Source organism: Apteryx rowi, unplaced genomic scaffold (genome assembly GCF_003343035.1).
Source record: "Apteryx rowi isolate R43461 unplaced genomic scaffold, aptRow1 scaffold_33, whole genome shotgun sequence".
Taxonomy (NCBI): domain Eukaryota; kingdom Metazoa; phylum Chordata; class Aves; order Apterygiformes; family Apterygidae; genus Apteryx; species Apteryx rowi.
The window spans coordinates 535,543-678,318 of record NW_020449752.1 but is presented as its reverse complement, the minus strand read 5'-3'; the positions used below and the strand labels follow the sequence as shown (position 1 = coordinate 678,318).

The 142,776-nt window shown below is 43.5% G+C and overlaps 5 protein-coding genes and 3 non-coding genes across 8 annotated transcripts in view; 6 read left to right on the top strand and 2 right to left on the bottom strand.

Moving 5' to 3' along the window:
* The first annotated feature begins 23,860 nt into the window (after positions 1-23,860).
* CLMP (CXADR like membrane protein) lies at positions 23,861-66,808 on the top strand. Its single transcript, XM_026071755.1, has 7 exons — positions 23,861-24,247; positions 60,638-60,795; positions 61,524-61,725; positions 62,562-62,729; positions 63,119-63,241; positions 64,876-65,017; positions 66,470-66,808. Exons 1-7 carry the CDS (start codon positions 24,100-24,102, stop codon positions 66,762-66,764), a joined length of 1,236 nt encoding a protein of 411 aa, XP_025927540.1. The 5' UTR covers positions 23,861-24,099; the 3' UTR covers positions 66,765-66,808.
* A 7,240-nt stretch (positions 66,809-74,048) lies between these two features.
* Positions 74,049-79,534, top strand: HSPA8 (heat shock protein family A (Hsp70) member 8). The gene is made up of 9 exons (XM_026071677.1): positions 74,049-74,155; positions 75,082-75,291; positions 75,835-76,040; positions 76,134-76,286; positions 76,398-76,953; positions 77,293-77,495; positions 77,808-78,006; positions 78,343-78,575; positions 79,078-79,534. Exons 2-9 carry the CDS (start codon positions 75,087-75,089, stop codon positions 79,261-79,263), a joined length of 1,941 nt encoding a protein of 646 aa, XP_025927462.1. The 5' UTR covers positions 74,049-74,155; positions 75,082-75,086; the 3' UTR covers positions 79,264-79,534.
* Positions 77,130-77,220, top strand: LOC112968974. The gene has a single exon (XR_003254515.1). It is a non-coding gene; the product is annotated as a small nucleolar RNA SNORD14 (small nucleolar RNA).
* On the top strand, positions 77,625-77,721 carry LOC112968973. The gene has a single exon (XR_003254514.1). It is a non-coding gene; the product is annotated as a small nucleolar RNA SNORD14 (small nucleolar RNA).
* Positions 78,654-78,750, top strand: LOC112968972. The gene has a single exon (XR_003254513.1). It is a non-coding gene; the product is annotated as a small nucleolar RNA SNORD14 (small nucleolar RNA).
* A 21,182-nt stretch (positions 79,535-100,716) lies between the features above and the next one.
* BSX (brain specific homeobox) lies at positions 100,717-106,482 on the top strand. Its single transcript, XM_026071749.1, has 6 exons — positions 100,717-100,950; positions 102,671-102,863; positions 102,941-103,036; positions 104,119-104,478; positions 105,815-106,011; positions 106,199-106,482. Exons 3-6 carry the CDS (start codon positions 102,979-102,981, stop codon positions 106,442-106,444), a joined length of 861 nt encoding a protein of 286 aa, XP_025927534.1. The 5' UTR covers positions 100,717-100,950; positions 102,671-102,863; positions 102,941-102,978; the 3' UTR covers positions 106,445-106,482.
* Positions 106,483-115,644: 9,162 nt separating this feature from the next.
* JHY (junctional cadherin complex regulator) lies at positions 115,645-135,792 on the bottom strand. The gene is given in 9 exon segments (XM_026071642.1): positions 115,645-115,848; positions 118,051-118,176; positions 119,146-119,226; positions 121,075-121,360; positions 122,281-122,906; positions 125,586-125,696; positions 129,809-130,307; positions 133,246-133,672; positions 135,615-135,792. Coding segments are annotated over 9 exon segments (2,538 nt in total).
* A 2,281-nt stretch (positions 135,793-138,073) lies between these two features.
* CRTAM (cytotoxic and regulatory T cell molecule) overlaps positions 138,074-142,776 on the bottom strand; it is a 15,860-nt gene continuing 11,157 nt past the window's right edge. The window contains exons 5-12 of the mRNA XM_026071757.1: positions 142,356-142,526; positions 141,694-141,765; positions 141,450-141,515; positions 140,695-140,766; positions 140,077-140,178; positions 139,522-139,668; positions 139,027-139,110; positions 138,074-138,235 (exon numbers count right to left, since the gene is read on the bottom strand). Of these exons, the coding sequence (XP_025927542.1) occupies positions 138,105-138,235; positions 139,027-139,110; positions 139,522-139,668; positions 140,077-140,178; positions 140,695-140,766; positions 141,450-141,515; positions 141,694-141,765; positions 142,356-142,526 (845 nt within the window). The 3' untranslated portion in view covers positions 138,074-138,104. The remainder of the gene's footprint in view (positions 138,236-139,026; positions 139,111-139,521; positions 139,669-140,076; positions 140,179-140,694; positions 140,767-141,449; positions 141,516-141,693; positions 141,766-142,355; positions 142,527-142,776) is intronic.

Here is a 142,776-nt window from a genome sequence, read left to right as displayed (position 1 = left end):
GCACAGAAGTCAGAGGAAAAGCAGGAGGGCTGGTAGATATCTTTCCCATTAGAGACATTAATCCAAATGGAGCATAGTCTGCAAATTATTCATTAAGAAAATATTTCTCTCCTTCTAGCAGTTGTACTTCAGGAAAAAACAATATGCTGGGAGCATCTGTCTCATTATCTGTAACAACTTGCACTTCTGCCTGAAATACATTTTTCCTTTAATAAACTTCTACATATGTTCAATAGAGTGTGTGGGTCTTCATACTCGGATGTACAGTGACAGGTCTGTGTGTACGCAGCCATGTCAGAAGCATGCCAGCCCAAAAGACTCAACAAGCATCGTGGAACGCAATTCTTGAAGTGCAAATCCAACCCTCAGTGTACATCACAATAAAATTCACATCAGTTTCGGTCAGCATTCTCCTTCAAGTTAGTTTTGTCTTCCTCCTTTACTACTTAATGGGGTGAATCCCCTTTCCTCCCTTCAGATAACATCCAATCATACCAGTGTGGTGAGATAGTGCCAAATCTGCTGCCACCAAATTGCGCTGTGGAATACTTAGATGGAAAGCTCAGAGCTGGCAATCCTGTACATTGAGCTTACATCCACTCTCAAGAAAAACAGAGCATGAGTCAATAAAGCAAGTAACAAATCACTGGACAGCCTTGCCTCAATAAGGCAAAGAGCTCTGCATTTTGCAGCCAGTCTCTGATTCTCAGAAAACAGGACTATTTGCAGCTCACTCCCCACCAACCTATCCACCTACCCCCACCTTGCGGTCCAGGGGGAAAACAGTTTTTCACATCACACATTACTTTCCAGACTTTGCTTAGTAAGAGCTCTTTGCAAAAAAGATGAAAGGAAGAATAAGAACAAGAATGTTGTCCTTGACACTGAACTGAGTTTATGTACAGTGTGAGAAATAGCACAGATTTCAAACACTGATGCAGCTGTTGCTCCCCAACCTCGATTACTCTGCATTACTTCTTGGGGTCACTGAAGCTGCAGTGAAAGTGAGGCAAGGTAAGAGCAAACTCACAGCAAACACTTCTGTATCAGTGGAGCCTCCACCTAGAGATGACAAAACAAGATACAGCTTTCACACGGCAGGGAAAGGAAGTGCAACCTGCACTACCGGCTACTAGTGCATTTATACTAGTTTCTACAGGGGAAAGTTCTTTCAGAAGGACATAGCTAAGCCCCCAACATACAGACTATCCTGCCCAGTGGATGCTAGCAAGCATCCTGCACAGCTTTTTTGCAGATTTTCTCTGCCTGTCCAGTTCAGCGGAGTGACTGTAGAACCCACCAAAATAACCCACTTGCTCTGACCTATCTTCCCTTCTGCATCTCAGGTGAAAAACAAGCAAATGTTACTGCATAGTTTCCCTGTGATCAGAATCATCCTGCCCAAAAAAGGGGGTAGTACAAGGAAAAAAAAAAAAAAAAAAAAAAGAGTCAAAACAGCCAGCTATGCACATTAGAAACCTAAGTGCCAAAACCCAATGGGAACCTAGTTTTGTCCAGAAGACCAAGCTCACTGCTGTTTAAACTCTGTGCTTCTACCCAGCCAGGTCAGAACATAGCCTGCTCCATCTGTTAACAAAATGAGAAATACCCATCTTCAGGCAACTATAGCATTATCAGTGATTAAGAGTCCCATTTTCCCAAAATGGGAACTTCCCAGTAAGTTCTTCCTTCTCAGTATGAAGAATGGGATACAATGTAATAAAAAAAAAGCAGACTGTCTGCTTTGCATGTGCCAGAACTTAATTCCCCAAGTGACAGCCAGACCACCCAGCATCCCTCTGCTTGGAGACAGCAGGGCACGACTTAGTACAATTTTTTCCTAAAGAGCTTTTTTTTTTAAACCATCTCCCAGAAATATTATTTTGTCTTCAATTCCAAACAGACACACAATGTACTGATGAAGCATTTTTATATTTTGAAAACTTTTTTAGTAACTGGCTTTTCACTTTCTCCTTTGTTTTTGAAGGTCAGTCATAAATATTTCAGAGCTATGTACCAAGGGAAACATATGAAGCTCAGCCTTTTTACATACACCACAGGCAGAGGACCAACTGTTCATTAACAGAGAACCACAGAGGTGGTAATGTGTGCATTATCCAAATATGCTTAAGCGTAGGTATAACAAAACTAAGTACAAAAACACATGAAGTACTTAGAGTAAATCAGTTACAGTAGTGCACAAGCATATTTTATCCTGTAACAAAAGCAGATGTTCTTAGGCTATTGTACTTAAAGGAACACTTATACAAACATAAGTATGGATACAGTGATTCACATTAAAGCCTAAGACTGTTTACATTGAAGTGCTCGATAAAACATTAAGTCATATACTTGTATGGAACAGTTTTGAGTCATGAATGGACTGGTTGAAAACAGAACATTTCATCTTCCTCCAGTTTCCCTGGCTCCATTGAATTGGATTAGTTTATGTTTTCAGCTATCAAACACTGGGAGGCAGTTACAGCCTCTGGCTCAAGCCATCTAAACCACTCCTTGCAAGAAGTCGGGACCATGCAAGGCAGAAGGTCACACTGTGCTTGCCTTGTTCTTACTCATCCACTAAGCTTTTGCAACCAGCCAGCATCAGAAAAAGAATACTGCAATACCTGGACTTCTGCTCTGACCGAATTTACTTGTTCCATCTTTAGATTTCATCTTCTACCAGAGAATATTCTTTTAAATTTGTACATGACCACCCAACAACTAAGGCAGGTCTCCAAGGCAGCCTTGCAATAATCAAACAGGGTATGGTACAAATAACAAAAAGGCTGATGCTTAAGCAGTGTCATCAACATCAGGACATATGCACACACCCTTCATCTGAAACTTGCAGGTTACCCTGTGAGCTCTCCACTAGCAGCTGCCTTCTTCAGCTGAGGCTGGGCAGGTATAGAATTTTGTTTATGCCTTTTATGTTTGAGCCCTTGTCAAGTAACAGCAGGGCTCGCATAACTATCACTTCACAACCTATTTATGGAGGCTCTTGTTAATTCTCAGAGTACCACACTGTGACAGCTTGTTTAAAGGTTCACTAAAACAGTTATAACAAAAAAGGCCACCAAAACCATCTCTCCAACAGGGAAGAACTATTTTTTCCTCCACAGACACTAACTTCTTATCCTCAGGTTACCAAACTTAGATAAAACTACTAAAAGAGCTAAGCAAATAGAAGTAGTGACAGGAGAAGAACAACTAGATCAAAAGGCAAGCCAAACATTACCTCTCCAACAGTGTCTTTCCAACAGCATTATTACTTGGGACTTCTGCTAGCTGGAGACCATCTGCATACAATTTCCAACTGGAAAGGGGGGGAGGAATTAGAGCTGCTATAGCTACCTGTCATATTTGATGAAACAGTTTTCCTTCAAAAGGCAGCAGTTCCACCAAAATCTACATATTTCATATGAACATGAAAAAATGTCAATCTCTTATTTCATTCCCCTCCACTAACGGGGAGTGTGAAGGAAGGCGGGAAAAAAGGGATAGAAAAAAAGTATCAAAACATTTCATTCCATAAGTCAAGGCATTTCCTTCTTTCTTATTATGATTATTTTTACTACAACTGTTACAGTGACTTCAAATATTAGAAGCAGTAAAATGTCAAGATGACTAAATACTACAGTGTGAAAGCAATTTTGAATTCAACTTCCAGCTTGAACAGGCTTTTAACAGTTAGTTTCTATTTAGAATTACTTTCTTCTTTTCATATGGCCAGCAATCATGGAATGGGTATTCCAGTCCTAGGCTAAGAACAACTCATTAAGAAAACCCACCTGCATACACAGTTCAATTTAGAAGTTTAAACAGTGAAAAAACAAGAAATTCACTTCATGAAGTATTTGGAAGTTTAGGTTAGATTCTGAACTAATATAAATTGAAAGCACAAGAATACCAGGTGATCTGAGAGCTCRCTTACAACACAAAAGCAAGGTTCATATCTATGTGACAGTTCAGCAGCAAAACTTTCCTTCCTACATTTTCCTTCCTTTCTTTCCCCTCTCACACTCTTATGACTCAAAGCCYGTCACATCTGAAAAATTTTACAAAGCAAATGTGGACAGTCTGACATTCTGTGGATGCAGTAAGTCATTTGATGAGGATGAAAACTTTAGTATTATGTCCCTCAGGTAAGATTAAACTGACTTTCAATTAAAAAGAAATGGAGAGGGACACTTTTCCTCTCATGGCATTACCTACAGGGCAGATTTTGTGCTTCTGAAATGGTTTTTACTCTTCCAGTAACCTCGGAACCACCCTGTGCTTCATAAGGCCACATTGACATCTTTGAAGTACCATTTTTAATCAGAGCAATGCACTTAACACCTTTGAGGATCCAAAACTAAGTGCTGTTAAGACAGGGAAGGTACTCAATTTCTTTCAAGTTTCCTTCCTGGAAGACACAGGAAGATACTGTCTTCATTAGTAGCTGTGATCAGTATTCTCATTAAGAGCTGATAGGCTCTGCTCAGTGCCAGATGACCTACACCCTCCTCCCCAAATAACTGCCAGAAGAGACCCTTGTATTGAACAGCATATCCAGCTGAAGAAAATAGAATTGAGAGAGTAAAGAGAGCAGCGAGACTAGGAGATGTAAATAGAAAAGATAATTCTATCAAAGGAAAAAAGCACACACAAAAACCACTAGAATATATAAAGCAGCTTTCAGTCATGATTACTGTAGTTAGTAAGAGTATCTGACTCTTGAAAATCTTCCCAGTAAGCTCATTTTTAGAGAAATGGAAAAGTACAGTTGTGAGACAGAACTTAACATCCTTGGGAGAGGAAGTTTCCAATATTTATTAACAGGATTTCTCCATTCAGAGGTCTAGTTGAGCCAGACTATTCCCTTTAAACATTCTTCTGTTGTTTCAGTAATCCAAAGCTCAATGTTTCTGAAAATAAGTTAACTCCATCTAGTTCCTGTCCAGGTGCATGCAAGCAAATACTAGCTATTTTACACAGATTCATTCTGAGTTGTAAACTGAATTGATTATTATGCAAAGCCGTTTCCTCCAAGTAGTGAATACAAAATACTCCCCCTCTCTATGGAGCCCAGAGAGATTCCAGATCACGTCTCAGCCAGTTATGTATCTTTTGAGTCAAAGGTTCAACAATTTATATCACTGTATTGTTTGACAGAAAGTACTAGCCCCCCCCCCGGGGGGGGGGGGGGGGCAGCTACCCCCTGGGTGCCAGCTCGCATACCACTTTGAAGTAGCTGTCTGAAAGCTAGCATTGTACAGGAGCTGATTTGAACACTAGCTCAAGACAGAGGTTCCCCAGGCACCGCATAGCCCAAGTGTCTCTCGTCAGTCTCACATGAGCTGCATCATTTTGCAGTTACAGCAGCCTAAAACTATGAATAACTAGCATGGAGCACCTGACATGCGGTAACTTGTTAAGCCATGATATCTTCATCATGTGCCTCAGTCCTAAGGCTGCATCTCATTCAAGACAGTCTGCAGGGTTAAGTTAATTCATGAAATTTATTGCCATGACAAAATACACAAGTGTTGCCCAAGACAGATCTGTCATGTATCTGTTGGGAGCAGGAAATGAGTCACCTAAAGTTGGGATCTGCTTTCCTGTAGCATCTGTTCCTCATCTAATGGTAGGCTAAATAACAWGATACTTAGTATTTACTTATATACAGGATGTGTCTATACCGCCTTCGAATCTAACACACAAAGAAGGTGCAGCTGGTAACCCAGGAGAGGTTAGCCCAAGGACCTGACTGATTTGTGTTTTTCTCCGCATGCACTTGAAAGACAAGAGAAGAAAAACACTATTCCTCATGTCTGGCATTTCTGGCAAAGGGACAATATTCTAAATGACTACACCAGCATGCAAGTGAACATCTTCAGCTGACTAACAGTATACAAGTGAGATCTCTCCCCCACACCGCTGCTCTGAGCTGACTAATTTCCATTTCTACCTTTAACCTCATTGCACTTTCTCCCTCCCCCTCCTTTTAAAAATATATTTTATGTTAAGTTTGCTGCAGAAATTTAGGTTGGATCTTTTCCAGGTTGGAGCCTTAAAGTCCCTGTCAGCAAAAGCCTTTGAGTTAGAGTTAGAAATTTGCAAAAATCTGACACCTGCCACTTTCCATTGAGCTTTGGGTGGAAAACATCCCTGGCCTCTTCCATTTTTAATGTCACAGTCAGCCTGGTGGAAGAGATTACCTCCAGGTAAAGTCATTCAGAACAGGAGCTCGTGTCTGCCGAGCCCCTCCTCTTTTGTCACTCAACTGATGCACCACAACAGCAACATGTACTCTGGCTGGGCATCGCTATTCARTGGCAGCCTTCTGTAGGGGAGGTCCTTGCAGTTTGCACTGAGGCAGGATTGCTGCCTCTGAGATCATACTTCTGAGGCTGGGGCTCTAATAATATCCTGACAAGTTTCTTCCTCTTCAGGAATGGAACAAACTGCCCCCTTTGAGATTCTTTCATGCCAAAAATCAGCTTGTTTCAGGGTCTGGAAGAGATGCCAGAAGTTAGCAATGGCGGAACCTCCAGCATCACAAGTATTTAGCAGCCCTCAAATGTCCTTATTAGTCTGCCAGAGGGGAGAATCTCAGCTGCAGAAATTAAGTTTTTTCCCACCAAAGCCTATGGGATTATGCATTTCAGAAACAGTTGAAGAGCCCATTAGCTTTTTGCAGCCAGGGCTACACCTATGCTAAACGAACAGCTTTCTCCCATGATATACATTAGCACTTCTGGAGTATGATATGCTGCTAAAAGGAAAGGAACAATGATGTAAAAAGGCAGCCAGAAACTTATCAGGTGCTTTCAGCATTTGTATGGAAGTCTGACACCTTTACTTTTGAATACATTTGCATTAGAAACCAGCCTGAATGAGAATCATGCTACAAGCACTTGGATTTCCCCCCCACACACACAACTCCCTCTCAAAAAATCAAGATCACTGGCCCAGTAAAGGAGGTACCGGATGGAAAAAAGTGACTAACCCTGCACTCCTCTTTAGACAGAGACTATACAATACAGAACCAAAGAGGTCATGACCCATGGTGGGACAAGATCTTTATATATGAAGGGCAGACAATTCCAAACATAAGTGATACTGCCATTCAGATGATGCATTTGAAACTCAAGCAATCGCCTGTAGGCTACCTAAACCTTAGGTAGAAGGCCAACAAGCAGATCACTTGGGCGAAAAAGTCTGGAAGGGGCAAGGGAATTTGGAAGGAAATGCCAAGACACAGAAAAGAGTCTAAAGATGGTTCTTGCCACCATCTACCTAAGAGACAGTTGTGACATGGTCCAAGTGAGATTTTAGCAGACACCAAAGCAGTGGGATAGGGCTTATCTCAATTAGTACCGAAGCCTTCCGAAGCACCCCGATGAAAAAACAAACTGTAAAAACCCACACCCAAGAAGTAAACAAACAATCATGCAAGCACTGCAGTTCTGCTACAGGTACTATCCCCTGCTGATGTACTGATTTCACCAGCTTATTCTGCTTACTTCCCTACATATGCTTACTGGGTACCCTGCATTCCTGACATTCCTCCAATATCTCTGCAGCCTTAAATCAGGGTATTCAAACCTGCCAGTCAACTATCTTGGGCACTGAGATACCCTATGGGGAGGCTTAGGGAAGGCTTGCACAGCTGCAGATTTCCCCTGCTGTGCTTAATGGATTCCTTCAGTGCAGCACAAAGTAGATTTTTTTAATAAAACCTTCAGAAACTTGCTTTAAGTGTCATTTTGAGCTGACTGTTTTAACTCAAATGTTCTAAAACAGAAGGAAATAGAAGCAAAAGACATGTCCTCCTTTCCTCACTCGTGTCATGAGATACTGATGCTCTTTATTTATTGATGGAGAACTCTCACTCCAGCCTAGCAATCTGAACATCTTCATAAATATCTGTGTGCACAGGAAGGACATCCTTCTGCTTCTTTCCTTACTACTGGGACCCTGAAAACTGATTTCCTTAGAGAGACTAGGTTATTTAATTCAGCTGCCAAAATAACTGAGCTAACCTGGCTTGTCTGTGTGCCCTTCTTAAGCTAGGACTCTTCAGAAGCCACAGAAACTCAGTTTCAAATAGCAAGGAATACCTTGGAGGAAGTTTGCTCATTTAATAACAAGATTAATAATAACCCGGTACCCTAACCCTACCAGCTGCAACACAGCAGAAATCGGTTCCACTGTGATGCTCAGTCTGCCCTCAGAGCAGAGAATAAAAACTGTGAGTGAAGACACTCATCACTGCTTATTTCTCATGACTGCATCTAGATGATCAGATGAATATCAGGGCACTGTTTTGAAGAGCTACATCAGCACACAGCAAGAAATTATCCGTCCCACAGAACTTTCAACCCAAAGAAAACAAGAGGCAATAAAAAATAGCACTGTCATTATTAACAGAAACACCAAAGTTGAGGACAAAGCCACTGACAGAATTGGCCTCAGCTTGTACCATAGCACAGGGTTATTCCAAAGGTGACAGACTCTGTGCCCATTTTAGTGACAGGCTGGAGGAACAGGTTGAGGGGAGCCTTGAAGTTCGAGGTTCCTTTGAACTGCCCTACACTTCCATGTATCAACTAGTTCCTTCCTGTTTGGGATTACCCATGAGCTTGCTGGTGGTGTGCTCTGCCCCATCAAGATCACTGATGGGAATTTTAAAGAGTCTCAGCCCCAGTAATGAACCTGAGGGTCACCACTCAGTCATCAGTTAAACAACTACCCTCTGAGCCCAACCATTCAGCCAGTTGTCCACCCATGCAGTTCTCATGCCCCCTGGCACACCCGTGATTTAGTAAGTACATCAGGGTGAAACTGCTTACCTGCACACCTGAGTGTGTGCTTTTCTAGCCTGAAAAAGGTGCTCTCCCACACCCCACAGCATACTGTGGCACTGGTCTTACTCTAACACAGTGAAACAAATAGTCTTAAGTGTCCCAACCCACTTCCTGTGATTCTCTGCACATTTCTTGGAGGTCTCCTGTTCAAGTATTGCCCACACCCCGTCTTAGCTGATGCAGTATGACATGACCAGGGACCATAATGTTTTTGCTATAGAAATACTTGGATCCAGGTCTGACCATTTAAAGCAGCAATTGACATTTCAGTGCAATAGATCTTCACTTCCTACCCTGGACATGAATACAGCTGCACATGAAGGCTGCAGTTTCTGAAGGGAATCCACACCCAGCAGAATTCTGTAGATGAGCTCCTAGGTTACCTGGGTTTCTTGGATATTTCCAGCTACATATGTTGAGGGGTTGAAGTCAATGTAGGTAAGAGAATAGGAGCCCTGAGAGAGGGGCTGTTATATACACTGCTGTCCAGTCTCTGTTTTTTCTTTTATTCAGATCATGAAGGTCTCATTTACTTGTTGATCCTTTCTCACTGTTTCTATTGAATCTAATGCTTTAAGAAGAAAGAAAAGGACTGGAATTCTTTGTGTGACTAAGAGCACAAACCAGTATAACCCACAGCAGAAAAATGGAAGTCATACCTAAGTGTTACAAAAAAGCACATACTGTCAAGGCCTAATAATTAATAACAGAAGGAGAGTCATGCCTTAGAATCCAAATAAATGCAAAAACGCTTCCAAATCTGCCCACATAAATCCCAGTGATCTCATATTTTATTAGATGTATAGATAGGAGAAAAAGTAATGTAGAAGGAATTCAGTGAACCAAAACTGGGAGAGGGAAAAGATTTTTTTCTTCTAGGGATATTTTTAAGCTTGGAGGCAATATAGCTTGATGAATTCAATGTGCATCTGAGCTAAAAGGAAGACATAGGATTTGCTGTAAAGATGATGGAAGACTTTTTCCAGAAGGCTCGACATCTGGCTTTCAGAAAGGTTTTGAATCCTTCACAAGCAACCTCAGACCCATAACAACATGACTATTTTTCAACAGTTGTGTTATCCACAAGTCAAACTCATAAGGAAGAAAAAAATTCTTCACAATTCTTATGCAAGTGTGAATTCCTGAGGGATAATTTAAAAAGAAGCAAGGCTCTCAAAAATAGCAAATTCACTAGATAGGACTACTTTCCCAGCTGCAATAGTCACTGCAATAGGATTTTCTAATTTCTACCACCAGTGTACTTAAGAGAAACAGAAGGGCAAAGTCAGCTTCTCCATGTTAGTGTAATAGATGCTCACACCCTGCAGTGGGGGCAGAAGCATGCTTACTGACACAGATACAGGCAAATAATACACTTAGGACAGACATTTTGCCCATAGAAGCCTAGTGAAAACCAGACAATAGCAGCAAACTACAAGCCCAATGAATACCTAATGCAGCTGGACCCGAGGCTGTGCAAGTTCCAGTGTGAGCTCTTCAGGGAGGCTGCTCTGACCAGGGCTAGGCCAAAGGGAAGATGTTTACCATATGGTTGGGAGCACAGGAAAGTGGGAGCAGCAGCCCTGAAGAGCATCTTTCAGGAGCAAACAAGACCACATTGCAAGTTCCATGACTGCCAGTCACACTTATACAAGAACTGGGCCTTCTTTGCTTAAGAGCTCAGGACTTGTTCTTTGCTACTTTGTGGAAAGCTGTTGGTATTCCCACCTTGTCTTAATCTAGACAAGAATTAGCTTCCTTAGCTGAAGGCTTCTAAACAACAGGAGTCCTAGTCTTGAAACTATCTCATTTTGATGCTGTGCACAGATGAGTATCACGAGCACACCAAAAAATCAGTTTCATATCCAAGCAAGGTGGTATTTCTCTCAACTTTCCCAGTACAAGCCACAACTGTCTCTTATTAATCTAATTAGCAATTATGAAACTTCCTTGTATATTTTTAGCTTCCAAATGTCAAGCTGTTGTGCAGCAACAGCAGTGAATAACTCTTGTGAAACAGTAAATGCTGCACTGGCCACCATTTTCAGCGAACTGGGGGGGAACAAACACCAAACAAAAGGCTGTGCRTAGCTGCAGTGCAGAAGCAGGGAGAAGAGGAGACACCCAAGGCTATTTGCATGCCTCATCACAAGCATGCAATGAACAAATGAGCCCTCCTACATATTTTCCCATCTATAATGATTTGCTTACAAGTGATAGGAAGAAAATGGATAGGTCACCCCTGTGGCAAGCAAAAATTCATTCATCTTTTAAAAGAACACATTCTTTCAGTTTAAACCATACTGCTTGGTGCAGGGACCACAGGATAACAGCATATGGCCTGTTGCTTAGCATGTCTGTCTAGATAACCATAACAAGTCAGACCCCTCCTTCCTTGAATCATACAAATGGTCTTCTCAATATTATTTTGCATCTGTCTTTTTGGAATATCAGTTTTGGGGGACAGCTCTCCACTATTCTGTCTGTACAGGTTGGTTGTAAATCCCAAAAGCCTACTGAATTTTACTTGTACAGATAAGACAAGCAGCCTATTTCATGTGCGTAGATTTTCACACTCAGTCACCCACATCAAAATTCAAACACATACTAGCATACATGCCCTAGCAAAGGTTTTCTTCTGGGCTGATGCAGTGAAAGAAGCTAAATATTCCTTCCCAGCTTCTCATTCATTTCTTATGATGCCAAGGCGGGGGGGGAAGGATGGCAGGGAGACACAGCAAGAAGCTATAGCAAGAGAAAAATCCTTTTATCGCAAGCTCTGTAATATGAGTGACATACTTCCTCTGGGGGCAAGGGGGAAAGACCTCCGCTGTCTTCTGCAAGACCTGCTCAGAATATCCTGCTCATAATCCAGAACCAATTTGCTACAGATCTCCACTATGAGCGCCACATGCTCACTCTGCCTCAAACAAGTGCACACCTTGGTTCCAACTTTCTCAAGGAAACAAAATTATTTGCCTGTGACTGGAAAAATAAACAGCAAAAGACCATCTAGCAACAACAAAACATAAGGTTTGAGAGTCCTAGCTGCTCTGCTCTCTGTAACAAGCTTGGCAGGTAACTGGGCCACATCTGTCTCTTTCAACAGGAATTCAGTATTCAGAGACCCTATGCTCTACAGATCCAAGCCCATCCTTTGCTACCCATGTCACTTGTAGGCAAGTTGGAACAGGCTCAGGCTAAGGCACAGAGTATCCTTTAGAGGAAGGGCCATCTCCAGCAGGGTCAGAACTTGAGGGCAGACTATATCTCCCCTTCACCTGGCCTGGAGAAATGGGCATAGCAGAGGGTGAGGGTGCTGCAGTTCAGTCTGACCCATTTACCACTCACAGCTCTTCCTGCACACAACAGCCATTTGAGCCTGAAATTTCACACCATTTTAGCTGACAAAAGAGGCCAAGGGAAAAAGCACAGTATGCTTGAAATTGCTCTTAAATTCCCTCTTGATTTCACCCTCAATGTACAACTCCCCTCTGTCCCCCTCCCCACCCAATATGTAGAATAGGTGGCAGAAGTCCCCTATCCAAGAAGGTGGGCAATAGTGGAAGTATAGGCATTGTGTACTCAAACAGGATTTAATGACAACACAAGCAAAACTACATGGAAGAGCTCACTGCAGAAAATTATCTTCCTTTCAGTGGTACAGAAGTCCTTTCAATACATGCATGAGAACAAAATGATAGAAGCTTTCAAGAAAGACCAACAAGAGCAGTTCTGAAGATGCAAAACCATGTTGAACTGCTGTTTCCAACCACCTGCACTACAGATCTTCCCTCTCCAGCTCTCAGACATCCCTCATCATCTACAAAGACCTTTTCCAATTCACCTGTCCTATGTTGCACAGCGACTACACCTGTTCTCTTCTGCCCCCAGAGTGTTTAACAGGCATAACTAATTCAAGGGTTTTTCCCCATGCCTTCTCTCTCTCCCCAAGCCCTCAGTGCTTTCATAGCAGCAGTTAGCTGAAGGCCAGACGCAACCTTTAAAAGCGCCAGAGCTCCTTCTTTTCTGTTCTGAGGAAGAACATGGATTTCCACAAGGTCACAACTTGATAACAAAGGCAGAACTGTAAAAGGAAATTGAACGAGGTTGCCCATGTTGGTATCATTGGTTCCCATGGCCTTTGTCCCTTGTCTCCATTTGGGATTTCCCATCACTTCTGTAAAGAGTCCTTTGGGCCTTTGTGTTTAAATGGCTTTGATCTGTGCAAGTGAGACTGTCAGAAAAGGTTTAGCTGCTGAGCAGTAAACCTTTCCGAGTTTTTTTAGCCACACAGAGACAGTGTCATAGCAGCAGTGACCGTGCTGGCATTTTAACCAAAGCTGAAAGAACAGGTCTTGGAACCTTCACTCCTTACAGTTCACGTTAAATTAGTAATATACATTAAATGATTATCTTAGATGGCATTATTTAAACATAACCTCACAGGACATTTGCCTCAAGCAAACTGCAACAGAAGAGCTAAGGGATTATGCAACTCACATATGCATGAGTGTACATTAGCATGTTCGCACATATAAGCATGCCCAAGCAAGTTCACAAGCCTCCACATTTTCCAAATACGCAGGACACAAACACATTAATAATCCATACTGATAAGCCAGCACTTCAAAAATGAAGTAGTCATTTTTGGACAGGATAAAACCCCCTAATTTTCAGGGAAATGGCACGTAACACTTGTATTAAAAATTAGACCCCTCAGATTTCCTGGACCAGGCACCCACAAGTCTCAGTGAATTCATGAAAGCTTAAGAAACATGTCTCAGGTTACCTATGCTGGGGTTTTGCCTTGCTTTAAGTTATCTGTTAGTGCAATACAGTAAAACAGTTAGCAGTAGTGAAATTTAACAGCTATAGCGTTAAACAGCACGATGCAAACATAGTTGAGAACAGATTCACCAGTCTACAGTAGCAAGCTGCAKAAGTTCAGCTGCATTGGCAACTGGATGTTCACAGCTTAAGCTCCTGCTGTGCTGCAGTCTTCATCAAATTAAGTAATCCCTGCGCCTCAGGCTGTATATAGAATGGAGCAACATGGAGAAAAAGTACCTGCAAGCATAGGCTCAGATGCAACAAGCCCAAGTCCTCTAAAACAAGTCCAGAGAGACTGTCCTATGTAGAAAGGCAGCAGAGTACAACTGTGTTCAAATTCTTCAGACACTCTTTCAGAGCCATGTCAGCATAGTCTGTCTGTGAAACTGGCTTAAYTTAAGCCTTTCAATTGAACACCAGTAGGTAGGAATTGAGGGTCAAATTCAAAATGCTAGGATAAAAGTAGACTGGGACTTGCATAGAGCTTAGAAGAGCAGCACCTTTTCTGTTTCTAAACCACCAGCAAGTTGGCTCAACTATGGCACTGTGGCACACAAACATTGCAACAGTCCGCTAACACTTGCATTAGAATATTTAAACTCCAGGAGAACAGGTTCAGAGATACAACCTCATACACATTAAACACTAAAAGTGACCTCACTAAGTCCATGACAAACTCCCACTTCAAAGGGACATCTGTTTCTTGCTTGGCATCTTGTCAGCGTCTGGGTCTCAGTCCATTCTCAGGGGACTGTCACATACATTCCAGTTAAATAACCCACAGGTATCAACAAAACATTGTAGCACAAAAGCTGCATTCCACAAGAGCTTCTTTAGGTTGTGATTTAGACAAACAGTTACAGAAGTATTAGCACTCATATTCCACCATGATCATGGAATTGTAGGATTTTGCTGTGTTCTGTCATTTCCAGATTACTTAGCTTCCTGGAGACCTTAGTGAATTATATGCCTACTTCCCCCAAACCTCCCTATAAAGAGAGGACCGATATCTCCTTGCCCTCCTCCCTCCAGGGGTAAAGGAGGAAGAAGAAATTTCCTCTCTCTGGGAAAGCTGGTTTATTTATTTTGCTTTTGAAAGAAAGCAAACTGTCTGCACAAACAGCTACAAAGAAGTAGGCCAACAGTTCCCACCAGCATTTGTTTCCTACTGAAATTATGGATAAACAATTAAGCAGCTTGGATTTATCACAATGTGCTCTGAGGATGAGTTGGGATACGCATGTGGAACTTTTCACCTCACCATTAATGGGATTGGAGGCAGGCAACTAGTTTTTGAATATCAATGTAATTCAATGAATATCCTGCTAGACCAATCATTCACTAACATATTAAGACACAGCACATTTACAAGTACATTCCTGAAAGGTTTCCCCCACCCCATTTTTGGGCAGCTCTAACTGGATTAACTACAGTAAACGCAACAATAAACTAATAGCAGAAGCTACTTAAAGTGCTTAATTATCCATGATTAACATGCATATGTCTAAGCAGAACAAAAAATACCTGGTACTTCACATACTGTAGGAAAGGGTAGCATTCTAATGCCAACTATCATGACCCTAGAGCAAGCAAAGAGACTTGAAATATCTCAAGTTTTACCTCTCCTTAAAATTATGCACTATGTGTGTTTGAGCCTGTCAGAACAGTTGTACAGTGCACAATATTGGTACAAGAGCCAAGTAACAGTGAACAGAATATTTCCATGTGTTCAGGCAACTCCAACCAAGAGCAGAAAATATGCCAGTCTTACCCAGTAAGATGTCAAGACAGCCACAAACAGTCATTAAAACTAGATTTTGAGCAATTTCAATAGAAGCTTGCATATTTTCTGACTTTTCCCCTTCTTTTTGTGCAACATGAACATGAGGGTTACTGCTGAGAGTTCCTTAACTTGACTCTGAGGAATTATATGCTCAGTGTGGCATTGGCAAACAAGGAATATGTCCAAATGGCTTTGTACACGTTTCTTGCAACACTGGATACCTAATGAAATTATCCTGTCGTTCTAACCACTAAGGTTATCAAATTTGACTACTGAGAGGGAAATAACAGCTCAAGTGCAACTATTTTAAGAAAAGGGAGGAAACAGATCAAATATAACCAAATTCTACATACAAATGGCAGACTTGATTTTATGATGCCCAAGCACTTAAAAGTATGTTCAAAGCAACACAAAAGCAAAACATGGTTTTCCAATTTATTTACAGAGCTGTAAACTGAAGCATAAGTTAATGGCTTGTTGCATCTCAGCAGCRAGTTGATAGGACAGAATCAAAGACTCTAGATGCTCAGATCCCATGCAGACACCTCCAAAGCAGTCCATCATGTAGCTTCAGGTTATTGCTTTGTACTGGGTACCTTTAAAAGGATAGGCTCTTCCAAGCTGTGCCATTTACTTTAATGGAACTCAGTATTAGTGAGGACTAAAGCAAACACTCCAGGGACAGAAGACTTATGCTGAGCTCCCCACATGCAACAGTTGAGCTGCTGTTCAAAACCCCATTACCYCCATGCAATCCTCAGCCTCACAGTGTCTTTCAACCTTGACTTGGAAAAAAATAGTTTAAAGACTGAGCCCACAAGTCTCCACTAATCATTAATTTTGGCCTTTTTCCCCTCCCAAGACAGCTCACTGTAACAATGGATTTAGCAGCGCGTGGGCTTAGCATGCCCACTAAGCAATTGGATGAAGTTAACAGATTTGTTTCATACAGTCCTGCAGACGGCCACTGCACATCAACAACTTTTGCCCACTTCCAAATCGAGCTACATATTACCAGCAGCCAACAAATCCCTTTAAGAGTCTTTTTCACATCATTGTCCCCAATGACAAAATTAACAGATAAGAGACACCAATTGCCAAGACTACTCTGGTTTAGTACAAATCTCTTTTTCCTTAGGGTCATACAAGATCTTATCCAACCCTTAAGCACTTCTTTAGGACTGTCTGCTGCTAACAAACTGGTGGCTACTGTAAAAGAGCAGAAGCAAAGATACCAAGGAGATGGAAAAAATAGTGACCATTTCTACAGAGAAGTGACCTGCTGTCCCTTCCCCGACTAAGACTGAGTCAAGGAGAAGTACAAGAGAACCAAACTACAGCTTGGGACTTGCAGTTTCTCTCTCAGGTTGGGTTTTCCTAGATTGCCCTGCCTGCTACATACAGCCACCTCAAGCTCACTGTTGTGCAGTGTGTTGATAGGCAAAAGTCAAAGCATTTCCTTTTCCCCCTTAATTTTTTTTAAAGTTAGTTCTCTTCTRACTCAGCACTTTTAAATCATCTCTTCTAATACTGAGAGGAAAGTCTTGTTTCCTAACCAAAGTTTTTACTTTCTTTAATCCTAGTCAAACTAAGGACCTGCTTTTCTACAGGCAGCTGGCAAAACTGTACGATACAAATTGCTTGCTGTGATGGACACTGTCAAATACGGATGCTTCAGTGTAGTTGTTTATTAGCAGAAGATAGCACAAAAGGGCTGAAATACATGAACAAAAGTTACTTGAAAGCAATTCAGAAGCACTGTAGCTACCAATGGCTTGCCATTCTGGAGCATATTATTGTGCATTCACCCACAAACAGGGCTGATATTTATATTCAAAGTATTAAAAGATTTGCTTAAAAATGAGTAAGAGTACAAAAAGCACAAATGTCAAGTTCACCTTTTACCTTCAACAGAGTTTCACTGAAGGACAGGCTTAAGCATTTATTCTTGGATGAAGGAGAGGAAAGAAAAAAAGAAAAAAGCCATATCCCTTATAATTTTTCATTTATGTTAAACTTCAGCTTTACTAACCTTAATAGTGTTCTTTGGAGAAGGAAATTTCTATAGAGTCAAGATGGGCTTGTAACAAGCCTTTTTATTTTCATTTCATTTGAACCCTCTTCCCCTCCCCACCAAAAAAAAACCAGAGACAGCTGAGTATAGGAAACAGCAGGAAGAAACTTTGAAAGTATATTCATCAGTATTACAGGATGACATTTTAAATGCAACAAAAAACAAACAAAAAAAAGAAAAATCTGTCTTCCAGTGCTGACATTTTCTCTGTTCAATTACAGCAAGTTTAATGATTGCTTTTTTGAACTTCTAAGCATTTAAGCCAGTTTCTGGTTTATGATCAGTTTTATCTGTCCCTGCAAGAACTCACACCCAGAATTAATGCAATACCTTGTACTGCAAAAGCACTTTACAGACAAGCTTCCTATTTTTTTGTTTTACAGCAATGCTTGAAATCTCCAGCTGAAACTGAGGTTCCATATTGCTAGTTGCTATATTAGTAGCTACCATACCACACAAAAGAGGTACAATATTGAGAAAACACTCACACAAARGGGCCATGTACTCACCAGCACACAGGAGATCAGTGACAGGCTAGAACTCAAGGCTGCCAAATTACTAAACACTTTCTCCTTCAAAGTAGCAACTACTTGCTGGGAGGCAGAATGCTATTCTGAGTTTAATCTGGTAACAATTGCATATGGGTTTTCCCACACCAGGAACTTGAACCGTGCAAGAGCTTCTCCTATATAGGCCCACACCAACACAAAAAGCACTAACGCAACTGAAATATTAATATCCAGAAATTACAGACACTTATCAGAAATGCAACACAGCTACCCAAGCCTCCGTGAGCAAAGGTTTAGACAGAGTAACACTTAAGCAGTCTCAGTCAAGCCTTCCCCAGCATCTTTCTTCCTACATTGTGCCTGCTTTAAAATTAACTCTACACCCTTCAAGCAGTTCCCTCTACACCAAATTCTTTAGTTTTTGAACAGCTCCCCTACACCAAAATTTATACTTACTTTAGAAAAATAAAACAGAAAGAGGGTTAATTCATAAATAAGATTTCTTTAGAACTTAACATCATGCTATTAAGTAACTGAGCCTCAGGAACAAGCAAAACCCTTCTGCTCACTCTTGGTTAGGTAAGAGCTTTCCTGGTTCTCTAGACATAGTTGTTCTTCACTCACTGTTGCTCACTTACTTCTTTTGTTTTTGACAAGACCTGTACATGTATTATCCTTAACATTATAACAAAATACAACCAGTACAACTTTGGTTTTTACTGGTTCAAAAAAGTCAGTAGTAAAAAGCTGGGTTTTTTTCCCTCCCTTTAAACAAAAGGCTGCATACAACCTTTCCCTTAAAAACATTTCCCAGACAAAGTTTAAGTCTATATCAAAACACAGGAAAAAAAAGTCTTACTTACCTCAGAGCAAAAAGAATAAACTGCCATTGCAATTTTTTTTCTTCTTCTTAGTCTCTCAGTCTTTTTCCTATGCTTCACTACCCATCAGACACACACATATTTACTTTGTAAATAACTTACTTTTCTATGAAAACATATACATACATGTAAAAAACTCCAACCTTACTTAGGAGCAAACAAAAAATATTTTAACTCAAAACGCTCAGAAAAATAACACTACTTCTCTTCAGCTTTTCTAACTTTTTGTGGTCTACCCCTCCCTTTTTAATTTCATATGCTTCACACCTGTGATTAGTGAATTCCATTAATGTGCCAATTATCCAATGCCGTGGAGGGCAGTGAAAGGAGGCATTTTCATAGGCAGGTTTTTCAGAGGAAGCAGGATAAAACCCAGCATTACTGAATTAACCTCTTTTCTTAGAGGATAGGTAAAGACTGAAGGTGAAGAAAATTTGTTGTTTGTTAGGGTGCTTGTATGTTAGGTTAGGTGTTAATTCTTGGGTTTAGGATATATTTTTTGCTTTAAGTGAGTTGAATTAGTTTTTGCTTGAAAACAAAGTTTTTGTGTTATAAGAATATCTATATTTTTGTTGTTAGTAAAAATGAAAGGTTTCTTAATATAGCTTTTCTTACTTTAAAGTCAAGAAACCAATGTCTTTATTTCAGGCTCAGCTGTTGAACATCTTGAGGCTGGCATACAGCTAACAGTTTTTAAAAGTGGTTTTTGTTATGGGAAGCTCTCTGTCCTTTTGACTCATAAAAGTAAATACTGAATACACTTAATTATACGTTTATATAGAGAACAAGTTTATCAAGCAGGTAAGAAAGACTTCGTCCTATCAAACAAAAAAAAGTGCTGGTGTAGCAAGGTGTACGTACACAAATATTTCAAACAGCTAGAACAAGATATGAAGCATTTTGCTTGTTTATTTCTGTCTTCAAGTTGATGTGCCTCTGCTGATAGTAGAGGCTTGTTGAAGTAAAACTTTTTTGCTAGCATTAAGTGACTAATAGTACTCCTGTGATCAGTTATTGAAGCCTGTTTGAGGGCTGGGAGGTTCTTAAAGATCTCATTTTTAAGCAAATGTCTGAGTACCGATGGGGTGTAAAACAACCTTTCCAGCTGAAGGTTACTAGGGGGGAAAAAAAATCCTTGTGTTGGGTTTTATCCTCTACTTGTTTTTTCTCTTTTGTCTATTTTGAGTTTTCACATTCAGAGACTGGCTTGCTTTGTGTGAATACCTTTTCCCTTTTCAGAGCCTGTTTTCAGTTGTAAAGCCCAACAGAACATGGTTTTGCTTAGGGGATTCCAAGTGCTCTTCTGGCTATACTAGGGGGTGAACCCTATTGCTCTACTGACTATATCAATCAATTGCTTACATCATTTAAGCTGTACAGGATTAGCTTCTTCTGGGAGTCTCAGAATGACTTGATCAGGGGATCAACTTGGAAAGGTATCAAAGTAGCAGAAGCTTGCATTAGTGCTGTGCAGCAACTGTCCTAGAAGAAAATCCAGAAAGGGAAGGTGATGGCAGAGCTGTTTTTCATCTATTCTACATGTCCAAACAGGAAGGCTTTTGCTTCAGAACAGAACATTTCTCTTCCCTTGTGGCTTCTACTTGGGTGATGGGGGGTGTTAGAGCTGCTGTTGTTGGGCATATGCAGCACTGCTTGGGGCTGAGAAGACAACATGTAACTCTGCAGCAGAGGGGGACAGCTACATCTTAAGGGGTTGCTTCCTGTGTCCAGATTGATTCTGGCTTTGCAGACAGTGTGAGATGACAGCAGCCCACTGTTGCCTTGGGGCAAGGGGAGCAAGGTGAAAGGAGTAACCTGATGTTACAAAAAGAGCATCAGTAGAACTTGGAGAGAGGATCCCTTCCATGAATATATTCCAGCAGTTGAGGTGCAAGAACAAGCCAACAAAAGCTGGCCAGCTCTTGAGGGAAATGCAGCTTCTAGAGACTGCATTTTCCTGGTAGGGGTTACTTAGGCAAACCTGAGAGGGGCTGAAACTGAGATGGCAGCAGGGAAGATCATGAAATAGCTGAGTTTTGGCCATGATGATTTATACTGAATAGTCAGTGTACAATTGTTACAATCTGAACCTACTCTAGACTTAAAAATTGGGCTCTGTCCACAGCAACCCTGTAAGCCTAACTCAACTGATGAAGGTTTTTAATTAGTCTGTTTTTTTAATGCCTGTGACAGCAAACGTTCTGGTTTCTCTGCTCCATTCTTCTCCCCGCTGAGAAGTGCATGGTGTATACCTCCTGTGCTGTGCTAGCACTGTGTGGTAACAGGTTAAATCATTCACAAGCCTGCTAGAAGAGTTAGCTTCTCCTGGAAAAATAACATGCTACAGGTACCACTTACTCCCCCAGAAAACAATCAGCAAATGTCTTGAGAGTATGTGTTGGTGTGAGAAGTAGTATGGGTGTCTATATATACATATACACACACACACACGCACATGTGTGCCCTTACTATTCTCTCATTTGAACTGCTATGCAAGCAAGATGCCCTTGCCATAATAAGTGTGAACACCAGGGGGAGAATCCCCACTGAACCCCAAAGCACAAGTTGCTCTTGAGGAGCTTCCTGAAGAGACTGAATGTAATGTGAGAGCAAGCTGTGGAGCGGCAGGAGATGTTGAAGGAGGAGATTTTGCATGCATGGCCTCCTTGCTCATTCTCAACATCCCCCTCCCCTTCCTTTGGCTTCTCTCAAATGTCCTAGCTCTGGGTTTTGGTGGAGGCTGGGGAGCAAGTGCAGGGTGACAATGCTTTTCTCTGTCTTGGTTTCTGATGGATTGATTTTATTAAAGCCAAGAAGCATGCTGGGTATTTACAGCATAGCTTGGGCCATCTTCTGTCAGACTTGTAATGCAGAGAGACAAGCTCAGTGCTGCTTGGCTTCTGGAGAGCGGGGGAAGGGATTAAATGCACTTTTCTCCATTGATTTAYGTCCTACACTGAACATCATCAATGTTCTCTCGAATCCACTCAACTGTTTGAAAAGCAGCAGCCTGTTTGGTCAAGTGTGGGGAGAAGTTCTGCAGAAATCTGGCTCCTACTCTGTGGCAGATGACAAATATATAGCTGTTTTGTAGGGACTGTTATATTTGCCTGTTAATGATAGCTTTTTTGTTATCTGCGTATGCGAGGTGGATATACTGTTCAAAACTTCTTCTTRCTGTTAGAGCAGCTGTTTTGGAGAGGAGGAGATAAATGCTGCTTTTGTTTCCATCTGTTGAAGCTGGGAGGGGCAAATGAGACTTTAATGAAACAGGGTGAGGGAGGATAATGTTCATCTGTGTTATTTCTCTCTAATGGGATCCACCTGAATCTCAGGTCCTACTGTGTCCAGTGTAGCAGTGTTTCCTGCCTTCCAGTAAATATTTGAAAACCTTGTATTGTAATGAAGAACTAAGTTACTGAAGTCCCAGTGAGCTTCCAAACATGGTGCTCCTCATTGTGAACTTCATAATCATCGCTGTCTTTACTTTCACTCTTAGACTGAGGGCAGCACCTTATCCCTGTTTTTACAGGGGAGAGGTATAGAAACTAGGTTTTGCTGAGGTTACATAGGGAGCTAATAAGAGAACTTGGAACTGAAGTCTGAGCTCTCAAACCACAGGCTACGAGCCATGCGTATGGCCTGCTCTTCCTATCAAGTATTAGAAATATGTTCTTAGCTATTCTTAAAGGAAAGGTTTTTATCCTGTTTTCCCCTTCCAAAGCTTTCCTTCAGCTCCAAGTTGCAGGAGGGTGGATTCCTTTGATTTGCAAGTAGCTGTGCATCATGGACATTCCTGTATAAGTGTGCCTACTTTTAGAAAAATGTGCAGTTGCCATTTAAACCTGCTGAGGTATAGCTATATAAACCAGCTGTGGTCCTGCTATCTGCCTAGCCATGGCAACAGAGATCAGTATGGGATACCCACCCAAGTATTTACTYGGTTTGGGTGGTTTTATAGCTGTTGTGGAGTTTCAGGCTGCCCGTGCTGCTCTTCTTTTGGTACTCAAGAAGGTCACCTGAAAGCACTTTACTTTTCTGAAGAGCGGATGTATCCTAAGACATGGACTTAAAAGTGTAAGTATGACCTATTTGTGTGTAAAGTACTATAGATCAGAACAGTCATGTGTATGCACACATGTAAAACATCTCTGTTTCGGTGGCTTTGCTGAGAGCGGCAAGAGTAGCGTGGGCATTTCACTACAGCATAAAAAAAGCTCAGTTCTGGCTTGTTCAGTAGACCCATAGATGGTCAAAGCCACCTTCTGCAAACTCCTCTCGCTACCGCAATTGTTCCTTCTTAGGGTAACTGAGGGGTTTGTCTTCACGGCAGTGAAGGACTGCAAATGCCACTTTGTGGCTGGCGCTAGTCTGAATGTGTCCATATGAGTTGTGTCCACAGCAGTCACTAACTGTAGATATACCGTTTGCTTGATTTGGCCCTTTCTCTAGTTGGTGAATCACAGGTAAAAATAAAGATGAAATTTATTTTTAGGAATTTTTTCTTTTGTAGGAACTCAGACCTATTCACAAAGGGAAAAATGAAGCAAACTGAAAATGTCCTACTGTAAGGCTAGAGGCTTAAATTTTGCAGCTTACTAGCTATAAATGGCCATAAAGATAATGTATATATGTGAGTTTATTTATCGCTTGGAAGAGCATGTGTGCTCTTTCCAAGAGTCTGTCTCTAGCCCTTGAGTGATGAATCTAATTTTTTTTTCCACGCTGAGTCTTTACTGCCTCTGAACTTAACTATTTTGACGCTAGAGCAACCCTCTTGTTTTCCTCCAAAGGTTTAGCAATTTTTTTTATATATTTTTGGTAGGAGTTAGCAGTACCTCACCCACATGACTGGTCTTCACTATTAATCCCAGCTGATGGTAGGGAGGGGCTCTTCTGGGAGGCAGCCATGTGGTGAACATTGAGCGCAGTGTTTTCCCCCCTCTTCTCTCCTTTTCAGACAAGCAAAATTGTTCTGTGCTGCCGTAGATGTGAACTCCTTGCTGCACCGCCTCTGTCTCTTCTCTTCCAGAAACTCAAGGGCCTGAATTACGAGCCGTGGAGATCTAAGAAATCTCACTGAATCTGGATGGAATATGGACAAGGAGATGAATAGCAGAAGGAAAGAAACAGTGAAGTTCGTTATTTTTCTGGCACATGGATGCAATTACACTCAGTGCATTCCAGAGGCGTTCCTTTGAATTCTGTGCAGGTCTGCCTGCTGTTCCTGGGAGAAAGAAAGAAAAAGGGAGGAAAAGTCCCCCTCTYGCCTGGAGACGGAATGTCTGCACTTTCTATCTTCTTTTTAGGTAGGCTGGCTTTTTGGTCTTATTTTGTGTTGTTAATCAAACTTCCATGTGCCCTCTGCACAACAAAAAATCATTTATGGTGAGCTAAAGGAAGGGATTTGCAAAGAAAAACTTATGCAAAACTCTAATTTCAGTGCCGTCTGGGTTTATTGTAGATGTTTTTCTTGTTGTTTCAATTATTAGCAGGTTGATGATCACAGATAGTTTAAAAATGAGATGCATTTTTAGAAGTGGTGGTTAAACCYGCTCCTTTTGGAATGTATGTTTTTGATTTTAAAAAGGGCAGTGCTTTTAAGCAATGAACTAGTGAGGGGCTTTAAGCTCATTGGGAAGGCAAGGTGAACAAAATGTCTTTGTTCCAGGCATAGTGTCAAGTTTGTTTAACTATTTTGCTTTGCTTAGGCATTTAACATTCTGATTTTAAAATAAAAGGGTTATTGTTTCCAATAGATGCCTCAGATTAGAAACAGATGTGCTAAAGTGTGAGAGGGAGGAGGCTGTGGGGGAAGAGGATGGGAGAAGGGAGATAGAAGGGAGAAATGAAAAGGGGAAGGTTTTTTAAAAAAAAAAGGGGGAAGAGGGCTGCTGAAAGAAAGACAAGAAAAGAGAGGTGACTGAACAGGAGGAGAAGAGGAGCAGAGAGCAGGAAAGACGACTGTAAAGAAAGAGGATAGTGAAGGCAGGAGGACTGAAGGGAGAGCTGTTTGTTAAAGCCGTGGCCTCTGGAGAAGGGGTTTGCAGCCCTGAGGTCTTTAAGGGGGCTTGCCTACAAGACTGACTCGGAAGCAGCCTGGGTCTCGGCATCTCCAGAGGCACCGTAATGTGATGAGTGAGCTTCTGTCTCCGTTCTGCTCACCAGATCGCACTGACAGGCAGGCAGCTTAGAGAAATCTGGTGTGGTTGGGCAGGGGCTGTGATTCCCGCGTCCTCCTGTTACCCAGGCACCTGAGGGCATGTGTGAGTGGGGGTCAGGTCTTTCATTCCCTGGGAAGAGTGGAGCCCCTCGGGGTGATGGGGTGGGCACAAGCAGTAGAAATGAAGGTTTCAGATGGGATGCTGGAAACCGATGCTGCTGGGGACAGCCCTGTCCATTAAATCTCACAGGTGTGAAACAGACTAGTGAGAAGGTTAGGTGTCCAAAAGACAAGGAAGCATCTGTAGAGCTGCTGAACGTATTGCAGAGAAAGGGTTTTGCTCCAGGGACTGCTGTTAGTATAAGGTTTCCTCCACAAGAATGTGCAAGGGAGCTCAGACATGCTGCAGGGTCTGCAGGGGGAGTGCAGGCAGCACCTTGTCCCCTCTGTACATTTGCCTTGACAATGTGTCTCAATGTGGTCGTGATACTTGAAGACTCCAGCAGCTAAGACGCTGAGGTTAGGGCGAGCAGCCGGGTTCCTGTAAGAGGTGTCTGGGATGAGTCTGTCCTACAGAAATGACCAGAAAAGTGGCTCTGCAGAAACTGAGAAACTAGGGAAGGTTACTTACCTTAGTGAAGAAGAGGAAGGGCAACTGCAGTCTTCTATCCACCCAACCTTCTTGAGTTGATGACTTGCCTCACGGAGGCCAAATGTTGAAAGTCTGGAGCAAAYGGAATAAGCTCCCTTCACAGAAGAAGCACTTGTGGCTGTAACTACAGCTCATGACTAGTGCTGCTTTTATCCAGGAAACACAATAAGCTTTTATAATCATTCTAATTTCTTTGGCATCTGGGGTTCTCCATAATCCTAGTATACCAAAAGCACAAGGCGAATCCTGTGCTGAACCCATGAACTGAGTTTCTCAGCCTCAGCACTGGCAAGGGGCAGGGTGTTAAATGGCTTTCCAGAGCTCCCGGCAGAACCCAGAATGTTTTGTCTCCTGGCACCACAGTGTAGCCGTGGAACTGCCCTTTCTCTTGCCTGCTTTGTACCTGCCTTGTCAACACACAGCTCTAGTGTTTCTGCTCAGAGTCCAGCCTCATTCACCAATATTAAAAGGATGCTTCAGGGAAGAGTCGAGTGTTGTGGCCCCTGTTCCTAGATTGTGCGTGAGAGAAAGCAAGGAGGCTGGAAGGTCTCACTTGCTAGCTAGAGAAAGCCTAGTAGCGGCTTCACAGGAAAATGGTGAAAAGCAAGCAGCCACTGGCACTTTTACATGCTCTTTAAGCAAAAGACTTGCATGAAAGAGGCTTTGGAGAAGCCAAGCAAACCTGAAAGGTAGCCTGTTTTGGTTTTTCATTGCTGCTAAACATGTTTACAGCATGGCTAGTGTATACAGTCCTTGCCCTGGATAGGTGAACAGCTTAACAGGAAGCCAATTAGTTTTAAGGAGAGTTTTAAAATGAGAAAAGATGAAAAAGACTTTCCTAAGTGTGGGCAAGACCCATGACCCCACTTACTTCTGTTGCAAGGGCTAGGTGAATGAAGCAGAAGGGCGTGAGGAGTGGAAGGTAATACTTGCTAGGATGTATGCCTATGTGTAAGCACATGCATTTGCCTAGGTATTCAGCAGAAAGCTAGCTTAATACCTCCTGTAATGATATGGAATCTGCTTTGCAGCATTCAGCAGTGGCGGGTCAGCCTGGGGCTGTGCCGGTCTACTGCCTCTCGGATGTCTGAGACTGGGCTTCCCTCTTACTTTAAGAGCACAGGCAACCTGCACGCTGGCCCATCACATCTCTTTGAGATCTGTCTTTCTCCTTAACCTTACAACACCACATTCCAACACAGCCAAGCCTAAGAATGACTGCAGTATCATAAAAACCTTCATTACTTCTCCTAGTGAGGTTACTGGGAAGTTTCTCATTGATTTTTAATGGAACACTTGTGCCTGAAAAATAATATGAAGAGAAAGGGGGACTGTTTTAAGCAATCTGAAAAGTAAGCTGATGGATCTTATGTTCCTGCTGATTTTTCAGGTCCTTCCCAAATCGCTCAGAGGCTATTATCAGTGTATATGACACCATCTCCTGGTTTTCTCAAAGCTCCTTCTCTGTTGGCTTAGCCTGTTTGCTTTGTGATATACTTACATTAGAAGCTTGGTGGGGCAAGAATTCTGTCCCATGTTTATACAGCATTTAACAAAAACACTCTTGGCCCGGGACTGGAGCACACAAAGAACAAATCTATGGCTGTGAACAGGGTTTTTGTAGAGGATTACTGTGTGGTTTTTAACTGTTTCTTTGAGTCTTTGCCATATGAAGGAGTGCAGATAATTACTGTTGGTGTATTTAGCTCAAAATAAGACTGATCTCCCAAGGATAGCTTCAAATCTTTTAATTGTAATATCTCACCTCTGGCAGGAGAATGCCAGAAGTGATCAGGAAAGACAGGGAGTGAATGTAAGAATCAGTCCAATAGCCCATGGTGTGAAGTTACTTCTGTGATGGGGCAAGCAGCTCTTAGGTATTCTTGTGGAGGAGCATACTACTAAAGGGAAGGGAGTGAAGAAAAGCAGTGTATTCGTTTGACACTCCAGGGGGAATTCAAAGTAGCAAGACATAATTAAGTGAGTTGCTATCTGGCAGGATATCAGGGTTAACACTTCTGAGACAGACTAAAATTTTTTTCAAGCCAGAGATGGTTTGTGTCAAATATTTTCCATCAGGATGCTTGACAAGAAAAGCCTATTTTTCTCCAATGGAACTTTTTTATATGAAATATTTTGGGGTTTAAATGTTTAAAAAAAAAAAAAACTGTTCATAGTTTGAGGGTTAATTTTTTTTTCCCTGTTTTCTTTTTCTGTTTTACTGGAAGAGAGGAGCAGGGGAAAAAATGTAATTTTACAGAAGTGAGGAACAGCAGCATCTTGAAGTTTAAGAGCTGAAATACTGAAGATGGATTTTTAATCATTTGGGGTTTAAAAAAAAAACCTTCTGAATTTCCTGTGGAAAACAATTGGTCTTTTTTCCTGTTGTGCCTGTAGTGGACCTTGTCTCCTCCATACAGAATTGGTGGTCTGTTTGTACTGGGGTACTCTGGCCCACTTCAGAAGGACATTTTGTGTAACAGCAGCACAAGCTTCCCAGAAATGCTTGTCATTGCACAACTGGCTTGGAGATATCCTGATATTTATCCTGAGGATAAAAACAAAAGCCCCTGTTTTCCTCAAGGCAAATACAGGCCTTTATAAGGAACTTAGCAGGTTTGCAATCTGGGATTTGTTTAAGTTTTTAGGAAGTGCCTGAAAAGAAATGTAAACAGTCACTCTAACAAAGTCCCATGTGTATTTGTGAAAATCTGTTGTGTGTGTGATGTTAAATGATTGCAAGTGTGCCTAGTGCCCAGTGAAGAGCGGTGTTGCTAGCCGCTTTCTGTGCCTTTTCTCTCCAGTTGTCCCTGCAGCTTTAGTGAAATTGTAACTTAGATTTTTAAAGTAGTCCTCTGTCTTAGCTTAGGTGATAGCCATTGCATGTATGTGTTGCACATCAGTGCACATCTGTGATGTATTTTATACATACACAGAGAAAGCTCAGTTCTTGAGTGTTCAGAATTGCCTGTCTTGCATGCAGCAATGTGTTACAGAACAGAGGCCACTTTGGGTGCAGTGGGAGCTTGGCGGTGTCCTGTCTAAAAGATGAATGGGTCTTTTTTACCCAAACTGCTTCTTCATCCATTCTTAGAAATGGTTAGTTTACAGAAGTAGCTCAGCTAAAAGCCAAGGGTGAAGTCAGGTCACTGAGGGCTATGAATAGATACTTACAGGACAAAATAACAGAGAAAGCAGAAATGGTGAGAGCAAGAAGCACAAAAATGGAAAATGTGCAAACCAAGTGATGGAAAGTCAGGTCAACAGAAGCAAGGAAGATGCAATACTTGGCATCTTGTTCATCTGTTATGCTCTGCTCTTCCTCCCATCTGATTCTCCAGTATTACTGAGCAGAATGATAAGAAGGGAGCAGAGCTCTAGCACTAACAGCATGCTTCTGCCAGTGAGGGGATCAAACCCTGCCTAAAACATGCTTTCTGTTTGGGCAGAATATAGAAATTGTATTGCAGTAGTGACTGGGAGCTCTAGCAATGGGTTAGCCCCCCAAAATAAAAATGATCTTTCACCCCGAGAGCTCACAGTCTAAGCTCTGAACAGAAAGCAGCTAAAGTATCCTTATGGAGGATGGGTACTGCCCTGCCTCAGCCAAGCCTCAGTGCTAGGTTTTCTCAAGCCACTTTGCTTTTTGGTGCCTCAGTTTCCCCACATGACAAATTAGGGAGAGTCACCTTTTCTTTGCCAGAACCTGCGAAGAGGGGTGAGCAATTCTAAAGTGCCTTGAAGGTGGTGAGTATGACTGGAGAAGATTTTGAAACAATTCCTGTCCTCGCCTGCTCCCTCATCTTCTCTCAAAAAGAGTTAGGCAGTTTTAAAAAGCAAATGTTCTAACTCAGCGTTTGTCTTAATGGGCCAGAGCCACATTCATGGTGTCAGAATTGCTGTTCTACAAGAATCAATATACATTAAAGAGTATATTTTCAGCCTGGCTTTTTTATTCCCCTGTAGCTGATGTCCACATTTTTGTGGTTGCAAAACAAGTATGGAGCCTTAATATGTGTGCCTTGTCCCTGAGTTTGACTAGGTAGAAGTTGAGATTAGTGCCTGCAGTTTAATTGCCTTTGGTAGAAAAAGGTCAGTGAAAATTTTGTGCTTACGATATGCGTTGGTAGAAGGGAGGCTGCTCTCCTGGAAACAAGTCTCTTGAAATGGAACGTGCACAGTTAGAGGCAACGGATGGCAATGGCTGCACACTGCATTTGGTCTCCCATAATACTGCACTGCTGCTACTTCTGTAGCATCCCTTGTGATAAGTGTTACATGGCATGTTTATCAGTCTCTGGATAATTAATTTAATCTTGCAGTGATATATTGGTCAGAGAAGTATATAAAGTGTATTTTAGAGGAGGAAATGAAGGCACAGGTGGGTGCATGCTCCCTCATGATAAGGCAGTGCTTTTGCTGTGTGGGTACAACCCTAGCAGCGCTCTTGCTCAAAGCCATTTTCTGTGGTGTTCTGTTCTAATATATCCTGGAATACAGGCAGAAGTAGTGACGATCAGATCAGCTGCAAACAGCTGAATTTGTCAGCCAGAACTTTATGAAGTGGAGGTCCTTGTGCTGTCACCTGGAGGGATGACTTCTAAGGAGAGATGGGGAGGTTTGACTTGATCTTAACTTGCTAGTAATATGTTTGGCAAAAAACGATGTGATAATGGGCTTTATAGCACAAATGTGTTGAGAGACCCACTCATGATGTGAATGACTCATTGGTGTTACCAGAGGAGTCCTCACAGGAGATTTTGGGCTGCATGTGTTTAGTCTCTGAATGACTTTGCTTCAGGAAAAATCCTTTTTTTTGTCTAGCATATACCTGCAGTGTGATCATCTGTAGTTAAGAGATGTTTGCTTTAAGCTGCTTGGCAGAGCAGAACATGGAAGCCAGGTATTGTAAATGACAGACTGGAGTCCCTCGCTCTGGGCCATCTTTCTCCATGACCTTTGGTAAAGGGGAACATTTGCATGTCTGCCCTAAAGCATGTGCATCTGCATTCATTCAAAATATAGCTGCTCCTTGTAAATGGTTGCTGGGATCAGGGACGTAACTGTGCAACAATAAGCCTTCTGTCAGTGAAAATGCCCCTCAGATGCTTTTTTAGAGGTAAATGGTGTGCTTTGCCAGAGTATCTGAAGATAAAACCAAAAGCAACAGGTCAGGAAAGCATTAGGGACTGTTTAACCTAAGGGGCTGGGAATCTGGATTCAGTTCCCTGCTCTGTTTTAGATCTTCCCCCTCCCCGCTGGCTTGGGCTTTTCACTAGCCTTGACTACTTAGGCTGTAGGCTCTTTTGGATAGAGGCTGTCTTTCCCTATGTGCCTGAACAGCATTTAGTGCAGACTGGGATGGTAAGAGGCCTTTGCAGAACTGGAATACAAAAATAAAACAAGTGATTCTGTTCCCTTCCCCCTTCGTGCCTCAGTAAAAACATCAGGAAGAGGTGGTTTTCCAGTACTCAGAATATTTATGAGATGCGTGCTGGCTGTCTCATAGCTCAGACTGCTAGGCTATTTTTTTTGCGTTTTTAAAGCCTTGATAAAATTTTAAAGGCCATAGAAATCTTTAATATAGAGATGAACTTTATCTGGAGGATAGGGCTGCAAAGCACCAGGAAATGGTGGGGTGTGTTTGTGTGCGCAGGCGGGGAAGTGTTTCATATAACACAGCAAGCCTTGAATATTGAGCTAAAACAGAGTCAGGCACTTCTTTTTTTTGTTTCCAAAAAAAATTGCAGGGTTTTCAACCTTGAAGGGAAATTACTTCACGACTTCATTGTTTAAATTTAGGTTTTGTTTTGCGGGGGGTGGAAGGATCGTTAGACTTGAAGCAAAAGCCTTATAGCCCAGGGACTGTCACTTCTGATTACTTCCAGTGACACTTCCAATTATTTCCAATCACAATTCCAGGGACAAGAGGAAAAAGGAGCCATGTTCTCCAACATCAGGCCTTTTTCTGAACAAAGGACCACGTATCAAACCTCTGCAGAAAAGGAGGTCCTGAGCCAGCTTCGGAGTTCTGTTATGCTAGGGTAATTCCAGAACGAATCTGCTGAAGTGAGACTTAAGGCCAGTGTGTGGCAGAGTGCTGGGAATCCTGTGGTAGATCCTGACTTGTTGGGTAATATTAAGGGAATTGCTTCATTTTCCCCGGGCATTAACTGGCAGCGGGACTCATTTCAGTGCAACAACATGCAGCTTCAGTCAATGCCTGTTAAATGCTTCGTGGGTCTTGTATGAAATTAAGAGCATGTAAAAATACTGTTCACAGAGAGTCAAGAGGTTTGTGCTCAAAATGGGAAGCAAGTCTCTGCTGATGAAACTTGATTGACTTTAAGGTGACTGTGACAGTGAAGAATGTGGCCCAGAGTGTTTCATCCAAGGGTAAACCAGGAGCTATGAGCTATTTCCTTCAGAAAGCCCCCCGGTACTGAAAGGCTGGAGGAGGTAGAGGAAAGACTGAGGAAATAAAATACCTCAGGGTTTGAGCCTTCAGGCAGGAGTTGGCTCTGCTTTTTCTAATGGCAGTCAGGCAATGGCTGACCCCAACTGTATTGCAGCGTGGCTTTGGAAGAGTATATTTTCATTAGCAAAGTGCAGAAATGGGGTTCCAGATCAGTGGCTTGGCATTATCTTTGCACCAAGGCCTTCAAAGCCTTGCTGAGCATCAGCTCTGTAGTTTGGTGTTGTCTGTTTGTCTGGAGTAGGCCTGTTCCACAGCAGTGCCCCCCTCTTCTGTGACTGAGGGGCCACTTGCATGAGAGCTCAGTGCTAATGCCCTAGGAGTCTCAGCATTTCACATAACTATCTGTTGTAGTGAATCCATCCAATCTGGATGGGTGTTTCAACAGTGCTGCTTTGTTGTGCTCCAATGTGGTCTGCGCTGTGGGCAAAGCCCGTCTTTATTTCCATTGTTTCAAGCTCTTGCTTAGAGACAAAGAGGATTTTAAAAGGGCAAAGCATAGTTCTTCTGTTGACAAATGCTGTAATTTTTCTTATTTCTTTTCCAAATGGAGATTGTAAGCAATTCAGAGGACTGTCCAGTCAAAGCAGTGTTCAGGGTGTCTAGATTCCTTTCCTGGTTTGCCAGTGACTCAGTGATATAAGTAATTCCAGGCTCCATTTTTAAGTGCCTGTTTTGAGTGTCTTTATTTCAAGCGGTGAACTTTGTAATAAAGGACCAGCACTTCTGAAAACATAACTCCAGGGCCTCATGAACTTGACTGGGTCAGACCAACAATGTGCTAAGCCTGGGGCCCTTTAAGTGTCTGAAGTTTTAAGATGCATTTGAAAATTTTGGTTTCAATGGCTGTGTGCCTCAGCTGCTTCCCTTTAAGTGTTAGAGCAGTCACAAATGTAGTAACTCTCCTGCAGCCAGGGTGCTGCAGAAGTGTGAAGTGATAGCCTGTTAAAATACTCCATGTACTGTTTGGGGGAAGACAGTGCTGCAGATCTGAGTCCCCCCATCGCGGCCACTCTGGCAAATGCATCCCCGGGTTATTTGGCGTTGTCAGAGCTCCTTCCACTTGACCCAAAGCTGCCCCTGAAGCAAACAGAAGAATTCTGCAGCTGTTAGTTAATTCAGATCCACTCTGACTTGGTATAAGGAAAGCTGAAAACTGAAGTCATTTGCTCTGCAGCTAATAATCCTGTGTTGCACAATACTTCTTCCTCTAATTACATGAGCTCCCATTTTTTCCTCTTTAGTAATACCCTGGGCCTGTTGCTTCCATTGTGGGATACCAACGCATGCACACCCATTAGTGAGCAAAGGCATTGAATGCAGTGGAGGCTGCAGTTCTTTCTCTAGTGTGTTTCTTTTTCAAGTTGTTGCCATCTTTGTTTTTCCCCCATGTCCTCTTGACTTAGGTGAAAGCACCAAATGAGAGGAGCACTGCAGACTTAAAAGCTGGCATAGTAGTCCAGACTATGCTAAACCTAGTTCTATTCCTGCTTGCTGTTAGAACAAGGCAGGCACCAGCTTAGCATTTATGCTTATGAAGCCCAGGCAAGATGCTTCTGGAGCTTAAACTTGTGCAGTGACTAAGCAGGAAAAACAGGAGTCTAAGGTATTAGATGACAACTAGATGAGCTGCTGAGGGTACTGGTTTTTCATGAGCTTATGTGAATTAGGTGTGGCCTGAACAGAAAGCGCTATCTGTTAGCAAAGTCGGTATGCTTTGCCGAAGGTCCTTTCCACTGACCAGTCCTACAGCGCAGTTAGGATGCAGGGACTTGTCAGCATCTCTGGATCACAGCACATGAAGCCACAGAAGAGAATGCAACAGAAATCTATCTTACAGGCATATCTGAGAGAGCCTTGATATCCTGGTATACACACAGTTACAGGCATTTTAAAGCAGTCTTGTAGACAGAACTCTGTCCCTCTGCAAGATGGACCGTCAGGAAATCAARGGCAGTTTTGAGAATTGCTAGAGGGTCTGTATATCAGAGGACAGAGAATTTTACTCCTGTTATCCTTGAATTTATTTTAGACTCTTAAGTAAAATGTCTCTTCCAGGAAGACAGTCAGGCTTGGTTTGAAGACCTCAAGTGGTGGAAAGTCTCCCATCAAATTTTCACCAAGATTATCCATCTTACTAACATGAATGTTTCTGGCTTCAACTCTTACTATGTTTTTTCCTCTCTCAAAACATCTGCTGTTTCCTCCCCATGAAGATATTTGTGTTGTAACCAAGTTGTCTTGGTCTTTCTGATGAGCTAGATTGGCTGGGCTCCTTCTGCTTCCCCTTTTATTTAATACTGGCTTCGCTTAGAGAAAATGAATTGCTGTAGCATGAAGCAGACTTCTGCTGCACCTCAAAGGGTGCCAGGCACCACATGTTCCTGCCAAGATGCTCAGAACAAACTTTAAGACTTCAGGTTTCTGAAGAACCTGTGTTTGGGCCTTTCTGAAAGCAGTATGGTATCAGGGCATTTTCAAAAATCTCCTTTTAGTTATTTTTAATCAGTCCTTTCTCATTTAGAGAGATATTTATTTCCTTGATTTAACTGTTGTGCTTTGGGGCTTTTTAATATGTTCTTGCTTTAGTTTTCTCAGCTCCTGGAACAATTTGTATACTAAAGCTTCTTAAAAGGAGTTAAAATGAAGGTTGCCAAGATTCATATTCTTTATCTCCTCATCACCTCCTCTCCTACTTAGAAACATCTTTGGGTGTAAAGATGGGGAGCGGAGTTGATAGCATTCATGCACATGGAAGGATTTGTTTAACTGGCCAGTTAAACAAATTACACAAGATGCCAATATCGTCTGTATCCCCTATTAGTGCTCCTCTGAGAGCTCCTGAACACATGGACTGTTCCCAGTTGCTCTTGCAGGCTCTAATGGAAACAAACCAGGCCACTTGCTCTGTGTCTCCAAAGAGAAACTGAGGCACTGAAAAAACTCACATGTGCTTTGTTCTATAAAACAAAATAGCAGTATATGGCACACCCCACCCCAGCTCAGAAGAATCTGAAATGAACAATAAGAAAGTTTGCTGCAAGTGATTTGTTACAGCTGAAACAATTACACTGGGCACTTGGCATATACTTTAAAAGCTGTCACTTAATGGAGGCAGTGTTGGGCTGAGGCAAGTTCTTTATTTTCCAAGTGCCTGCCTTTCCTAAGTAGGAAGATACCTTGATTCCAAATTTTTATCACTTGGCAATGCCATGTGATGTGTAAGATCTGTGCCTCTTCCTGGCAAGGCAGAATTCTTTAGCTATATTTTCCCCTCACTTCCATCCCTGCAGCTTTGTCAGCAGGGACAGCTGAAGCTGTCTGAAGCTTCTGTGTGGAATAGGTAAGAACTGAGCCCACTCACTTTTTGAAAAGATGACATCTAGCATCCTTTCAGTACAGTCTGCCTGGCAGAGGTTTGGGACATTCTTAGCTTTTCTTATAGAGTCTATCCAAGCCTCTTCACCTGTTCATGCCTTAGTGTCCCAGCCCAGTTATTAACAACTCCCTCATGACACTGGGCCTCCTCAGCAAAACCCTTTGGTTTCTGTGGAGAAGAATCTATACGGTCTCACTGTTACCACTTAATTTGTAATAAGCTTTTATGTAATTGGAGAGTGCATGATAGGCTGGAGACCATCAAGGGTTTGTGATTTGCCCTCATTGGATAAGGTCTCAAAGTAGCCAGGCTAAGAATCAGTCTGAGCTATAGGAGGAGAAGAGTGTAGTGCAGCTGCATATTTCTGATCTTGAGGGAAGAGCCCTGCTCACTGCCTTAAATCATTTTAGGTTTTATTCTTTTGTGTCAGCACTGTCAGTGTGTATAATGCTCAGCCGAAAGAGGCCATCTTACCCTACCGAGAGGAGGACTTAGTGAGGAATCCCCTTCAGCGAGGATGTGGCAAGCAGATTGATAACATAAAAGACAGGAAAAATATCCCAAGCCAACCTGCATAAAATTAGAACTTGATTATGATGCAGAATTTATAAGAAAAAAAAAAAATCCTCTGCTACAGGGAGCTGGTAGAGCCCCCCAATGGGCAGCATTTATTGCCAAATCTTGCATTATAACAGTAATTGAGCAGGTAATGATTATATATGCTTTATAAACGCATGCCATCAGTTATGTTCATATTGTGCGGACAAGGAGACTCCAAGTAGTAGATGAATATTCTTTTTGCAGAGATTTTAAATAGTCACTGTTCATATGTTCTCTATATCCACTTCCAATTCAAAGAAAGTAGCACCTCRTATATGAACAAGGAAAATGTGTTAGCAGTTGTGAGAAATTAAAGGTTTTGGAACAGTATACTTGCATTAGTGCTGAGGTGTGCTATGTATGTGGGGACAGTCTGGCCCTGTGGGTGGAGCAGTGTACAGAGGCTGAGCGGAGCTCTGTTCATTATCCAGCTTCCTGTCTCCTGGGTGATGGTGAGCAYGACGTTCTTTCTGTGAGTCTTCAGGTGGAGATGCTGACTTCCCGTGTAAAGCAGTGTGACTGATGCATGGAAAATGGTGTAGAAAACTTGGCAGTATCTGTATTGCAGGTGAGATGGAAGTGTTTGCAAGTAGAACCAAAGATGGGGAGGCAAAAATCTGCAATTCTACTTCCAGCTCCAGTGGTGACTGGCATTAATTATATAATATAATAATATATTATACTGGAATTAAAACTTTCTGTAATCGCTTTTCATTGATATTGTTCAAATTGCATTGTTCACTAACTTGCCCCTCTCATTTCAACTATAATCCTAGCAGATTGTGTACAAGGGTTTTCTGAGCCTTAGCTTCCTCATCTGTAAAAATGGAAGTATCTTGTCTTATTATATAAAGCAGTTTATGGTATTCAGAGAAGACAACATGAAGTATTGATGAGTAGCTTCATTATTATCAATCCTGCCTTTCTAAAGACCTTGTGGCTGCTATCTGTTTTCATTTGCAATTCATTACTSTGCATCATAACTGTGTGCTCTGTCTGACAGAGCCAGTTCTTTCCTTGCATTTTGGGAAGCATTGGAAACCTTCAGGAGTCACAGAAGTCCTGACTTCAGCTCTCTATGAATTTTGTAGGAAATGCACTCAGCCATACTTCCTAAAAGAGGACTTGCCTGAATCCTGTCTCCTGCGTTTAGAATAAACAGAATCCAGACAACTTAATCTAAAAGGAAAATGTTCTTTTGAGGATAARCACTCTGAATAAAACATTTCTGAGCCAACCCATGACAATTCCTCTTCCCTCGCACCATCTCCCCAAACAGCAGCTTCCATACTGAGGGAAGCCAGAGGCAGYTGGCTGTCAGTTAAGGGGTTGTGTGAGATGAAGAGAACTGGCCTCATCGCCAACTAGACTGTACATCTTGCCCAATACCCTGTTATGCCTGCTCCAGTCMTGCTGATAYTGTAATCATCCCAAATGAGCCTTGAGGATCAATAAGGACTATACAAGTGAATGCATTTTATTTACTTGACTGACTTTAGGCAGACAAGATACTCTGGTTTTGTTTCTAGATATTAATGAGGACCAGACATGGAGACTTGGGTGGTCTGGGGCCMGTGAACTGCTGTTATCTCCAGGATGGGTCATTTTATTTCCTCTTCCCTCCCACTCTAGTAGGCAAACTTCATAAAGTATTTGCAACATTACAAAGCTGCAAAAGAGCTTTTCCATTTGCTGAGCTCTCTGGGCTGAAGAAACACAGAAAGCAGAGGCTGAGAGGGTAAACTTAGGCTTGCGACTGGGAGAGAATGGGTGTATAGCTCATGTCACCCCAGCAGATATGGGAAGGAAAGAGCTAATAGGCATGCTAAATGTGTGATTCTCACACTTATAATTAGACTGTTTCCCAGACGTAATGCCAACATCTAATAAGCATGTCTTGCAGAATAAGAGGCACCGTGTGAGTTAGAATATCCAGTTAGCCTGATAGCTTGTTTGCAGTAATTTTCAGGAGCTGATCCTGAGGGGAAAAAGTACAGGAACTGGGTAAAAGTAAGAGGCTTTCTTCCCTGGCCAGTTGTTTCCAGGTGTTTGCAGTCAGTATTTTGGGAACCTTCAGAAATGGAGATTTAACTGATACCCTTAAGCTCATCCTCCAGGACATTGTGCAGGTTTCTTTTCTAGAGCATCACAGCTGCTTTCCTTCTGAGCTGCACATGATACTCCAGAGAGAACTCATGGCACTGAGCTGTAGTCCCTTCTGTGCCTCTCGAGGGCCTGGCTGCACTTGCTTGATAACTGTATGTGCACTATTCTGTCTACAGTRCTACTTTATTCCCTTCCCCCCAGCTGCTCTGTACCACTGGTGTACTTGGAATGGAGGAATTGTCTCTAGTGGAAGACTTTGYATAAGAGACTTGGCTCCACAGTAGGCTCGCTTTGTGACCTTGGGATAGTGCCATAATCTGAAATATGAGTGACAGTACCTACATCTTGTGAAATACTGTCTGTGCCAGCAACAGAGGGGTCCGGTGGTTTCATAGACACTATTCATATGCCTCTAGTAGTACAGGTATGTGCCAGTTAGACTTGTGGCCACTGAATACAATGAAAAAGTCATAATGGTGTGCTTTTTAAAAAGCCCTTCAGGTACAACTCAAAGACACGGGAACCTGAGGGAGAAAATGTATGTACTAGTTGCCAGGAGAAATATGGAGACTGAGGAATGTCCCCAGACAGTTATGCATGTTTACATGAAGTTCCTTAGCCCCTTGTCATCTCGTGACAGCAAATGACAAATGTRCTCATTTAGCCATGCTTTCTTCTTTGGCCCACAGGTTTGTCATAGTTGTTCATGCCCTGGATTCGGTTCTCTGTGTGCTGTTACAATTGCATCAGACCCTGTCTGACAGATGCCTTGGAAAGTCTACAAAAACCCTAACTTACAAGTATTTCATTTTCTTAACATGAATTCATTTGGTGAGTCAGACTCCTTCTGCATGGAAATAAGGAGGTAGGAATTACTGGACCGGATCAGACCGACAGTTTATTTAAACTGCTATTTCTCTCCAGCATGGTCCGGTATCAGATGGAGGTGTGGAAGAAAACCTGTAACTGACAGCTGTGGAACAGTATGCTTGTGAGGGAAACGTATTGCTGAACTTGGGCAGTTAGGCAAAAATAGGTGTTTTTATACTTGAGAAAAAAATCTAATATAACTTTGGTTCTGAGCCTTTTGGCTGTCTAATGTCTTCCTCAATAGAGGTTCAGCAKTTTACATCTWTTTTCTTGTTGCCAGATGCTCTGTTTTGTAATGTGCATTCCTGAGCAGAATGGGTTGTCTTCGTTTGCCAGTCTTTAGTACTATAAAACTAGGTGCTTGCCATCCTGTCTCCTGTCTTAAGGGAACTAGCCACTAATGATGCCTGTTTCAGAAATAGAAATCTTTCTGCCCTGTGTGAGACTCAACTTTTCCAGAAGGGAAAGGTGGAAATCTGTTACTTCAAGGACTGCAGACTCCTTTATTTCTATTGTTTCCAGTTTGTGGGAAGAGGCAACGTATTGGTTTTTGCAAGTATTGCAGGTGTACCTCTGTATTATCAGCACACTGTGACTGCAGGTCTTCCTTTAGCAGGTTTTAGGTGCCTGACAGAATGCACAGAAAAAAATGGGAGGCTATTTGGCRTGTACACCCCTTGGACATTAGGGAGACATATCCAGCTTGCTATGGAAAAGAGGGGTTATGGAAATAGTGGGTGTGTGTAAGGGATGTTTCAGTGTCAGTTTACTGAGATTTCAGAGGAAAACATATTTGGGCAGTATCTGAGCATAGMTAAAAGGCATGGAAAGTGGCTTAGTATATAGGTCAGCTGAACTTCAATGAATCTGATGAACTGGATGTAGCAGAGAAGATGGACTAGAGAATCTCTGATTGATAAGAGTTAAAACTAGGCTGGAGAACCTCTTAAGGAATTTGTCTTGGCTTTGACTTCAAGTTTCATGCAGCCTCAGGAGATGTTGTGAAGAGTTGGCCTTTTGGATGCCCCTGCAGCCGTGCTGTTTGTTCTGCCTGTTCCAGGACAGCAGAAATGCATAAACTGGAGTGTGGCATTTTGTTTGGGAGCTTGTGCCTGGAGAGAGCCTCGCTCAGTCTGGGTCAGGGTAAAGGTCCCTGCATTAAACCACTGGCACAAGGCTGCTTTTCAGCTTGTTGAAACAATGCAGCCAAGCGGAGTTTAGCTTGAGGAAGGAATGTGAACTGTTTAAGACTGGGAGATGACTCTGGGCTGTGCTGGCTGTCGGATATATACAGAGCTTTGTCAGAATGTGCTGTCTCACAGCTCTTGGCATCTCTGTGTGTTTTACCTGATTACCATTTATAGTAAATGTTTTGTGATATGCACCAATGTGTCCAGGCCAATGCAGGCACAGGGATGATATGATGGACACCTCCCCMGATCGAGAGGCAGGATGCTATGATTGACCCTCTGAAAAGAGGAAGAGGATTAAGCACAACTCACTGTTATATAAATCCTACCCCCACTTCTGAATGAGCCCTGGATCCTAATATCAGCTGACAGCTAGGCCTGGTTCCTGATAAACCTCTCCTCTCCCAGATGGAGCCTGAGGTCAGGACAGCCCCTGCTCCTGGGGAGGCATAGGAAGCAACAGGAATTTAGTGGGAAGAATGCACATAGGGGTGTCCAACTGCCTTGCCTCCTGTTACCATGAGACACTAACTCCAAATTCTATGGTGTGGCCCTTTTTTATTTTTTTTTAAGTAGCAGAGGTAATTAGATATTTGTTTTTAAGGACTGTTTGATTAGACATCTTTTCTCAGAGGGCTTTGTAGCCTAACAGATAAGGGCCAAATAAGAGCTGGTAGCTAGAAGTTGAACAAATACAGAATGGAAATCAAGATTCAAGGAATTAACAGTAAAGTTAATGCACCACTGAATCAGTCTTTCAGAGTGGAGCAAGTAGGGCTATTTCTTCGAAAGACACTAATTGAACCTTGAGCTATTAAACTCTATGTAAAGGTTATGGTGACTTTGTCTGTGGTCTCTCCTGTGCTGAAAATTAGTTTGGATGATCAACACTGTTCTACTCAGACTTTTAAAAATCTATTAATCCTTCATTCTTATAATCATATGGCAGATTGAGACTTGATTCAGTAGCACATGGAACTAAGCATGTAGGGTGTTCCATTGAAGTTGTGCTACAGGCTTAAAATTTGCTCGAAATGCTACTGCTAATGTTACTACAAAACTCTAGATCATTTTGAGTGCAAAATGGGCAGGAATAAAGTTAGCATAGTTGAGAARTGAAACTGAACACCACACAGATGACAGTTATTCAGGATCACCAACAACTATAGCAAAACAAGAAGACATAACAAAAGCCACAGTCTGTAGTTTGTAGTCTGTCTCCATGCAGCTTGGTTTATTTATACAAAGATGTTTTTCCTACCCTCCTATTCAACTCAGTTTAATTGTCCATATACATCAGTGCTCAGCTAAGCATAAAAAATACTTGCCCTGCTACATGTGCTGTTTTATCTGTTCAATTCTCACAGAAATATGTTGGGTTTTTTTGATTAATCAGTATATCAGGCCCTACAGGGTCAGTTTCTACAACCATCAATAGCCAATGCCATGCTTCAAAATGCATGATTTCATTCTTTCTTTTTTTCCTTCTGTTTGTTCTTCTGTTTTGCAAATATATATTTTTTTCTTATCCGTTTAAGTTTCTTATTGGAATAGATGCCTGAGTCATCCTCAAATCTTATRTAATTTATTCCACAGATATGGACAAAGCTTCCTTCATTCTTTGTTTTGAGAAGCCTCAGGGGGTTTGAGGCTTTGTCAACCTCTCCAGTTGCTTTTTTTTTCCAGAAACTTGCTTAGCAGACAGAAGTCCATGTACCAATCTTTCCTGTTTTCTTTTTATGCCCACARTTTTTTCTTCAGACTGAATCAATTCTTTAAACAATTGTTCTTTCTAACTACATAGCAGCTATCTGAATGTTACACCAATAGAGGAGCCTGCTTTAACTGCTTTCCAGAGTACCAGGCAACAAACAAGTATTATGCATATAGACCTRTAGAGTATTTTAGTATGGCTGCCTAGCATTTTGCAGGCTGTGAGTAACCTAGTTCGTATTCCTTTTCACTGTATCTGCTCTTCTAGTGCTGTCTTTTTGTATCGGTTTTGTGCCTTTTTCCATTTTCTTCCCATTTTTCTGAAATCTGCTTCTTAGTCTCTGCTCAGGAGCATATAAAGCAAGAGTAATTTGAACCAAGTACAGACTTTAAGGCTTACAAAATCTGGATGCATTTGAAATTATTTTTCACACTTGTATTGCTTTGCAAAAATGTTTAGCTCTTCAGTCTCTCCCCAGCCACTTGATAATTCCTTCTGAAGATGTTCGGTCTCACAAGTTCTCTTCTCAGGGCTTCTGCGTTGGTCTCACCCCACCCGTTGTCTTTTTCATACACAAATGTCAAGATATCCAGAATTGGGAGCCTGTCTTATTTTCCGCTTTATGCAGCATCCAAACAAAACAGATCATTGTCTGAGGCTTAATCTTAATCTAAATAATAATATCAAGTTGTACATCTACTTATCAGAGAAGGTGTTCCATTAGCCAAATACATCTCTGGAGTCAGGAAAATAAATGTAGAATCTGCTTTTTACTAAGGAGCAATTTGACCCTAAAAACAAAAGCCTCAGATGTGCTCTATTTTTTGACTGCCTAGGCCTTTGAAATACAGTCAGATTTTCCAGATCAAGAGCTTTACAATAGCAGGGGGGCACCAGACTGGTACTGTGTTTATATCATGCTTATTTTTCTTTATTTGATCTTAAAAGTTCTTTGGGGGAATCTCTTATCAGCTRTAAACTGTGGTTGCACTTGTAAATAAGAAGCAGTGACATTAAAAGTAATTGACATTAAAATGTTGTGACATTAAAATTAATCATGTTTGATGGATGCTAGAGACTGAATCCACAAGGCTCCCGGGTTCATGTTTTAGCAAGTTTTGACATTCATTCTCCCCCTCAGTTGCTGCAGCCCTTACATAACGGCTTTCCCCACCTGCCACTTTGTGAGACCTTGTGCAGGGAGGTGTTATGGAGAGAATGGACTCTGAATCAGATTTTGGAACTACAGCAAAAGTTTGGGGTAAAAAAATCATCAGCCAAACCACTGGGCTCTCTCTGCTGAATGCCCTTAGCATAAGGCAAAGGGTGTTCGGGGTGTCGAGTTCCTCACTGTTTTGCTGGTARCATCACAGTCTCTTATAATGCTCTGGGCATACGGCAGGAAATGCTACAGGAAATGTGCAGTATGTTTCCTAAGCCAGAATGATTAAAATAAGGGGGATTTGCTATGCTTCCACCTGGACACTGTGCATCTAAATAGCCCTTAAGCCTTTGGGCTTTGACTCTGGTCGCAGCACGAGCAACTGCCTTGCCCTGAGGCATTACAGTTCCCCCACGCTGAAGTGGGAACTGGGTTGGCTGAAGCATAGCCCTTTGGCTCTGTTACAACAGCAATATCAACCGAGAGAGTCACAGGGGAGATGGATAGCAGTGGCAACACCTTGACATTTGGGATGATCTGAATTTACTGGCTAGCTTTGGGACCCCATCTTCTTCCTGTACCTCTAGGCTGCAGAGTACTGGCCTTCATACTTGCAAAAGATTTAAGGTTCTGGCKCTCTTATCAACTCCTTTGGTAGCTTGGGATGAAAGGGCTTAGTGTCAGTATCTCAAAATCAATGCAGTACTTGAGACTAATTGGTTTCCTAATCAGCAGCATAAGGCCRAAGATGAACTGGACCACTGGGAAGTTAGCAGAAGAGCTGATGAAGTTCTTTTGGAGTGCTGGTTCCCTGTGCTATGGCAGTTCGAGGCAGAAGAAGCCTTGCAAAACCCTGCCTGCTCTTGCCATATGAATTGGAATTTTTGTTGCCTTTTTTTAGTAATARGGGAAAAATATTTAGTTTTCCTAACAATTGTGCAAGGTTCAGCRGGAAATATTGTGTCTGTTGCCAGGTCTGCTCATGTGGCACTAGCACTAAGTGAAAAAGAAACTGACTGGTTTTCTTTAGGTCCTCAAGTTTCTCAGAGCTGGAGGGGATGTGGTATATATAACATGACACCTGCATTTTATAGCCAAGTTCTTTAGCAGCAGCCAGGAATATGGTGAGTGTCAAGAACGGTCGATGGCAGGTCACCATTCCTGCGTTTCTTTTGTGAAGCAAGTGTCAGGTGGAAATTATAGTTGGCTCCTCTGTGGCTGAAGCTTACCCAGAYGAGGTGTTTCCTCTAGGCAGGGAGGGAGAGGGGAAGATGCAGCATTTCTCATTTTTGGTATAACGTTTTCCCATTTCCTTTTTTGGCAACGTGAGGCTGAAGGGGCCTCAAAAATGAACCGATGCATTGGGCAAGAAGCCAGCCACCTCCTCGCAGCTTGAGCTCTGTGCTGGCTTTGCTTTCTGTCCTATTTGGAAACTGTAAGTAATAAGCTGACATGAGCTGATTTTCCCCTTTGGATTGTGCAGTCTGCAGAGGATGCCACTTCTGTGGAAAAGTCAGCACAATGGGCGGACTTTTTCCATGGTGCTGAGAGGTAATTTGCATGAGAGTCAGCATCCCTTCTTGGAAGGTGTTACCTCACTTCTGTAAGAGCTTCACTCTTATAAGAAGCAAAAAGATGATGCCATAAGGTTGCTTTAGCTGAAGGTTAAGTTTGGCCCAGTGGGTAGGACACAGCACTGAACTTGTCTTCTGCAGGCAACCAGTCAAGGGGAGTTTCCAGCATTAACTTGATTTGGACCTCATGAATTATAGATCCTATTCACAGCTCCACCATTGACTCCTTGTGACCTTGGTCAGCCTTGCTGTGTCCCTAGTTTGTGTGTGGATAAATTGAGCCTTCAATATCTGCTTCCTCTTTCCTTTGCAAACTGAAAATAATGATGCTTAAGAGCTTCACTATGAGGCTGTGAACCTCATTTAACTAATGGCTGTAAAAAACACTGAGACCTTGGAATGAAAGGATCAATGGGAGAATCATGACTTTGTCCTTTTAATGGTACAATGTGCACAAGTTATATGGTGGGGGAAGATAATGAATAGGGATGTTTTTGCTTGTGCAGTATGAAACTAAGTAACTGGATACCACTGGACAAAGTCCATAAAGTCAAAGAAAAGCAAACAGGGGACAGAACTTTATTCAATACATGCTTTCCTTTTCTTTATACTTCTCTGGTTCTCTTTATCTGGAGATATCCAAGCCTCTGAGAAATAGATAGGCTTGAGCGTTTGTGGATGCGTAAGGTGAAGTACAGAGAGGTTGTGGTTGAGACTTTAGACATCTGGTTTGCAGAGGTGCTGAGGACCCACGAGTGTGCATGCTCTCAATGAAGGGTATGAGGGTGAACAGCACCTGGAGGAGGCAGGGAAAGACCAGAGCTCTTGGCTTAGACAGCCAGCGTGTTTTTTTTCTAGTCCTCCTTCTGACTGAAAATACATTCTTAAAAGGGGGGGAGAAAAGCTGTGTGTCAGCTTCTATTAGGGAAAACTGATTTTCCTTGCGAAACTGAAACAGCAAAAACCCATGAGTATTGCAGTAATGGGCCAAATGTTTTGTTGGCTTGTCTTTTTGTGGCAATTCTGGCTCAAGAATGTTGGGGATTTTTGAAGACAACCCTTTGAAACATTGAACAGCAATAATTTCAACCATTGATTTAAACTGCCTGCAGGAAAGCAAACTTGTTTTCTGCAGAGGGTGCATTCATGTACGTTCCTGGGATCAGCGTTAGGGTTTGGAGCAAGAGGAAGCAGGCTGGAGCGTTTCAGCTCTGCACTCCTAGGTTTGGTTTCTGAAATTGGAGTACTGCCGGGCAATGCAAAGCACTCTGCAAATATTAAATATTTTTCCTTAACAAATTTGCTTTGGCCCTTTTGTCACTCTTTATGGTTAGCTAATGACTTATTTTTCTGGAACCTTGAAATAAATTTGCGTTGACCAAGTAAACACTGGAGAAAACCGATGTTAAACGTAATGTGCATTTACCTGCAAGCTCAGTCAACCAGGAAACAATATCAGGTGATTTATCTGACTAATGACAACAGCTTGTTTTTTTCCATCATATGGAATGAAAATTAAAAAATAAATAAATAAACTGGTACTGTAGTAATGAAGAAACTGGAGACAGCTGTGACCTCACAGACACTGTCAGCAGAAGAAGAGGTTAAATTCATCAAATAATGTGCTCAGCTCTCCCCACAGACCACACATGCTAGGAGAGTTGGAGTTTACTGTAAATGTGGCTGACAGATGGTTGCCAGACATTACAATGAACTTAATCATTGAGGAGCCCATCACCACTGTCCAGCAGCTGTGTACACAGTTTGTGTGTCATGGCAGTTGAAGCCTAACTGGCACTTCTTAGGAACCTTTCCGTAACCAAGGTAGTAGGAGTTGAGCATTTTCTTTTTTTTATTTATTTTTTCTATGTGGTCTAGAAGTTAGTGAAGCAGGAAGGCCTAAGGCTTAGGGAGTAGGACTCAAATCGTACAGGTCTTTCCTTCACCTGCTCTGTGATCTACAGCTTGTCATAGAATAATATAAATTGGAAAGGACTTAGAGAGGTCTCTGGCTCAGAGTAGGGTCAGCTTACATCAGGCTGCTCCAGGCCTTGGCTAGATAAGCTTTGAACAGCTCCAAGGATGGTGCTTCCACAATCACTCTGAGCCCCTGTTTCCAGTGTTTGCCTGTCCTCATAGTGAAAATATTTTCCTAATATCTGACTGGAGTTCTGCTTTTGATATCCTGTGCTTTAAAGGAGAGAAGTGAGGCACAGAGAAGCTGCAACTTGTCCGGGATCRCTTACTTTTGCATCAGGGCTTGTGAGGTCTTTCTCTAGAGTTTGATCTTTCTCACCAGGAAGCTTAGACAAACTCCCTGAGAAATTCCCAGTGCGAAGTCTCTCAAATCATTTGGCAGAAATTATTCCTCCATCACTTCTCTTCAGACTGTGCAGACCCACTGAGATCCTTTTTTCCATGGAAATCCTGTATCTCTGCACTAACTCTGGAACTCTTGTATCCTCCAGCTTATATCCTTTCATCTCTGCAGGAAAAGACCTGGGTGTCCTGGTGGGCAAGTTGAATGTGAGCCARCACATTGCCCTAGTGGCAAAGAAAGACAAACAGTATCCTGGGCTGCATCAGGAAGTGTTGTCAGCAGGTTGAGGGAGTGATCTTTCCCCTCTACTCACACTTGTGAGACTGTCTGGAGTAGCATGTACAGTTCTGGGATCCCAGTTCAAGAAAGACATGGACATACTGGAGTGAGTCCAGTGAAGGGCCATGAAGATGATTAAGGGACTGGAGCATCTGTCATGGGATCAGGCTGAGAGATGGGACTGTTCACCCTGGAGAAGAGATCCCCTTGGGGGGGAATCTAACCAGTGTATAAATACCTGACTGAAGGGTGTAAAGAAGAACGGAGCCAGACTCTTCTCAGAGGTATCCAGTAAAAGGACAAGAGGCTATGGGCACAAACTGAAATACAAGAATTTCTGTTTAAACAATTTTTTTGTTGTTGTGAGGGTGGTTGAACACTGCAACAGATTGCCCAAGGAGGTTGTGGAGTCACTATCCCTGGAGATRCTCAAAACCCAACTGGACTATATCCTGAGCCACCTGCTCTCAGTCACCTGCAGTTGCCCCTGCTTTAAGCTGGGGGCTGGACTAGACTGTCTCCAGAGGTCCCTTCCAAGGTCAACTATTCTGTGATTCCAAAGCATCTTTAATGAAGCTGAGCTATCGGGAGTTTCTGGTAGGTGCTACAAATACTGATTGCTGTCCCCAACAACAGAGTTGAAGTGGCTCTGAAAGGTGGYGCATGCACATTCATCTCATTTGACCCTACAACAAATGCATTTCAGCCGGATCCAAARACCAGGTCTATTACCTTGCTATTTTAAGCCCACTAATAATTATTCTCAGGGGTTAGAGACATTGGAGAAATTGAAGCTTAAATATGCAGTCAGCACTACAGAGTAGTGCCTTTTCCCCACCTTTTGTACCAGCAAACTTTAAACCTCATGCAATCTCTAAATGGTCAGGAGTAAATGTGAAGGTTKAAGACAGTTTTTTCAGATGAGGTTAGGACCACTTGGGAAGACTCTGAGGGGTAAACATCAGTTTACCCATTTAAGACACATGGTTATAGGTCTAGCAGATACAAATAGCAGGTTAATGAAATACAAGTTACGATTGCTCCCAAGGTGATATATAATATCACCTTTCCTTGTTTTATTGTGAGATCAGTCTGTTCTCTAACATGTTACTTTATTTCTTCAACATCTCCCATTTTATGCCAGTAGCCAGGGCTGCTCTTGATATAAACAGTTCTTGATGCAAAGGAAGCTGGTTGGTCAAGTTTCTGTAGGGACCTTGCAGGGTCTGTGTTAGAGCAAGGGAAAAGTTCAGTGACACTTTTATTGGGGCTGATGCCTATACTGTGGTCAGACCTCCCTGATAGGCTGAATGGAAGGTGAAAATTCAGAGAGTCTTGATGGTGGAGTTTCAGCTGGTTGTGAATGTGTGCTGCCTGTTGCTCCTGGGCTTAGTTTTATATACTTCACCTGACCTTTAGAGTATGTTCCTTGATAATATGCCTGACCTTTTCATATCCAATTATCAGATTTGTTCAACTGTTGACCAAATCCTATTTTATCTGCTCCAGCCCTCCCCCCACTTCCTGTTCAGCATCGTGGAAACATTGTGCTTGCTCACCAGAGCTGGAGGATGTGTTGTAACTCTCAGGGCTTTCTTGCTCTCAAATGCTGATACCCAATGCCAGCTTTTGCAAAGGGCTCTGCCTCTCCAGTCATRCTTGGGGCATCCCTCACCTCAGAACAGGGTCATGTGCCAGAGGAGAACTAGATTAGTCTTTTTAGCAAAGGCCACAGGAATATTTGGCAGGCATGATGCTTGTATGTTCTCATTCAGGGTTTCCCCTAGCAATGGCCTTAGGCTCTTGCAGACTTTGCTGCTCTGCAGAGCCCTTTACATTTGCAAACATGCAAAGCATATGTAATGCACATTTCAGCTGCTGGCATAAGAACCCTGTGGTGAGCAGAGAGGAGAGAATCTGCCTCCCCACCAGTCTCAGTCTCATCCCTAATGCAGAGGCAGTTAGTTTGCTGCTAGGACTACCAGAAACTAGATAGTTCAGTGTAGTTCAGTTCTTTGGTAGATAGATTGGAGCTGTTTAACTCTCTGGAATAGATCTTCCACCCACACCCTGGTTTGCAGAAGGTTTTATTTAGCTCAAGTGATACGGAGCTTTGTTTTGGTCTTTCCGCCTGCATGGTGTTTGAAATAGAGCTAGCTAAAATTKGAATTAAAGTCAGTACTTGGAGGCTGCTTCTTCTATTCCTGAGGAAGCAAAATGGATCTACTTTCTTTTTAGTCCTTATGCCCTTACCAATTATYTTCCATGGTATTTTAATTAACGTTTTGAAGAAATATTTAAATACTGTAGGTTTTCATCAAAGTCCTTGTCTTAGGTTAAAGAAGCAACACAGATTTTTGGTAAGTGTGAAGCCAGTTCATGACTAACAGAAAAAGCATGTGAAAAGGCCTATTGTTGGAAACTTCTGGAAAATCCACAGAAGAAAAAAAAGTAATTACTCTATTTTCTTAGTATTTCTTATGTTGCAGCAATATTGCTGCACTTCAGCCAACCTGATCAGTGTAACATCATCAGCTCATAAGCTCTAGTTCTGTGGGTAATGGAATCCTTCTGACTTCACTGTCTCTGGCTATTGTCACTGCACTAGAAYACCTTAGGTTCAGCTACACTCCCAGTAGTCATTGAAAAAATATGTATATCTAGCTAATAGAAACTAAAAGCCAAAACAAATGCGCAAGTCTGTCATATTTTGTAGCAGGGATTAAGCAACATTTCCTTATTTTCTGACTTTTCAGTCCTTAGCTAACTTGAGAAACACTTGTAGCAGCTGTGCAGTGTTGGAGTCAGTAGTTGAAATAGTTGATGTGCTCCACTGCAGAAATCTGTCCCTCTGTGAAGGGAGAATGCTTTCCAAGTTACGCTTGTCTTAAAGTGAAAGCAAGTTCTCATGAGCATAGTATTCACAATCTAGCCTTTGGTTTGTAAATACTACYGGGAAGAACCTCAATTACATTGAACGCAGGGTCTCACTAAAATGCCGGACCTGACTTTCTGCAGTATAACGCAAACTAATATTCAGTGTGGAGGGATTTAGTGAAGTGTCTGGGTGATGCCAGCTTTCTAAAATCCAGTAGGCGTGTTTCTCTTCCAACAATTATGGTGGGGTTTGCATTCCTCTCTGATCCTCACTTGCTCAGTTTCAGGCTGTAATTTGGAAGGCGTGATTTATAGAGCTCTACCTCTGCTCTTTTGGGGCACCTCAGTGTATGTGTACAAATGCCATAACTCTCAGTAGCAGTGGAAAAAACATGCCAAAAGCTGTATTTGCATTCTTAAGAGTTGCCTTGCTGGTATGCTGTTGTGCCAAACCGTAGGRAAGATGCAGGGAGGGAGTTAAATAACAGTGATAACAGAGTTAAGAACCTGATCCTCCTTTTTTTACTTGCTTCCAGTTCATACTGAAGCTGGTGAAAGGCCAGGACGGAAGAGAATTGGGCTTCTGTTGTTTGTTAACTATGCTCAAAAGGTCTGTAAACATAAACTAGTTAACTGATGCTCACTAGTTGTTGCATTGGTGAGAAACTTAGGCAGGGGACAGTTGGGTGACTGTCTTGCAACTATAGATGGTATCTGTAACCCTTCTGGACTTAGACTGTTAAACTGCTGTTTCTGGTCCTGCGTTCAGACCAAAAGATTGCAAGTCTTGTTCATCCACTAAGTGTTAGGGTTTAACATATCTTTCTCACAAGACTTATGGGGGTGATGGGGAGGAGCTGCTGCTGCTGTTCGTTTTCTGCCCTAGGGTAGACTGGCTGAGTGTTTGGGAGTGAGTGAATATGCGAATATGAAAAGTGACAGAGTGCTAATACGTTAGGCATTCATTTTGTATCATATTAGCAGTGCTTGTAGTGGATAAGTGAAATGTCATACCATGTTATATGCAATTATGGGTGAGGTAACCTGGATGGGCTTAACAGGGACTGGAGCCTGTATCTTAAAATTGCATCCAACTTTACTGAAAGTGTCTGTGAGAGAAAGATGAAGAAAAGCATGAAGTTTATTTGTGAGAACCTTTCAGATTACTTATGACCACCTTTTTGGCAAGCTTAAAAGTCATAGTTCTATGAAGAAAAGCATCAGAAYCAGCTCAGCACTTTCTGGTTAACCTGTCTCACTTTGGAGCTAAGAAAAAAAGGAGAGGGAATCCTTAATTAATATAATAATGGTTTTGTGAGGAACCTTCTTAATCATCTGCTCAAGTCTTTTCCCCTTTCCCCAATTTTCAGAATTCCCTCAGCTGATACAACTTGCTTTTTGGACTTTGCAGTTGAAGAAAGATCACATAAKGGATCTGATCCAATGGACAAATACTGCTTTGAAATCAGTTTTGCTACTCTCTTTTTTGGTTTGTATTCTGGATTCTGCATGGTGTCTGCCTTTGGCAGATCACTTCATTCCTGTGTGCCTTCGTTGTTACGTCCATTAAATGACAGCAGTAATTGGCACACTGGGAGACTGTTCAGGCCTAATAGAATCACTTTCTCAGACAGAAGAGGCCTAAAAATGATTATTGAAAACCATTTTTCTTCTAATTAAGTCTTCTTTGAAACCAGGAAGCCCCTGGTTGATAAGGAGTGAAACTTCCGCTGTTGGGGTGGAATGTCTTGTTCTTTTGCTTTCCTCARCACAGCATTGTAAGGCACTCGGAGCGGTCCAGCGACCCTCGYGGAAAGCCTTAGGTGCTTCAGCCCCCAAGGAATCTGCGATACGTACTGACAAGCGCTCTGTACAGATCTAAGCCACACAGCTTGAAATTGCTAGCTGCATTACTGAGAGGCTTAGCTGAGCTGTGTTACTGTAAACAGAAGACACCTGGACCACTTTCCTAATAAGGTCCCTTGGACTAAAGAGCTAAGAGACTTTACATGTTTCCCTGCACAAACATCCTGTGAACTGTTAAATAGGAAGATGCAGTTCTTGTATCTTGTTTTCTGTTCTCTGTGGTCTCTAGGGATGTAAACCCAGAACCTCTTACTTGCACTTGATTTTAAAATGTAATGAGGAAAAGGACAGTCACAGTACATCATGGCTGGCTGCCTCTGCAGATGCTCAGTTAATGGAAAGTTTCAGTGTTCTTCCTGTATTTGAAAGCCTCTCCAGGCTTTGGATTCAATCCTCTGTGTTGGTGCTAAAGGCAAACTTCCTGTTAGCATTTTCAAGGACAGAATTTTACCTCTTGTTTCTAGGAATGTCTGCAAGATCTTCAGATTGCATGTGTTCACCAGCACTGCAGGATCTTGGTCTGTCTTTTGTCTCTGTTCTCACCTGCTAGAGAAACATCGAGTTTCCTCGAGGAATGCTGGTTCCTTGCCGCTGGGGCCATTTGCAAGACCTAGACCTGTACTGGGCTGGCCACCGTCTCATTTGTGCCTCAGGGCAGTGTGAGGGCGTTGTGCRCTTAGAGCATTTGCACACACAGGCACTGCTGCTACCCTGGTAACAGCTGTCCTACAGAACATCTCTCTGGCTCATCGGAGACAGCCCAAGGATTGGCTTCTCAAAGGAGCCAAAGCAAGGGTGACCAACTCCCGCCCATGCTTCTGCAGCTGGCGATGTTTCTTATGCCAGGAGCCTGTGTATCACCAGCCAAATTTTAGCCCTCTCCTGCACTCCTCTGTTAGTCCTTGCACAGTTCTAAAAAGCAGAGGCTTTACTTTGAGAAATGCTGTTTTTTGTTCTCYTTGGGCCTTCCTAGCTCCTCACTGGTTTCAATTCCAAATGCTTCACGTCACCATTTGGAAACTCAGCAGTATGCAGGACTTGTCTTTTTGCTTTGTGCRGCAGCTGCCTCTGAAAACCTCAGCCACAAGCACATGTGGTTCCAATTAGAGAGAACCTCTGCAATGCTATGTGGATATGGATGGGGATCGGCTGACCTCTTTATTTTAACACAGCTAGCCTGGCCCTGCGGGAGCTGACTGTTAGCTCGCATTTTTCTTATTTGAGACACTTTTGCTTCACAACCGAATTCCTGAAATCAAAGGGAGGCTGAGGGTAGCAGGCTGCAGGCAGCATGCACTGGGGGCYGGGTCTTGGTCACTTGGAGCACTCGAGCTCTCGGGAGAAGGTGACCTATGGCCTTTATGCCTCTGCCAGCCAAAGAATACAGAAAGCAGATGTCCCCGAGCACAGCCTTGGCCGAGTTAATTATCCTTAGGAGACTTCCAGCCGCCCCCAGCTTCTCCTCCCTTGYGCAAAGAATGCAAAATAGCTGTCTGTGTAAAAAGACACCATTTTGTATTTATTTTGGCTTAAAATGCTGTTAGGGCTAGAATGGTCTGATCGTGAGCATAGGGTGCCAGCCTTCTGGGTTCTGCTTGCAGCTCTGGAACAAACTGGTTTAATTATCCAGTGTTTCAATTTATCCACTGCAAATAATGGTGAGGTGATTTAAAGGAGAGAGATAAAACTTTATGTGTATGTGTCTCCTATCACTATTGGATTCTCGATGAAGACCTTAAGTATTTAAGGGCCAGTGGGCCCTAAAATTAACTGTACAACTAGTGTTTTTAGCATTTAGTTGATTTGGGCTTCTAAGTCACTCAGGCATCTCTGGAAGTTTTACCACAGATAATGTGTGTGTGTGTGCATAAATATATAGAGAGAGAGGCCATAGATGTAGTTAGTCTCCTCTTTAAGCATGTAAAACGCTGAATTTTCGTTGAACAAAATCTGAGTGTTTTGCAATTACCGCTGTTATGAGCACTAGCTGGAGTGGGGAACGGGCTTTTGTTTTCACATAAATGAGCTTAGTAAATGATTTCCTACATAACTGTAGCAAGATCAAACTAACAGATGTAAAATGTCTTAAATTCCTGRCATGGAGGTTTGGGTCAAAGTTGCGATACGGCAGGCTGTCCTGTTTTTTCTTAATTCTCAAACCTTGTTGTTATGTATTTAATTTAGACAGATACTTTGTCTTCAAATGTGCCTCTGAGTGGGTTGGATGCATTTAGCTCTACAGGAATACGGAAGCCAAATATATAGAGTTATTCAGATAAAGGAACATTACTGGCCTGAATAATGCCGTGGACACTTTTTCTCTTCAGGCCATGGATTTAACTTAAAATATTCAAATGTAAAAATCTTTGCCAASTTGGATTGTTTTGACTAAAATGAATCAAGAGGTACTTACACAAGCAGTTCAGCCTGCAGCTGTAGCTGCCACCAACTGTAGCATGGAACTGTCAGGTGCACTGAGGTGTTTCCCACCGGCCTATGCGGATTTTSAAGAGAAGGTGTACTTCATTCAGAGGACTGCAGGACCAAAACCTCCTTCCTACAAGGCCTCCATTTTCAGCTACTGGGATTACATGGAGATGTGAAAAATAGTTAGGAGTGTGCCAAGGAGGCTGCCCCAAATCAGTAACTACCAAAATTATTGGTAATGTTTAAGAAAACTTGTCTTTAGCGGATTGTTCTCATTCTTTCAGAAAAGTTGTGATKTGCCTTGACAACTTTTGCTGTTCACTGCTCCTGTCACGTTTACGTGCAGGAAATGTTTTGACATAAATGAATAAAAGCAGATAGAGCGCCTATCCCAGGTGAGCTGGAAGTTGTCCACACAGTACTACAAATTATGCAGTATTGAATAGAAAACCAGGATTTGTGAAACTGGCATTTTTGCTGTTGTATTGAAGCAACTTTGCCTCAGCAACAAATTTCTGAGTCGTTTGCCTGCTTCTCTACTCTGGAGAACACTTCGAAGTACACTCAGAAATCATTTTTGACCTTGTRTCTAGTAATTCATAGAACTAAGCCTCGGATATGAACAGAGCTATCAAAATACAAATAGAAAAGAATGATCATAAAACAAATTCTTCTATGGTCAGAAAATGTAAGTGGCAGAGGGAAGTAGGTAGGTTCAGGTTTGAGGTATGAACAGTAGGTAAATGCTGCATTTCCAACAGCAAGTTGGTAGACTGCTCCCTGCAGTCTCCCTACTCTGTCTCCCTACACAGTCTCCCTCCCACTTCCTGGATTACTTCAATATTTCTTAAAAGTTGCTAGCTCCTAGCAATGAAAGARCTAAAAAACTTATACTACTTCCTGGATTTTTTTGTTTGTTTTAAGAGATGGTGGCATTAGTCTCCAAACCTGAAGTTCCCAAAACATGGTGAGGCTAGGATAAACTGTGAGTGAGACCGGTCTGAATCTSCAATAGGCCTATAACTATCTCAGGTGAACAGCTTTTACTGTTAAGGTTTTGATTTAGTAAAGCACTTAAAACCTTGCTTAATTTAGGTGAGTATTTACATCTCACTTCATGAGCTGAAGTGGGTGACCCTAACTTTTAAGGTAACAACTTGACTTTTCCAAATAAACCCTAAAGCTGTGGGAATCYTCTGTGTCTGGTGCTAACACAGGATGTCCTGAGTCACAGGAAAATTGCAGGTTGCATTTCTACTTCTGCTCCTTAGAGATGACTGTCCTGAAATAGTTGGTCACAGATACCATCTCTGATAAAGCCAAAATAAACTATGAAAAGTCTAGCTAAAGAATRTGTTTCACAAGAGRAAACAAGTTCCTGGAACCACTAAAGTTTTTCGAGACCCGTTTTAGGAGTTCATGTCTCAAATTATGTTGGTAGGTGTGGGCCATGTCTGCTAAGTTTCACTGCGCATTTCTCATATCTTGATCTCTGAATCTTTTCTAGGCCATTCCTTCTAGTTCTAGCAGTCAGTAGGTGATATAGCACAACTCATTATTTTGTGAAATGTATAATCTATGTTTAGCATTGCTGCCTAATTTAAGCACTCAGATGAGGCTAATGAAAGATTTAAATCTGGAAGCTCTTTAGCTTTTAGCACATGAATTTGGCTATAAAAAAAGTCAACAAAATATTTTTAGTTCCATTCTGTGTATGTTTGTCTTGCCAATCTGTGTTTACTTCGTGTTCTCAGTAGGTACATGCATTTGTTTATACACATATTTTTGGATGGGYGTGCAAGTGGTCTGGGCTTCATAATAGATATGTTGCGTATGTATGAAAGCACCTGTGTTCATGTACAGGATTCAGATGTGAAAATATTTCTTTGGGCAGTCATAGTTTGTGATGAGGCAAAGTAGCGCTATGGTTGGTGACAGCACCCAGTTCCTGGGAGCTCAGTACTTGCTGCATCACATGGAACAGTTTTCTCCCTCTAAGTCTTTTGGAAGGCAGGGGGGTTTCTGAAAGCCAAACCCTCTTAAAGTATCTCACATACATTCAAAATCAGTAGTCACTTACCAAAGCATTGAAATGAGTCCTGGGGACTACTCTAAGACTTACATTTTGCTCTGCATGAGAAAGATGCAGGGTGTTGTTCTTAATTTTTCTTTCTTCAAAATCTATGATGGATACACAGCAGAACGGTCCCTATTTTTGACAGGGGCCAAAAATCTATTTATGTCCCCTGGTCAGACCTGTGCCCTTTCCCTGATAAATTTGCACTTGTGCTGCTTGGGTACTGTCTGTTTAGGTGCRCTAGCTTTTGTGTTTAAAATGTCTGTTGCTCTATAATCCTTGCATGTAAAATGTTTGTGGGGAACGAAAGACAAAAATCTCTCCCCCTTGTCTGCAGGGCCTTGGGTGACCGAGCTATTGTCTTAGGAACAATAGTGCAAATGTTTAAACAATMAAGTTGTCCCGCGTTCCCCCTCCGGTACTGAACAGCGTGCTGTGTGGTGCRTCAGCAAGGCTGGCGCTGCGCTGAACACTGGGGGTTTTCAGGCCCGCGAGCTAATGCTTACATGATGCAGGAACTGCTGTAGAGCCAGGTTCCTGCTCCAGGGGAAAACCAAACCAGCCTCCCCCTGAAGTCGTGGGATGTAATCTGAGTAAGGTCTGAGTAAACTGAAAGCAGCAGTTCCCGCGCTGGACTTTGCGGTATAAGGAATGCCACGCAGGATGCATAAGGGGAAGAGTGGCTCCATGAGAGGTTTTTTGGGCAAGGACTGCAGAGCCTGCTTATTTACTGCATTGCTGAGTGAGACCCTTGGGAGACTTTGGGGAAAATCATCTATTGTCTTAAATGATCTGCTGTTGCGCACGGGTGCCAGCCCCAAGGCATTATTCTCTGYGCAGGCTCTGCCCTCGTGTGGCTGCCAGGCTCCTTGGCGGGGGGAGCTGCAGAGCCAGCTGTGCACCCGCCTAGCAGAGCAAAAGTGCTTGCCCAGAACCAACTGCTTTTTCAAGCTAGCAAACGTGTATCCTGGTAAGTGTGTGCTGAAGACGGTGAGTACTTTTGCTGCTCTAAGGGGTAGCCCAAGTGCAGAGACAGTCATCTTTTATAACCATTAAAAAAAAAAAAACCACTCTTAAACACCGTCAGCAAAATCTTGTTTCTTCTTGCTTGATCTCATCTGCACCTGAACATGAGAGAAAAAATTAGAGGGAATTAATTGTTCAAGTAATAAAAGCCATAAAATCTAGAGGGGGGACCTCAGATTTGTTATCTAGATTCTTTTTATTTGAGGCATATATTGTAAATCCTAGCACATACCAAATGCAAACTTTAATTTCAGTTTCATTACTGCTTGCTACAGTGCGATGCTACCCAGGCTTTAGAAGGGTGGAGGTCTGATCACTTTGAACTCTTTTCCAGACTTTGCATAGCCAGTTTCCATAACTGGTACCCTATACTGGGTACCTTTAATTAAAGAACTAATAATGACTAAAGGGACCAGCTTTTGAAATAAGGTACAGTCGGCTATCTCATGGAAACATAAGTATGTGACTTTCATGAAAATGTGGTAAAAAGCTCACACCGGTGCCTATAACAACATAACATGCAGTTCAGTCGTGAATCAGCTCCAAATTATCTCAGACTGTGTGTACCTTTGGAAAAAAGGGTGCTTCTGAAATGTGCAGTTGTCATTATCTTATTGAATGCCTCTTACATGTTACTTCTAGCAGATGAGCTTACAGGCAAAGGGCTGCTTTGCAAATCCAGAGCGTGTTTGCTGGGGGCAACAAGCATAGGCCAAAGTGTGAGCTCCCCTAAAAAACATCTTAGCCTAAGCCAGAGAGGTAGGAAAATGATGCTCTTTTGCTCCCTCAAAATGTAACTTATATTCCTGATCGAGGGTTGCAATGACCAGAGAAGATGCTTGTTGTTTAAAGGGTTCACCGCAAGATGTGTGTGGAACTGGCACAGAATTTTGGGAAAAGTTGCAGATGTGTGAACAGTTGCTGTAGTTGGCAGATCAATTAAACTCATTGATCAGTCCATCTAGTGAGCGTCAGTGTGTTAATGAAGGGAGCCCCCAGCAATGCAGGCTGAAGGAGAAAGGCATTCATTTACAGACAAAATGTATAATTGTATTTGGCAGATGGTGCTTTGGGACTAGTGAATCCAGTGCAAAACTGGATTAATTTTCCCTTTAAAGAGGGTAGCTAATGTGGCTGAAAAGGAGCTTTCGGGCTCATTGGTTCATGTGGAGATCCATGTAGGGGATGAGAGCTTAATCCTTTGCACCACTCCACCTGTCTTGAAATTCTAGGTGTTTTTATATGTGTGCATGCACATGTTAGATGATGCCTTCTATAAAAGTACTTGGCAAGTATTGATTTAAATACCAGAGAGAAGCTCAAGACCTGAGGAATGGTTGTGGTAACAACTCGGAGCCAGATCTGAGAATGGGAGTGGATGAATGTTTCTTAAACCAGGCTCTGGGTTCCAGAGAAACAGTAAAAGCTGAGGAAGTGTCACTTCGGATGTCATTTTTCTGCTTTCTTCATGTAAAGGTGAAGGAAAGATTAAAGATCCACTCTGTCTGAATGCAAGTGCAGGAACAAATTTAGCATATGTATCTAGAGCTTCTCGTGCTCTTGCCAGTTATTTTGTTATATAGTCACAGACTGTGTGTTCAAATACACATACATGTCTTCACAGTGTTGCCAGCACTCCCAGTCTTAATCTGTTTCACAATAATTAGTTCTCAAATCAAGAGATTTCATTTTCCTTTGTTTCACAGAAGAAAAAAAATGTTTTTAGGCTTCCTTGCTGCATGGCAAAATTCAAGAACAACAACCCAGCCACACTCAAGATTCAAACACGAAAGGCAAATGATGTTCATGCCACGGAAGTGTATGTGGGAACTCGGTTGGAAAATTTTTCATTAGGTTTCACTGCAGATCTAGAGGTGACCCTGACCTAAATGCCCAGAGTTTTCTCCATCTCTGACCTTTGGGGCCAATTTTAATTGAGCTTGAGCTTACCAGAGCCCATCTGTTATCAAAACACGAAGACGTGCAAGGCCTCAGTATGAACCCCTGATTCAGTAGAGTTTTAGCAGGGATGTAGTAGCATTTCAGTGTAGCAGAGCTTCAATATAAAAAGAAACCTGGAAAGAAAGTGCAAGTTTCAGCATGACTTATACAGTGATCTAACACTGTTTTTTCCTGGGGTGTGCTGTTTCTTGGGGCTGGTTTTAGGGAGGTACATGTGTGTTGGGATTTATTCGATAACTTTTATAAGGCTCGGATTCCCTCTAGTGGTTCAACTTAGAAACACTTCCTCCCCCCCCCCCACCCCTTTTGCTCTGGACAAAGTGTTTTTGACTCCTTCTGTTTTTTGATGTTGCTGTTCAAAGACACTTCAGTAGCCTGCTTGCACGGTGCTTTTCTTTAAGGTTAACCTTTTTGTTCTCAGGCTGGTCTCTTCTTTCCAGTGCTGAAATGCACACAAAGAGCATTCTCCAGGGCTAGCGACGAGCTCCAAGCCTTGTCGCACTGGCACAGGAGTAAAGCTATGGGCCCTGAAAGTTTTCCAGGCTGAAATGATATTCATGAATGAAGGCAGTAGAAGGTGAAGGCAAAAACAAGCAAGTAAGCTGGAATTTTGAGTTCACAGAGGATATAGGTCAATATGTAGCTTGCAAATCTCCAAACTGCCTTCATGGTCTGCAGGCAAATTTCACTGTGGCAAATAAATGTTAACAAAAGGTTTATATGATTTTAGTATTGACAGCTCTGGAGTGTGAAGCCATCTGTTTTTCATGCTTAAATACTAGTGTGAAACTAACTCCCCATGTATGTATAGATGTCCTCTTTAATTAGCTGCAATCTGTCCAGGAAGTCAAGCTGTTGGGTTTTCTTTTATGCTGTGAAGCAAATGAAGAAGAATCTAGTGAAATCTAAGCCAGCACCACTTATCACAGCAGAGGTAAATCCTTCATCTTGGCCTCTGATTATTAGTATCTGTCTTTCAGCTTCCTGTTCTGTTTGGATATCTGAGGCTCAGACTGAATTCAAGAGAGTGGCTGAAGAAAACGTGACTTTGCCGTGTCACCACCACCTGGGCCTCCTGGAGCAAGGAAGCTTGGATATCGAGTGGCTGCTGCACGTTTCTGAAACAGTCCAAAAAGCGGTAGGTTCTGTTTAGCTGCAATTTGCATCTGCTCAGAAAATTCCCTTATTTCTATGTTGACATCAAGAGCAGCCATTAATCTGAAGAGATTTCTGCGTTCTCGTTTGTAAGTTATACTGTGGGAGTGACTAATGTTTAGAAAACATAACTGATTTTAAGAGCTGTTGTGAAATGTATGCAAGTTATTTGATATGAATGCATCTTATATTGGAGCAGGCACTGATATAATTGGGTTTGCTTTAAACCAACATCATTAATCAGTCGTTTCTGGATCAACCTCAAAATAGGCCTTCAGGTTTTCAGAAATGACCTTGGATTTTGTATGTCCAGTTTTTGAAACCTCTGTTTCAGAAAAAAAATAAGGGAGTTGAGCACTTTTAAAAGTCAGGCCTAAGGTAACTTAAATTAGCTTGTCAAAACAAGCCAAAACTAGAGGTCACTCTTGTATATTACGGCATAAGCTGATGCCCTTGCTGGGATTTTGACAAAAGTACAAATGCTCCAGTATAAACCCGTAGTGTAAATACGGTTTAGGTATGAGTCTCAGATGTGAAACCCAGGTTTAATTTACTAATATGCTGCAGACTTCCTGCATGACCCTGGGTAATCACTTAGCCCTGCAAAAACCTTAGTTCTCAGTTTCTGGAATAGTTCAGCTATAGTTTTTTGCTCTGTGTATTGAAAGTAACGCTACAACTGGCTGATCAGTGACTGTCTTGGCTCATCAGGTAATCACTTACTCTGGAGGCCATGTTTATGATGACCTGAACGAGGAACAGAAAGGCCGTGTTTCCTTCACTTCTAATTTTCTTGCTGGAGATGCGTCCTTGCAGATCATATCCCTGCAGTCCAGTGATGCAGGAAAGTACATATGTAAAGTTAAAAATGCTGGGCAGTACGAATGGGCTCGCATCACCCTGAAGGTTGTAGGTAAGGTCATTTTGTTGTTCTTCCAAAGGAAAAAAAAAATCACTAGACTCATTTCCTGGAGGCAGATTTATTTCAGCAGGGTATAAATACACAAAGACATTTCATGATCAGATTTCACTGTCCAACTCCATATCTGTCTTTGCATTTTTTGGCAAAGGACAGGACACAGGAAGGGCTTAAAGAACTGTTTGGAGGTCAGCATAACCACCTGTAAAAACTGTTCTTTCCAAATAACATCTATGACCTCATCACAACCTAGAATGATATCCTAGCTTAGCTGGTGATCACCCTGTCCAGATCTCTCACTGGAGATTCCGGGTTCATGTTCCAGGACTCTGAACTGGACCAAGTCAGGGAGGTGACCTGTAAACTGCTGGGGTTAGCATTTCTTTTCCTTGATTTCAGTTTTTTGGTTGGCTTTTGGCACTTATGCTGTTATCCCAGAGAAGAACTGTTGTGGCCTGCCAGATGCTATGGGGAGAAAGAGGAAGAAATGGAGAAGAAGGGGGAGGGAAAAGATGTTCTCTAAATAGTACCTAAAGAAGGAATACAGTGATAGAGCTGCACTGGTGCAAATATCCATGAGGCAAACTGCCCCAAACCACAGTGTGGCATTTCTATGTCTGTGGGCCAGCCAGCCCTGCTTCTTAGACTATGAAACTGCACAAAGTTGCAGTTAAAGTCCATTAGCAAGCATCCCTGATGTTCTTGCTAATGCTCTCTAGAGAAGACAGCTCTCAGAAGCTGCTTGATATGTGTCCTCTTGCCAAAGAAAGGGTTTTCCACTGAGAAAATAGTTTGTGGCATTTGCGTGACCTGTGTTCTGTTTCTTCCAGAGAAGCCTTCCAAGCCCAAATGCTGGCTAGAAGGGGAACTGCTGGAAGGAAAGGAACTTTCCTTGCAGTGTCATTCTGCATCTGGCACTGCACCTATCTCCTACCGATGGCAGCGCTTAAGCGAGATCGAAGAGAGAGCTGAACATCTCCCACCTACATCAAGAGTCAGTAAGTAAGGTCATTTCCTCTTAGAGTACACTCAGGAAAGCCAAGTAACCGCACGCACTTGAACTCTCCTCTAGTCCTGATGCTGGAAGTCATCTGCCCGTCTTTTAGGCAGGGAACACTTAGTGGCAGTGATAGCAATGGTATAGTGGTGCTTCTGACTACTGCAGCTGGATGATGTAGTCCCGTAACAAGGGAGTGAATGAGTGTAAGTGTTCGTGGTTTTACTGAAATGATGTTTTGTGAGGCATCCTTTACTCCTTTTGAGCTGATTTGACCTGGAAATTCAACCTGGGTTTCTGGGTCCAGGTTCTGTGCCCTATTCGCCATCCTTTACAGTTTCCTAATTTAAAATTTTCTGATTAATCTTGCTGCTGTTTTTCCTGTTTCAGACATATCTAATCCTGGGCAAGTCCTACTAAAGAATCTCACCCAGATGAGTACAGGTTTATACCAATGCATTGCTACCAATGAGGCTGGACAAGAAAGCTGTGTTGTTCAGGTGACAGTGCAGCGTGAGTATCAGTGCATAACTAGTATTCGCACCACTGTATGAGCAGCATTGCTTCTCAGCTGTCCTATCTCTGCTGATGAATTCTGTGCCACACCTTTGCCCTTTCATACTTGAATCACATGAAGCAGTTCTTATTTATTGCCCTTGTGGTTTGCACAGCATTTCTCAGGATAACCTAGAGTGGTAAATACCTTCTTCAGGCTCAGACATCTTGGTCTGTTAGAAATTTTGATTTTGAGAATAACTAATGGAGCACTAGGAAAAAAGGCTGAGCTACAGAGTTTGCAGAGGCTACAGCTTTTAGTGGTACTTATGGTTGGAATGACTGCATGATAAATTCCTGTCAAGTATAAAATCTCAGCGGATAGTCCATCATTCCAATTCCAAATAAAATCTCTCTCCTACCTGAGATAGTAAACTAGCTAAAGGTAGCCTGAAAAGGCTGTCTTAGACATGAAGTAATGTGTGGAGTAAAAAGTTAAGCTTGACAGAATTTGTTTTTAATCTGTATTTAATAAGTTCTGGTCTGCACACCAGAGATTACGATGTCCTGCATGGTTAACCACATCGAGAGTGTGTACATGTTTAGGTACCACTGTCTTTGCATATGCATGCAAGGAAGAGGGTGGAGTTTAGCACCACCACTGATGACAAATCCAAAGAATACAGTTTAACCTGTTTTTAGGTGCAGTGCTCAGGTGAGATCAGCAGGAGGTGGAACTGCTGTGATAAAGGGCTGCTAATAGAGCAGTCTCTTCTGTGGAGAGGTCCCACAGCTTTGGAATTTGTCTGCCCAGCCAGGATGGAAATAACTGGAATAGGGTCATGTAGCAAGGAAAGCCTGTTCCCCTCAGGCATTGAAATAAAAGCATCTGGGCAGCCTTTATTCCATTTGAACTGAATTGGTTTAAACCACCTCACTATACCCTCCATAGGGACAAGCCTTAGGGAAACAAGTTCCAGCCAAACCCAACCTAACCACATTTTTATTAAAAGAAGGTTTTGTACGGAGGCAAAAAAGGGGCTCAAATGCATTAGAAAGCTTTGTCTCATTAACCTTGTTGTTTTGGACGAAAAATGCCCTGCACTCACACAGTATGGTCTTCCTTTCCTCCTCCTCTATCCCCAAGTCACTTTTTTCCCCAGTTGAATAATTCATTTTGAAAGTGGATTGTAATCATTTCAGGGTGAGTTGGGGGGAAAACAATCCTCATGAGGAAACGTTCATACTTGAGACATACTCTTCTGCCTCTAGGACACTGCTTGGCGCCTGGGTTCAGATGTGGATTGCCCCGTCTTTTTAGGTCTGTGCTTTCTGTGGCTCTGTAATCTTATGAGAGGATTCCTCCTTCTCATTTAAATTCTGGCACATGGCCAAAAGGCAGAGCACTTGCGATCCCACCCTTAAAGAGCTAAATACTATTCTCAGTGTTGGTGCCCATGCTCAGTTTTAGAAGTACCTTAAGATAAACTGGTTCAACCTCTGCATGAAGACATGCTTAAGTAAATTAAAATAATAACTTCTGTTCTGCTTTATACCCAGTAGTATAATTTCTAGTGTGGGCCCGAATCTGACTATATGGACCATAGCGAGAGTTTACTTGCTAACATATATGTTTGTTTTCTGGGCAACAGAGGCACAGAATATTGGCATGATTGCTGGAGCAGTCTGTGGAGTGGTGGTAGGACTTTCCCTTCTTCTCCTGGTGGTGAGGCTGACGATAAGGAGGAAAGAAAAAAAGAGATATGAAGAGGAGGAGGCCCCAAATGAAATCAGGTAACGCCTTTTATTGAATCCCCCACCTCCCTTCTTTTAGTTTCACATAGAATCAGCATGATGCAAATTAACACATCTTTTCACTGCTGTTTTAAGTAACCTAGGTATAAGTGTCTGCAAAGGTTATTCTAAAAAACTTGTGAAGTTACCCTGAAATGTCATTGACAAATATCTTGACTGTGAGAATTATCTTTGTGTAGAAAAAATAGATGAAATGTTACTTTCCATGAAAAATGTAGCATAAAACCCAATAAAATTATATTAAATGCAAATTAATATAAAATTTCCTCTTTCTTGCTTGCAATTTTCATCATTGTTATGCATTTCCTTAGCCCTCTCCCGTACTGAATTTAGCCTGCTTGTCCATTTGGGTTCTGTAAGATCTGATTTGTTTCTTCTAAATTCCAATCTCTGTTGGGAATGCTGTGAGGCGGGCAGGTTCTCTCAGTCTTTCTTGAGTCTTTTGAACAACTGTGCTTCTGGATTTAGCTCAGGGTTGAAAATCCCCTGAGCGTCTGTGTGCAGAGTTGAGAAGCCTCGCCCTGAGCGTGTGTACCGAGAATGCTGACGCATGTTCTTTGAACTCATTCATTACATGCGTGTGAAGTCTGCCACTCGCTCCTCTAAGCAGAGGTTGGTTTCTAGTGAATTGAACCTAAAGTTCTCAGGAAGGAAAGTGCTGGAAAAATTTTTCCAAGAATGAGTTTTAGCTGCTCCTGCCCTTGAACCTTATTGCGTTGTTGCATCCTCTTTCTATTTGTAAAGGACCACCTGCCCTCATATGACGTCCGCGTACCATTGAGCAAGAACCTCTGTAATCCTTTCAGCAGCTGATCCCTCTGCCTGATGGTCAGGTTGCATACATAACCAGCAAGAAGCGGTTGGTTCTTCTCTGCCTTTTTTCTTGTTTCCTTTGTTTTCAAATCTTGGGTGTTGGTTTCCTTCCTTTTTTTTTGCAGTCTCAGCTTCAGCCTCTTCTTGCATCAACTTTTCACCTGTGATTGGTACCTCTCTCTCTCCCTCTCTCTGGGCCCAGTTCTTGCATTTCTTTTATTCCTCCCATTTTTACTAGAAGAAGAACTGGTCTCGGTTAGCCCTGTATAGGTGATTAGTCATTGTAGGAAAGGATTACAGAGCAGACAGTTGTATCTGAACTCTTTGCACTCATTCCACAGACCTCATAGCCACACACAGAGAGCCACACGTGCAGCATGTATTTCTAAAGCCATTCAACCGATATCTCTGCAGAGCCAGAGGGAGTTAAACCCACACAGTTATGTAGGGCAGAATTTGGAAGACCCAGTACCTTGCTCAGCCTGCCGGGCACATGTGCCCTGGGTGATCTGCAACTTCAATGAGCAACTGCTCATTGCAGCAGCGATTTAGTCTGGTAAAATGTATGAATGTTTCTGTTCTCATGGTGTTTGAACCCTGTTATCTGTTTGATTGCAGAGAAGATGCAGAGGCACCCAAAGCCCATCTTGTCAAGCCCAGCTCCTCTTCCTCTGGTTCCAGGAGCTCGCGTTCAGGTTCCTCCTCAACCAGATCGACAGCCAACAGTGCCTCTCGCAGCCAACGGACTTTGTCAACGGAAGCTACTCCTCATCTAACTCCTCCCCAGTACAGCCAGAAGGAGACGGAGGGAAGGGAAACTGAGCCAAAGAAAGTTGACTACGCTAACCTGATGAAAATGGGAGCCACGTTGGTCATGGTGCCTGCCCAAAGCCGAGCATTCCAGACCGTGTGACTGCTTACCAGCCACCTGGAGACTCCTGCTGTCCAGAAACACTTCGCATACCACCAGCCACATAGGGATAGTTAGATTAGCTTGTTACCTTCCTAGTCAGCTTAATTTTAATCACTTCTGATTATTCACACCACAAGAAGCCCTCCCACTCAAATCTGTCTTGCATCTTCCTGCACTGAGGTTCTGATACAGATTTTTTTTTAAGATAAATTTGAGGGAAAAGGGAGCCTTCTTTTTAAATTAACTCTTTAGGATATGGAGCATCAAGCATTTTAAAACTACAGCTGAAAAATGTCAGCTAAGTGCTGTATAAATGAAATTAAACCAAACCTCAGGATTTTTTTAAAAGGGATCAACAGAGGCAAAAAGGCGTACAGTGTTCTGGTGAGGTTTACAGGGGAGGGGAAAGTATTTTGTACTGGTTTTGGTGAACTTTCTAAAAGAACCATCCTCTTATCTGAATTTTTTGAGGCAACTTCTCTGCTGAGGATTGTCTGCTGAGCAACCTCAAGGGGAACTAAAAGCTGCCGCCTCATTTCTGCATTCAGTTTCCTAGTAAAATACTTTCAGGGGCTGTTAACTGAAGCAGAAAGGAAAAGTAACTCAAAAAGGTCCAGAGATGCAGCAGTAAGGCATGTGTCTGAACTAACCTCTGTACTAAAGAAAGGACCCTTCGTGTCAAGAAAACAGGTGCTTAATTGCCAGAATAAACTTAATAATGCACCAGTAGATATGGCCGGGAGCCTGACTCTGCTCTTATGGTCAGCACTGTAAACCAGCAGTAACTCCACTGGAGTTGTCTGTGTCAAATGAGCCTTAGTGAGATGAGAATCAGATGCTGAATCCAAAATGAAGGCAGCACCTCAAAAGGTAAGGGCTGCTAATCTGCCAAAAAGCCCTGGAGGAAGCATTTAGAAGATATTTTTCCTATTGCTATGCTGTGAATTCACCAGTTTTGGCATGAGCCGTGCTGTAGAAGCCTTATGGAGAGCTCTTCCCAAGGCTGAATGAACAGCATCCTGAAACTGACCTTCGGGCATCCAGGTAAGAGTGGACTGGCAGAGCATATTGTGAGGAAAACACACCAGGGCCACGAAAACAAATGCAAAACTAATGGAAGGAAATGTCTGGGTGTATTGTCCTATTTTATATCAGACACTGGGCCTCATCCTATTGTTGAGGCTTAAACTTTAGCAGGATTCAAATGAGCAAGAATCATACAAATACTTTCTGTGATTAAATTAGCCAGAATAAACATTTATAAGGGATATAAAGCCTTATGCTTCAAGTTGCAAGCCAAACAAGAAATGGTGCAAGACAGGGACAGGCTTCTGCAGGCAGATGCTCCTGTAACTCTCGTTTACACTTTCCTCTGAAGGACTTGGCTCTGGCCACCGCTACACACAAGACACTGAGCTTGTAGGTCCTAAATTCCTGTACTCTTAAACTGACAATTTTCTATATGGCCTGATTTTTCATTTGAGGGAGAGAAGGTTTTCTTCAGTCTGTGGAAGGACTCCACAGAAGACGGATCAGCACAGAAGAACCACAAATCTATAATTCTGTCACTCCAGGGATGATAATTAACATCCTTCTCTGACTGAGGCCCAGCATTCTGGCTGCTTTGCTTGAGATCTTAGAAAATGCTTGCTATAATTTCTCTGGGAGTACCAAAATCTGATCAAAACTGAGCCTTGGATTTTTACTTCCTTATGGGAAATAGTCTTGTAAAGCAACTTGCCCTATATTATCTGAGAGCTTCACTTCTTAGTAGCAGTCACCTATTCTCCTCACATTCATTAACATGTAACTTGATCTCTGTACCCAAGAGTCAACCTAACCACCCTTAGTAGGATAGAGTACCAGTCTGTTGTGTAAGGATCAGTCTTGGATCAGCGATTTAAACCAAGGAACCCTCTGGTATTAGACATTTGATAAGCTTCTATTTTCATGACAGCTCCTGGTGTTGAGCATTGTCATTTGACCTAGGCACTTGCCCTGGATACTCCAAAGGCACGTTCCTGGCTTGGCCATGTCTTGGTAGATGGTTGTGCCTGTTGCCATTTAGAAAAAGCGGCTGTAAGTGTCTGGGATTTCTTGGCAGTTTGCTCTTTTGCTGGGCCCTGAAGGCCTAGGCCCTCCAAAGCACTTGCAGGACACTCCAGAGCTGGAGAAGTCCTGAACAAGAGCATGAGCAGGACTTCTTAAGCAGTTTGTGGCTTTTATGGTAGCTTACTGTTCAGGAGTGAACGCTACCTGTGTTCCCTCAATGGATTATCTGAGGATGTGTATTCTATGCGTATACAAACAGGAGCAAATTTCTCAGTGAAGAACACATGCCGGAGCAACCAGAGGCTTATTATCACAAAACAAGGGTAACGAGTCAAACAGTTGAGCTGGCTAAGGTCTAGGTACAAAATACTTAGCTCATTTCTGAGTCATAGGCCAGACTTGCCATTAGCTAAGTGAAGGATTCTCTATCTACAGCCTAGAGGCCAGCTTGCTGCCAGCTATCTGAATCTGACCAGCCAGCTCCTGGCAATCTCTCTCCTGGAGGCCTTTGGGAATAGGCTGCAGGACAGGTGAGCCATGGCAGCCCTCTCCTGGCTTCCAACTTCCCTGGAGCAGCGAAGTCGCTCCCTGTCATATGAGGTACCTGTCTGATGCATGGGAGGAAAGGTTTACGGACCTTAGGTAAAAGAGGTTAGTCAGGAGCGACCAGTAGAGCCCCTGTCAGGAAGCAGGCTATGTGCGCGCCGGCTATCTGTGCATACACTGATGGCACTGTATATATAGTGTGGCGCTCTCCTGCCATGGACAGAAAGTGTGGGTGTCACTGTGATTTAAAATTCCTAAGTCTGAAATGCTGTGGTGCTTTTCAGACCACGCATCAGTGATCTCACAGGCAAACGCGAGTTGGTTCTGCACTTCAGTTGCTAACAGGAAGCCAAAAAGGGAAAAGTTCCTTACTCCAATGAAATACGAGAAAGATTGTTTCAAAGGCATGAGTATTTTATTTTCAAAGAGACATTTTCTGAGCTCCGGATGATAGCATCAGGAGTTTAACAAGAGAAGCAAATGAACCGTAAGCCAAACTCTATTTTGTAAAATAGTGTATTTAAAGCATTTACTGTCATATACCAATTATTACTAGAGTGTGATTACATGCATACAATCTTATGTAGCTTTCTTTTGTTTCTCAGCAGCTAAACTGAGCTTACATGTCTCTTTTACCTGCTATAATTGGTGTACTTGTACTGTGTCTGAAAAACTCGGAGGAAAGCAAATATTTATTACAGATTCCTTTGAATCAATGATTTCATAATTTTTGTTTGGTTGTTTTATAAATAAATGTGCTGCAGCGGAAGTGCTACAGCTCAACTCAGTTTGTACTATTGCTCCATCTTCTGTACTATGGTATGCTACACAATCTCGCACTAAAATCGGGGAAAAAGGTACGGAGGCAAAAATACCTTTTCTAAGCTAACAAGGATTGTGTGTGTACTTACAATGTCTAGAAACTGCAGGCAAGCCACACCTGATCCTGTGGGGGTTTTTTTTGGTCTAAATTACAAGACACAGTATGAAACATGATGTGTAATCTTGGATGTATTAAAGTAAATAGGGTTTTGACTTCCATGCAGCTATTTCACCTGAGATATTTTGGCTGAGGGATGTAGGTGCTTCAAGCTAATATGGTAAATACTGTCAGTGCAGACACAGCACAGATAAAAATCTAACACTAACACAGCTCTCCTACTGCTGCATATGCAACCTTACTTCTGAACCACCCTGTGTATTTCAGTTTGTCTCCTAAACTGTGTGTGAGATGACAGTGAAACCTTTAAAACCTAAGAGCTGTGTACAGACAGTTTAGATCTTGCCTTCAGATAAATGTTTTGAACCAGCTAACAGGAATCTCTAGTCAGAGATGTAGGTGGACTTTAGACTGACTAAATATGATTGTGGTTGATTTCTATTGCAATGGTTCAGCCTTCTTTCCCCAGGGTGCTTCATGCAGAGGTCTCCTAACATCAGCAATCCTCTTCTCTGCAGAAAGCTGTGAGTAAAAGTTGCAACACAGTACTGAAAGCACAATGACAACACAGTTGTCTGATAGGCGTGTCCGTCCCCTATCTCCTTGATGCATGAGGAAGGGCTATTACTGCCTCCCTCCCCAGTCAATGGCACCCAAACTTCTGATTAGGTGATATGCATTTCAAGTGGAGTTGTGCAATTGCATGCTTTTGTACAGTATCAGGAATCTTGGGTTATTTTTAACTTGGATTAGCTCATGCTGACACACTGAAGGGGATAACACAATGGGGAAGATGATGATCTTGGAAATGGGAGCACTGCCTTAGAAATGCATGATTTTCAGTCTTGAACCAGGGTGTGCAGATGTTGCTGTTGTATAAATAACAAATGCCATTATCATGAAAAGGAAGCATGCCTTTAACAGTCTCTGCTCTCTTGCCAATTCTGTTGTAACAGTTAAAAGGAGAAGCAGTCGTTGATCTAAGGTACCAAACTGGCTTCAGAAAACAATGTTGGAATTCATCATTTAAAAAAAAAAAAAGAAATTTGTCATTGTCCAGCCTTCTGGGCCTTAGTTTGTCTGACTTACAGTCAATGACCTTTGAAAAGTACATTAACAGCCTTTAATTTCTGTTGTAATGAGTTGGTTTCCTGACTGCCCTCCTCCCTGTACTATATTTTTTAGGTTGCCTTCACCTGCCATCAGTCAGCTGTGAAAAGTATGGCTGCACATCCAAGTGCCACTCTTTAAAGGTGCTAGTGGTGCTATTCTCAGGTCCTACTGAAATTCTGCTTGTGATTTTAAAAAAAATTAAAAACGCAGAGACAACCCTTTGCTAACAACACAGTCCTCCTGAGACTCGATGCATGATGTATTCAGCGCATGAGTTAGCACCGTATAGCTGAGAAGGATCTTCCAGGTAGCACAGACAGGAGTTCAGAGCTCCAAGAGCTGTACTCTGGACAGGGTGGAGTGTGCTTGGCATGCCACCCTTGATCAGCAAAGGGGCTGTGGTTCATATTGCCCCCCACGCCCTTATCTTTAAAGGCAAAGGAGGGTGGCAGCCCTTTGCTCTCCTTTCTTTGTCCTGTTGCACCTCCTGTCTCCCTAATCTTGTGTCCCCAAGTTTCAACCCCAAACTATGCCTTGTGTGGTCACCCAGAGGTCCCAATTCAGGTTTCGGCACTGTCTGTGGCAGAGCAGAACAAACGTACGAGCCACAAACTATTGCTTGACGTGAGTGACCTGCTGTGGGTCAGCATGCAGGCTCCTATCTGGTGCTATGTGGCAAGAAGAATCTGCGCATTTGTGGTCTGATAATAAGTTACCAGCTGTCAGCTGATCCAAGGTAACTGCATCATACTCCCCAGTAGAGGTAACTCAAGGTTGCTGTGAAAAGGTAAGTTAATGTATGTATGTCTCAGGCTATAGGCATGCACACAGGAAGTCATCGCGAAGAGCCATTTGACTGGGGTAAGGTTTAAAGATACGTGAGCTCCCTGCAAGCACTGGACTTTAAGCCATTAAGAGGAGTGCTTTTGTCTGGGCCAGGTCACTGTACAGCATTAAGAGCAAGCACCCGAATTGCTTTTCCGCATTGTTCCAGTTTTACACTGTAGAAGTTCCTTTGCACTTTTTCCCTGCTGCACGATTTCAGTCTAGCAAGGATATAGTTTTTGTATAGCCCTCCTCCTCGTGAACTCCCTTTGACATTTTCATGCGGTGTTTTATGTCATGTAAACATCTGACGCAACCCACAGCACTGCTGATGGGGCCTGGCCTTAGGTGGTTTATGACCTCTGATCAGCTTTCAGCCTCAGACTCTGAGACCAGCTGAACGTTTGTGGCCATCCGTCTGCTCGCCTGATCCCAAAGGACGCTAAAGGATCCCAAAGGAATGGTGACAGTTTTCCACTGATGTTCTGGGCCTCTATTTCCTTTCTACTGCAGTAAGTCATATGGAGAGCGTGCACCAAGAGAAGTGAGTAGCACTGACATATGATGAGGTATCGCATTACTCCTCAGCCCGGTTTGAGGCGTTACCACAACCAAGCATGAATAGCACCGATTATGGGCAAGAGAAATTCATGAAGGATTTACGAAGGATTAAAAAGTCAGATTCAAGAGAGGCCAGATTCTCCTCTGCGGAGAAAACACTGTGTTACTCTAGAACAACTTAAGCAAGGTGCTTTCCTCTGACTGAGCAAGAATTAGGGCTTGGTGAGAAATCGGAGAACCTCACCTTTTACCTTGTGAAACAGAAAATGGGAGATTAGGCTTGCAACACACAGCTAGGAAGGATTATCCCATGGAGTGATATTTAGTGAGGCAATTACTTTAAGTCTTTAAAAGCATTAGGCAATGAAGTATGAATAAAAACAGCACGTACTAAAAAAAAGCATTAAAAAATTACAAATCCTCTCATTTTTCTTAGGGCAGAAAGTGATCCCTGGTGGTTTGTCACAGGCTAGGCCCTTTTCAGCCCTTTAGGGCTCCTGCTGGCTGCGTTTTCCTCTCAGAAACTCTAATACTCTCTTTCCGGCCTGGATTTCATCTCTGCAAAGATGTAACAGTACATGCGGTTTCGATTTGCGTGCCATTAATTTTGCCGAGAGGCCGAGTCTGCTAAGTCTGTGCCCCGAGGCCGCCCGCCCGCAGCGCCCGGGCCGGGCCAGGGCAAGGGCCCGCACTGCGCTCCCCCCCTCCCCGCACCGTGTCCTCCATCTTGTCTTCCCCCCGCCCGCCACCCTCTATGCAAACGACCCCCACAGCCCCGCCATCTGATTGGTCAGTGCCACCGCAGCGCGCCTTTCCGCGCCTTCCCCCGCGCGCTGGAAATATGCAAACGGAGCTCCAAGCGCCGTGTCGCGATTGGCTGCGATTCGCGCTTTCGCGCGCTTTTTCCTCCCTCCGCTTACTCCTTCTGTCTTCGCTAACCGATGACGTCACCTTCATGCAAATACAGCGGCTGCGGAAGGGTTCTCATTGGCTCCCGCGCACCCGAAGCTCCACCCCGTACCTTGCGGGAGGGGGATGAGCGGAGGAAAGCGGTAGGTGGGGGGGGAAGAGAGGGGAAAACGCATGAAGGTTCGAGAATGCCGGCCGGCGGGCGGGCACGCCCCCTTCCTGTGTGCGTCACGAAGGGCGCGGGTTCCGGCGGGCGGCCATTGGCGGGAAGGGGTGCAGAAAGCGCGAGCGAATTGGCTGGAGCGGCGAGCAGGGGCGGGCGCTTCTGGAAGGTTCTGAGGGGGTATATAAAGGCGCCGGGGCGGGCGGCGACCGCTCTCATTCAGCAGCAACCTCCGCGGAGCGTCTGCCTTTGTGCGCGCCTGGGTCTGTCCGCGCCGCTCAGGTAACGGGGCCTGTCCTGGCGAGGGGAGGCGGTTGCCTGGCGGACCGGGGGGCCGAGGGGGAGCGGCTTGAAGCTGGGGTCCGTCCTGCCCGCAGCCTGGAGTGCCTTTGCCCGCGGGAGGGGCTGTGGGGACAGAGGCAGGGTCTGGGGGCGCCATTTTGGCCCCGCGCCGATCATTTTTCCTGGTTTAGTGCAGGATAGCAGGGGTTTCGCTGAGCCTTATTTTTTCGCCACAATGCGATTTAATGGCTGTATTTTTCTTATCTTTTTTTTCCCATTTTGTCGGGTTCCCTTAAGACAATCTAGAAAAGAGTAGTGGGGGGGGCTTGGCCCATATCGCCCCCCGCTAGGGGAAGGTGGGGGGGCGGATGGGGTAATGCTGGGGGGGGGGSGGCCGGGGCATGCTGGGGGTTGTAGTCCCTGGGGGAGGAGTGGGCTTGTTGGGCCACCACGTGGTGGCGAGGGAGGCTCGGGGAGGCGGGGGCGGTCGGCGTCTCCCCCCCCCCGGCTCGGTGCTGGGTGGGTTGGTGCCGCAGCCGCACTGGGGCTGTGCCAGGCCACATGGCTCGAGAAGCTCAGCCCCTGCGAGGTGGAGACTACGTTTCCCAGCATGCAAGATGTCTATCTCCCACCACGTGATCTGAGTGGGGGGTTGCATGATGGGATATGGAGTCCGGGGCCACGTGCTCTAGCACGTGGTTGGGCTTTTCACTTTTATTATCGAACACAAAGTACCCTGACTTGTAAATGTATCTTCTATGTGTTGAAAAGAGCAATTGCTGCTAAAATGTGGATTAGTAGAGCATTCAACGTTTAGCTTTCCTGAGGCATACTTACCGCGGGAGATCTTAACTTCTGATGAGCTATTTGATGTGTAGGTGGCAGCCTGTAACAAATGACCTTACCGTTCAATTATCACTTTCCAGACAAAATGTCGAAGGGACCAGCTGTCGGAATTGATCTTGGCACCACCTATTCTTGTGTTGGTGTATTCCAACATGGGAAGGTGGAAATCATTGCCAATGATCAGGGTAACCGGACCACGCCAAGCTACGTTGCCTTCACAGACACAGAAAGGTTGATTGGTGATGCTGCAAAGAACCAAGTTGCAATGAATCCAACCAACACAGTCTTTGGTAAGAAGGCCAGAAGCTTTATGTGTGTGTGGTTTTTTTGTTTTTGTTTTTTTTGTTGTTGTTTTTTGTGTATATATGTTTGCTTTGGATTATGATCAATTATGGTAACTGTTGATAAGAATTTATAGTGAGTGGCAGGGTCAAGTTTACTGTTGGGAACTTAAATGGCTAATTAACTTAAGTAGCATGACAAGCAAGTAGTAAGTTGTTGTTAATATTAAGCAATAGGAAAGCATATGCCTTACAGCTGAAAGCTTGCTTTCCTGTCACTGAATCAGAGTGCTTGTGGCAGTTCTAGCATTAAATGCTCTTGATTAAATGTGTTAGTCTTAATTTCTAGTTTGCACTAAGATTTTTTGTTACCATAACTACAGCTGTTAGGTGTGGGTTGCAGTTAGGCCTGTGAGTTTCTAGTGGCACGAGTTTGTTTGTGTCTTAAGTTGCAGCTTGCTTACTACTGCCTAAAACGAATTCTTGGCAAGGTACTAGTAATGTTTTTGTGCTGCGATTGAAGATGCTTATTGTAGTCCATTACTTTTCCAGATGCAAAACGGTTGATTGGGCGTAGATTCGATGATTCTGTTGTCCAGTCGGATATGAAGCACTGGCCTTTCACCGTGGTGAATGATGCTGGTAGACCGAAAGTCCAGGTGGAGTACAAAGGAGAGACCAAGAGCTTCTACCCAGAAGAAATTTCTTCAATGGTTTTAACCAAAATGAAGGAAATTGCAGAAGCATATCTTGGGAAGGTGAGGTGTAGGACTTCTCAGGGAAATGTAACAAAATTTGATATGCATGAGTATTAACATGTACAACTCATTGTTCTGTTTGCTTTCTTCTAGACTGTTACAAATGCTGTTGTCACTGTACCAGCCTATTTCAATGACTCCCAGCGCCAGGCTACAAAGGATGCTGGAACCATTGCAGGGCTCAATGTACTCCGAATTATCAATGAGCCAACTGCTGCTGCTATTGCCTATGGTCTGGACAAGAAGGTAAGCGATGGAATCACTGTTTCTGACTAATAGACCTGCTAATCTAGCAATAGAAAAATCATTKGTGTGCGTGTGTTTGTTTTTCACATGAATATGAAACTTCCCTTGCAGGTTGGTGCTGAAAGGAACGTTCTTATCTTTGACCTTGGAGGTGGTACCTTTGATGTGTCAATTCTGACTATAGAAGATGGCATCTTTGAGGTGAAATCCACTGCAGGTGATACTCACTTGGGTGGAGAAGATTTTGATAACCGCATGGTCAACCACTTCATTGCTGAATTCAAGCGCAAACACAAGAAAGATATTAGTGAGAACAAGAGAGCAGTTCGTCGCCTCCGCACTGCATGTGAACGTGCAAAGCGTACCCTCTCTTCRAGCACTCAGGCCAGTATTGAAATTGATTCTCTCTATGAGGGTATTGACTTCTACACATCGATTACCAGAGCTCGCTTTGAAGAGCTGAATGCTGACCTGTTCCGTGGCACCCTGGATCCTGTGGAAAAAGCTCTGCGGGATGCTAAATTAGACAAATCACAGATCCATGACATCGTGTTGGTTGGTGGGTCTACTCGTATCCCAAAGATTCAGAAACTTCTACAGGATTTCTTCAATGGCAAAGAGTTGAACAAGAGCATCAATCCTGATGAAGCTGTGGCTTACGGTGCAGGTAATGATAGCTGGTCAAAAGTTGCACATCTCTTCCACTTTCTGCATATTAATAGCTAAAGCTGTTGGGTGAGGTTGTTGGTGCACTGACAGCTGAGCTATATCTCAGCAGCACTGGTGCAGGCCCTAAGTTTTGCACCTGAATCAATAAGCCTCATAAGGCAATAAGCTTCTCTCTTGCAATGATGAATCAGATTCCAAAGCCATTCGTAGTTTCCACCAGAAGTCTACTAATGATGGCCAAAATCTTCCTTGGATGTCTGAGCGAGCTATTGGGGTAGCTACAGTGTAAGGTACATCTCTTGCAGAGTTCTTACTTTGTTCTTTTTTTTTCCCCTAGCTGTCCAGGCTGCTATTTTGTCCGGTGACAAGTCTGAGAATGTACAAGATCTGCTGCTGCTGGATGTGACACCTCTGTCTCTTGGTATTGAAACTGCTGGAGGTGTCATGACAGTCCTGATCAAAAGAAATACTACCATCCCCACAAAGCAGACTCAGACGTTCACTACCTACTCGGACAACCAGCCTGGTGTGCTTATCCAGGTAGGCAAGCAACACTGAAGTGACCTGATGATTGGCTCGCTCCACTAATCTTTAGACACTGAACAGTTATAAGTAAGCATAAGGCAGGCGACCTGCTTGCAGCTCATAAACGATGGCAGTTATACCTGGTTGCAATGATGAAAGTGATTCCAAAGCCATTCGTAGTTTCCACCAGAAGTCGAAAGACTTATGTTGGTCCAAGTACCTTCCTTGGATGTCTGAGCGACCGTGTCACTTCAGGATAGACCCTATTATAACTTTATTTCTGAATGGTCAAACTTACAACATTTGTTCTGGCTTGCTTTCTGCTAGGTATATGAAGGGGAACGAGCTATGACTAAGGACAACAACTTGCTGGGCAAGTTTGAGCTGACTGGTATTCCCCCTGCACCCAGAGGTGTACCTCAGATTGAAGTAACCTTTGATATTGATGCCAATGGCATCCTGAATGTGTCTGCTGTGGATAAGAGCACTGGCAAGGAGAACAAGATCACAATAACGAATGACAAGGGTAAGCATCACATGTTTCTGCAGGTGGGAGACTTCACAGCTGCTTTTGGTTTGTAAAAGCACTCTTTTCTAGCTTTATCAGAACTTGTTGTAATAGGCATTTTTATAATTACAGCTGTGAACCCTTTATTTTTTAGTGCAGTTAGCCCTAAGTTTCTCGGGAGGCTCAAGAAGCAGTTTAAGATAAGGGCACCTGAGATTTTGTGGGCCTTCGTACTGCCTGTGTACCCAAGTTATTAGGCTAAGTGTGGAACTTGCAGTGCCACAGGAGTCTTCAGTCTTTGGCTGAAAATGCCTAACTGAAAAGCATAATCTGAAACATGGTTGTACTCTACAGGCCGCCTGAGCAAGGAAGACATTGAGCGCATGGTTCAGGAAGCAGAGAAATACAAAGCAGAAGATGAGAAGCAGCGTGATAAGGTGTCTTCTAAGAACTCCCTGGAGTCTTATGCATTCAATATGAAAGCTACTGTTGAAGATGAGAAGCTCCAGGGCAAGATCTCTGATGAGGACAAACAGAAAATCCTGGACAAATGCAATGAAATCATCAACTGGCTGGACAAGAATCAGGTATGTTTGTATTCCTTTGGACAGAGTTTACTTTCAGCATGTTTGAGCTAAAAGAAAGCTCAGTGTATAGAGAACTGGTTGCAGTGATGAAAGTGATTCCAAAGCCATTCGTAGTTTCCACCAGAAGTCGAAAGACTTGTGTTGGCTTAAGTACCTTCCTTGGATGTCTGAGCGACCACAGACCCTGCAAGCATACAGCTTTTTCTTCCTCCCAGTTCAGACTGGTTAGCTTGCAAGTCTGACCTTCTGTGATCCTGTTGCTTGAGCAATTGAAGCTCTAAGACCTGTTTAAGGGAGTCTTGAAAGAGGTTTGTTCCATTGGAACTAAACCAAGCAGAAGTGAAAACTTCTCTTTAACCTGGCCTGCCCCACACCTTGCTTTTTCTGAAAGGTGGGCTTTTATTGGGTGAGACTCAAAATGGTTAAGCAATATAGTGCCAGTTAGCTGCCAGGCTATGTGCGTGTCAGTATAGCAGGTACTGAGCTCTTTGTCCTTTTCCAGACGGCTGAGAAAGAGGAGTTTGAGCACCAGCAGAAGGAGCTGGAGAAGGTGTGCAACCCCATCATCACAAAGCTGTACCAGAGTGCAGGAGGGATGCCAGGTGGGATGCCCGGTGGATTCCCTGGTGGTGGAGCACCTCCATCTGGGGGAGCTTCTTCCGGACCAACCATCGAGGAGGTGGACTAAAGACACTGGGAAATGCATTCCACTAGCAGTTAGTATTGGAGGACCCCCAAATGGGGGTTAGATTGAAGGACCCAAACCTGTAGGCACATCTGGGTATATTGCCAGATTAAAACTCCATAACTGAGCTGCTGTAAAAAATTTCTGGGCATTTTAAATACTTGAACATGTGCACAGGAGGGGAGATGAATACCATTGCACTTTACAGTACTGTAAACAAGTGGAAATGCAATTCATGTCCTAAGGAATAAAAACTATTTAATGGGCATCACAATGCATCTTTGTTCCATTTTTGGGTGTGTGTGTCTATTATACCAGTGGGGGAAAATTCAGTAGCACAAGAAAAGGTCATACATGTTTCCAGCAGTAGCTGAGTAATTCCTTAGTTTTAGCCACATTGTGTCCATGGAGACTACAGCTTTAGCAACCTCTAGTGACTTGAAATTCTTTCAAGTTCCACCTTTACTTGCTGGAATCTCTTCAACTGAGAAGAACCGGACTCTAAAATTCTAGACAGGCTGCTACAATTGCACATCTAAACCAGCTTGGAGGTGGCATAGGCCAAGCTTTACATCTTGTTTAAGGTAATAACACAAACACAGCATTTGGGGGTTGAGTGTTGCTACTCCTGAAACAGTGGCTGCTGCTTCAAGCTACAGGTCTGAACTTCATCAAAGCAGTTCCTCTGCCCCTTGCTGCAGCTGCAAAAACAATGTAATGAACCAAGCTCAAAGCTGAGTTTAGCCAGAGCCAGGCTACGTCTAGCTAAAAGGTGGCAGGAGAGCTTTTTAGCGTGTTTGGGTAATTGTTTGGGACTTGCCTGGAAGATAAGTACCTCCCATGCAGTACAGCACTGACGTGACAGTGAACATCATTGAAAGATCATAGCAGCTACCTCTGCCTAATTCAATTTTAGTCTTGGAGCCTGCACTAAGGTAGCAGTAACAAACTGTTGGCTCGCTTTTGCTCAGGAACTGACTAGTGTTTTGTGGAAGAGGTTTTATTTTGGTCTTAAAGCTGTCTACACTTAACTCTTAGCAATAAAGAGTATCTTCAAAAGGACATAAAAGATAATCATTCTCTAGACCTTGACGCCACTGTCATCAGAAAAGTTTTGTTTTCACCCTTGGTGGGGAGGGATGAGTTAAAAGATGTCTTTTTTGAGTTAGAGCTGACTCTCATTCCTTGGCTGTACAGGTAGCCTTGCACACCTTCAGTAAGGCTCAAATTAGATAAGTAAATGATTCACTACACCTTCTGTAAGGAAGATGTAGGCTTCAGGCTTGCACCCTCCTGATTTATTCTTAGGTCCTTTCTAAGTTAAATTAGTTTTCTTTTGATTTTTCCTAAGGGGCTTTTGCTCCCCAATCTCTGGGGAAGAATTTTTTTTTTTTTTAAACAGAAGTACTTAACTATTGGAAATCTCAAAAAACCAAACAGGAAAAGTAGTCTTGTAACCATTTAATATTCTCATAGATTGGTTCTTGAGGCCATGTCACCTGCTTGCAAGAACTTATAGTGCTGCCTGGAGTGGAGCTGCTAAAAGAATTGCCAGGAGAAAAGTGGATGTTCATATAAAAAGTGGAAGGCTTTGTATATCATCCCAACAAGGCTTTTTCTGTTTATGTACAGATATTTTTGGATTCCTTTTTTGATCAGTGGGGTTGCAAAAGGGATGCTGCCGTTCGGGTGAACATTGTTACCTTTGTACTCCAGGGTATTTGTCAAAAAAAGCCCTGAGGCATAATCCATGGGATGGGGAAGTGAACTAGAGCTGCAAGATCCGAGTTCTGTTCCTGCCCTTACTGTGACTTTTGATCAGTAGCTTAATTTTGTTCCGCGCCTTTAGCACCTATTGCCTTCCTGTCTTTAGTAACAGGGTACCACTTTGAGGGAAGCCTTGCGCAGTGGAGTGGCAATTTTTATTTGGGGCATCAAGCATGTCTGTAAATCATGAATATGAAGTCCTTATTTCCTAATAATTGGAAAATAATTGCAACATTAGTTACATTTGCTCACGCAACAGGGAAAAGCAGCATGCTCTCTGATTTTTATTAACCTCCAGCGTTTTAAGTGCAATTTAGATTAGGATTGGGTTTTGTGTTAAGAACAGGCTATACTGCAGAGCATTAGTCATGCCTGTTTACACAGATGTTTGATAGGTTTTGCCCACCAGATGTCAGTAGTTGTTACCATAATCTCAGAAAATCACTCATTTTCCAGGGGGTTATATTTAAACCCACAAAATGCTTTTATTCAAGAGGTCTCAGCAGGTAGTAGCATCTGCTTTTGGTGTTCGCATCCCGTTAAGTGTGTGTAACAGCTTCATTGCGGTAGTGAAAATTGAAGCAGTGTTTTGGGAAAAGGGGTATTTTAGGGCCTTGTAGAAATGATGGGTTAAACTAGCACTTTTTATTAGGATGGCACATAGGAGTCTTGCCAGGCTGCCTTTATAAGCTATGATTTAAAACTGTCAGCCTTGTTAGGCTAAGGAACAAGGCCTCATAGTGTAAATTACTGAACAAACACAATATTGACTTCACAGGGTGAGTTCTGAGGCCGGGGATCTGAGCCTGAGAGGGAGAGAGCAAGGGCTGCTGACGAGGTTAGCAGTCACACAAGCATTTGGACTAGAAGAGAGGCAGATTTAGTGGGTTAAATTAATGCAAGTGAAGAGTGTCAAACCTGTGGGTGTTCTACATTCATGAAAAACACAGGACAACAGAAACCTGAAGAGTTGTGTGCAAAAATAGGGGAACAGTTTTTAGGACAATATAAGGATAATTGAAGAATAGAGCAGAGGAGGAATCAGAGGTGATAAAAAGAAGTTTTGCTTTCCTCTCTGTTACAAATGTTTTTCAATTAGGTGGAGATGGGGTAATAGGCTTGGAGCCCCTGCAGAAGTACCTGGTCAAGGCTAATGCCAAGGAAGATCACCTGTGTGGCTGCAGAACTGCTGCTCTGTGAGAGGCAAGGAAGCAAGTGCAGGGAGCATCTAAGAGTTTAATTTCTGAATCTTCTGAAGACCCTGTTTTCTTTAAAAGTACCAGAGTATCCAGCTTTATTTTCTTTACAAATGAGCAAAATCTGTCTTTTTAGGTGCAAATAGAAGAAAGCAGAGTAAGCAGCAATACCGTGTCTGACAGTGATAGGAGAGCGCTGCAGGAGGCAAATTCTCCATTCAGGTGCCTGGCCTTCCAAACTGACAAGTTTTACAGCCAAGCAGCCATTGCAGTGACTCAGTCACGGGCCACCCAGCTCCTGTACCCTGTGACACAACCATTTTTTCCTTGTGAGATCTTCCCAATTATTCCGCTCTAAGGCTGTGCCAAAAGAGCTGGCCACGTAAGTCACCACTTTTAATTGCTGCCTCATTAGAAAGGGCAGAGTTAATTCACAGTTCATTTAGGTGGTGTCAGAAGCTATCTGGATTCATCTCCCTGGTAAGCGTCCTAGGGGTTGTCTCTTCTGAAGTCATTAAGTTGCATTAGTCCAATAATAGTCTGTGACTTAAACCTGCTTATGTCCTCCACAAGCACTAGAGCAGGTGTAAGGATTTCCTCACAACACGTTTTATCTTTCAGCATGCTTTTGTTTAATATTGTAAAGGAATGACCATTAGTTTTGATTTCAGCATAACAACTTCCTACTGGAAGTTTGAGCAGAGAGCAAAGAATCTTTTTCACGTGTCTTTGCTTGGGATTTAAACGCTAAGGAAATAGTCTCCTGTGTGATTTCATACTAATATGCAGGGTGGTTTGAATTGCCTATGTCTAGTGACAGCTTCACCCCTGCAGCTCTTTTCAAATATCTTAGAAATTTGAGAATTGTCACTGGAACAAAGCTCAGCTAAGCTGAGGCCCACAAATGACCAGTGTTGCCTGTTTTGAGGAAAAGGATAGGAAATCTAGCAGTAAATAGGCTAAAGGGAGGGGTTTTACCTGATACCCAGCCAGTAGAGACTGAATTTCTTTCTGCCGAGGAGGAATCTTTGATTCCTGTGCAGGTACATAACACAAACGTGCTGCAGAGTCTCCTCGCAGGCCAGGCATTAGCTCGAGTCCTTGCTTTTACAAGCTCGGAAGTCTGTCTGGACACTGCTGACTGCTTTCTGCGTGCATTCACCAGGGTGAAGTAAATCTCCATACCAGTTCAAAGTGTTCTGGCATTTATTTTCAGAGAAGAGGAGCGCTGTGGCTTATTGTTGAACAGGCAAAGAAATATGTTACTGGCTTTCCCTCGTAACAGTTCCTGCTTTTAGGTATTACTGAACTGTGTGTGAGAGACAGAGTGCATTTATTTTTGGTGAAACTGTGATAGAGGAATGTAGCTTCGGCCTGGGCCTCAAAGAGCGGAAGTCAGGTAGCTGGGAAGCGCTTTTCAGCTCACCGGGGGAAGCTGAAGCTCAGACAGAGTCAGGCTGATTTTCCGAGCAGCCTTATTCAAGCACCTAATTCGGCCTCTTGGAAAAATAGGTGACTTGCTCAGAGTTATGCAGGGAGTCCAGGGGCAGAGGTAAGAAAAAACTCTAGGCTCCTTGTGAGGCTTTAAAAGAAATCGTCAAGTACTCTGCTCGTCAGGGAGAGAGAAACCTGTGTGCGCTCTGGGAGTCAGACTGAGTACTTATATTTCCTGCACGTATTGTCTGAAAATGCAAAGAAAGTGAGCTTTGAAGAAGTTTTCACAGTTTCTTAAAAAAACGCTGTTGAAAAACGGTTTATTGGGGTTCAACATTCCCATGTCTTGCAGCTAAACGCAGGCTTATGATCTTAGCACTAACTGACCAAGCTGTGCCTTGGAGACCAGTAAACTCACTAACCCCTCACAACTGTAGAGGTGCTGTTAAACCCTTTCCAATAACCGTGAGGAACCCACACAAGAAAGGAAGGAAAAAAACCAAACCGAGAAAAGTGAGGGCTGGGTATTCAATGCTGGCAACAGCTGGTTGTTGGAAAAGGGCACGAAGCAAAGCCCTGATCTGAAATTGCCTTTACAGAAGGGCTTGCTGTAACAGTAAAATGCAGCTAAAACAGGAGACCAAGCAGGCAGCTCGCTGCTGAGCCTCGGTACTTGTCTCCTCTCTTTGGTCAAGTGCCTGTTTTTTCATCACACGATTGACTCCGGGGCTGTTTTGTTCAGGCTGAAAGACAGCAGCGCTTGCCGGAGGATGTAGTGAGTGCAGGAGTCCTGGGGCCTTGAAAAAGCAAGGATTAATAGGTTTGCTGGCTTTGCACCCAAATCAGCACTGAATAAAGGCCGATCTCTTTCGATAGCAACTAGGCAGCCGGTTGGAAAATGAATACGAGTCAGGACTGCCCGGTGCCTTCATGGCGCCTGGTCCCGGCAGCAGAGTCGAGGCCTCCGTGCGTGCGAGTAGCTGGCAGCGACCTTCTGGTTGAAACTCTGAAGCAGGCTAGGTTGCTCTGCGGTTGCTTGACTCCTCTTCCTCAGCTAGAAAAATGCCTTCAGTTTCCTAGGCCCTTTTCGCTAGCAACAGAGGAAAATACAACCTGTGGCAGACTGATGCAGAGGCATATATATTATAGGCTCTTTTATGAGATTTGGCAGAAAATAAAGCAAGCCTCTGGGCATATCCTGCTGCATTTCATTTACCATGTGGGATCCTTGCCATTCGACAGCAGTCACGGAGCATCTAAGCACGGTACCTGGGAGCAAGGGACAGACAATCATCCGAGCTGTAATCTCTGCCCCTCCGCTGGATTTATTAATACCACTGGCTTTGATTAGCAGACAAATGGGTACTCAGCAGTCCTCTGCTCAGCCCCCTTCTCCCCTCACGCTTCTTCCTCTCTTCATCCACTATCCCACATCATCATCCCTTTTCTGTTGATTTTCCAACAATGCCTAATTCTATTATTCGGAAAGATTTCCCACCGGGCGGTAGTTTATTTCCGTCATCAAATCTCTGATGAAATCTTTAGAAATGAAATATTTAGCCCGATACCAACAAATCGCACATAGTGTTAACGTGTCACAAGCTGCCTGGAGACGGCATTAGGCTGTAATTTGAAAGCGAGTGAAGTGATAATGCCATGCGCACTTCTTTTGTGAGCGTGCATTAATGCATCTTTTGCCAGGGCTGGTCATTGACAGCAAATCGACTCGCACTAATAGTATGTGGGAGGGTGGCAAAATTGGGGATGATGCAGAAAATAAAGCATATTGACCAGCCAACTGCAGCGCCTCAGTAGCCTTTAATCTATTATTGCCCTTGATGGGGATGTTTTAATGCAACTTTACTGTCAATCGCATTTATAGTCACACACTCTGCCTGCTGGGCAGCACTGTGAAAATGGCAGAACTTGGAACATGCTGTTGCTTAGAGCTCATAGTTATCGATTGCGGCTGGGCTCAGGCGTCTGAGTTATAATTATTTCATTAAACCATTTACTGGTTATCAAATATGAACCCTTCTACCATTCCATTTGGGAAATGCAGCCAGCTTTAAGTTTTATTGTTAATCCATGTTGATCTTATTTTTCTTAAATTGTCTGACGCTTCCAAGTGGTTGCCGTTCCCCCGCCAAGGTCCTCCGCGTATCGATCCCAGGAGAGCCGCTCTGAATGAGGCTGGACTGTCACAGGGAGAGGGGATCATACGGGAGTGATGGCAGAAGCAGGGTGATTTGGGGGACCTGCTCTTGGTCTCTGAATGTAAAGGCGCAAGAGTCACTCCTGGCACTGCCAGGCGCTATCCCTGTGGGCTTTGGGCTTGTTTTTCCATTAAGGTGGGTCAAGCCCTCTTAACTCCTCTTCATTTCAGTTTCCTTCCTTATAAGTTGGAGATTAAGCCAAGGTTTAATTCCTGCTCGAGCTCCTTCACTGGAAAGCTCCATAGGAGTCAGAGAAACCGTAAAATCCCAGGGATTCTCATCAGCTATCCCAGGGCACACTTCTGCTTCCTCTCACACCCAAGTACCTCTCAAAAATGCCACTGACCTCCTAATTAGAAGGTGGAAAAACAGACTGAAATCTGGTCTAGGAGGGCAGGGAGGCTTTGAGGAACTCCCTTGGTATGCGTTTGTATTCAGGATCCACTGAAAGCACGTATTTGTTGGCACCTTTTCATTAAAACCCTGGATGCTCTGGAAAAGCTATATCTTAATTTGAACAGGCTGATTCCCTTTTTCTGTGGGCAGGCAATACAGTTCCTGCAGAGTCCTTTATCAGTATTCTGTGCTGCCTTCTGGCAGCTGCTCATTTTATGTTGCCTCAACCTAGGCTGACCTCATTTTCTATCACAGAGCAGTGAAGGATTTGGTAAAAATTAGTTATATTAGTAGCTCCCGATACAGTCAGTTTATTTGTGATATGACAAATATTTCAGCCATTAGGATCTTTCCATCTCTTAGCAGCTTAAATGCACTCACTTATATTCCAAATCACTGCTTAATTTAAAAGCCTATTTGTCTAGATTGTTGCAGGCATGAAAAAACTGCAGAACACTTACCCTTTCAAATAGGACTGCAGCAGAACTGGAGTTGTGCTTATGATTGGATCTCCTGCTCCGTAACTTTACACTCGGCAAAGCCACAGACTAATCACTTAGTGCCTGGCAGAAGCACATCAACTCCACGGAGGAAGGGTGGGTGCGACACTGAAGACGTGGCGTCTGGATCGCCCCCTTCTCTCCTCCATGGAGCAATTTGCCGGCTGTGCCTCGGTTTCCCCAGCCTGTCCTGGCGGGACACAGTCAGGGTTTACGGGCTTCCCGGGGCAGTGCAGTTACCCACCAGTTTGTCAGTGGGTGCAGGGGCTGGTCCCAGCCTGGATGCTCAGGGGTGGACACCTCCGGCAGAGGGCTGCGAAGACCCTTCCCGCCTCAGCTCCCCTCCCTGCGATGGGGAGAGTGGTGCTCAGATGCAGGAAAGTCAGCGCAGGGCTCGGGGCAGGGAGCCACCTCCGACAGGCAGACGGAGATTTCTGACATGCACCCAAAGGCCTTAGCACTTGCTGAAGCTGCCTCTGAAGACTGCAAGATCTCAGTCACTTGAGAAGAGACCTCAGCTCGCTGGGGACGAGCAGGCAGGAGATACTTGCAGATTTGACACTTGCTGGGGCTTTCAGGCTTCCTGTGGCCTGGGCACTTCTGAGGAGAAGCAGATAAATCTGTGGCAATGCCTAACAACTTCTGCCTTGCTGACCTCTTTTCTCACTCCTAAAGCTCAGGGAAAAGGGGAACGGCAGGGACCCTGCTGGGTGCCCCATCCCTAGCGCTCAGCTTGACCATGCTGGGAGTCAAGCACCATCTCAATACGTTCTTTCTTGCCCTTCCTTGAAATCCCTGCACTGAGACAGGTTATTTTTCCAGGCTTTTTCCCACACCCAGAAGACCTAAAGACTTCCTTTAGAGACTCGGACATTGGTATTTTTTAGAGACAATGCGACTCCCGGAGCTGGGGCTTTAGGCAACCCGTTGTCTCTTACACAGATCACAATAAAATCCCAGGAGCTGGTGACACTCTCGCTGTGTCAACACGGCCAGCTCTGCTTGGCAACCCGAGCTGCCTTGGCTCGCTCCTGTGTATTCCCCCGGGGAACTTCTCAATTCCCCTTGGACTCTTTTCTTCCACCTGTAGCAAGGAAGCAAATGCATGCTTTCCCCCATAAACAGCTGTTTGGCCAGTGGAAGTCATCAGAGGAGCCGAGCGTCCCTCTGCCAGCTCCTTGCCTAGCTATGAGAGGAGTTTGCTGCCTTGGTAATGCACCAGCTTTCTCCACTGAGCAGCCTCCGGCTCCAACATCGGTTCCTCTGTTGGTGCTCTAACGGACGTGTTTGAATTCATGGGCAGCACCCGTTTAAAGCTAGCAAGAGGGAGCAGCTTCAAAGGTTTAGTGTTTTGTGGTTTGTTTTTTTTTGTCAAAGATGAGTTTTCATTTAACCGTTTTGAAAAACCCAAAGGTAGGTTTTCTGATGCAGTTAGTGCCTTTTCTGCCATCCCTGTTGTACTGTCCCCCAGGTTTGCAAACCATCCTTCCCTTCAGGAGCTCTTTGCATGCCCGTAGACTTCACGTGTCCTTATGCGGATTAGATACACCAGATATTTCCCTGTGACTTGTAGGAGACAAGACTGGGAGACCGAAGCGCCAAGTTTGCTTGCCGGGAAGCGAGGATCGCCAGGTTACTGTAGTTAACAGTTGCCTCCGTGGCTTCACAGAGGCGGCTCATCCCAAGCCTCCACCCAGGGAATGGGTTGCTCCTTCCCATGCTTTTCTCTAGCCTGCTCCTGGTTAGCTAATTGGTGCTTCTGGATCCCACCTTGTAACTTTGCAGGGCAAACGGTCCCGTCTTTGAGGAAGTGCAGGGCGACGGGAACCGGAGGAATTCACTGGCTCGAAAAGGCAATTGCTGAAGGTGGCGTTTGCTTTTGAGGGAAGGATCATTGCTCGTGTCCTTAGTCCCTTGGGCCGGCAGGCAATTGCTTGTCTGCTAGTAATTTTCCAGAGCAGGCTTTATGCCTGTGAAGAAGTAAGAAAAGGAATTTAAAAGTAAAATGCTGTTCGCATGCAATTGTTGCTTTTGACGGTGTCAGCTGGGATGTTTGACATCTTCTCTGAAGGTAATTTATCTCTAAGAAATGTATGCTATTTTTATAGTAGGTTTTGGCAAAGATTTGGACTAAGAATAATTATCCTAAAGTATCTCATGAAAGAAAACGTAACTCAGCCTTGACAGATTCTCCTGCATCTTTCACAGTTAAGGAGTCATGATGGAGACATATTTAATTGCTAAAGAAAGCCTTGCAGACCAGAGCAAACTGTAATTCTTGCTTAGTTTAACTATTCAACTTGCAAGACTCTAGGAGTTCAAATGCTGATGGAAGTGTATTGATTTTCCCCTATATAGAATGCTTCCAAAAAAAATCTCAACAAAAAAATCCAACCCACCTCCCGGGATGCAAGTCCCATGGTTCCAATTAAAATCACCTGTTAACTTAAAAAGGTCTCTTTTTAAAAAGGGTTTAAAAGATTTTCATTTAATTGATTCAATGTAAAATGCCCTTTACAATTACCACTATAAACTACTTGTTTCCCACTGAGTAAGACCCAATTTGAGATGTTTATCAAGACTTTGCACTCTTTCCACTCTTCATACTGAGTTCTTAAATTCCTTATTGACAGCTTGCATCTGTCAGCAATGGATATTTTTAGTTTGTTGCAAGAAAGCTTTTAAAAGGTTGTAATGGCTTGATTTTGTCTCTGTGGTCTCAAGCGATAAATCAGCTCTGAATGGCCTCGTAAGTGTGGGCAGTGCTGGGTGCCCTTTATTTTAGAACAGCAAAATTGCATGATTTAAAAAAATTAATTTTTTCCTTCCTCTAGATATTTCCATAAAGGTAGCGTTGTTTAGTGCAAAGACCACACTCATTTTTCCCCTTTTTTTTTTTTTTTTGAGCCCATTTGCTGTCTCACCGTGGGTACAGATCGTGGACGCTTCGTACGCTTTATTTTAGGGGCTGGGCAGGGTGGGACGGGCGGAAGAGCGCTGGGCGCCGGGCGCACGGCGGGTGCGTGTCCCCACGCGGTGTCCTCGCTCCCAGGCCAGCCCAGGAGGGTTCGTCTCTCCAGAAAGCCGGGGAGCGAACGTCTGTGGCCGTGCGCTCGAGGCTTTTGCAGCCCAGACCCCAACGCTCGTCTTTTAGCACGGAAGCGGAAAGCCGCAGGAGCTGCCCGTTGCCCGGGGAGGAAGAGCGAGCGGCGAAGGCCTGGGCGATCGGAGCCCGCCGGCCGGGCCGCGTCGCCGGAGCCTTGGCGGGTTTTGGCCCGGGAGCCCCCGGCTCCCCTGGGGTCCCCTCGGGGGCCGGCAGCCGCCAGAGGGTGCCAAGCGGACGCGTCTCTCCCGAGCGCGCCGCCAAACGCGGCGGGAAGAGGCTTTTTCCTTTAAATCCGTTCGCGGCTCCGTTAAAGCAGACGCTGGCGGCCAAAAGCGAGTCCCAGCTCGGGCGAAGAGAAATGACCACGGCGACCTTCCGCAGCGCGTGGACTTGCGGGGGCTGATGCTTCGTTCGGTCTGCTCCGTCTGGATTTCAGCCATTTCCTGGGATTTCTGGGGTTTGGGGACCCGGCTTTTTGCCCTGTTGCTGTTCTGCGTCAGTGTGCACATAGGAGGGTCTTTTTTTTAGTTTCTTTCTTTTTTTTATTATCCCCTTGTTGCAGAAATAAGCAGAAATAACGTGCTGTCGGCCCTAGGGAGCTGCAAGCAGAGGCACAGCAGCCCCTGAGCTCCGCTCTGCCTCAGTCTGGCGTTGCTTTAAGGCTAGAGAAGATGAAAAACAGAGGGAGAGAAGCTGGGAGAAGCGGGACGGAGCCTGCTCCGCGAGGAGAGCTGCCGCCCGCRTGGTGCGCCCGCGTCCCGCCAGCGAGCCGAAAGGCCTTTCGGTCCCTCCGGGGAGTACGAGCATCTCCATCCGGGTGCATGTGGGGTGTGCCCACCTTTCCCAGCACCGGAGACACGTTCCCGGCACGGGCTCAGTGCTGGCCGTGGGTCCCCGGAGGCCTGAGGCCACGGGGATGGGGGAAAGTGGGGTAAAACACGGCATGGGCTGGGCAGGGATGCTGCGCGCCCTGTGCTCCAGCTCCTGAATTACCGGGGCATCTCCTTGCTGCTGATGGGGAAACTGAGGCACGGGGCAGTATACCAGCAGCTTGCTAGGTCAGGTCAGCCAGAGGGCCAGGTATCGAACCGGGGCGAAACCCTGTCTGCTGGCTCTCCGAAAAAAAGGTTATATTTGTTTGTGCTGCTTAGCGGTGACGCTGCGGGTTTTCTTTAATAAAGTACACTCAGAGTCACTTAGTGTACTAAAACACAGTCCAGCTCTACAGCCCACATTTGCTGTTAATAAGAACGCCTCAGAAATTACCCCAATTACAGTTTCACAAACGGAGAGTTTGTTTCCACACTTTCAATCAAAAATCTGGGAGGACCGGCAGAGAGAAGACGGGAGCTCGCAGCCCCCGCTGGAGACATGCTAATTACAAACCACAACAGGTTAAAGTGTCCAACACAAAGGTGATAAATATGGGTGTAATTATGGGTTATTGTAGGAGCTTAATTAGGATAGATGCAATTAGCCTGTTTTTCCCTATCTTCATTTAGCGGCTAACAATCAAATGGAAAATATTTTAATTTAAAAGGCCTTCTTAGTATAGGGTTACTAGAAGAGACTTAATTGCTCGTTGATAAATATGAGGTGGAGAAATCACTTCTATTGTGTCAGAAGTAATAAAAAGTGAGGATGTTAGCCAAAAAATAATAACCAGCAGGTTTAACCCTGGACTTCAGGGCCCGGCCCGCAGAAGAACCTGGGAGTCCTCGCGGCTTGAGGCCGCGTTTCCCCCTTCCTAGGAGACCTACAAGGGAGCAGGGAAGACACTGCGCAAGCTTTAAGTGCTCCCGGCTTCCTGGGTTTGGGTTTAGCAGTGCAGGGAAACGGAGAACAGTAGCTGTTAATTAAGGTGTCCAAAGTCCAATTAAGTCCTTCTTCTGGTAGTATTTGAAACACCGATGCCATCAGAGCCTCCTTAATCACTGCAGTCCCGTTGGTGCGAGTGGCGTATGGCCGCAGGGAGCTAAGCCCTGCTGCTCCGTTGGGTGAGCAAGGAGAGCCCAGGCCTCCGGCAACGTGGAAATGTTCCGATTCCTTAAGCTCRAACCAAATAACCAACTCCCCGATTATTGCTGCTGTTTCAAGAACAGGGCACAACTTATGCTCAGCATACCAGGGCTTGGGTTGCTTCTTCTTTTTTCTTTCAAGGAACCCCTCCTGCTAACATCCCTGTGGATTAGGTTGCTCATTTGCTGGGCTTGAAAACATTTTCCCGTTCACAAGCTAAACAGATGAGACTCTAAGATTCCTCTCTTTCTTGTTCACTTAGGGGTGAAAAATTGCCAGCAAGAATTCAATTAGTATCATATCTGCTTAACCCGGCCTGCATGAGGGCCTTCCCGTGTCCGTACTTCCACCGCATCGTCTTCACAATAGCAGCATCTGCTTTATTATGAGTTGCCTGATTGATTCCGACATGCACAGTTATTATATGTTAACAATGTCTTCTAGGGCGAGTAGTTAGAGGGAGAGGGAGGGGTAATAACAAAGATGTTTTTCTTCTGTTTCGTAGTCTTCCTTTCAGAATTAAGAGCTGTGGCTGACCTATTGCATTGACTTATTTGCAGAAAGGTCCCTAACTTCTGCACCTAACTTCCTAGCAGACGCTGATGGAAAAGTTTCCTCTGGAGGAAGTTTTTCCATTAGAAAATGGGACATTCAGCAATATCGGGAAGGCTTCTAAACTGTGTGGACTGGGCTGACGTGTAATGTGAAAAAATCTTGCTTTTTCATTTTGTCCGGTGTTAGATGAGGCAAGCTTGCCTGCGCCGGTGGCAAAAGGCAGTATCATTTACTAGACTGGCAGATACAGTTACAAGACACAGACACGCTTTGAGGCTCACACATCTTTTCTCAGAGAAATGTATGCAAAATTCAAAGCTGTCAGTCTTTGCCTGGGGAGGAGGATGAGGAGGGCGGTCAGAATTGAGACACCGTGGAATCGTTGTCCTGTAGAAACTATAAAAATATACTGACTCTCCCTTCCAAGAAAACAGGAGTGTGCCACAACGTGCTGAGGAATGAAGCTCCTGATGAGGTTGGCATTACTGGCAAGTCACAGGAAGAAGCGTTTTTGTAAAAGATGATGATTACGGGAGAAGGAATGAGGGAGTAGTCGACCGGCCAGGCTGTCAGGCCCTTCCCCTTGGGGCTGGGAAGTGCTGACTGCATGATGGCACCTTCAGGGCAGGGAGATGGACGAGATGAGCTCTTGAGCTGCTGCCGGTCCTGGTTAACATAAGGCTATTTGCATGGATGCAATACCATTTGGGCAGTTTTATATTCTATTATATTTTATTTAATCTTTACCAGCTTTTTACTCTGGCCCTATTTAGACTCACACCCTAATTTCTCTCTTCCTTTATAACCACCGCAGAGACACCCTTGCTCCTGGTGGTGTTTGCAAGGCAGAGAGCTCATGTTATGCTCGGCTGCGTGAGAGCAGGTACCTCCACAATGTTCCCATTTCAGGTCTGGGCTGTCCATGCTCTGTATTATTTCATATCAGTGAAAAGCTCACTCTGGAGGCAACACACGTTGCCCTTCTCATTCTTGTTGCTGCAGGAAAGGAAGAAATCTTCCTGCACCTCATGACCCCTCGTGGTAGCTACTGCTCCCGCACGATGCTATAAGGGCCTCTAGACTTTGTAAGCCTCGCCCAGGAAAAATCAAAGTGTCAGATTAGGAGAGAACTCGCAGCAATACAAAGGCAAAATTGCTCTGGCTGAGAAATAATGTGTGTTTCTTATGGAAGCCAGTTGTTCCAGGAAGCCCGGTTCTTTATTGATTTATGGCCGTATCCCCTATCCCTCCTCATGGCAATAGCCTCACTCTTCTCCTACATCCTTCGTGACCYGGCAATACCTCCTGATCACGTAAGCCTGATTCCTTGGGAAAACAGACTTAAAATCGCAGGTCACAGTACGGATCCAGCTAGGCTCTGTCTCCCAGGATTGCTTCCCTGGGCCCTCTAAGGGATGCCACACCAAGCACCTACAGAGATCCTAGGTCAGCCCGGAGCCTTTGTCGTTTAGATAAAGGAAGTAATAACGGGCTCAGGACTTGCACAGAGTCTCTAAATTCACTTACATGTCTTTTGCAAGTCTTTTGCTATGGTTTTCAGGCAACATCCATTATTTTGTGTCAAATCTCCTACACTAAGGAGCCATGAAAATGTGTTTGGAGTTAAATCATGAGGCTGGTTCTGAAAAGTGCAGGGCACCCACAAGATCCCTCACTGCTAGTGGGTCTTAGAGGATCTTACCCTAGGACTTGTCAGGATCCCACTGCGTTCAGTGCCAAGACAGTCCTGCTTTGAATGGCTCACTGTCATGGTAAATAAAAGAGCAAGAGGGCTTCCTGATCCCTGCTTCATACCTGAGAAGCTGAAGCACAGAGACACCAAGGCATGCAAATCCTCGGAGCATCTAAATCCAGGCAACCAGAATTAGACCCCTACACCCTTTGGAGGACCCAGTCCAAAGCTGCCTGGGCAGGATCGCTCGCTCCGAAGTCCAAGCCAGACATGAGAGCTAAGCCCAGGATGACTGAACTTGYCGTGGTCCTGTGCCTTCACCCTTCCTGGTGTCTCTGCACCGTCGTGTCCCAAGCGCAGGTGAGACGAAGCGAGCGAGCTGCCCCCAGCCTGGGCAAAGAGCTCGCCGGGCTGGAGCAGCCGTTAGAGGCACATTTTRAAAGGGTCCTAATTCCCTCCTGCTGTTCAACGCAAAGAGCAAAAGCAAGAGAAAGGGGCTTTTGCCTTGCCCGCAAGATGTATTAGGAGGCAGCTTCACGGGTGAGTCCTGCAGGTATTTCTCCTTGAAGCCAGAAGTCGCATTAGAGCCCAAGTGCTCATTACAGACAGTGCCAATTGATGCTTCATATTGACTGCGCCATTCACTGAACTGTAATGTAAAGTGTCTAGAATTTTGTCGGAGTAACTTATTAGGGAACATTAATAAAACTTGTTACCCTAATTGAAACAAATACTTAAATAAAAATCAAGGCTTCAGGCATTAGTGGATGTGCATGTGGGAGAGGGAGCAGCACACGAGTAACTAGGCTTCCTGTCCTTTTAGGATTGGATAGCAATAACCTTACAACGATGACAGCTAAATTAGAGAAGATGGCTTTCCATAATTTCTCCAAACAATCACTTAATGGGAGCGGTATAATTCCACGAAATAGGTGAATGGAGTACTGATCCATTTTATGGAACCATCAATAAACTAAACCTTGCCTGCTTTTAAGATTAAACCAAAAAAAAAAAGCCCACAGCCAGGGAAGGGAGAAAGAAAGAGTATTTATCTTTACACATAAAATTTGTGTGCTAGTAAAGTGCAGGCAGTGACAGGAATTTCAATTATTTAATCAAAAAGAAAATGAAAGTGGCTTTAAGTGTTGTGATTTGAGCCAGTGAAATCTAATGTGGGCTCACATTGAATATGAGGAAAATGGGAAGAAAATTAAAGCTGCTCCTACTTAAATCATGTGGTTACAAATGGTAAATTAGTTTCTCGATGTTTTCATTTAAGTGTTTAAGTGGAAGGTTTTATTCTTAATGTAGTGTTGTGACACAGAATAAAAACCTTATCTGTCTCTATGGCTTTTTTTTTCCTTTCCCCCTCCATGCTGCTGCCTTAGAAGGCAAAAGGGGAAAAAGCTGCAGCAATATTAGACTGCTTTTGTTAAAATTGGGAGGCAATATGCTTTCACCACAAGCTCATTAAGGTAATAGATGAATAATGTCTATTAAAAATGCACTAGGCTAAATGAATTTAATGTGTGTTGGGAGGGAAATTGCATTTGTCAGAGGATACAAACTGGAAAATTCTCCTTTTTTAATTTATTTCAAAACTCAAGTACTGATCTCAGTCRGACAGAGCTGCACGCACATCTCTTTTATATGGGGCCCTATAAGAAAGATGCACAAGCTTATAATATGCTAAAATACCCACTTTTCTTTCAGGACATTTTTTAATGATATGTTGTTTCCCATAATTGCACTGCTGTTTTCCTCCCTTGAAGATTATGGCTCTTGACCTGTTGGACTTCTAGGATTAATTTTCCATGTAAAATAACAAATGGGAAACTAATTTGCAAAGGTGGCTGTAGGCTGATGGATGCAAGGCTTGATCCCCCTGAAGTCACCAGAAAACAAAAGCGGATTTGGGAGAGAATGCCTATTTTCCTCACATTGGTGCATCTCGTGATTGCTTTGCGTCGATCATTCCAACATTAGCTTTGAGGAATGTACAACATGCTTATGAAATAGGACGCAACATAACATAAGTATAGAAAATACTAACTAAGTGGAAGGTAAATCAAGGACAAAGCATCAAATTCATGTCTCTCATAAGTAAGAAATCGTGACATGTTTCCAAGTCAGTGCAGTTTTCCATCCTATTTTTGCTGTGCTTAAAAAAATGCCAAACTCTGTATTTAATGATTTTTCTTCAAAATGGGGAAGTCGTGGAAAACTTGTAATATTTAAGTCCTTTTGTCGTCTGGAAWGTGTTCAGCCCATTTATAGAGTTCCCTGGCACGCGTACAAGAAAGCCAGCCTCATCCGGCAGCCCAGTTAAACTCGCCAGAAAGTTACCACTGCTCCCACAGAAGCACCTGTAGATTTTATCACGAATGAGTGAATTATTAAGACTGGCCTGGGCAGGATGCGGCCGTGCGTCCCGCAGCCCCCGGAGCAGCCTCGCTGCCTCCAGCARCTCAAGAGGGAGTCTGTTAGCTGCGTTGGCGGCCCACATTTAGGCAGCGTCCCTCTCCCGCGTCTCTGCTCGCTCCCACCTGAGCGTCTGGACATGAAGGGTCATTGCAGCAGTGCGGCTAGGGCATTTACCCCGCGTTTCTTGCTGCGTGTCAGCCAGCCTGGTTTTCTTCTTCGGATACAGTAGGAAATGACTGAAAGGCGACACCTGATTTCTTTCAGCGTTAGAAACCACGCTCTGCTTTTAAGTCGATCGGTTTTCTCCCACCTACTACTGGTGGTGTTATAATCCCTGTCTTATCTTCCCGTGAGCCAGCGGTTAGGAACCGAAGCGGGGCAGGCGGGCACCTTCGGAGGCAGAGGGAGCGGCTGGTGCTGGCCCAGCGCCTGCCAGTGCTCGCCCATCTCCCAGCTTGAACTCTCAGCGCGATAATCAAGTTACTGTCTTCTATTTGGCCACATATTTACAAAGGTTTTTGGAGAAGTGTACGTTTGAGACTGCTGATTGCCCGACCAATGTGACCAAAATTGACTGTTATGTTAAAACTTATCACGGTAAGGAGAAAGAGGAGAATTAGAGATGCATAAGCTTCGTGGGTTTTATAGGGAATCGTTTTAAAATCAAGTATCAGAATGAGCAAGAAAGACCCAGAGTGGATCAGATATTGCTAAATTAAATACACAGAATTTATCTTTCAAAGTGTAGAAAAAACATGCAAATATATTGCTAACTTATTTTGAGGTACCCATCTGCATCATTACTTGTTTCAGATGACCTAGAGCATTTTAATACTTCTGGTTAAAAGTAATATTGACAAAAGTCAGAAAGTGTTTTTAACATTAGGCGATATTATGTTACATCGTATCGCCATTTGAATAGCTCATCTTAAGAAATGTACAAAATGCCATTTCAAAATGTAATTCCCAGTTTTAAAGCACTATTTGAAGATGCATTTGCTAGATGCTGACTAGATTCTACCTTTCTCCCCCAGACCTGTCATCCACTTCTGGAGTGCTTAAAATAAAGTGCACAGATACAGAGTAAGCTGAAACAGTCAAGAAGCAATATAATACAAAAATGTTTTGAGTAAAGTGTGTTACTCAGATCTTTCTAAAGTACATTTCTGCCTTTATTCTGAAGGCCACAGCACAGACAACTCTGACTAATGCAAGTAATGGAACCAATCTCTTCCTTTGATCATCAAAAAGGTTATCTTTTTTGTAAACTAGGTCCGACTAGTTTTGCGATCCGGTTGGAGCAAACATGAAAGAAAAAGGTTTAATTATCTTTCAGTAAAGAATGATTTATTTTCTTTTAACAAAATGATCAGCTAAAACAGCATCAGTTTGTGGTCGTCACTATGCCTGTGACACATATAGTGTGAGAGATGTATGTAATATGTGGCATTTGTATATGTCCTGTGTATCATCATAAGATGATAAAACAATTTGTACATTTAAACTGGAAGGCAAAACAAAGTTGAAGGGTTGAGACTTGTCCTATGTGATTTACAAATTTATTTGTCTAGTAGAGATTGACCTTTTAACTGAGGATGGAATTGAATTTACAAAAGCTGGGTGCGGAGTTTGTAAACAATCATATATTTTCAATGGAGCTAATCAAAACATAAATACAGAATGGTGGAGATGCTTGCTAGAGATGAAGAGGTAAAATAAAACTGCTAATTCACCCTCTTATATAATACACACGTATTTCTATGATGGATAAAACATGAGGTTAGAAAGTTGGTGTTCTTATTGCACAGGCTGCTTAGGTTTGTTTGTTAGTTTGAGTTTGATGTGAGAGTTATTGGATGAAAGTCTGGCTGTGTGATTCAGGAGGTCAGACTGGATGGTCATAATAGCTTCCTCTGACCTTGGAGTGCATCATTTGTGAGCTTTTTATTTTTAAGGCTTCAAAATGAGACTTTAAAGTTAGAAAGTCAAGAGTGGAAGTGAAGAGAATTGAAGTATTTGCGTCATTTAGCTTTATATGCACCATTAGTTTTATATGTTACTACTGCCTTACGCCAATATGGGAGCAGAATCAGGGATTATATATTCAAAGTATTCCTTTAGGCAGAAAAGACATGTGAGGTTTTCATGAGGACCTTGGAGATACAGAAAGCATATTGCAATTAATCGGAGGAAAAACCCAGCGAATACTAGGAATACTATGGGAGTAAAATAAAGATTGAAAGGATAAGAAATGGAAAGGGAGGCTTATCCTGCCCAGAAGGTTAAAAGCAAGGGCATACAAGGTTCATACATCTTGAAATTTGAGGAACAAGGGAGGTTCTGAATCATTACTGCAAAAAACTGAACCCAAATGTTGAGTTGCCCAGATGATTGTTACACGGCTGGAATGAAAGCAAATGAATGGGCATTAATGTGCTAAAGGCAATGGCAAAGCAGGGACCACAGCAGCAAGAATGGATTTTTTGAGAGCAAAGGATTAGCCGAGATCCCAAAGTACAGATGGTCTTGGACGAAATAATCACCTAGGCCTCGTGGGAGTAAGCAGTGCCCATAGGTTGGCCACACTGTAGAAGGAGAATTGATATATAACCAAATGAAGAGAAGACTAATTGAACAGCAGGTCCCAAGGAAACATCTAAACCTCCCAATTTCTAGCTAATTCAAAAAAAAAAAAAAAAAAAGTGAATAATCTTGCTGTGTTTTGGAGCAGCAAAAATGACCCTGCTTAAAAATCAAATGTTGAATACAAATTTTAAATAATTAACAAGATCCTAGGTCTTTGTTAATGAGAATTTCTTTTGGGGGGAAAGGGTTTAGACCAAGCCCATCCATGTTAATGTTTTCATTCTCTTGATGTATGCACCCTGCCTTCAGAAAATATCCAGAAATATCAGAAAATGTGGCAAAATTTCAGTACAGACACAAAATTCTGGATTTAGATCCCTGAGCCTGTGTGAGTGCGGGAGCTGCGTAAGGAAGTTACAGACTATGCTTTTACTCTTTAAAAGGTTTGCCACCTCCCTCCACTTCTGCAAAATTCTCCCAACTGTTGGTAGTGATACAAGCCTCAGAAGTGCCACCCTGTCTCCACTGCTTCTTAATGTGTTTGTCCTGCATCAGCAACACTTCCATCCTTCCTTCTGCTGTTTACCTAAAACCATAGCCCTGAAATCATCGTGATACTGTTTGTGGGTAAATTCAGTGATTCTGTTAGAGCAATATAGACCCAGGTTTCAATCTGAGTGCTTTTTATCTTGCAATAAAATTAATGGGTTTATTACTTTTTATTTCTCATTCTGTCTTCTGCTACTCTGAGCTACAAGCCAGGAAGAGGACCAGCCCGTGGGCTGCGGGTTGACAGATCCTGGAGGCAGCAAAAGCCCAAGGGGTGGAAGAGCTATGAGTCTCGCAAGTCCTGGTGTGTGCTCCCAGTGCTGCCATCAGCCCCTGCTACGTGCTCAGGTAAACTCCTCCTTGACACTTTATTTCCCTTCCCACCCTTTATCAGCCCTGCGTGTTCACACCATAGGTCCTTGCAGGCTGGGACCACCTGCTAGGCCCTGTTGTTTTAGACAGCGTTTGACCTCAAAGCTGGTCCACCAAACCCTCAAAGCTGGTCCACCAAGCCCTCCTCAAACTTGAGCTGGTGTCAAGGCATACTGAGGTGTCGCCAACATTAAAATGTCACCTCTGACAACACTAAAACACCTGTGGAAGCCTCTGGTTCAGACCTAATGTGGCATTGAATGGGCTTACCACCACTGCCTTTAGCTCTTCTATTTGCACTGAGCTATTGCATGTCAGTTGAGCTGAGTTTAAATAAAAAGAACTCACTGTTAATGAACACAATATCATTGCTCCTGAGAGCCCTGAATTTCCACAGTGAGATTTTGCAAAGTTGTGAGAAGGCAGGGTTGGGCTCCAGGTGAGACAGGTTTCAAAGACTTGCAGAGAAAGGGTAACTTGGACAAAGACAATCAGGATGTAGATGGGGAAAGCATCCGATTCCGGACTGCTGCAATGAAACGCAGAAGTGTTTTCCACTCTTGTGAGCAGTGCCGAGTTACTCTGCGGCAGAGGTACCCCACACTCGGAGCTTCATGAGCGGTTTTGACTGAAGCATCACGCATGGAGCAGTCCCCATTAAGCCATGCTTTGTGTTCAAAAGACCTCTCTGTATGTTATGTGTGTGGCTACTCGAACTGAGCTCTTCAGACCTCTTTCCTGCAGCCAGGCTCCCATTTTGATCATATCAAGGCTGTCTGGTTTTAATTTAACCCTTCCTTTTTGAGTGGATTTGTCTTGAAAAGCATGAAAAGGCTGGGCTCCCAAGCTACCTTACCTCTTCAAGAGCCACGGGAAGGTAAGTGCCTGTTTTTAAACTGCACCAAATTTATCCCTAATGCAACACACTGAAATAAAGCTACCATCAGTGTAGCTACACCAACCTTTCAAACGACCTCGTAGGTTTTAAGTCATAAATAAATTTTTGTTTTCCCGGGAAAAAGTTCCCTGTAATACCTTCAAATAATCTCAAGTGTGCAGGTAATGGCAACTGGAGTTTATGCGAGTGAAGCACATGTGTGTTATATATGTTATTAGTTTATGAAATGTCCGTGTGTGCATATGCATATGGGGGAGACATATGTGCGCACCCTCGGGGCCCCTCGGTTTCCCTCCTGGAGCTGCCCCCGGCCCGCAGCCTCGCGGCGTTTTCTGCCAAATCGGGGGCAAAGCGGCAGGACCCCTCGACCGGGGCCGCGCTCGGTTTAAGGGAGGTGGCGGCGTGTCCCCTTGCAGAGCCGAGTCACCCGCGACTTTGGCAGCAAACGGGACCGGGTTTGGGCGTGAAAAGTAGGTCGGACCAGCCGGGTTTGCTCACGGTGAATTGCCAACCCCCCCGCGAGTGCGGACTGCAGCGCGGGGGTCCTCGCCCGGCTGGGGGTTACTTCGCCCTCGGGGGGCTTTTCCGCAGCCGGGGGATCAGCTCTGCGGGTTGCCCGTGATTTAGCCCCGGCGTGAGGCTGCGGGGCCCTAAGGAAGCGGCACCGCCCGACCGCGCGTTTGGTTTTGCCGCTGCTGCTGCAAGGAAGCGCTGATAAACCGGCCCAGGTCCCTCCTCCCCAGCTCTATCCTAAATAAAAGGAGGCTCCGAAATGCAGTCCCTCTCCATGCCGTTGTCAGGCAATAAGCTCTTGGCTGAGTCCTAAAGCTGGGGCCCGATCTGGCCGCAGTAACGTGTCTTTAATCTTTCGGATCGTCTTAAAATAAATAAATAAATAAATAAATAAATAAATAAAATATATATATATATATATATACACAACCGATGAGTAAAGCCTCAGCCCTCGCTGAGAAGCAATTTCATCTGATGAAATGGCTAGTCAAGCGGCTTACCCGCCCCTGCCTGCGCTCCCTCCATTAACAACTTGGGCATTAGACCCGTTTCATCACCGTTAATTCATTTGCCTGCTCATTTGCTCCTAAGAGAAAGTTGTTAGGCTGCTCGTGTTTTAACCGGCGGCCGCAGCCCCGGGCCGGTGCAGAGAGGGGCGTTTCAGGAGGGGATGCTGGAACAGATTTTTTTTATTAATTTTTTTTTCCCCTCCGCGGACAAAAAGCGGGAGTTTTGCCGGCAGCGCGGAGAGAGGCGGCTCCGCGGGGCGCGCTGCCTCCGCCGGCCCCCGCGCAGCGCGCGCAGCCTCCCCGCGGGCTGCCGCCAGCCCTTCCTGCAGCTCTGCCCGCTCCGTAACTGCACGTATAAGTGCACCTGCCTCGGCGCAGCCTTGGCACCTGCATGGACACTTTGCACGCCCGCGTGTGCGCGCTGCGGTGTGCAACGCACGGCGGTGCGCGCCCGCGGGTGGGCGACGCCCGTGTGCCAGCTGCGTGCGGGTGGTAATATCCACTGCGGATCTGCACCGAAAAATACTCCTGCAGATTTACCTGGCCATGCAGAGAGCTCCCTGCTACCTCAGCTTATGAGCTTTTGAACTGCTAAAGGAGGCACGCCAGCCATGTCTATTTTAACAGCTACCACCGGCATTGTAACTACTTTTTTTTTTTTTTTTCCTTAAAAACAGAGCTGGACGCGAACTGATCCGCTCCCTTTGTCGTGGCCAGGAGAGGGGTGATGGTGTGTTGCCCAAATCCGCACCCTCCTGCGGATGGCGTGCGCTGGTCCTGGCGTGTCTGCGCCCGCACATACGTGCGCACTTGACACACACGCTTAATTACGCGCTAACGAGAGGCGCCCGCCGCCGCGGAGAATAGCAGGTAACATTAGAAAACTCGTGTGCCTCGAGTTCCAGATTCATTAAAACAGGACGATTGCCATTTCTATTCTTTTAAAGGTTTTTCTCATCTATTTACCATTTACCAGCTCATCCATATGGAAGACATGGCTTACACTTCCTGGAGAACTGTACTTTTAGGACTAATTGATTCTGGTAATTAATTTGTTCTACCTGCTGGATCAGATGGAAATGCTGTCCGTGCGCCCAAGGATTAGCACTTGCCTTTCTAACATCTTTCCTAATTATCTAATAGCATGGGTTGCGAGAATTCTGGCTCTATTAGAACACTTTTACTATTAACGGTAGTGATTGGAATTGTGATGACAACTCGATTTCAACAAATTAGAGCTTAAAATCAGGAGATGAAGGAGAAGTGCCTTCTTTTAATTTCCCTGAGTTTAACATAAATAATTAGAGCAATTTTCTGAGATGCGAACCGAAATTATCTCGGCTATGATGTGGTATATCACCCTCATTTTAGCAAATTGACTCCGGGGAAATGAATGTTACAGATTAGAAAAAAAAAAAGAAAAAAAAGAAAGACAAACAGAGGAAAGACCAAAAAAAAAAAAAAAAAAGGAGAAAAGTGTTAGCACAACACTGAGTGGGGAGTTGATGGGAACAAAACCCCAAAGGGGTAATAATAACCTGAGCCGAAAAGCGCGAGCTGCCTGCAGGGACTGGTGCACGGGGACAAGTTAGGTGTGAAGTGTGGGACAGGTCGGAAAGGCGCAATTAATTTTTTTTCCCCAAAGTTGTTGGTTGTTTAAAAAAACTTATGTTTTGGGAAATGACAAGAAAAAAAAAAAAAAAGCGCTCCCGCGGGGGCTGAGGCCTCGGGGCGCTGCTCCGGGCGGCGCGCAGCGGGGGGGGGAGGAGGCTGCCGGGCGCGTGGGAACCGCGGGGCCGGGGCGGCAGCGCGGGACCTCCGCGCCCCCTCCGCGCCGCCGCCGTAATTTGGGTGGCCCGCGGGGCCGCTGCCCCCGCCCGCCCGATGGCGATTGGCTCGCTGGAGAGCCCCTTTCCCACGGCGCCTCAAAGGCGCGCATCTCCCCGCGCAGCCCCAGCCCGCCCGCCTCGCATCCCCTGGCTCTTCCCGGCGGCGGGGCTGTTTCGGTCCGTTTGCGGCTGGGGGCATTATTATTAATTATTAGTATTATATTTTTTAGAACTTATTTATTTATTTATTTATTTATCTGTCTATCTATCTATTTATTTTTCCCCGGGAGGTGCAGCCGGCCGCCAGCTCTCCGCCGGCAGCGAGCCCGCAGCCCGGCTCGCTCCCTTCGCCGCTGCCTGCCGGGGGTGGTGGTGGGGGGGGGTTGCACCCGAAATGAACCTCAACTTCACCTCGCCCGTGCACCCCGTCTCGGCGCCGCGGCCCACTTCCTTCTTCATCGAGGATATTTTGCTCCACAAGCCCAAGCCTTTGCGGGAGGTGCCCCCCGAGCACTTCGCCGGCTCCTTAGCCTCCCGCGTCCCTCTCTTGGACTATGGGTACCCCCTGATGCCAACCCCGACCCTCCTGGCGCCGCACCCGCACCCTGCCCTGCACAAGCCGGAGCACCACCACCCCTACTTCCTCACCGCCTCGGGTAAGTGCGGGGCTGCCCGCGCTCCCTGCAGCCGCAGCCCGCGGGTTTGGGCGGCCGGGAGGCGCCCACGCGGGAAACGCGGTGCGGAGCGGAGGTCGCAGCGCCGCGCGGGGCGCGCTCCGGCGGGGAGACACCAGCAGCGTTAGGCTGCGCGGCACCTTTCCCTTTCCGCGCCCGGCGCTGACACGGCCCGCGCCGTCGCGCGTGGGTCCGGCCCGCTCTGCAGGCGTCGGGTCGCAGCGCCCGAGCCCCGGGCGCCGCCGCGCGCCGCTCGCGTGGGGCCGGACACGCGCCGCGACGGGGCCGCGGCGCTTCTTCCCCGGCTCCTTCCGCTGCGAGGCCGCTTTTCTTTACTCGGTCAGCCGAGACCTTGAGCCCGGCGGCGCCAGGATTTCCCTCTCCGTGTCTGCACGGATAAATCAAGCGTTGCTTTGGTTGGTTTGATTTATTATTATTATTATTATTATTATTACTATTATTATTATTATTTGGGGGGGGGGAACCAGGGTAACATTTCTTTTTTTCTCGCACTGTTTAAGTCCCTCCAGACGACGGCCTGGCTGACGGATTCGCTTTTCCACTTCCCGCAGCAGGGCCGGGGCCCTGGCTGGTGCCTTCGCCGGCGCTGGCAGAGGCTCCCTGCGCCCGGCGGGCGGCTCGGGCGCCGCTTTGCTCCGTGCCCGGCGGGAGCCGCGGGCCCCGGGGAGCTGCCGGCCGGGGGAGCCGCGGGCAGCCCTGCCCTGCGGCCCCCTCCCTTGCGCTGGGGCATCAGCGCGGAAGGAAAGCGGCTCCGCCAAGTTTCCCAGCCGGCAGCGAAAGTTGCGCGCAGAGGAGGGAGCGAGAGCGGAGGTGCAAGGACTGCGCTTGCCCTGCCCGCTCTCCTCCCGGCCTCTTCCGCGGCTCCCCCGTTTTTCTGCGTTCATTTCGTTTTCGTTTAATTACGGGGCGGGGGACTATCGCTTTACCATCGCTGCCCGCCCCGGCCGCGCTGGGAAGGCCGTCAGCCCTGCCCGCGCCGCGCTTCGCCTCGCGTGGGTGCTGCGTGGGGCAAAACGCCTCGCAAAGCCCCGCGCAAAAAGACCCCCAGAACCAAACAGATAAAAACGATCTCAAAAAAGCAGCAACAACAACAACAACAACAAATCCACGCAGGCAGGGACAGGGACAGGGGCAGGGGGGAAACCCAGGGCCGCGTCCAGCGCGGGCTCCGGGCCCCGGCCCGGCTGGGGGCACCGCGCCCGCGGAGCGCTGCGCGCCGCTGCCCCGCTCCGGGCGCCGCTGGCTCCCGGCAGGTCGCAGCCACATGCCGGGTGTCTGCCGTGTGTCCCCGCTGCAGGAGTGCCGGTGCCAGCCCTCTTCCAGCACCACGCTCACGCCGAGCTGCCCGGGAAGCACTGCCGCCGCCGCAAAGCCCGCACCGTCTTCTCCGACTCGCAGCTCTCCGGCCTGGAGAAGAGGTTTGAGATCCAGCGCTACCTCTCCACCCCCGAGCGGGTGGAGCTGGCCACGGCCCTCAGCCTCTCCGAGACCCAGGTACCGGCCAGGGCCCGCCGCAGGGAGCGGGGGCCGGCGCCCATCCCCCCGGCGACGGGGCTCCGGGGTCTGTCCCCAACCCCCTGCGGCCATCCCTTCTATTCTATTCTATTCTATTCTATTCCATTCCATTCCATTCCATTCCATTCCATTCCATTCCATTCCGTTCTTTCCCCCCCTCTCCCAGGTGAAAACCTGGTTCCAGAACCGGCGCATGAAGCACAAAAAGCAGCTGAGGAAAAGCCAGGACGACCCCAAGCACCCGGGCGGCGAGGAGAGCCGGGAGCAGAGCTCCCCCGAGCCCGAGCTGCCCGAGGCGGCCGCCGCCGAGCCCCGCAAGGGCCCCGCCGGCCCCTTCCTGCTGCAGGACCCCGAGGACGAGGTGGACGTCCTGGAGGAGGGGGACCTCTGCGCCGCCCCTCACCGCCTCTAGGAGCGCCGGCGCCCGGCCCGGCCTCGCCTCCCGCCGCGGGGCAGCTTAGCGCAGCCCCGGCCCCACGAGTCGCCCCCGGCCCCGCTGGTGCCGCCGCCCGGAGGGAAGCGGGTCCGGTGCGGGGAGGGCGCGGGGACAAGAGCGGCGGCGGCGCCGCCCCCGGCCCGAGCTCTGCCCGGGAACCCCCTTGGGGAGAGCCAAAATTAATAATAATAATAATAATAATAAAAGGTGGGGGGCGAGTTTCCTTCCAGCCTCCCGCTTCCATTCGAAACACTTGACTTTTCCCCCTTCCCCGAACTTTCCGCGGTGTAAATAAACGCGTCCCCGCCGCCGTGTCGCGGTTGCCGAGCGCGGCGCCGAGGTGCCCGCCGCCTCCCCGCGGGGCGCGGCGGCTCCGGGCAGAGCTGCCGCGAAACGCCCGCGCTCAGAAAACGAACGGCAGAAACGGCCGCCACAGAAGCAGGTAAGACGGACCCGAACATTTATTCCGTTCCGATCTGGGGAAGGGGCGCGGGGAGCATCACCAACAACTGGATCCTTCCAGGGGTTGCCGGCACAACCACAACCCCGGCTAAGCGACAGAGATTTTCTGCAGCTTGGAGAACCACCTGCATCATCAGCATGATTCCTTCAGGGTTTCCAGGTGTGAATCACTTTCAGGATATTTTTCTTTTTCCCTTAAAGAGCCCCCCCGAGCTCGTCCCAGCTTTTTTTCGTGTTTCCCCCCGCGCCTACAAGCTGCCCCTAACGCCAAGCCGAGCCGGGCTGTTCCCCCTCCGTATCACAGCTAGAAACACCARCCACCACGCGTGCTCCCCGCTCGCTTTGCCTTCATCCTCCCGCCAGGGAAATGGTTTCCATTTCCAGGTAAATGAAGATTTTTCTGGGGTGAGCTGGTGGCCGGCAAGGGTGCTGGGGGCGCCGCGGGGGCTCCGCAGCGCCCGGGGAGGGCTGGGGCCTCCCTCGAGGAGGGGCTGTGCTTGCCGAAATGTCTGGGCAGCCCCCGCTGCGCCAGCGACCCGGTGGCATGTCGGGGTCTCGTTAGGTTATTTAATTTCTTTTTTTGTTTGTTTGTTTTTAACGGGAGGTTGATTTGGTTGTTCAGTGTCGTTAGCACTTTTCAGGGCATTTTGGACTGTGGGACACGCGGTTTAGTGAAGGAAAATGAGTCCCTGCTTAATGTACAAAGCACAGACGATTGAAACGTGTGTGTTCCCTTCCCTTTCGTGGGTTTGCGGTACACGTAAAATAAAGATCCCACGCTGGAGGGGGGGGAACCTGTCACTCTATCCAGAAAATGGCTAGTTGTCTTTTATATAATGTTTATAAAAACTTACAGGACAATAATTTTTGTCACCAAATTTTGCTACAACTCGACCCGTCTCCCTAAAAATTCTGATTCAGAAGCGAAACCCACTCGATCTCCCCCTCCAGCCTCGCTGGGGTTTGAAGCAGCACCGAGAAATAAGCCCAGGGGATGGCAGGACATTTCGCTTTGCCGCATCCCTGGCTGGAAACGCTTCTCCCAGCCCCGGGGCTCTTTCCTCCTCGCAACCCCTAACCCGTGGCGGGAGGAGGGGAGGTGTCGGGAACTGCTTTGAAAAACCTTTCATTTGATGGAGTCCTCCGGCTGCGTCGGTACCTGGTCGCCCACCAAGTATTTTGTTCGTTTTGCTACGTGTTGATTGTCAGTGAATTTAAGTAGGAACTATTAAAAGTGATTCAAACGAGCAGCTCTACCGTGCTATTTCCAGGACAATTTTTTCTGGCCACATCTGGCGGCACCGTTCCCCGCAGCGTGCGGTGCTGGAGCCGTGTCGGCCCCGGCCGGGCCGATCGCGCGCGGCTGCGAGGAGGGTCCCTCGCCGCACATGACTCACTCGCGGGGACTCGGCTTGCGTGCGACAGGATGGGGCAGCGAAGTATTGAGAGAAACCTGGGAAAAATCCTTTTAGTTTAGAGAGACAGAATATTACAAGCAAGTACAAAGATGTAATCTTAAAAAAAAAAAAAAAAGCAAATAAAAAAAGAACCCACCTGAATGAAAGGGATATTAGATACCCAGTTTCTTTTACATTTGTGTGTGCTTCCTTTTGCTTGTCGGGAGAACTTTTCATTCTTTCTATTATTATTATTGAAAACAGAGGCATGTAAACGTACTGTGATCTGGAGAGAATATGCAGAAAAAAGGCAGGAGAAAGCCCCAGACTGATGGAGAGGCACAGCAGACACAAGTTACGGGGCAGGCACACAAAGGCAACCTTGTCTTCGTTGCGTGCTTACACGGCTCCTTTGCCAGGCGAGTAGCGGATGGCAGGAGGGCTGCGGTGCTGGTCACCTGGCACTGCCACGCTCGGCTTCTCGAATGTGCTTGGAGGGCTCTCGAGGGCAGTGCAAGCAAGTAGGTTCCCATTGCCCCAAACGCCCCCCAAACTGGTGCTTATCCCCATTGCAATAGCAGGGCTGGGGGCATTTGCACGCCTGGGCGTCAGTGATACTTGTGGCCATGAGGTAGCTTCTGAGGGAAGGAAGGATGCCGGGATCTGGGTGCAGACACCGGACGTGTGTCCAGGAAGGTGCTCTGCAGCCCAGGGCTCTCCTGCAGCCTGTCACAGGGGCTCAACGGGTGGCAGAGCGTGGCCTTGCCCCTGCCACAGCCCTGATGACACCGTGGATGACAGCAAGCGAGGCTCTGACAGCAAAGCCCAAAGGTCCCCTTGCCTCGGTCCCTGTGCTCCAGTTTGTCTGGAGCATGGAGGCATCACGAAGACCCCCTTCCCCTTTGCCACCAGCGTTATCCCACTCAGGAGATACAAGGTCTTTAAGGAAGCAGCAGAAAATGAACCAGGTAACGCGATTCTCTGCTGCCTCTCCCCTGCCTGTGCAGCAACTTCCCTCTTCAGGCACAGTGCAGTTATGCTGATGTTCAAAAAAACCCCCAAACCACAGACCCCCCACCTTCCCTTTCACCTCCCTGCAGTGCCAGGCACCTCGACTAACATTTAAAATTACCGTCATATTTAAAACCAAAGCCACTGTTGCTAGCAGCCTCAATGACAGATGCAAAATGCGAAACATGCACCCCAGTGCAGCTCCCACCGCAGATGCTGCAGCGGCGTGCCCTGAGCCTCACGGGTAATGGCGAAGGGCTGTTATCTGTTATTACAGATTTTTCTCTGTGCTTTCTGAAATGAAATCATGTTTGTTTAATTTATATTTCAGTGGTAAATGTTGGTTGTTGTTTTTATTAAAGAAAATCAAAAATCAGTCTGTAAAACCTTCCCATGATTTTTTGCTTTTACTTGGAGCATTTTACCCTATGCTCCCCTTGACATTTCTAACTTTTATGAGGCAGAAAAGAGGTTCCAACCCAAGTTTTTTTCTTTCTATGGCCAGAGCTAGGTAAAAGCAGTTCAGATGTGCAGACTGCATGGGCAGCTGAAGAGAGGACCATTTGCAAAGTACTGCCATCAAACAGAGGTGTGGTGTCAGCCCTGAGAGTGCCATGGATTGTCACTCGGTGAAGCTGTAAATTTATGGCCAGGCCTAGAAAGTGATGCAGTCACTGCGTGAGCTATGTGAAATGCTTCTACTATTTCCTCTGTTTCTTTCTTGTCTTTGCTAGCAAAGCAAATTTAGTGTATGAATTGAGTGTATTTCTTTCTGTGAGTCTCTGAAGCAGTTTCTGCAGCTGTGGGCCATGAGGAGGGCCAGGGGCAGGACAGGTGGGTACAAATACGATGCTGACTACAGCACTGTGATCTCGCGAGCGTTGCAGTTTCCCGAAATGATGACGTTGGTCTTCCTCCCTAGTCACAGTAACAAACAGCATCACCTTAATTAACTGCAGACTCCTGCCTGGCTGCTCCTACTAGGCTTAAAAAGGGGYTTATCTCTGTCTTGGATTAATCTGGTTTCTAAGTGATTTAAACTAAGCCATGATAAGCTTGGAAGAAATATTTCTAGTTCCATTGCCTGTTGGAATTGTATCAAAGCTCTCATGTTAGAGTCCCAGGTGGGAATGGCATGATTGGAAAGGCTGGTCAGAGGTCCTAGGGACTGTTGTTTGCTTCTAGCTCTGAGCAACTAGCTCTGAAGTCTCTAATGTGCTCTACAATGAAAATGAGGATAAACTTAGTTACTGGGAACGCTCTACAGACTTTGCATCTGTGCTACACAGAAAGAACAAAATGCAAGGACAGGTGCAGCACTTAAAGAGAGAAAGGCTTGATCAGTCGAAGGACAGGCTGGTGCACGGGGTAGCTACAGCTACTGATGGAGTCTATATTCATGCAGTAGCAATATGTTTTATCTGGTGACGAAGGCAGAAGGATATAAAGCATGTGTTTAAGAGAAGAAAGAGTGATCCCACAGCAGACTGTGGTGTTTTTTCTACCTGCTAGGGTACAGCTAGTCTTTCAAGGAGGAAGCTGGGCTTAACTCATGGTAATGAGTTAACTCGTGATGCTACAGGTTTCTGAAACGCCAGGAGCACAGGCAAGCGGCCTGAATTCTGTTCCTCACTTTCTTCCGCTGTTGCTGCAACTACTCAAATTGCTTTCCCAAGTAAAGACTCCATATTCTCCAGTACCATGCTACATGCTGGCTTTGCTATGGCTATGGGACACAAACACTTAAGTGTTCCTAGTGACACACAGAAAACTAGCCCTGTGGTATTACCTGCAGCTGCCTGCTCTGCACTCACAATTATGCAAAGCTCTTGTTGAGCTGCTGCATGCTTCTTTAGCATCTGGTCTATCCGGGTTTTTGGCTCAGTATCACTTCCGTTCAAAGCAGACTCTTGTGTAAGGCAGGCTGCTTTAACTCACCCCTGCCAGCTGTCACCAGTGGAGATTGTCTGCATTTACCTATCACTGTGATTTTCTGCATCTAGAGCTGTTTCTCCTATCACGGAAGCAGTCAGACTGGAAGCAGTCACCTGAGTTGGTCCTTTCATCACATGCCTGCTTATTCTCGCATAGAGAGTGCTTAGGTTTGAACAACAGGGGGAGAAAAAGGCATATTCTTTGTGCTATTATAATTTACTGCAGAATTGGTCCCTAAAGGGAGATGATCAATGACCAAATGCTTGGTTTGTGTGCTGTTTGGACAGTATAGATTGATGCTTATTGGAAGTATTCAGTGACTGGGGGAATTGGACATGTTCTCAGCTGTTTTTCAGTCCTCATCTTGGACAATTTGGCTTTGGGGCTGTAATGACGGGATGTGGCTCTTGGGTTCATGCCTTATTTTATGTTTTTAAGTGATGAAAGAATGTATTTTCCTCATAGTTAGCAGCCTAGGAGCCAGCTGTTCACACTGGTGAACACACTTTGAGGGGAAGCTGGTGGGAAGAGGACTTAAATCTTTGAGTATCTTTGAAATGAACATGATGGTGATGGTATTACAGTAGCACTGTGATTCTAAATAAAACTGACCCCAAGTCCTCAACATTGGAGGTACCACAGGACCACTGATACTTGTATCCTCCTCTTACTGCCTGGAGCTCCTGGACGTCTGCTCCTTCTCTCCCCACTCCAGGCTGGGTGCTGTTGTTTGCGTGATCGCTCTGCTCCAGTTAAAAAGGGAGTGTGAAGGGAGCAAATGGAGAGCTGCACTCCCCCTTCGCTCCTCTGAGTTGGCAGCATTCCTCTTTCTCCTCTTTGCTCTGGCACTTTGCTGGTGAGATCATGATGGGACTGTGTCACAGGAGGCAGTTATTTGTGCTCAGGCAGATGGTCCCATACTTTCAGGAGGAAGGGGAATGTGGGAATCGGGTATTAGCTTTCATTACAACCTCCATGTTAGGGTGATGTCTCTTAAAGGCAAGTCTCAATACCTCAGAAGATCTCATTTTCAGAAGGTTGACTAGTGACATGATATTTGATGGCATCAATGTCTCTCTTCTTTGGTACTGGTATTATGAAAGATGAAAATGCTGTTGTCCATCAGCGACATACAAGCTAGCCCAGTATGCCCTCCTGACTTGACAACAACTATTTGTCTCAGCTTCTACACTTCTTGAATATAAAATGTTAAGAATGCTAAGGCTGCACTACAAGGGGCCGTCCAAACTAATGTTGAGCGCTTCCACTACGTGGTGTATGCAGATGTGTTTCTGCCCCTCAGAGGTGGCACCATCTTAGAGATGCAAACAAGAGCTGTATGAAAGCCTGACTGTGGGGCTTGTGCTCATGGTGAGTAACGCTGCGCCCTGCGCATAGCTGTGCTGCAGCCATGGGACTATGGCAGGCAGGTTCTACTCCAACTAAATCTCTCCCTGAATACTTAATGCAAACCTCGAGGCCTATTTCTTATTTAAATTCCTTGTCTTCCTAATTCGGAAGACATTAAGTTTTGCCCTTTGCTTTTAAGCAGATGGATGCTCATCATTTACTTGTATGGTCCCTTTTTGTGCCACCCTATCTGTTAGGTGCAGGAAGAATTTGCATTAGTATTGAGGTAGATCAAAAGATTTTCTTTGCACATATGCTGCAAATAATGTCTTTTCCTGGGGGAAAAATACAGACCTTTCCAAATGGTTTCTGAGATGATCATGATCAGTGTCTTTTTTTTTTTTTTCTTCTTCAAATCTACCCCTTCCTCTCCCCTGCCAAAAGCAGCATCATATAAATGATATATGGCTTGCTAATAGAAGTTTAGCATGGGTAGAGCTGTTTTTTTAATGCTTCCTAAAAGTGGTGGTTTTTTTTTTTAAGAAAAAGCACCCACCCACAAAGATCATCCTAATTTATGGGAGCTCTAAAAGGTAGTAGGATGACAGATAGGGAGGAAGGTGATCAATTAAGACATTAAGCATTTTGCACCACATGGACGCATCTGCATGTCAGCCAAATAATAAGGCCATCAGCTCATTTTCAGGGGGCTGTTGCCTACTTCAACTCAATCCTCAGATCAAAGAGAAAATTTCTGCTTGCATTTTCTAATCAGAAAAGGGATGCTAATTTAGGTTCCTTAATGTGTGGTGGTAAGAGACTTCTTCAATTAACTGAATTCTATAGCTCTGAAAATAAAAAAGGGGGATACAAAGGGAGTCAGGCTGGAAAGGCAGAAGTTCTTGTTAAATCAAAGGTCCAATATTCATTACCTTCAGCATCTGGGGCTAAACACTAAACATGGAGATCATCAAAGGGGGTTTAATGGGTTAAATTGAAAATATAATCTAATTAAAATATTAGATACGAGTAAATAGCTCTTTGATATTCATCTGAAGGTTTCATTAAAATAGGTACTTGAGGTTTGTATTAAGGGGGGATTATCACTTTTAAGCAGAGACAACAAGTTGAGGTTCCCTAATCAGAAATGCTTCAAAGTGTTGCCATTCGGTTTAAAAATAAAACTAGAAAAGCAGTAACTGGCAGAAACATTTACCTGGCCTTCCTTGATGGCTCATACCACAAACATGCATATTCTACAATCAGGGACCAAATGCTGAAGTGTATAAATCCCACAAGGGAGGAGAAAGGAGACGGAGGCAAAGGACAGTCCTGTTCCAGAAGCTGCACAGCCGCTGTCCACCGCTGTACTTTGATATGCAAAACATTCCCCCTGCAACCTCCCAAACATTCTCCATGCTTGGAGACTTCTTCTGCAGGTTTCTCCCAAAGATATACACTGTCTGCAAAGTCTGACAGTCTAATTAAGCAAAGCATCCCGGCTTGTGTGGTGGGAAGCAACCAACAGGGTGAAGAGCTTCCTGTTTCTCAGGTGGGTCAGGAGGACTTTAAAGGAAGGAACACGTCCTTTTTCCATGGTGGAGAGATGCAGATCATTAATATCAACAAAAGTCCTTTGGACTATGTGTTTTGGGTCAAGGAAAAATCCTTTTGTGTCCCCAATTTCAGGAGGATCGAGGCATACGGAAAAATGTAATATCCAGGTCAAACTCATCCAGACCTCTTTGAAAGGTAGAGGACCTTTCCAGCAATATACATCATACCCTTAGTGATGTGACTTCAATGTACAACTATTGGAAAATTATCTTTCCAGGAACTTGTGATGTGTCCAACCAATGAAAGGTTAACCCAGAAATGTGTTACATCTTACTCATTTCTATCTTCACCTTTAACAAGAAATCTCAAGCACCTGGATAAAGACCGAGCCATTTCAAAGATATGCTCTTTTATTCCCCATCTTACCTTTCCACTGTTAGCCTACTTCCAGGAGACTCAAACCTTTCTTTGCCCAAAGACTAATTCTCTGTCCCCCCATACAAAGGGGGAACTATTAAATCGGATAAAGCAATTAGACATAATCACTTTTTTTCTTTTAACTAGCCTATTTTAAATTGGCCTATTTTCTAAGAGATTTTAGTGGTGTTTTCTTCAAAATTCCCTTGCTGTGTTTTCTAATCACATTCCATATGCTGACTTAATTCATAATTTACTAAGTTAAAGAAACAGAACCATCATGAGAAACCCATCTGTTTGTTGTTATTTTTATAGATTTAATCTGTTATAAGCTGTTTCCTCTCAAACATGTAGCTCTCAATTATCCTCAGTTACTCGATGTATTTTTCAACAGCTTCTGGCTAATAACAGATTGTCTGCATGAACAGCCAGTACTTAGTTTGCATTTCCTTGTCCTAGATGAAGCTCCAAAATTTTGGCCTTGCTGTGACAATGATTCACTAACAGATAACAGAGCAACAGTAGAATAATTAGCATTGTATCATTACCAATTGATATATTTGGCGCATTGTTTTTACTCTCTTTCTTACCAGCAATGGATTATTTTTGGCTATGTTTCTGGCTAGTCTGCCAAAGTCTCTTCTGCACTTTAAAAAGAGAAGTATGGCTGGTATTAAGACCATCAAATGAGACTGTTTATTTTTAATGTTTCATAGATATGCCTGTATGTTTGGCATGTTTAAAAATGATCCGGTTGTGACAAGCCAATAACTGATTAATCTGAAAGATGCAACTGCTAGATCAGATGATTTAAAGGAAAAGAAAAACAGAAAAACAGATGATCATATTTAAATTGCTACATGTGCAACTGTTTACGTTTTTAAAAATTAGGTGTACTAGAACTGATTCTAAAACTTAAAAACTATTAAAACACAGACCACCTTATATTTCTGTGTGATGGTAGATTAACACGTTGTGGCAATAGCTCATAATTAAGCAGTTCAGATAATTTCTGCCTTGAAGATATCCCTAATCATTTCAAATTACTTATAATATATGAAGGGTTCTGAAAGCAGCTACAACTTGCTTCTCCTTCTCATGTCTGTCTTGCAAAGTTTCCAAGGATGCAATCTGAGGTAAATGGTCTCTTCTTGAAATCTGTGAAGGAACTCGTTCGTCTTTCACCTCTTCATCTGGTTGTCTTGTTGCAAAAGTTTTTGGTCTACGAATCTTCTTAGCATATTCCAGAGCCTAAAAATATGAAGATTGAGATAAGTGTGAAACTTAAAAGAATAACTGATCAACACTTCTAAAGTGGAAGAAAATTTAGGTGTTTCTACATTGAGTCAAATTAATAGCTTTCCTAATCCCAGTCTTGTTTCTGATAGTGTTCGCTATTAGATGCTTCTGCAGCAACTGCAGGAGACCTCTGCAGTGTGCAACACAATCCACCTCAAGGAGATTTACCCTCTGATGCTCCCCACTACAGCTTATCTTACACAATGAAGCATTAAGTTTTAATAGATTTTTTCTTTAAAAAAGAAAATGCATCACTAGTCTAATATGTTTATAAACATAAAAATTTTCAATTTCATTAAGCTCTTGTTCTTGTCTTGAATCTGCTTTAATACAATCTGTTGCCAAATTCTTTTCAGTTAATTTCAAAGGTAACACATTTCTAACAAGAGAGGCTTTCTGAACAAGTAAGGATGGTATTAAACATGCCAACCCTTAACAGATAACTGGTTCAGAAGAAAACAAAGAGTTGCCTCTCACAGAATACCTCAAGCTCTGTTATAACAACGCATGCTTTATTGTGACTGGAAATTTCTTTACCAGTGACACCTAGTCTGTTCAGGAGCCACACTTAAAATAAGGAGAATATGAAGAACGGTGTGAAATAAACCACAGATTTTACTTCTTTACTACTGCAGGCATTCTGAATGTGTATATGCTGAACAAACATAAGGAGGGAAAGGAGGGCAGCAATGGAGTACAGACAGGGACAGCACATCTTGAAGAACTGCACTTCCCACACTGGCAGACCAGTTTTCTTTTTCATAGTATTCTTGTCCTTGTATGTATTTCTGTAGCAGCAAGTAGGTAAACTTTCACATATCTGTGTGAGAAGGAGGTAAAGACCACACAGTGCAAACTAAAAGTCTGTAAGCTCCATTTAAACAACAGCTTAGCCTCTGCTGCCTGATAGTCTTAACTGTCAAAAACCAAAAAGAAAACTGTGAGTACTCAAATGGTTGATCTAGATCTGACTTGTGTCTCACTGAAGCTGATCAGAGCTGTGCAGAAAGAGGTACGCAAAGCAGATATCTGGAGGACTGCCAAATAGTGTGGAAAGATGTATGAAACCTGGAAGGTTGCCTTGCACAGAGAATGGGAATAGTCTTACAGAAATACTGAAACTGAGAGCGCCTTGGTTTAAACCAGGATGTCTTTTTGTATCTGTGTTTCAGCTAGACATATTTAGAGACACCTGTAGAATCTCAAGTGGAAGTTGCATTATCTCATGTTCTTGGTGAAAAAGACAGTCGGGTAAGTCTTCTGAAGGGCCTGAACAAATCAAAATCCAAGGCCCTTCTGACATCTAAAGAGTGTAGTTCCATCTCTTTGTGGTTTATGTGAGGTTTGAACAAGTAACTGAACAACTAAACTGACATTAAACTCCAAAACTGCTCTTTTCTGAGGCAAGCAGTTCTCAGTCATCATCGTGGAGAAATACCTGTTAGTGTGCTTTCAGCACCCGGTAGGTGAGCTCCTGAAGAACTTATCTGATGGAATATATGCCATTTAATTCCTGAAAAAGGGAAAGCAGTGTTCCCTTTGTTTATGTATGGCATTGTCATGTCATGAGACATTACTAGTTTGGGCTATTTCTGAAGGGCAATGAAGGCAAAGGCAACATTGTGAAGGCTTGTAAAATAAGATCAATTATTGTAGCTATGCAACTGAAGGGACAGGAGTTTGTGAGTGAGACTGACAGGCAGGTAGATTATAGACTGACAAGAAGATTGCTCTGCTCTGCAGGTATATGGCCTCTGCTGATGATGAGGCAGAGCATGTGCTGCACTGGGTAGTGTTCTTGTGGAGGTCATGTTCCTCTTTGTTCCACACCCCTCTTCCTCCAGGAAAACATCACCTAGCTGGTTAAGCCAAGTTGAGTGGTGATAGCACAAATGGAGAACTGCATGAACTGAACACTGCTGCTGTGTCCAGAAAAAATATGCAGTTCTTGATAAACATCTATACCCATAACGGAACAGAGGCAGAGATGAGCACTTGCCAAGATCCTATGGAAGCAGAAGTCCCTAGTGTTGTTTAAAGAAAAATCAAAATGGAGAAACGGTGTTAGCATACTCAGTTACATTTCCTGCTTTTCTTTTTCTTTATGCAAAGTCAGGATCATTCCCTGCATGCATTCTAAAAGGACTCTCCTACCTTTTGCCTTGACACTGAGGATGTAACCTTGGGTTTTGTAGGCAACCTCTGAACAGAAGCAATGTTTTTCATGTTGTGTTCCTTAATTTGCTTTGCATATTCCTTTTGTTGCTTTAACTTCTCTTTCTGACAAAAGGAAAAAAGTGTATAGTTAATTAAATGTCTCAGTGGAACCATCAATGAAACCCTTTCTCCACTGGAGTCTTCCATTTACACCCCTGTTGCTGTTTAACCTGGCTATGCTATTGATCATTGCTCAGCAGAACACATCAGGAAATTCTGATAAATAGCACAAATTTTTTAGAGTCACTCTTCATTTGTAAGAGCTCTTTCTTGGATTGTATCTAGGATAGAGCTTGATGGAAATGCAACAGATGGCATCTTTATTTTCAGGTGATTGTTTCAATATATCAGTTCCATTCTAAAATGGTTGTGCTAATTTATGTCCACTTTTGCAATGACTTCTAAAATCCCTGTACTTTTAAGGCCTTGAATGACCTTCTCTGTTTATTTAACTGATATCCTGTCTCTTTGTATTTCCAACTATTCATTATGCTCAAATTCAGCAGTGTGCTCTGTCTCTCCCCAGTTATCAGTGAATGTCAATTACTTTCTTTTCAAGGCAGCAGTACTCCATTGACATGACAGGTTACACAAGTGTTACGGAAGTGTTAAAGATGCACATAACCGTGCACTGTGCACCACTCTAACCATTGCAATTTGAGATGTCTAATCTATTTCACTTGCTGCAAGGCTGAAGAAATCACAGGAGCTTCTCAATTACTCCAACAGGATGATCATTTTATCATGTTTGCTTCATAGATTTCATGATCTGCAATTAGCTCTGCTGAACTCTGCGAACTAATCTCTGTTTCTGGGACTACAAAACTAGAGGGCTGAAACTATTCCACAATACAGTTGTCTTTCCTTCTATTTGAATCTCCCTTTAGGAACTCGAGTTAGACTGCGAGCCAAGGACATAACATACCAGATAAACACAAGTTACTGTCTCGGCAATGGTTTCATTGCCTTTCTCCCCTACCTAACAACACTTGGCACAACTGAAAAGCACACCGTATCATGGGGACCACCTACTTTCTCTTTGATTGCTTCATAGTCAGGTCCAAGGCCTCCAAGTCTCACATTCAGATTCATGTAGGCTTTTGAACTATATGGCTGAAAAACAAACAGCAGTGACAGATTTTCATCTATATGATTTCATAGAGAGCATAATTAAGACAAGTCTTGTAGTGGACACCCAACATAAGAGCAGGATTCAAGTTCCAGTTTCAACCTTAGTTCTGGCATTGTTTCATTTCATGGGCTGTAAGTGACCAAAAAGATTGAATTATTTGCAAAAATGAAATTACACCATCTTTCCTTTGAAACTAGGTGGGTAATTGCCAATCATCAAAACTACAAAGCAATGCTTCCTCCATCAAAAATGACCTTCCTTGAGCTTTATTTTTAAACAGCTTAAAGTGACCCATTTGACACTTACTAGAATGAAATTCCAAAGAAACCGTTATAAGAGAAGCAGAGAAAAATACTTGATTTTGGCAATTAAAAAAAAACCAAACAGGCAAATGTTATTGTAATAGTAACCTTTCTTCATTCTCAAAATTGCAATGTAATTGAAAACAATTGCTCACAGAAAGTTGAAAAATACCTGCCTTGCAGCACAGCAAAAGCTTTACAATTGCATAGGCAAAAAGGAAGATGAATGATGGGTGATGTCACTGGAATCATGAAGTAATGCAGAAACAGCAAGAAAATATCTATGTGCAAATAAAAAAATGCTTTTTTTTTTTTCAAACAAAGGACATGTTCAAGATAAACTCGACTAGAAAGAAACAAATCTATGCACTGAAATTTCTATTTGATGTTTCATTGTGTCAGCTATCCCTACTATTTTGTGATATATTTACACCTCTTTTTTAATTGGAGGTACTGAGGAGAGTTAATCATTTTGCTGTATACAACAAATCATGCTTTTCGCACTCCTAATGTATTTTGAAAGCCAAAATGTGCATACTGGTGCAGTTGTTTATTGTGAAAAGCTGGATCATTCTGTGAGACATAAACAGTCCTATTCTCTGTAGCATTCCTCAGATATGAAGTGTGAGAAAGCTACTGAAAATGCAGAACAGAAACAATGGTTTGAACTTGGGGAAACAGAAAGGGAAGGAAATCTGCCCTGCAGTTACTATCATAATCCAGCTAATTCTTCTTAGAGTCATTCAAGCAGCAATACACAAACTGCCTCCTAGATGAAGCACATGAGTAATTATTCCAGCTTAGCTTGTCTGCCCTGAGACATGGAGCTAACTTCTTAAACATTGAATTTGTCATGGACACACAGCGATATCTCTATGCTGCTCCACTGCATCTGTGTTAACTGGGTACAGTATGAAATCTGGACGCACAGAAAAGACAAAAAGAATCCAGCTTTAATAAGGACCACATTGGGATTGTCAGCAGACTTGTAATAATGTTTATGCTGTTAGCTTTATAAATCCTCTAAGTTTGGTGTTGTTCAGTTTGATTCCCTTGGAAACCAAGAGATTTGAGTTGGCTAGCAAATGAGCATGACCAGGATAATGGTTTGCTCAGCTCTGAGGCCTGGCTACCTGCTGCTTTATACAAATAGCTTTATTTTAAATCATTTTATCACTGGAATAACTTAAAGGACAAACACTGCTCTGTGTGTTCTTAGAGCTAATCAAGTCCGAAAGTGATGCAGGGAGAGGCGATGGTGAATTGCCTCGTTCTCTAGATTAGAATGATTTGGTCAGAAAAATGACTAGTGAATACCTTCAACTTCAGTGTCTGTTTCCACCATAATTTGTTGGTTTTCAATGCTCCAGGCAAGTCACTGTGTGTCAGTTTGCACTCTATAAAAACAAAATAGTTCCTAGTCCCCATTCCTTTTTGTGTGAAGACCTTTGGGTTATTACTAAAAAATATTTAACAGAGAAGGAAACAAATTTAAAACTATCTTCCAATCCATGTCTATTTTCTTACCTTCTTGTTGACTTTAAGCTGTTTTTGCTTTTCCAGTTGCATTAGATATCCTTCTGAGTTGCTTCGGCTTATTTTCACTTGACTTCCTTCACCTCTCTCTGTATGTAGCTCTGAACCACTTTCCAGCTGTGGGATTATAGGTGGAAGTAGGCTGAACAAGTGCCTGTCAGCTAAGTGAGCTTCTGTCAAATGAGTGATTTCTTGGTAGTGTTGCTCCATGGTTTTCATAAGTTGGGAAGCTGGACAAGGGGCTGCTGGTGAACTGTGAGTAGAAGAGTGGGAAGGCCTCAAAAAAGGAAGAAGATATAAAAAAGATCTTAATTTGTTAATAGCTGATAGCTCAACAAGCAATCTGTACGTAGAATCATCCTTGATCAGAGAATATATTGGGAACATGAAGATGGAAACACGGGAATTTCACAATGACTTCCTTTGCTTGCACCCAAGTGCATGGAGACTGTCTAAATTAAATGGAAAAATTATAGATGGGGAAATTTTCAGTTTGATGCAAAGCTAGCTTAAGTCAATGAAAACTGCCTCTAAAGAGCTTTGGATCAGACCTGCTAAGAGTTGAAAGGATTCATTCTTTGCCTACTTAAAATAAAACTTTAATTTTAGATGTTCATGCCCACAAGAACATGTCCATAAGATTTTAGATGTTCATGCCCTTTCCATTTCAATAGTGTCCAAACTGTATTCTCAGAACTTTTGCACAAAAATTTTTGATTTCTATGGTAATATGGTACACCTAGAATGACTATCAAATCAGTAAAAACACCTCTGGCTACCCATAATGGCAAATGTCGATGACTTTTAAAACCTGGGTGGCAACCCAGAACAGGCACTGGAGTGACTCTGGACATCGACTCCAGAAAGCAGGTTTCGATAAAACTCTCTGCAGGTAGCACTAGACTTAGCTTATGCACATGTCTCTTTACTAACTTGTTTTTAAGTTTCACTTTTAGCCTTTCAGAGGGAAACTTCCAATCACAGAAAATTCTGCCTGCAAGAGTGAATGGAATATAGAAATGTTCTTTTCCAATAATACATTTTAAAAATCCATAGTTATAATGAATCTATAAGTTAACAATAATCTATAGTGATAGATATATCACGTAAGACCTTAATATTTTGGACTTACTTTTTTGTCCATCTCTAATTTATCTGGGCATCATAGTGTTATGATAATATTGTGATTATCCTTACCATAAAATACTGATAGCATAGTTGGGATAGCTTTTATCTGCATAAATGCGTCTTTTGCAATCCTGAAGTGACACTTGATCCTTTACCAATTCTTGAAAATTAGCATTGTAAATAGATGAATTATTCCTCTGATTTGGGTGTGCTTGATCATTGGTACAGTCATCTCTTGGAAAAAACGGTAAAATGGCATGATTGTATAAATGCTGCTGATCGTGTGGAAGTCCGTTTGGAGGACCATGATGATGTTTCTCCCCACTGGGGTATGCTGGAGACATGAACTCTACTGGGCTAAATTTATGCAGTGTTGGATGAAGAGGGTGGGTAGATGTAACAAAATCCTGATTAACAAAATGTTTTGAATTTGGGAAATTATTTAAGTGAGTAGCACCAGGGCCAATAGAAAGATTTGGACATGGCCATTTCTGCAGTGCGCTGCTGTTGTCTTGCTCTGCTGCCTGTGTGGGAGCAGTCTGAAATTCTGATACTTGAAGGTGCCTGTGGTGCCAAGACTTCGATTCTGCGGGTCTTCCTGGTGGCTGTTGGCTATCATTTCTCGGGAAAGCTCTCCCTTTGAGACTTTGGTTGGATTTTATTTTATTTCTCTGGGGCTGCTTATTTTGGTGATCCTAAAACAAGTTATCAAAAGTATGGTGAATTTCAGTGGTTGCTATTGTACATGTTCATTAAAATCAACAGTCTACAAGTGTATGGGTAATTTTTCCCTACTATAATACCTTTCATCTAGCTATTTCTCAGCATTCTGCAAACCTTGTGCCTGACTAACTAAAGTTTTGACTAGATTACATCCAGAAGAGGTTTTCCAACCTAAACTATTCTATGATTCTAATTCAGGACAACATTCCTATTTTAGGTGGCCCTTAAATAGTTGTGTAAGTTACAGTGAAGTTGAGTTCTGAACATGTACTAAACTTTGAACATGTGTTGATGTGGTGCCTTGAACATGCATGAACGGGTTGGAGTGTATAATCTCTAGTCCCTTTAAAAATCAGGGATGTCTGGAGCCAGCCAGACCTGTTTGATGTATGCTCTGACTATGCTCTCAGCTAGTAAGGGGTTATGGTGACATTTTATGTGGCTGAATGAGCTTCGGGATGGAAACTTTTTTTAAAAGCAAGCTCTTAGCAGAGAGTCAAGTGCAAAAGGAAAAGCATCTGTGCCCAAAAGTCTAGTATAGTACAGAGAACAGTCTTACTTTGTGCCACTTGAAGAGTTTTAGGTTTTGAATTAATAAAACATGCCCTGATAAAAGGACCTGAAAGAGACTTAGGTAGGGTATTGGTCCTCATAACTAAAATAACAGTTCCTTAGCACACTGGTAATGAGTTGGGCTGGTTTGCACAAGGCTGATTAGATCCATCTAATTCACTCCAGGCAGCTCGTATCTAACCCCAACTTAGTAAATTATGCTCATGGCTAGACTAGATGATGGCCCAGCCTAGAGTTAATCCGAAGTTAAAAACCATATGCACCCCTAGTAAAGAACAGAACCACAGATTCTCTTCAGGTGCTGCACAAGTGGATAGTGCTGCACAGGCAATGCATAATACTGCACTGAAACTCCTCAATGGCCTGAGATAAATTCTGAAGTGGCACACTACAAAAGGGCTCCTTACAGATGCAGACCATATCTGAGAAATGATGTCCTGGTAATATCAAGTAAGTGAGCTTTATCTGAATGAGGTGCACTAATGGGTGAGCTAGTATATCACCCTTAAATACTCAGGACTACTCATTTCTAACCCTTTAGACAAGTGGCAGTTCACTGTCAACCACCTGGGGAAAATGTTTCAAAAATCAAATCAGTTCTGTTTTCTTAGATTCTAATGAAAATAAATTGTACTAAATTTTATAAAGAGATGGTTATGTACACTCTGCTAGACCAGTCCACAGTAGAAACATATTGATGTCAGTGATTTAAATGATTTCATTTCTAAACCAAGCACTCCTCCCTGCAGGTTCTGCAAAACATTATCCAAATGATAAGAAACAATTTAAGAATTAAATTAAGAATTAATTAATAATTTAAGCACAACAGGACTACTCTCTTCAGCTGAACTGATATACTCTAAATCTGGAGTTTATTTAAGAAACATCACTTCCTAATTAAAACATCAGGTGTTGCCCCTTTGGAGGAAAGACATGGCTTTCCTTCTAGGTAATATACAAATCCATTCCCAGTCCATTTAATCTTTGTCAGCACTGAAATCCTCCATTTCATCCTCCTGTCTCTCTAGGGTTCTTTTGTTAGCAACACTTGCAATCACTACATAGCATACACACTCAGAGTAACTGCTTAATGGTAGGTATTAAATCCACATATAGAGAAGAATGTTTTGGTGAAAGCTTTAGCACTGGGGAATCCTGACTCCTGGTGCCAAGATGATGATTTGTTAGCTCGACCTCTGCAGTAACGATTAGTGTTCTGGCATACTGTGCCACCAGTGGAAAGTATGAACTGCTGCCAAACTGAGACTAGGCCAATGTTTTCCCATTTAGATGGAATAAGCAGCCCAGTAAAATACCTCCTTCATTCTGAAATTTCATATATAAAGCAAATCTCTTGCAATGAATAACAGCATAAAATCTTGTCTACCCTTTTAAGAAGCGGATCTTCCAGTCTTAAGTGAACAGCAGGGAATTTAAACAGTCTGCCTGAATTACTTCAAATACATTTGATACAAAGATAACGATTAGGTTTGCTAATAATAATTCTAGTTGGCTTGAAGTTCTGGTTCTGAAGTGCTTGGTTTTTCACCAGTGATGATATGTGGTCTCCTCTATTACTGCTCCAAAGACTATTCATTGCATTAGTTTGAAAGGCAAGCATAAAACAGATCTATAGACTTAACTGTAAGCAGGAGGTCACCACAAGTCTTTCTATCTGTAACATTTTCTGTTTTATGGTAAACTCTTGATGTTCACTAGAATTTTGGGGGCAAGGAATACAAGAGTAGTTAAGTTCTAGCTTATAATCCTCACGAACCATCAAAAATAACCACGTACTAGTTTGCACTTTTACTGTTAACCAAGAAACGTCCTACATAGATGTCATTCTTTAAGCTCAGAATTTCTTGGGATTAAGAGATCTATTTTGTTTTAAAAATATTCAATATATAAAGCAGCATAGGCTTTAAATTTTTATGGATTATCTGAGTGAGTGATTATCTAAGGATTTATATTCAGTAATTGGTATTTTAAAAGAAATGAGCCTTACAGACTGAAATATTCAAACTGATATGTTTTTACATGTATATTTCAACAATCACATTTTATCGAAAAGGAACCTTGAGCTGCTGTGACTTCAGATACCATTTGTCTTCAGGATCCAATTTCATGTTCTGAAATGGTAGGACATTCTGAACTGGTTCTTCATCAACAGCTTTAGTATCTGCAACCTAAAAAACAAGAATGTTTATGATCACACGCAAAGATGGACCAGCCAGATAAAAGTATTTAAAAGTCTTGGGGGAATAAGAATAGAAATAACTTGTATCCTAGTAAAGCTGAAATGGTAAAGTTAGACATTAAATAATAGATAACAAGAAAATGAACGGCTAAATAAAGACCAAACAAAAAAGAAGCAGAGAAACAAGTAACAATAGTGTGGTAGTAGGGGATATTTCTTCTGCTTTTCAAGGGAATAGAAGCAAAGAAAATTGCAGAAAGTATGCAGCATAGAAATCCACTTGTAACAGACACTCTCAAATGTCTGGGCTTTTCAATTTATATAAGAGTCAGTAGATGTACCTACTAACAAAAGAGCAACTAGACAATTGCCATTGTCCAGGCAATCAGCCAGTGTACCAAGGCATTAATGGATGATAGACACCATAGCAAGGTCCTGAACAATAGAGTTACGTGGAAGAAAAAGATGGCAAAACACAGTAATGTTGGTAGAAAGGTATAGGGAGTAGCCACAGAAATAAAACATCCAATGCATATAGCCTGACAACAATATCAAACAGTTTGTGCAAAACAGCCAGTCCACATACAAGAACATCATCTTTATATGGACACAATCATGGTGGCCCAATGGCTAGAAATCAAACCTGGGCAATTATTCAAGGGTGGCTGGTGGCACTACATATTTTGAAGTCAAGAAATACCCTTGTAAATATGACAAAATGCAAAATACATTTTGAGACCCAAGTTTTTCAGTGTTTTTTCTATGTATACAATTTCATGAAAAAGAATGCTTTTTTCCCCTTTCTGTTATGCCACATTTTCCTGCTAAGTAGTACAGTAGGTATGACCACAAATCTGTGTGCAGTCAGACAGTCTTACGATAAAGAGACTACAGAAAACTATGCACTGAACCAATGCTTGTGGTAGGAATATATATGCATCACTGCAGAGTGATACTGACTAACACAGAAGAATTCACACTGAGAAGATATTTGTGACCAAGAGAATTATTAATTGAAAATCATCATGGTGAAATCCATGTGAACAAAGTGTTTAGTCCTTTTGGGGAGCTGAGCCTAACATGTTTGGGGGCGAGAGTCTGGGAGAACTAGGAAAAGGTAAGGAGAATGTCTTGCAGACATTTCAGGTGAATCATATTACTAAACCCCAAATCACCAAATGGTGATGCAGATTCTATTGGTCTCTAGAAAACTTAACAATTTACAAGTTCCTACATAGGTTTCCTGAACTGTGGATAGACACAGCTTTGCAGTCAGGAAGATGTTTTTGGTGGAACCAACTGACTCACTGTATTGATAGTTTACTGGGCAGGTAAAGCATACTTCTACATTATCTCTTTGAAAGAGGAACAGGACACAACCTCTGCCAGCATTTTTTGTGAACTATTCTATTAATACCAATCAAATTGAGAAAATGATCAAATGAAATTGCATTTTGAGCATCATAAGCTGTGTAATGCCTATTCTGTTAAATTGAGGCCCATAATTGCTTCTCTACTGAAAAGATACAACAAAGACAGCAATCATGGCATGTCATTATCCCAGACTAGAAAACCGGCCTTTGCAGCGAGGACTTCAAAGGCTTGTGGTTCTCGAATTGCATTTGGCTGCTATTGTTGAAGCGCAGGCAATCTTGATTAGGTGTTTACACTGAGGTAAGGCGCAGTGCACAGAGAGTCTGAGTGCCTTGGTCTAGAGCCATTAAAAAATTGTACATTATGTTCCTTGCTTTGAAGTAAGGGGCTTGTAGGTAGGAAAGCAACTCATATTGAGTACAGCTGAGCTAGATTGGGCTGCTACTTCTCTCTCTCTCTCTCTCTCTCTCTCTTTCTCAAGAAACTCATCATCAGGTTCTTAAAGAATCAGACAACACCGCAAAGAACTTGATGTTTTATAAAATGCTATATAAATTAGTAACTATAAAGATCAACACACATTTATGGTATGTTTTGGTACATACAGACTGCTATCTTTATGCACAGAGGTAACAGCTGTAAATCTTGCAAGAACACGCCTGCAAATATTTTACCCAATGTTATGTTAGTTAAATAAAGCTGTCTGTAAACTACTTACCTTAATGTAAACACTATTTCATAATCACAATACCTGTCAGCCCACTGTGATCCTACCAACAAAGAGAGCTTCAGCATCCTGCAAAGCTCAAAATAATTCAGTTTAGGAAAAACAGCATTCAGAATGTGTTCCCGTGCTCCAGCACATGTCTGACTTGCTTGCTTTTCTGCATACTTGCACTTTCGATTGATTTTTTTCAGGTGAGGTAACTGGCCTAACGCAGAAGACAGCTGCTGAACTGAGAATCATGAGCCTTGAGACAAGGTTTGGATTTCTTTGTGTGCTGTCTAAAGATACTCCTTAAACCGCTTCCTCCCCTGAAGCCCCAATGGGCCACTGTTTCACGGGAGCACCATGTTACCCTCACTAGCGCTTGCTGTCTCCTGGTCTGTGAACCTGTTGGATCCTAAGGCTTTGGACACCACTTCTCCTTCACTTCAAGTGAAACGGAGAATAACTAAGACTGTGGACTCACTGTTGTAAGGCAGCTATACGTGATGCTATAGGACCTTTTATAAAACTCCCTCTTCAGTTATATCCACAGCATAGATGGTATTTTTCCTCCAGTCTCCCAAGAGGTTTCCCTTCCCAGTCACACTGATACTGTTAGACTTTCACCCAGGCAGTGTTGATTCAAGAGCAAACCAGCTGTGAATGAGTTTAGACTGGAAGCTGGTTTTCCAATCGTTAGAGGAGTGACATACTGGAAGTGCTTTTTAACATGGGAAAATACACTAATTAGTTTAAAAAAGAGTTTGGGTGTGGGAAGAATTCACAGATGTGCTTCCTGTGACAATAGCAGAGGGTTTTGGTGATTGATGAAGTCCCTCTTCATACTTTCTTTCTTTCTTTTTTTTTTTTTAAAGTCTCAGTTCCAGTGCATGCTTGTGCATGGGACCTCACAGAAGCTGACAGTGGTATATAATGTTTGCTATTGGAAGATCACTGCCTGCAGGCCAGCTTTGGTCAACAAGATGCTTCTGTTAGGCCTTCTTTCACCCCTCCAACAGGATGGAGCAATGGCTGTCTTGACTGAGAACCGGAGACAACTACCTCTTCCTCTGCCTACCCCCAGCAAATACAAAGCTAGCTGACAGCAGCTAGTGATGTCGGTGGCATCTCAACTTGCTGAGGAAAGAAACACACCTTCTCTTTACATGTGTGTTGCAAGGCTCCTGCTATGTCACAGCTCTGCTGGAGACAGAAAGGAATCTGAAAATTAGGATTTAGTCCCCATGGCTACTTCAGCGAGGGAATCCTATAACATTGTCCTGGTTTTAACAGAGTTGTTTCTATTAGATATCTTTGCATAGTGTCTACACAATGAAGTTCTGATCCCTGGCTCCAATACTTACATATGAAACATCTTCAGAATTCCCCAAACCGTAAACATAATCATATCAACATAGCTTTAATTAGCATCAATCTACGCTAATTATTTTCACCATCAACTAAATTATAACTGAAAAAACAAGTGCTCTTAATAGCTCTGCTAGAAAAGAGCTTGTCCACTGTTGCACTCATTGTAATGTAGTCAGCAGATGCCCTCTAGTGTTGTGTCAACTGTTCATTAGCCTCCAAGAATGTGTCACTTGAAACAAAGTCTCAGCAGTTTTGTAAATTAAGAATTTTCTGTGCTACAACTCAGTGTAATAATTCAATTACTTCCACCTTCCCCCATTATGCATAATGTATAGCAAGTAAAAGCAGCAAACTTATGTACAAATTGTTTACTAGGAGCTTTAACCACCTTTCCACTTAATTCTTAATATAAATCAAACATAAGAATACTAGGTCCTCCAAATCCAACTACTGTGCATTACTATTCAAATATAAGTTTTGGTCTGGCTGATGTGAGATATTGTGGGAAATCATGAGTTATCCATTGCAGGATAGATGGTAAATCTACTCAACTGTCACGCAAACCTGAAAGATCATGCAGATACTCTGTTTTAACCATAGACATTACATCAGTTTATACTATTAGAAGATGTGTAGAAATTTCCTACCTTTTCTTGAAGAACTTCCCCTTGCTTTTTACTGTGTAACTGAAGATAGGAATTTCTCATGCGTGTACTTAATCCTAAAGTCTGTTTATTTTTTGCCACGAAGTCTTTTTTTGCTCTTTCTGGTTGATCTTGAATCCGAAGAGAAAAAGCACTGCTGTATGTACTGGGACTATCTCTGAAATGATAGTCCTCTTCAGATTCCTTCCCTTTAACATATAACCTACAAGGTTCATTGCTGACCATGGCGTTTGGTTCATGAAAGTTTAATACTTCTGTATCAAACTCAGAGGATGTATCTTGTGATTTTGTCATCTGTTGATTCTTTTCTTCTGGGCAGCCATCGGCAAGGAGGTAAAATGAATCTTGTGAAAATTCCACGCTGCCTCTTCCAGGAACTTGATGTGCTTTTTTTGCTTCAGAAAATTCTGTTACCTCTTTTATGTTCTTCCAATTAGGATCGTATCTTAGGTTGAAATATTTGTCCACAGACTGCTCTTTCCTATTTAAAAAAACAAGCTCAAAATTAGTTATGTATAAAATGTGTAAATTATATTTTTTTCAGTGTACAATTTAGCCTATGACAACCACCCTGCAAACATGGTCAACTGAATTAGTTCAGTGTATAAAGTCATTTTTGTATGACCATTTGCAGGATCAGGATCAAAAGCACTCTATCAAACTTTTTTTAAGTAAAAAATTTACGCTGAACCTCCTCTTCATTTTTAATTTTCCTTATCAGTGAATGATAAATTGGTCTAACACTCAGATCACAGCAGAATACAATCTTTATCCTAAACTCAGAATAGAAATTATAAGCACTAGCAGAATCCATTAAAAGCTGAAATGACAGCATCTTATCGCTTCTGTTGTTTCCTTGAAAATGATGTAATCTACAYGACAGCATGTGTTGCTTGCTTTTTGGAGACTCTGCTCTGTGAAATAAGAGTGATATTCTCGGTAAGATCCCTCTCCCAAATCTCAACAGAATTGACTGCCTAAGCGAGAGCAACCTAAAGCTCTGTATTTTTATTCTCTCTTCTCATTCCTATGAAACATCAGGATATAGAGTCTGATATTTCAATAAAACTTTCTATGACAGATTTCAAGTAATTTGTCATTAAAAAACAGGCTGTAATTGAGATAATCATTCAATAAATACTCCTGGCATTTATGGTACAAAACAACAAATCAGAAAGGTTTGTGGGTTTGGGTTTTTTGTTTGTTCTTAAACAAGTGCCCAATTTGTTGTTGCTCTATTTGAACAAAGACGGGCTGCCTTTAAAAGAACACAGTTGAGTCTGTTCATGACTTATGGTCTGATCCAACAGCAGGAAGATCAACTGCCTGAGCCAGATACATACAGCTTGGCTCCCAGGAGATGGGAGGGTAGAGGCAGGAGTAAGGGGAAAAAGCTTTTAACACTGTTCTGGCTTAACTGGACCAGCAGTATAGCCCTGGTTTCTTAGACGCTGACAAATGGTGAGCCTTTCAAGGTGACATTTATAGACACTCAATTCCAGTTGGCTCTTCAGCTCTAACTATAAGAAATGATCTACTGGATTCTCCAAACTGTGACATAGTTAACCATATTAACACTTCCATAAACATTTACCGATCCTTTCTAGATTAGTTACATATGGGCCTATATTGTAAGTGGCACCTAAATAATAATCTCTTTCTCTATCAATACTTTTAATTTAGGTAAGCATCCGTGCCGTGGTATCCTGTGTATTAGAGATCAGATGATTTACACCAATGAAAACGTTGTTATTCATAGCTGTGACACCCCACAGGTAAACAGAAATAGGTGACCATGTTTTTGACATGAGTACAGAAATATGTGATATAATTGTAATGATTCAAATAACAGAGTATAATTTTAAAGAGTTCTATTGTGCTGAAATGTGTGCACAGGAGCTCAATTGTATTACGCAGGCCAGGTCACCGTGCTGGAACAAAATGAGTGTGAAGAGCTCCTTCATCTCTAATCATCTGCAGACAAAAAGTGCACCTTTTATTCCTCCCCCCAACTTGATATAAAGGTTAGATGGACTCTGCACTCATCAACAAAAGTGTTGTATGTAGACAACAGATGCAGCGTTTCCTCTTCAAATTCCGAGGTTAGTAATGGATGTAGAGAGGGGGTTTCATATGCATATGCCGTGATATTTGCTCCAGTTAATGGACTATATTTGAGTACTTACTAGGCTAAGTTCAAACAAAATAAAATCAAATTTCCATTTAATGAAGAGCCTCACATTCAGCATAGTATTCAGTCAAAAAAATTACTAAAAATTAGAGCATGTTTCTAGTACAATTAACATCATTTGTACTCACAATAAAATGTTCAATAACCGACCATTTTGCCTGTTGAGGAGGTGAATAAAAGCATGCTATTAATCATTTAGCCTTCATTTGTTTACCATTTTATTTTAAGTAGACAATTAAATTGAAACTGCACATTATTATTACTTCAGGTTTAATTTAATCCTTTTAAACTTGAGAATTATTTCCAGTTTACACAGTGTTAAACCTTTTATGCATATGACAGCAAATTAAATTTTATGTACCAAGTTAATGCTTTTTAAAGAATGTTTAAGGGTGACAGCAACCCTGTAATTTTTAATTTTACATGTATGTAGTTATAGAACAAAACTGCATTTATTCAGCCCACCAGTTTTGCTTATAAGTTTCTTATGCAAAGTGGCCTAGTTTGCTCAGCACGGGTCTTTTTGCAAGGAATGAAGAAAGTATGTGTCAGTACTGGTCTTTGCTTTCTCTCATTTTCACAGCCCAGGTTCAGGAACCTTCTAGCCCATGACCTGAGACAGTACCCAGCACACACTGCTAAATATTGCAGTGCCTCATCCACAGCCCATTACAGTTGTTGAACTCCTTCCATTGACTGCAGTGGGTTCTCAATCAAGCAGACAGGAATAAGAGTGGATCTACATTTCATAGGCCTTTACCAGCAGGAGACTAGTCAAATGCTCCACCTCTAGCTTACTTGTGCTGCCTAAGAGTAAGGGTTAGCACAGATCAGCTCACCACTTCCTACCTTCCTGCCTTTCTGTTTGAGAGGCAAATAAAGAGGCATGGGGYAATCACCCTTGTATGTGATGTCTAGAGCCAGGATGTGGGGAGCCTGTATAGGCACGTGTGGGATGTTCTCGCTTGCACCTTACCTTCCTGCAATGGTGTTTTAGCGTGGATAACAAACAATTGGGGCAATGCTGGAGAGATGGGTGTAATAATTATGAATGTGGGTATGAAGAAACAGTACAGTTTTGTGTATAACTTAGTCCCTAGGGGCCCTTAATAGCACTTTGACCATATAAATTGGTCTTGGAGATGTAATGTATGCTCTGAGAAATGTAAGGCTTTAGCTTTAAAGTGTCCAAACTATTACACCCCTCTACTAAAATCCTATGCCTTACCTTYCATTACTACCATTCTTTTGCATTCCAGTTGTATATCGATCTGTGTCACACTTAGCCTCTTCTTGTTCTTTTAAACTCGTCTCCGCCAAGCTATCTTCTTCTAAGCTGTCATTCTCCAACTCATCTGAAGACAGTCCTATCAGTTCTTCATTTTCACGAATCCGCTGTTGGAGTTCTAGCTGATATTGTCTCTCTTGAGCAAGGCTTTCACAATCAGACTCTTCAGAGTCATGCAGACCTGCAGCTAAGTCTCCTTCGCTTACAGATTGTCTTTTCAAATTTTCAGGATAAAAATGTGGTTGCATGAATACCCTTCCAGGAAAATGACTTTTAATCATGTTGCAAGTGTGCGGAGAAGAAACTGAAATATACTTCCTATGTGAAGAATTCACTCAGTGTTTTGCACTGATGGTATACAACAGTCCTGTATTTGGAAAATAGGAGAGTAAACAAAGAAGTTGTTCACTTTATGATAATGATTATATTTGTTAAAAGCTGGAACGGTTGGTAATATCATTGGCTTAAGCTCAGAATTTGATCTTCTATAGTTAAAACAATTCTTTACTCTCATCTGTTAATATGAATATTGATTTTCCTTTGAGTAATTAATATTAATATCATACCCTCTATTGCAAATGCATAACTTATTACTATGAAATCTGCCTTAAACTGAAATATTAGTGGTAGCAAAACTAGTCATGTATAAAATGGCTTATACGTATGAAAAAAATAAAGCTAAGACAAAGTAACAGAATTTTATCTGAAAACTTCTAAGAGGTAGTAAAGATTTTTATATGTTCTCTTTACCCAACTTTGTTATCACCTTGACACGTAAGCTATCATAGAGAAATTGTGGGTGACAAAGAGGAACACCAGGAACAATCGTGAAACACTTTTTAAACTAGAAAGAAAATCAGTTTGTTTTCATTTCATTGCATTCAAATTTTTATAAGCTACTTGCACCATTGGATACACATGGGATTCAATGATTGGGTGGAAAGGAAAAGGCAGTGTTTTGAAAAGAAATGTAAATGAGGAGTAAGTTACAGCGCATACAGTTTGTGTAATTCGGTGTGAGCAATCAGCCCAAACACATATACTCATGTTCCTTGAATTTCACGTTAGTATGTGGGCAACTGTTGAGGAATGGACATGAAAAATACAGTTCCTAATTTTTCAGGGTTAGCACTGCTTGTCACGTGCAAGTTTACCCTCTGCGAGGCCTTTTACACCCTGCTGTAAGGCTGTAACTATTCCTCCCGTGTCCTCACCTCACGCCAATCACTGACGGAAGAGGGTGCTCACCCTGCAGCCTGGAGAGCACAGCCTGGGACCGGTAGGGAAGTTTTCCCTGGAAAGTGCCTTTCGGTTAGGTGGGAAACTGCGGCGCCCGCAAAGGGAGGTGAGGCCTTGCTCATAACCCCTGTTCGGGGAGCCCCCTCTCCTACCTGAAGGCAGGGCCTTCAGCCCCACCGAGAAAAGCAGGCCCGGTCCTGAGTCACCCCCAAGCTCCCCTTCATCGCTAAGGGCCTCTCCTCACCCCCAGAGGCCTCACTTCACCCCAAATTCCCCTCAGCCCCAAGGGCCTCGTTTCACCCCCAAGCCCCCCTCATTCCCCAGAGCCTCATCTCACCCCCAAGGGCCCCGCTTCACCCCCAAACACCCTCAATCCCCGAAAGTCCCCCGCCCGCCCCCTTCACCTGCCGCGCCGGCCCCGGAGCCGCCCGCCGCCCCCCCGCGTCGCCATGGCGTTGCCCCGCGGACGCCGCGCGGCTCCTACCAACGGGGAAGGTCGTGGGGGGAGCGCGGCGTCCCCCCGCGGGGAGCGTGGTACCGCCCGGGCCTGCTGGGTGGCGCCTGGCAGGGCAGGGTCGAAATAGGGGGGAAAAGGAGGGAAAGAGAAAAAAGCGCCACGCCGCTCTCAGGTAGGGACCCCGGCGCAGCTCCCCGCTCTTTCTTCTGCTCGAGCGTTGCTCGCAGTCCCCGGGGGAGCTAGAGCGGGCCCGGCGGTGCGGGGCCGTGCCGGAGGGAGGCGGCTGGCCTGCGAAGGGAGGGAGAAACGCATTAGCGGCTCTGACGGGCAATTTGCACATGAATGAAGCACGAGACAGAGTAGAAGAGGCTTGTCTCCTGGACGGCGCAGCATTGTAAAAACAGAATTACATCTCAACGAGATCAAAAACCCATTAAGAAGATGGCAAATTACCATGACTTCAGATGGGATCTGTAACAGGAGATTATGTTGTTGGCTGAGATTAGTGGGCCCCTTAGTTCAAATCTGCCGATACTTAGCAGTGCAGGTAATGAGGATGATGGGGCACTAGACGGATGCGCTACGGATGTTTTAATTTATTTCGCTGCCTCACGCCGCCGGTGCGGCTGAGGCCGGCCGTGAGTTGAGGTGGCAAAACTCGGCTTTTGCCGGGGTTTTTCGCTGTGTGTTTCAGCACCACGCAGGAGGTCGCGGGGCCCCCAGCCGCCCCTCGGACTCGCCCCAGCCACCCGTCGTGTCCGGCCGTTGGAGTGAGGCAGCGGCTCCGCCATCTTGTATGGGGCCAGTCACGTGACCAGAAGGTGCCCGCGCTGCACGCAGCCGTTGGCCCGCCCGGCGCCATWTTGAGGGTCGCTCCCGTGCTGGCACGACGAAGGTTCTGCGGCTAATGACGAATTTGGCGGCTAAAAAACCGTGATACCTACGACTAGATAGTTTTGTCCGTAAAGGTATTCCTAGTTAGCTGTTTAAGTGGTGAGCGCAGCATATCAGAGTGATCTGAAGGTCTCTTTCCTGAATTAGAGCACTGAGTAATGAAGAGGTCCAGCCTCATTATTGATAAATATTTTCTAATTTCTTGTATGCTACTGGTATGCTTATTTGACAATTGTTTGTTAAATACCTATGTGCTGTGTCGGGCTGAAGTACTCAAATACTTTTCACAAACCTTACACTATCCTGTTTCTTCAAAGTCTTGACATTTTGTTGGAGTATTCAAAATGCCTTTCTTTCCTTTATTGCTCTGTTAGTTTGGGGGTTGGTTTTTTTTTTGCTTCCTTATGTTGRTCAGTGCACTTTTCTAGTGGTACGTAACATGGCACCATTGGATTATTCTCTGAGGGACAAAAAAGAGAAATATAACATGATAATTTCAAGCTGGTTATTAAATCTACAATTCCTGTTTTAGGAGAGACTGATAAAATGGTCGTTATTGAAACACACAATATTTAAGTGTCAGGATCTGATCACAAATTCAGGATATGCAATAGGCATGCAAACTTATAATATTCATAAAAATGCCACATGCGGGGCTAGTAGAAACAAATTTCAGCTGATGGTAGTTTTAATCTTCCCTGAAAGATACACAGATTGCATACATTCTTTTACGTTTCTATGTATGAGTTACTTACACTTTAAACGTGTGTTTTCTTTGTACATTTAACATGTAAAGGCACTATGAATGCTTGCAGCTGCTTTTTAATCATCTACTTGTTCAAAGACTTTGCTGCTGACAAACCCTATCTTACACTCTTTCCTAGATGTAGTTATGCCTTTTAATTTACAGAAATATTATGTGTCAGAGGAGCTGCCACATCAGTTTGCATTTTCATATAAAATGTTTGATAGTACAAAATATGTTTGTCCATAAATAGCTGTCATCACTAAACAAACCTTACAAGCTGAATGTAGAAGAAGTTAGGATGTTTCATGTTTCCTTGTGGCTTGTGTAGGTACCAGATAATACAAGTTTTCCTTGTTAAAACAATGTGGAAAAAGGCTGTGGACTTGATATTACCCTTGTGTCAGAATGTGATCACTTCCACATAAAAATGAAATTGCTTCTAGTTGTCTCTAGAAGGCATGCATTGTAATTCAAGTCAGTTTTCAGTATTTTTCTTCCTTGTGATGAGAAATAATCACCTCTTACAAGAAAAATATATACAGCTTTATTTTGTAGAGGAAAGTAGATGTCCTTCATTTTAGAAGTTCAGTTTTATTTTGCAGAACCACAAAATGTGGTTCCTAAAACAAACTAACAACCCTCCCCAACCCCCACCCACCTCCAAAAAAACCTCACTCCAAGTGAATTGCTCCTTGGATTTTGGGAGTCTGTGTATAATACTATGCTTCATCTTCATCTTTGCCAACCTCCTTGTTTTGAGACTTCATTCTCAGTAATATCTCTGGAAGCTTATGCAACATGAAAGACTGTACAGGAATAACACCAAAATGCTTTGCCTACAAAGCATCTTACATAGAAGTGCTGATTCAGTCTTGCACAGCAGGGAGTGATGTTACTGTTTTGCAGGTGAGTAACTGAGGCAGGAATCATGGCAAGGGGGACAACCATTTTTTAGCCTCTTTGACATCAGGATGTTTCCTGCTTGTTTAAATATAGCTGGATATCCAATTTTGGTCATCAGAATGAGATAGTAGAAGTCAGAATTGATTTGTGTCTCCCAGGGTTTCCTGTTTAGTCCTGTGCTTGCAAAGGAGGTGGCAGAAGCATTACGTGAATATTGTTGTATCTTGCAGTCTTCAGGGCTTGTTGCATATTCTGTTGTCAGGACCCTAATTGCTGCTAAGCCTTGTGGTGGGATATGTAAGCTCCGTTTCTGGCAGCTAACTGAATCCTCTGATGATTACAACTATATCAGAGCATTCATTGCTAATAGGCTTGTAGGAGCACCTGTCCCATTTACCTATCCTACTGTTTAAAAGAAACTGGTCCAATTTGGATTGAGGCTAGCCATTTGTGCTTCTGCTCCCAGAAACCATATTGATATCAGAACATTGTAATATCAATATTCAACAAAAATAGTGGCTCTGTACATAGTATAGATTCGCCAGAGAGGCCACTGTACTATACATCAGTTTCCTTTCCACATGCAGACAGTTTCTCAGCTATTGCAAAGTTCTTGTCTCTTGGATTCTTCTGTGTTGTTTCCACATGTCCTTCTGTTACATATTGCACATTGGGCTTCTGATTGACAACTGAAAAATAAACACACATTTATTCCTGATTTTGTATAAAGTAATATCCTATATATATATATGAATGATGTGATGTAATGCAGGCTGCACAATAGTCAAGTGACTAGTTTTTATTAGAAGTGGTTTAAATATATTGTATTTCAAAATATTTGAAAAAGGAAGAAAAGTTTTAAAAATGCTTTGACAATAATTACCAGCACTCCCCCCCCCCCTTTTTTTTTAAGGCTACTGTAAACCCATGTTTAAAGATGTTGGCAGAATTCCCTCATTTTTGCCATCTAGGCCTATTCACCTGCCAAAAGCTGCTTTTGTTTACAGAGTCCAGTAGTGGAGTAGAGATATTACAGCTGAGGAGGCTTACAGATCTGCCTCCATCTGTAGCCACTGCCTGAGGACAGAACTGATGAAGCATCGGGGTGTTGTTGGTGAAATCAGACAGTAGCCATTTAGGACTATTTAAGAGTAGAATTCCCAGTACATATTACACATTGTTTTTAATAGCATTTTTGCAGATTACGTACAGACAGTAGATAAAGCCATTGTGATTATCCAGTCTAACCCCTTGAATAAAAAGCAATGATTTTTATTCTGCACAGTTCTACATCACTCTTGTCAAAGCTATAGTATCTATGGTGGACATAGATATGAAAGGTTTGATTTTAGACTATTCAGATTTAAAATATGCAATTTGCAAATATCTGCATACAGTAAGACTAACAGCAGTGTGCTTTGGCAGTGGTCAGTAGCAGTGATCTAACGGGAATTAGTTTGGGTTGGTTGAAGCTTTTTACCTTGTCCATTCTTCTCATGGCCTGGATTGTCTTCATTAGACCTGGATTTATAACTCTCCAGTGTCTGCTCTGAAGTATCATTCTCTGTGCAGACAGCAAATATAATTAAGATGATGAAATTTTTCCATGCTTCTTGCTCCCYCTCTGCCTTGAACATAAAAATCCTGAAGGACTGGTTAAAATGACAGCTCAGTCATCTTGAAGCATCCAAGAGAGATATTGCTTAAAACAACAATTCTGTTGGCTTTTTTGACAACTGCTGTCAGCTGAAGCTTGGTCTGAGGCCATCATTTACAGGGACTCTTCAACAGTTGTTTGCAACGAATCACAGTCACTGCTTATAGGAGAAGGATGTTTAACCAGAAGCCTAGAAGAGTAGTTTCTTGTTTTCTGATAACAGGCCCCTCAGCTATCCGGCCCCTCGTATCCTCTGAAATAAACTTACCCTCTGAAATAACCAGCATTAGCATTTATTCTGACAATGCCATCACTCACCTCTCTTCCACAATCCGTGAGCTTTTTTCAGCTTCCTCATAAAAAGCAAGACTATGATGAGCAGCACAAAAATTAGAGCAGCCACCAAGATTGGCAGCAGAAGATTCTTCTCCTTCTTTTTGATGCCTTCAGATTTCAGATCTTGCTCTGTAAAAGAGGCAGACATACATTGATGTCGTTAGACCTGTGAGTCTTTGGTAATTAAGAACTGTCTGTCCTGGACCAGACCAGATGAAAATGGTAGCAGTGCAGAAGTCACCTCATTGGACTTACTGAGATGAGGTGAATTTTTTTTCTGTTGGTATGAACAAGCAAAACTGATTGAAATCAGTGGAATTGTGCCCTGGAACATCCTGCAGGCAATTTAGCTTATTTCTAGATGCTACAAGTGGTTTCATTTCCGTAGTCTCTCCCCCATATTGCTGGCTAGCACTACCCTAAATGTACTAACTGGGAGTTTGGAGTGGACATTTGGTCAGAGAGAGACAGCTTGATGTTAGATAAACTCATTGCATGTTTGGAAGCTGTCATTGAAGAGTATTAATTAGGGCTTACTGAAGGTGATGGTGGAAATCACAGTTAAATTTTCACTTAGTGGTGAGGCTTCTGTCCTGTAAAGTTCTTCTGTGACTGTTCCATTGAATGCCGTTCCAGTCCCTGGGGAAATGAAGAGGAAAACTATTTCTCTGAAGGGCAAAGGAATGCTTAAGAAATCCGTATTTTTTTAGCGCCTCTGAAGTCATGGGCTTGTGGTAATGCAGCACAAATAGACTTCTGAAACCGTTGACTTAAAGCTCTGTGCTCACTTCCTTAATATTGTGTTTCTTTTAAGCCAAAAGACAACTTAAGCTTTATGAACAGAAAATCCTCAGAACCTCTTACGCAGTGTTGAACTCAATGGTTTCCATTTACAGCCAAATTAAAACTAAGCTCAGCTTTGACTGTTTTCTCGTTCTTGTCCTTTCTACTTGCTCCCTCTCCCTCAGCTAACTTTGCTTGCTTGCAAAAACAGGAATGTACAGATATCCTTTTCTTTAAAGCAGATGTTTTCTTTCTATTCCTATCCAAGACTATCTTTTGCTGTCTTCCTGGTCTGCAGTGGTCCAGCCACCCACAGTTTGAGAAATGCTGTTGTACGGACACTACTGTGTCACTTCTGATGATGTAACATACCATTGGGGACGTTGTAATTCGAAGTACCGGAGAAGTCTTCATCTCCTGCTGCAGCTGGTGTTATTTCTGACCCTGTGGAAATGGAGAGATGAGTTCTGATTTTCTTATGCGTATAGACAATATATCATTGTGTAATTAACTTTGATTTGTAATGATTTTGCATACAGTTTTTACCAAAACTTTACATCATAAGAGACTTTCTTTCTTATCAGTTATGTACGCACATCTCCTGAAAACCCTGTTAAAAGATACAGGCTCTCTCTCAATATCAAAAAACTTGCTTATCAAAATGATGTAATCGTTCTGTGAAGTTTGTAATCCCTGGTGTAGCACATTTAAACACTGATAAAGAGAGTTCATTTCTAAAACAGGTGACTGACTTTTCACTGCTTGGCCTGTAACACTAAGCAGGTGCTTACTTAGTGGGTGCCCACTTTGCTGTGTTTTGGTTGACTGATTTGGGAAACAGACCTTTTCATTCTTCTGTTTGCAAAGAATTGTCTAATTCCTCAGTTGAGTAAATACAAAATTTGCAGTGCGCTAAATGCACTGATGATCTTTGTTGCACACTGCCACCTAGTGCAACCATTCAGAGAAATCTGAGGCTCAGCTCAGTGCCTTGCAGTTTTAGCATGCGGTGGCCAGTTTGTCTACTCGTAACATGTATAATTCTTCTGCATCTAAAGAGAAAGTTAGTCTGCCTTTGTGGTTAAAAACTGAGGTGCTATGAAATTAAGAAAAAATGAATGTCTTACCATTATATTGCGGGTAGCTTAGAGAAAAGGCTGTACTGCTCTTCAGATCTGACTTTGCTGTGGTCACTGGGGAAAAAGGTAAAACAGTTCTAAACACTGTGCAGATATTTTTCAGTGCTAACAGCAACTGTTCTTTTACAGTCCAAGTTCTAGATAAAGACACACTAAGATATTTTCTGTGATAGATGTTGTGTTTATCTGACCTGTGTATTAATTAAAGAAAGGCCAAGCAGTTAAAGCCTACCTGTTGAGCGTTCGTTCTCGGAGATGCTTGTATCTACATCTAGTGCTGTGGGAGCAGGACTTGTAGTGATCACTGGGAAAAAAAACAACAGTGCAACTTTCAGAGCACTTCATAAGCATTTGCTGAAACAATAAATTTAAGGAGAAATGAAATAAGGATTATTAGATCCATAGTGAAGATGAGTAAGTGGGCAGAAGGAAAATTCTGCTCTAAGAATTATTGGACAAGAGGTTTCAGAATTAATTTACAATATTTACACCGTACTAGCTTTCTACATGGGTGTGTCTAATACACTGTAGACATGGGAATCTCACAGCGTTTTGTGCACATGAACACTTTGAATTGTCTTTAAAACTTTAGGACAAGAACTAGAATTTTAGCAGCAGCATCAGAGAACTAAGTCTGACTGCTAATCAGACATGACTGGGCTGCTGTGGCTTAATGTTTAATGAATTTTAAGGGGTTAAGAAGCAGAAAAAAGCCCCCAAATCTTAGTTTGGAGTTCTTCTTTTGCCCCAGATAAAACTGTCATTTAAAAACAGATTCCATACACAGGACAGTAGAGCATGGGCTTCAGTTTTGCATGTGTATCTGCACAACTTTCACCACTTTAGAGGGGTAGAATGGACTAGCCACTGCTCAAAGAGTGCTGATGTTAGTACCAGTCCTAGTGAAGCTCTCAAACCGGAAAGATGCAGTCAGTTTCTCTTCTCTTAGCACTTCATGGTGAACAACGCAACTGGACGTTGAATTGGGCCTGTACGCAAGTACTGTCARCGTGCTGGTTGTGGTCCATTTCTTCCCATCGGCTTCTAACTTGTGCTTAGTGTCACCTATACAACCATTGGAAGAAAACATTTAAGTGGTTTCCAGTCAAGAGCAATTTAATAAAAAAAACTTTCTAGGTGCAATCTGCATTACTTGGCTGTGCTGAAGCAGCACATGATTACTGGGCATGAGTGGTTCATTGTGCAAATGGATTACGTGGAAGCCCAAAGACAGCAAGGTCATTTTTCCTTCCTCTTCCGCTTAACCCAAAGCCTCCACTCTATTTCGTGACTCGCCAGGGGGAAATCTCCTGCA

What these genes read in the sequence shown, in the direction of transcription:
- BSX (XM_026071749.1), top strand. Translation starts at nt 102,979, where the DNA reads ATGGAAGACATGGCTTACACTTCCTGGAGAACTGTACTTTTAGGACTA. An exon ending in TTTAGGACTAATTGATTCTG is followed by an intron (nt 103,037 to 104,118) that starts GTAATTAATTTG and finishes CGGGAGGTGCAG; the next exon opens with CCGGCCGCCAGCTCTCCGCC. An exon ending in TCAGCCTCTCCGAGACCCAG is followed by an intron (nt 106,012 to 106,198) that starts GTACCGGCCAGG and finishes CCCCTCTCCCAG; the next exon opens with GTGAAAACCTGGTTCCAGAA.